Source organism: Drosophila willistoni (assembly GCF_018902025.1).
Source record: "Drosophila willistoni isolate 14030-0811.24 chromosome 2R unlocalized genomic scaffold, UCI_dwil_1.1 Seg167, whole genome shotgun sequence".
Lineage (NCBI taxonomy): Eukaryota > Metazoa > Arthropoda > Insecta > Diptera > Drosophilidae > Drosophila > Drosophila willistoni.
The window spans coordinates 22,217,454-22,359,692 of NW_025814050.1; the positions used below are offsets into that span (position 1 = coordinate 22,217,454).

At 34.2% G+C, this 142,239-nt stretch overlaps 14 protein-coding genes and 15 non-coding genes across 32 annotated transcripts; 18 read left to right on the forward strand and 11 right to left on the reverse strand.

Moving 5' to 3' along the window:
* Positions 1–12,406: 12,406 nt before the first annotated feature.
* LOC111518662 lies at positions 12,407–12,602 on the reverse strand. The gene has a single exon (XR_002724052.1). It is a non-coding gene; the product is annotated as a U2 spliceosomal RNA (small nuclear RNA).
* Positions 12,603–15,339: 2,737 nt separating this feature from the next.
* On the reverse strand, positions 15,340–15,689 carry LOC6642144 (mitotic-spindle organizing protein 1). Its single transcript, XM_002065606.3, has one exon. It carries the CDS (start codon positions 15,660–15,662, stop codon positions 15,402–15,404), a length of 261 nt encoding a protein of 86 aa, XP_002065642.1. The 5' UTR covers positions 15,663–15,689; the 3' UTR covers positions 15,340–15,401.
* Positions 15,690–15,730: 41 nt separating this feature from the next.
* Positions 15,731–15,926, reverse strand: LOC6642158. The gene has a single exon (XR_049741.2). It is a non-coding gene; the product is annotated as a U2 spliceosomal RNA (small nuclear RNA).
* A 351-nt stretch (positions 15,927–16,277) lies between these two features.
* On the forward strand, positions 16,278–16,400 carry LOC6642159. The gene has a single exon (XR_049742.2). It is a non-coding gene; the product is annotated as a U5 spliceosomal RNA (small nuclear RNA).
* A 348-nt stretch (positions 16,401–16,748) lies between these two features.
* On the reverse strand, positions 16,749–17,545 carry LOC111518571. Its single transcript, XM_023175773.2, has 2 exons — positions 17,275–17,545; positions 16,749–17,218 (listed from the first exon to the last, which is right to left on the reverse strand). Exons 1-2 carry the CDS (start codon positions 17,407–17,409, stop codon positions 16,892–16,894), a joined length of 462 nt encoding a protein of 153 aa, XP_023031541.1. The 5' UTR covers positions 17,410–17,545; the 3' UTR covers positions 16,749–16,891.
* A 549-nt stretch (positions 17,546–18,094) lies between these two features.
* LOC6642161 lies at positions 18,095–18,290 on the reverse strand. Its single transcript, XR_049743.2, has one exon. It is a non-coding gene; the product is annotated as a U2 spliceosomal RNA (small nuclear RNA).
* Positions 18,291–18,706: 416 nt separating this feature from the next.
* On the forward strand, positions 18,707–18,829 carry LOC6642162. Its single transcript, XR_049744.2, has one exon. It is a non-coding gene; the product is annotated as a U5 spliceosomal RNA (small nuclear RNA).
* A 3,420-nt stretch (positions 18,830–22,249) lies between these two features.
* Positions 22,250–22,445, forward strand: LOC6642163. The gene has a single exon (XR_049745.2). It is a non-coding gene; the product is annotated as a U2 spliceosomal RNA (small nuclear RNA).
* A 546-nt stretch (positions 22,446–22,991) lies between these two features.
* Positions 22,992–23,791, forward strand: LOC124460231. Its single transcript, XM_047010708.1, has 2 exons — positions 22,992–23,265; positions 23,322–23,791. Exons 1-2 carry the CDS (start codon positions 23,131–23,133, stop codon positions 23,646–23,648), a joined length of 462 nt encoding a protein of 153 aa, XP_046866664.1. The 5' UTR covers positions 22,992–23,130; the 3' UTR covers positions 23,649–23,791.
* Positions 23,792–24,139: 348 nt separating this feature from the next.
* On the reverse strand, positions 24,140–24,262 carry LOC124460347. The gene has a single exon (XR_006954273.1). It is a non-coding gene; the product is annotated as a U5 spliceosomal RNA (small nuclear RNA).
* A 351-nt stretch (positions 24,263–24,613) lies between these two features.
* On the forward strand, positions 24,614–24,809 carry LOC124460348. Its single transcript, XR_006954274.1, has one exon. It is a non-coding gene; the product is annotated as a U2 spliceosomal RNA (small nuclear RNA).
* Positions 24,810–26,107: 1,298 nt separating this feature from the next.
* LOC6642164 (surfeit locus protein 4 homolog) lies at positions 26,108–26,943 on the forward strand. The gene has a single exon (XM_002065608.3). It carries the CDS (start codon positions 26,209–26,211, stop codon positions 26,899–26,901), a length of 693 nt encoding a protein of 230 aa, XP_002065644.1. The 5' UTR covers positions 26,108–26,208; the 3' UTR covers positions 26,902–26,943.
* A 4,099-nt stretch (positions 26,944–31,042) lies between these two features.
* On the reverse strand, positions 31,043–31,611 carry LOC6642165. The gene has a single exon (XM_002065609.4). The coding sequence runs from the start codon at positions 31,509–31,511 to the stop codon at positions 31,131–31,133; it is 381 nt and encodes a 126-aa protein (XP_002065645.1). The 5' UTR covers positions 31,512–31,611; the 3' UTR covers positions 31,043–31,130.
* Positions 31,612–33,144: 1,533 nt separating this feature from the next.
* Positions 33,145–39,019, forward strand: LOC6642166 (long-chain fatty acid transport protein 4). Its single transcript, XM_002065610.4, has 4 exons — positions 33,145–33,398; positions 36,892–37,539; positions 37,608–37,809; positions 37,868–39,019. The coding sequence occupies exons 1-4, from the start codon at positions 33,292–33,294 to the stop codon at positions 38,807–38,809; spliced, it is 1,899 nt and encodes a 632-aa protein (XP_002065646.1). The 5' UTR covers positions 33,145–33,291; the 3' UTR covers positions 38,810–39,019.
* Positions 39,020–40,684: 1,665 nt separating this feature from the next.
* LOC6642167 lies at positions 40,685–43,273 on the forward strand. 2 transcript variants are annotated; one of them, XM_023175625.2, is made up of 4 exons: positions 40,685–41,360; positions 41,436–41,591; positions 41,999–43,004; positions 43,068–43,273. In XM_023175625.2, exons 1-4 carry the CDS (start codon positions 40,849–40,851, stop codon positions 43,173–43,175), a joined length of 1,782 nt encoding a protein of 593 aa, XP_023031393.1. In that variant the 5' UTR covers positions 40,685–40,848; the 3' UTR covers positions 43,176–43,273. The 2 variants fall into 2 exon arrangements, with proteins under 2 accessions (XP_023031393.1, XP_046866415.1); XM_047010459.1 differs by lacking the exon at positions 41,436–41,591.
* LOC6642334 (peptidyl-tRNA hydrolase ICT1, mitochondrial) lies at positions 43,264–44,097 on the reverse strand. The gene is made up of 2 exons (XM_002065612.3): positions 43,917–44,097; positions 43,264–43,847 (listed from the first exon to the last, which is right to left on the reverse strand). The coding sequence occupies exons 1-2, from the start codon at positions 44,067–44,069 to the stop codon at positions 43,398–43,400; spliced, it is 603 nt and encodes a 200-aa protein (XP_002065648.1). The 5' UTR covers positions 44,070–44,097; the 3' UTR covers positions 43,264–43,397.
* A 276-nt stretch (positions 44,098–44,373) lies between these two features.
* LOC6642335 (probable tyrosyl-DNA phosphodiesterase) lies at positions 44,374–46,582 on the forward strand. Of its 2 annotated transcripts, XM_002065613.4 has the most exons (5): positions 44,374–44,532; positions 44,594–45,116; positions 45,188–45,577; positions 45,691–46,288; positions 46,341–46,582. In XM_002065613.4, the coding sequence occupies exons 1-5, from the start codon at positions 44,457–44,459 to the stop codon at positions 46,470–46,472; spliced, it is 1,719 nt and encodes a 572-aa protein (XP_002065649.1). In that variant the 5' UTR covers positions 44,374–44,456; the 3' UTR covers positions 46,473–46,582. The 2 variants fall into 2 exon arrangements, with proteins under 2 accessions (XP_002065649.1, XP_046866416.1); XM_047010460.1 differs by lacking the exon at positions 46,341–46,582 and having other exon boundaries at positions 45,188–45,552; positions 45,691–45,958.
* Positions 46,583–46,924: 342 nt separating this feature from the next.
* Trnag-gcc lies at positions 46,925–46,995 on the forward strand. Its single transcript has one exon. It is a non-coding gene; the product is annotated as a tRNA-Gly (tRNA).
* A 482-nt stretch (positions 46,996–47,477) lies between these two features.
* LOC6642337 (abhydrolase domain-containing protein 2) lies at positions 47,478–54,961 on the forward strand. The gene is made up of 5 exons (XM_002065614.4): positions 47,478–47,952; positions 51,999–52,168; positions 52,229–52,583; positions 52,641–52,990; positions 54,364–54,961. The coding sequence occupies exons 1-5, from the start codon at positions 47,798–47,800 to the stop codon at positions 54,531–54,533; spliced, it is 1,200 nt and encodes a 399-aa protein (XP_002065650.1). The 5' UTR covers positions 47,478–47,797; the 3' UTR covers positions 54,534–54,961.
* Trnag-gcc lies at positions 51,825–51,895 on the reverse strand. Its single transcript has one exon. It is a non-coding gene; the product is annotated as a tRNA-Gly (tRNA).
* Trnas-aga lies at positions 53,087–53,168 on the forward strand. Its single transcript has one exon. It is a non-coding gene; the product is annotated as a tRNA-Ser (tRNA).
* Trnas-aga lies at positions 53,284–53,365 on the forward strand. The gene has a single exon. It is a non-coding gene; the product is annotated as a tRNA-Ser (tRNA).
* Positions 53,820–53,901, forward strand: Trnas-aga. The gene has a single exon. It is a non-coding gene; the product is annotated as a tRNA-Ser (tRNA).
* Trnas-cga lies at positions 54,200–54,281 on the forward strand. Its single transcript has one exon. It is a non-coding gene; the product is annotated as a tRNA-Ser (tRNA).
* Positions 54,962–56,508: 1,547 nt separating the features above from the next.
* LOC6642394 lies at positions 56,509–56,945 on the forward strand. Its single transcript, XM_023175616.2, has 2 exons — positions 56,509–56,758; positions 56,824–56,945. The coding sequence occupies exons 1-2, from the start codon at positions 56,509–56,511 to the stop codon at positions 56,943–56,945; spliced, it is 372 nt and encodes a 123-aa protein (XP_023031384.1).
* Positions 56,946–59,100: 2,155 nt separating this feature from the next.
* Positions 59,101–60,000, forward strand: LOC6642396. The gene is made up of 3 exons (XM_002065618.3): positions 59,101–59,282; positions 59,346–59,590; positions 59,654–60,000. Exons 1-3 carry the CDS (start codon positions 59,213–59,215, stop codon positions 59,780–59,782), a joined length of 444 nt encoding a protein of 147 aa, XP_002065654.1. The 5' UTR covers positions 59,101–59,212; the 3' UTR covers positions 59,783–60,000.
* A 408-nt stretch (positions 60,001–60,408) lies between these two features.
* LOC6642398 (ras-GEF domain-containing family member 1B) lies at positions 60,409–95,750 on the reverse strand. Of its 2 annotated transcripts, none has more exons than XM_023175890.2 (12): positions 95,583–95,750; positions 85,414–86,023; positions 84,447–84,557; positions 84,097–84,210; positions 82,150–82,346; positions 81,920–82,049; positions 81,672–81,824; positions 81,147–81,275; positions 80,499–80,642; positions 74,914–75,572; positions 73,312–73,478; positions 60,409–60,664 (listed from the first exon to the last, which is right to left on the reverse strand). In XM_023175890.2, the coding sequence occupies exons 2-12, from the start codon at positions 85,819–85,821 to the stop codon at positions 60,594–60,596; spliced, it is 2,283 nt and encodes a 760-aa protein (XP_023031658.1). In that variant the 5' UTR covers positions 85,822–86,023; positions 95,583–95,750; the 3' UTR covers positions 60,409–60,593. The 2 variants fall into 2 exon arrangements, with proteins under 2 accessions (XP_023031658.1, XP_023031657.1); XM_023175889.2 differs by having other exon boundaries at positions 60,410–60,664; positions 81,147–81,278; positions 95,583–95,749.
* A 29,906-nt stretch (positions 95,751–125,656) lies between these two features.
* LOC124460282 lies at positions 125,657–126,504 on the reverse strand. Its single transcript, XM_047010817.1, has 2 exons — positions 125,982–126,504; positions 125,657–125,857 (listed from the first exon to the last, which is right to left on the reverse strand). Exons 1-2 carry the CDS (start codon positions 126,336–126,338, stop codon positions 125,816–125,818), a joined length of 399 nt encoding a protein of 132 aa, XP_046866773.1. The 5' UTR covers positions 126,339–126,504; the 3' UTR covers positions 125,657–125,815.
* A 3,900-nt stretch (positions 126,505–130,404) lies between these two features.
* On the forward strand, positions 130,405–130,486 carry Trnas-aga. Its single transcript has one exon. It is a non-coding gene; the product is annotated as a tRNA-Ser (tRNA).
* Positions 130,487–142,239: the final 11,753 nt, after the last annotated feature.

The following is a 142,239-nucleotide window of genomic DNA, read 5'->3' on the forward strand; positions in this document are numbered from 1 at the left end:
TATCAATGCTCCACCTAGAGAGAGAGAGGGGAGAGTAGGTTGGTATTTCTGGTATTTCTACTGTTACTTTGACCTGCATCTGCTCATTAATTTCGGCTAGCCTAGCAAGGGTTAAACATTGTTGCCCTCCAATCTTTTTAGAGAGTTTGTTTCTGTTGTTTGTAATTGGCTTTTTAAATTGATTGCAAAAACTGTTTGTTGGTTCTCAATTGGCTAAAAGTGATCGGGAGGAAAGGGAATATTCAAGTTGAATGTCTGTGGTTTCGTTGGCCCCAAATCAACCCAATACATAGATGACAATTGACCTACAATCCTCACCCACAAATCGAAGCCAAAACACCGAGAAATCGATACAAAGTTCCTAACTCTCTAGCAACATTCAAAATCTGTTGCAAAACACTATCAACATGTTGCTGGGAATGTTTTGTCTCTTTTTCACTTAGGGCAAATGTCCCTCAGATAAAACCGAGCTGTGAAAAAGCTTTTCCAAACAGAGTTTCTCTCTTTTGCCATAAATTTGGTTTCAATTCATCTTTGAGGCCCAACAGCCTCCAGTTACGGTCTGTCATTTGGGGGAGGTCAGCAACAAAAATTCTGAACGAATTCTTATTATTCATGTCAACGATCCAAATGTTTAGATAAGGAGTGGAGTGTCAGCCTTCCAAGGGGTAGGCTATCCATCATGAACTCTTAGTTTCATTTTGAATTTAAATTTATTCGGTTGCCAGCATCATTTCATGGCAATTTCGTTCTCGAAGTTAGAACCATTTTGTTTGCTTTGGCATTCCATTAGACTTTGACGGCAGCAAACAATTTCAAAATTTAAATATCAATTAGATATGTTTATCGAGCAAAGACAGGGACGGATTGTGGCATTGTTCAGCCGAAAACAAATATTTAATATGAATGATGACTTGGCACTCGTTGAACCTCTCTGAATAGATGCAATTGCCTCAAAAAGTATTCTGAACATTGAACTGTATTAGAAAAGAAAAAGACAATTTGATCGCTTCTTAAGGTTGTTCAACCCATTAATAGACATGTTATAGGATTCTAGACAATATTAACTTATTTCTGGATGTACTCCAACCAATGTCCCTATAATTTAAGCATTATGGTATTAGATAAAAGAAGGCATTAGAGTTCCCCTCTAGTAAAATTCAGATTGGGCATACACATCAATCAATGTTCAACATGTTAATACATTGAAATGTTCAATTTCATTTTGATTCATCACCTTTAATTTTTATTTCGAATTCACTTTAATGATGAAAATGTGAAAGAGTTTTCCTTGAGTCTTGGGAAAACTTTTAATTGATTTGTGTGGTTGAAAAAGTTTTTGTCCTCTAAATGTTGTCCTCTCTTAATTGGTTTGTCTATCAAAGCAAGAGAAAAAGAAGCAAAAGCAACGAAAGATAAATCAACAGATAAACAGAATTGTGAATTTGTCTTCCCAATAAAATATTTTCGGCAAACATGTGAAAACCACGAGGAAAACTGCGAAACAAACAAATCCCTGTGGTTCAGGGAAATCCTTGCTGCAAATAGTTAAAAACAAAGAGAATATTTGATTAAAATATTTGGACGAATCATTTGGAAAAATTGTTGCACACATTTTGCATTTTGTTTGCTAAACATTTTTTGCTGGTTGTTTTTCAATTTATTGAGAAACTTTTCATTGAAGGATTTTCCGATATTGCAACTAGTTTGCCTTGCCGTGAGTGAAAGGCAGGAAGAACTTTTGGGCTAACTTTTTAATTGCTTTCTGTTTTTGTTTTTGTTTTTGCGATGATTTAATTCTGTAATTCTATTTAATATTTTTGCTCTTCCCTTTTTGGCTTTACGTCTTCTCTTTGCCACAACTAATAAGCAACTTTTAATTTGATTGTTAAGTAAACTTGACTCACATTCTGGGCCGAGATCAACTTTCACTACTCGAATTTGTTTCGCTTTGGAAAATATTTAAGGAATTTCGCAGCAACAACAAAAGGATTCTCAAAGTGTTTTTTCATTCATATAACGAGTTTATAACCAAAGACAAAAAGTGTAGATTATATTTAAAAGAAATTTCACTGAAATATATTTTAAGCGTGGCTCTTGAGATATTTCATCTCTCACTTCAAGATTCTTTCATTTCCTTTGTTCGCTTCTGTGGCCCAAAAAATGGGAAAACAAGAGCCAAAAGGAAAATCTAGAAAAAGTAAGGCGATAAATGAAAACAAAGTCGACAGTAAATTTCCTACAGTAAATTTCCTACTGTTTATTTTGTTTTTTCCTCTTCTCTAAATGCTTTTTCTTCTCTGAAATTTGAGGTCATGTCACAGTTCTTTCAACAGGCAAAGGCTTTGTGGGAAATCCTCGGTAAAAAATGAAAAACAAAGCACTTTTCCTCTTCTTTGTAATGATGAAATGCAAGCAAAGTGAATGAAAACTTTCATTCCGACTAAATGATGCAGGCAGATGGGATCGGTGGCTCCAAATCGTCTATTGTGAGGCTTTTCTTTTCAGGCCACAAATCTTTCTTTGAATGGGTTGAAGAAAAGCGGTTTTCCATTCACATAGACAGGGCTGAGGCTGAGGAACCAAACGTTTGCCTATCAATCCCATGACTTTACATATCGCGTTTTGTTTTTGTCGACTGTCGGGCAGATAGACTTCTATATAAGTGGGTGGATGTGTCCCATTTAAGAGGATCCAGACATTTGGTGACGCGTTGTAATTGCTTTTATATGCTGAGCGCTTGGCTTACCAGGACAAAGGCGGAAAAAACTGCACGGTAATTGTTGTTGTTGTGGAAAAATATTGTGTGGCGGAGGAGAAATGAGGAAACACATGCGTGTTCAGCCACCAAAAAAAACAAAACAACAAAGAGGACCAGCCACAAAAGGGAAGCAAAAAATTTCCGCCAAAGGAAGTCACATACGAGTTCAGGGGTGGACTTAGTTACGCCGGGAGCGTCTTTCAATGATTCCTTCTAAATCTGCTTCACCCAACTCCTGAAGAAATCTAAAAGGTGCTGTGTTATATCCAATTCCTAGATATTCCAACTCCTATTCCCATGTTTGGGCCCATTTCACTGTGCTTCCGGTCGTGGAAACACATCTACAGATGAACTCATGAACACACACTCAACACACACGCACACACACTCTCTGCCTTTTTCTCAAAAGGAAAAAAAAGTTGAATTAAATTATAAGGCTGCGGCAAAATAAATTTGAAAGAATAAAAATTTAAATAATGCGCCAAGCATTTGCCATAAACCGCAACTGTATGAGTGTGTGTATGTGTATGAGTGTATGTGTGTGTATTTCAAATTTGATGCTCAGTTGTTGCTTTTCCTCGCATTCACCAAAAAATTGTTGCCATTTACACGATACTTGAACGAAATGGGAAGTCCTCGTCCTGCCCTCTCTTCCTCCGCCACTTCTCCGCTCCATGTGGCATTTACCTCTGTAAATAATTTCTTCTATTCAACTTGAATTGAAATCCAGATAGAACCGAGAATGTTAAATGTGACTCTCTTTCTCTATCTATCTTTCTCTGGCGGAAAACTTTACTCATCAGTCCGTGTAATTTCGCGGTGCAAGTTTCAAATTTGTCTGCGGTTTGTGCCTCTTGAATTATGTCCCAGAACCCAGTACCCAGTACCCTGTTCCGAGTTCGGCTCTCCCAGCCGTTATCTATGTAAGGACGATGCCTTAGATGTAACTAAGGAAGTGCCGTTGGCCAAAAGTTAAAACGTTGACAATCTGGTCAGGTAATAGCAGCGACAGTCAAGAGAGAGTGAGTGCGGAGAGGGGAGTGGATTGTGGGTGGAGGGTGGCGGCCCGCCCCTTAATCACTGTCTGGCTGCTTTTGCATCACAAATTAGTTTTTATTAAGCTAAAGTGCTTCCAGTTTCAGTTTCGTGTAGTTCGGATGAAAGTTTTCAAATTGACTTGAGTGGATGTTGTAGGCTTCATTCTCGTTTTTGTTTTTTCGACTTTTCTCTTGTTTTTGGGTTGACTAGGATAATGACCAAGGGTCAGGTGTAGTCCGGACATTGTAGTTTTATGCATACTTAAGTTAAATGAATTGAGCGAGACTTAAAATTTCCACTTTGCTTGGTTTGAATAACTAATAAGGTTTAATATTTGAATAAAAACTTTTGTAAAGAACATGGAAGAGAGAAAAATAAAAATAAATTAGTATAAATCTATTCATTAAAACTGCATTCTTTGATCTGATATCCTTCACTTCTTTATGTATCTGTATGATAAAGAAACACCAATTCTATAACTAATTTGTATGAGTCAATGTGCCTTCAATTTCACATGGATATCATCTCCTTTTTTGCTATTCACATCTTTAGTTAGAAGACTAATATTTTACCCCCGTCTGCGTCTCTCATCTAATCCCTTTCTCCACATCTTTTGGCAAAATTTCATATACTTTGCTTTCTGTTTTGCTGCTTGTTTCCTATAATCATATAAATTGTGTTGGCCCAAAGCCAACAAACTGAATTCGGAATTCGAAAACGAATTAAATTGGCAAAGCTCTTTGCTTATGTCCTACTTTTAGCCCATTTGAAGGACATTTTCTTAGCATTTTTCGTATATTTTAATTTGGTTGAAATGTCGCGAGCAGCTCAATTCAAGTGAAATCTGGCACAAAGGGAAAAAATTGCCAATGATAAAGTCGCCAAAAGGCCTCTGTGTGTGTGTTTGTGTGTGCTAGGGCGGTGGTGGCTCAGAGGCGTGGCGCCTTTTATGCAAAATTTGTAGTTTTAGCTTGTCGTTCGTTTCGTTGGGCACAAAAATGTTTTACGACTACGTGAGCAACGACCAGGGATAACAGGAGCAAGCAGCAAGGATGCTCGAATTTCACGTATGTGTGTATGTTTGTTTGTGTGTGTGTGTGTGTGTGTGTCTGGCAACGGATGAGCATATTGACAGTGGGATTGGGAAATACGCATCCGAAATACAAAGCGAAAGCAGATATTCACTTGGCCAATTGACTAGAGACCAAAAAGTTCATGGTTCCCCTTAGTTTCTGTCTCTCTCTCACTCGCTTTCCTTCTCTGTCTCCGCTTCATTTGTTGACATTTTGCCTTTTGTTTTTAGGGAACAGGGCGTGGCATTGGGTCACGTACGACCTCATTGATGATAAAGTCGTCATTGGAATTTCAAAAGAAACTTCTTCACTTTAAAGGAAATTTCATTTCTTATTAATGCTTGAAATATTTTTGGTATTTCTCTTTCTCCTTATTCATTTCCCAGCATTGTGGATTTACCCATGCAAATGTGTCAATGCTGAGGAAAATCAGCGATTCTCTTTGATGACAGATAGCATCCATGTGAAAATTATAGAGGAAAACCAGCAACTAGCTAATTCACTTTTGCATTATGTAGAAGAAAATAAACATCCTAGACCTTAATGAGAATGAAAACTCTGTCGTTGTTTTCCATTGTCGGTGGAAAAATCAATAATCCTGAGTGAACGCATCGAGAGACAAACAAGCATCCTTCAGGCTGAATCGCGAATAGTCGGGAATTCATTTCGAATATTTGCCAAAAAATGTCAAAATGAAATTGGAGAAGCGACAACTAAAATGCGAAAATTAAACCGCTTCAAGCTAGACACACTTGGAAAATCTCAAATCGAAAAGGAGTGCAACGAGGGGGAACATGTTGCACGATATTTAAATGGTTTGGCCAACAAATAAAATAACTTTTAAACAACATTGCCATTGAGACAGAATGTCATCAACCATTATCCTTCAATTAATGGGAAGTCTCCTCATTGAAATACGTCCTTTTGCAGGGCCAGTCTATTTCCCCTTCGGCTAGTGGCCTCTAAATTATTTACCAAAGCCCACAAATGAATTGTGCATTAGCCATGCCCCTTTCGAACACTTTCCGCCCACTTAATTTGTGTTTATTTGCTGTTTGGCAATGTAAATTTAATTTAAAAATTATATTCCTATTCGCTACTGTTTGTGTTTTCGCTTTTGTTTATTGCTGTTGCTAATTAGAAACTAATCGGATTCGGTTGTTGCGAAATTATTCCATTCTAGTTATCGAACTATTTATTAGCACAAATAATAACTAAAATATAGTTGAATACTTCCCAAAATGGGAATTACAAAGATAGCATTCCTCTTGAAATAAACCATAAACGAGAAGAGGAAAATAATCCCTATGTAGTGAAAGGATTCAAAAAATAGTTTCGATCTTCTTTCATAGTTTAGGCGAATTGAGGGAAACTTTCCAAGTTTCCACATGAAAAATTTGCAAAATCTTCGCCAAGAACCTTTTTACCGGGTAAACAAAATGTCCCCTTGGCAATTACAAATTCATAGACAGCAAATTTGATTGTCCTGCAAAAGGTGGTCTCCCATTATGATTACCTTGTCTGGGTTTTTGGCTTATTGTCCTCCAATTTTCCCCACCTGTTCTGTTCACCTGTTTGCCATGAATAATTTCGAGTGTTGCGCCCATTGACAAATTGTGCGGCTCGTTAAATGTTTGCCACAAAACTTACAGAGCATTATGCAAATTTAATGTGAGGTAGCTGGTACATCCTTTCAAAGTCCTGCACCCATAACTCTTGGCAATTGCTTAATTTTGCTGAATTTGTCAGACAGACAGACATTAATTTCTATTTCATTTAAATTGTATCCCTGCTAACAGAACTCGCCTCAAGATCCATAAATAATTTTTAATGATGTGAAAATGTTTTTCCTTTGCCGCCTCATCCTTAATTAATGGAGGCTCTCACCTCAGTCTCACCACAATAGGACAAAACCGCAGGCAAAACCGTAAAACAGATGAGGCAAGACGAGTAGAAACTAGTGAGCACTTTAAGTTCACTCAACTAGGCAAAACACAATACACAGCTCTTGATTGCATGACGCCAATTCAATCAGACAACTCCATGTAGATTTTCCTGTCATCTCCCACTGTGACTTTTATAATAGTCCTTTGACATTCCACATTTCACAGCGTGCCTTTTTGCAAATTTTTGTAAATAATGTCCGCTGCATTTGAATTGTTCGCAACACCGCAAGAACAAATTCTTTAAATGGCATTTAAGCTGAAAGTTGGTATTGAATTGAAGCATTCGATTTCTCTGGGACCTTGAACTCTCTCCCTGATGGTTGATCCACTGATGGAAGTTCCATTAACCACACTTTGCACACTTAGTGGAGCTATGATAATTCTGTGACCGCAACCCAAAAGTGCAAAAGTAAAGTGCCAACAGTTGGAATCACTCGAAATCCACATCCCCAAAGAACAAAACACCGCAATGCAGTTCGTGTCCAAGTTCTGTTTTATGGCAACTGTCCGACGAGGTGTGGCAGGGAAAAAAGCAGCTCCACATAGGTAAATTTGTCCAGCAGTGAACTAAATTTCAAACGGAAGTGACACTCTAATTGAGAGCAACGAGCCAACTGGGAGATACCACGTTTGGACCGCCAACCATCAGGAGAGGGGATGGAGATGGAAGGTGGTGGATGGTGGAGCATGTCCACTTCATGCGGGCACTGGGACAGACACTAAAAAAGTAAACTCGTTAATTGCTAAGTGCAAAACCATAAAACGGATGTGAAGGAAGACAAATAACAGAGACTAAGGTGATTGTGGGGAGAAGGAAATATTATGAGGGCGAAGGGAGAGCATACCTTTTAATGTGGGTTGTATATTTATTTCCCTTTTTTTGGCAGCTTGAATAAAGTTTTCCAGGCTTTAAGCAGCAACTCCGAAAATGAAACGATTGAAAGGATTTTTAACTCAACCAAAGTGAATTATTAGAACAAATCCCATCAATATAGTATAAAATATGTCAACCCATTTCTTCCATTGATTTGCATAAACCAAATTCAGGTAGACTGTGGCGAGGCAGGAGATGTCCCACATACAAAAATTTCTTTGCATTTCACGTCGCTTGTCAATGGCTGGGACATTTCTGTATGAAAAACATGGAAATGCGTTGCATATTTATGAATAATTCAGCAAGGGAAAGAGACAGACTCAGAACTTGCTCCGTTTCTCCCCATTTGTTTTGCACAAATTGTCAAAATGTTGCCAGGACAATGTCGACATCAACATTGGTAACACGTGTAAGCCACATCCTGACACACGAAAAACTTTTCCGAAATTGGTCATTGGAATTTATTCATGTGGATTTCAGGTGCAAAAGGAGCAACAGCAGCATGCAAATCAAACTACTCGCATTTGTCTTCGTCTCCAGGAATACCCTAAGCTGGCTTCCAACTGGGCAGCTTCTGCCCAAGGACGACAAGTAGAGTGAAATTACTTCAATTTCATAATTATCGTGAGAGGCTGCCGAGGTCCTTGCCACCCGCTCAGCTGTGACATTTTTATTAAATTTTCTCCTGCCCCCACTCTGCTCTCAGCTGGCATAACAATTTATGTTCTATGTGGACTTGCCTCAGATTTTAATTAAAGAAAGAAATATGGCAAAAAATACTTCACATAATTTCTTTGACCAAATAACTGAAGGCGTGGCTAATCTGCTGGGAAAAGTAGGTAAAAAGATTTGATTAATGAATGAAAAAGCGAAAGTTTACCAAACATCTTCTCCTGGTAATTTTATGAATTAAATTTCATACTGTACCTATTCACGATATTCGTCTTTAAATTATTTCCAGCCTCTTTTTACTTTTGTGACATATTCAATGCTAACTTTTTGACATTAAATTTATGTTTTCACTTTTACGGTTTGTCATTCGAAAGGTTTATGACTCATCTTCAAGTCAAACAACACCTCGGGCTGGCGTCTTATTTAAAATTTATGACAAATCGTGAAAGGATGGTCCACCGCACCGACTTTTATCTACCCTTAACTGTAATGAAACCTGCGAAATGTTTGCGATGCGATGCTTAAGACCAAGATTATTCCAATAATTTGATGTACCTACATTTTAACCTTCTTCTATCTAACAGAAAACATATACCTATGGATAAATAAAATGCTTACTTTTTAATGTATTAAAAGAACTATATTGTAGGTAATTGTTTAATTTACTTTAGTAGTGCATACAAGAAAACAAAGAACAAATTTGAAACTGCAATATGTTAAAAATAATGAACAAATACAGTATAAAGTGTACACTTTAAGCTTAAAAAAGCAATTTTAGTTTTTAAAAAATTCAGTGTTATCGCTAAATTTTGGATTTTGATATAAAATATTTCATAAATGCCAAGAGATATGTTTGAAACCGAAGCACATAGTTCTTGACTATCGATTATCTGTCTAGTGTCCCTTGTTACTTTAAATGAAGTAAGTTGTACGTACGGACAGATAGACATTGCTAGATCGACTCGGCTGTTGATGCTGAGACCAAGAATATATATTTTTTTGGCGACTTTAATTCACGTGTCATACATGTCACCCTATGCACACTGTGCACAGTTTATATTTTTTAACAATTTGCAAAGTATTGGATGAATGCTATATCGAACTTGACTTATTTTCATATGACATATTGAATTTATTTGTTTAAATATAAAAATAGATTTTATTCACAAAGAACAAACTGTATTCCAAACTTTCATTAGGAAATTGGTCCAAAATTTGAAAACCATTTTTTGATTTCCCAAAGCAAACAAAACCAGAAAATCGAAAAGGCCAGAAACCAAGCAGACGAATTTGATAAATTAAGTCAAATTTAATGAACAATCCTGTCTATAAAAGTGCAATAAAAGAAAATGCATAAAAACTGAAAGATTTCTCTTGGTCTAACAATAAGAGAAAAAAGGACGTGTCAGTGTAACTACGAACATGAGTAGCAATAAAACGAATTCACTTTATTGGCAACAAAAGCAAAAGAAAATTTTCTTTTTAATTTATGTGTACATAAAAAAAAACGGTTGAAGGTCAGTCAGTTAGCCATTTCAGATTGATGGGGTGGAGTGTTTTTCCTTGGGATGCTGTTAATACCAGACTGAACCTAACCAAGGCTATTATTAATGCAATTACTGAAATTTAATTAACCTTGCTAACATAATAGAAAAAGAGCAAGCAAAAGAAAAGCACGACAAGAGGCAAAGAGGACAACTCCGAAGCATGTTTCTGACGTTGATGTCTTTGTGCTCGGCTTTTCTGTGGTTCTCATTGTATTTAAGATGTCTGAGCAAAGATTTATGCAAATTGTTAAAATTCAAAAAATGTTAAATGATTTTAATAAATAATAAGAAAAACTTCACTTAATAAGTGAGCAATTGTCTTGGCCCTTTTAAAAACGAATTAATAACTTTTGCTACTACTGTCCTTGATTTGTATAGTAAAAGACATAGTATTAACAATTTTTATAAGTTTCTACAAATTGTTACCAATTATTGTTGTCAGGAAACAGTTTATAGATTGAAACGTATGTATATTGTTCACTTCAATCTCCAAACACACAACTGTAAAACATTAGAAATCCAATTTAAATGCATAACCAGGGAATGCCACAATTTTGTGTAGTTGACTGGTTGTCAAGCATAATTTTGAAGCCAACCTTCTAATGATGGTTGCCAATTTGGTCGTAGCTACACAACTCTGTTCAAATATAATCAGACTGGTGTCCCCTTCACTTCAGTTGTCCTGCATTCTCTAGAGCCCAGTTGTATCCTACGTTAATTCCCCTGTCGTGTTTTGCAAACACTTTAAATATGCGAGAGTTGATTTCCCACATATTGCTTCACTCCAGTCTGCTCCTTTGCATTTACATGCATCTGCAACTTTGCACATAAGGTTGGCAGGCAAATTAATGGTCAGGCTGAGTTCAGTCAGGGATTTAGTATCCAATATTCCAACATTCATAATGGAACTTGCACCAGCCAATCCAATGAGTTTACATCTCCGCCTACACTGAGAGAAACTATTGATTTAAGCAGTAAAAAGAGTCTATAAATTAGTAAGAAATGAGTAAAAAACAAACGAATTTAATATATGATAATAATGATATGAGAGTAATTAGAATTCTTCCACCGTTTTCCCAAAAATTTAGTTTATCCATATAAAATTCAAGATTATTATTAATTTTTGATACATTTTCAGTTTCAAAGTAATCAGTATTAAATATTTATGAAATGAAGACTATAAATTTTTTTTACGATTTCTTTTTAGAGTTGATATAGATTGTTCCCAGTGTATTAATATATAACGCATTCAACTGTATAACAGAGAAATGGTGAAATAAGTGAGGTAATTTCATTAAACATGCAGTCTACCATCATTATTAACTTTACATGTTCGATAATAATTTGCACCAGAGGCTTTAATTCTCCCGGTTGACCTGGCCACAGGTAATTATGGGTAAAGTGCAAAAAGGTGAAGTGTGTATAACCTGAGAGTAATCCACATTAAAAGCATTCAAAAGAATATGTCGAGATTATCAGAATTTAACAACTATCCAAAACCAAAAGAGCTTGTCGACTTCACTAGTTACATTTGCTTTAAAATGAAAATAAAAACAAACTTTCAAACATTTTTTATGCATAAACAGGTCAAGTGAAATGTATGGCCATACAATTATACCCCAATTTGAACACACAGAGAAAACTTTATTAAGTTAAAGAAAAAGTGAAAAGGATGACGGGATTTCCGACAGCTAGAGATATTCCAAAGAAAAAGAAAACTATGATATATACATAGGTAGTTCAAAATAATTACGGACTAGATTAAAATGCTGCTTGGGTGGCAGTAAAATGACCGTTTAACCTTCTTTTTTTATATACTAAAAATAAAATTTAGTATTAATGAAACCGACAGCACAAATTTAGAAAAGTAGACACTGTTTGAGAAAATCGAGAAATCATTGAAAAGCAATGCAGTAGTTTAATGTTCAATATTAATTATTTTCATAATATAAAAAACAAAAAAAAACAGAAAGCAAACTGAAGGCTAAAAACTAAATTCCATTCATAATGAATGAAAAACAAAGCTGGACCACAAATAGTTCAAACAGAAACACTCCGCCACATAACACTACATTAGAAGTGACAGCGAGTCTTAGTTCAGCTAATAGTGGAGATCATAGCAATGGCGAATCCATCTCTGGCATATCACCCACATGCGCTGAGACAAGACATCTTCAACGCCATTTCGTAAATGAGTTACGAGCAAGTGAAGGGACATCTAGTTCTGGAACGTCTGTTAGAAATGGCGCTCCAAGTATAAACGAAACAATGATGCGTGAAAATGAAGCTCGTTTGGAAGAGAAAGCATTTAATAAATTTCTGAATACGAGATAGAAGGAGATGTTCTACCAGAAACAAACTCCACCTTTCAAAGTATTTTAGTCAATAGATAATCGTAGAAGTTCTGGACACAACAGTGACTGAAAATTAAAGCTCATTTAGACCTACATTTAGACCTGAGTTTCTTACTTGTTTCGTTTTATTGAAATTAATTAATAAAGTGGGCCGAAATCCCGGAGGTACTGCAAAACCGGGCCAACCCGCGACAAAGGTGGAGCAAGCCCCTAGCACTTCGTCTGATTCCAAAAATCAGTTTAACATTTGTTGTTCTCCAATGGAGAAACTATCAGATGTTAAGCTGATAAGAACAGATACTACACTTTGATCTTAGCCATAAGGCCGAGAAGCGATAACTGGACTAAGTAAATGTAGTGCTTTCTAATTTATAATTTTTTACCCCTAATAATTCACAACTAGTTAAAGCACAATCTACATGGAGAGGATATTTTGTGGAAAGTCACTCTGGCTTCTCTTCAGTCTCTCTACTCTCTACTCTCTACTCCAGAGGTAGGCGCCCATAGCCCGTGCGGGCACTTTTGCTCGGCAATTGCTCGTGTGTGCATGCCGATGTGAGCACGAAGTACAAGTTGAGAGCGTAAAAAAACAGCTAGTGTCGCACAGACTTTTGACGAAAGCAGTACTATGTCGCTTTGTTACGCAGCTACACGCAGAAAAATTAATGCTTCTTTTTCTTACATGGCAACTTTAAAAATCTTTTGTCCCTATAGGGTAAAAAGTATATTATAATATAAGCGAACATGCATAATAATATACATGTAAATGTAAGATATACATGTATGCACATATGTATATGTATAGTATGAAAAATATATATAATAGCCGATACAAAATATGCATTCATTTTTATGACATTTAGGTAAAACGTAAATTTTCGACAATGAAATTAATTAAAGATTCAATTCGAAATAGTCTTACTGATAGCCATTTAGCGTATAAAAAGTTATCCAAACAATATAGAAGTAAAGGAAATAGTTGAGTTTCTGAACAACAATTAGGTCGGAATTATTCTTTTTCACTTGCAGTTTAATTTTTTATTCGTTTTTTCACCTACGATTCGCGCAGTGTAAAGCAGCTTACGCACACAAGCAAGCGCACGCATACATTGACAGTTTGAGCTGGCTCTCTTTGTGCCTACCCCTGCTCTACTCTCTACTCTCTCTCTAATGAGTCTAAATCAGAGGTAGGCGCCCATAGCCCGTGCGGGCACTTTTGCTCGGCAATTGCTCGTGTGGCCGTCTGTGTGCATGCCGATGTGAGCACGAAGTACAAGTTGAGTGCATAAAAAAACAGCTAGTGTCGCACAGACTTTTGACGAAAGCAGTACTATGTCGCTTTGTTACGCAGCTACACGCAGAAAAATTAATGCTTCACTTTCTTACATGGCAACAACAAAAATATTTTGCCATTATTTATATTTTGTCCCAATAGGGTAAAAAGTATATTACAATATAAGCGAATCCACATTTTCGACAATGAAATTAATTAAAGATTCAATTCGAAATAGTCTTACTGATAGCTATTTAGAAGATCTCCTTCGTATAAAAAGTTATCCAAACAATATAGAAGTAAAGGAAATAGTTGAGTTTCTGAACAACAATTAGGTCGGAATTATTATTTTTCACTTGCAGTTTAATTTTTTTATTCGTTTCTTCACATACGATTCGCGCAGTGTAAAGCAGCTTACGTACACAAGCAAGCACACGCATACATTGACAGTTTGAGCTGGCTCTCTTTGTGCCTACCCCTGGTCTAAATGGAATTTTTCATAGTGCCTGGCGAAAGTCGGGCCAATAATTAATAAATTTATAAAGGAAAAAAACAGTTCAACTTTCCTAAGGTTTATTAATAATTGCACTATTGTTGTTACTCCAATATAAAGACCCGCCAACTCGACTCCACAACGCCACTTAAAACTCAGCAGAATCCTCTCCAGATACCAATCGTAGCAGCATCGACTGGCATTGGCCACAAAACTGGTTATAATACAAAATCTTGCTAATCCCGACAAAAAGTATTTCAATACACGATGAAATTGATGATAAAAGATAACGGGATCCATTTTAGATTAGTTTTGCCAATTCCGATGAAATATCAATTTAGTAAAAACAAGAAGACCAAAATTCAACTAAATTTTTCGTTCAAACTGATTTCATTACTTATCTGACATGTCTAGCTAAAACTTCCAGCCTACTTGTTTTCTTTTTTTAGGAAATCGAAAATCGAAATTTTTTTACTGTCAAATGACGTCGCAAATGGCAACTCTATTTGGTTTTACATAATTTAAAATAAACCAGAGGGCCGGGGCTAACTTCGACCGCGTCAAAGTTTGTATACCCTTGCAACATTTTTGGTAACTCTTTCCTTAGCTATAGCCATCAAAGTGGAAAAACGTTTAAGCTAAAAAGGCTAATGTTTCCGAAAGAACGGCCTACAATCTTAGCATAGGAAATAACGAAGATATTCATCAAAGTCACTGTTTTCCAACGATCGTTCCTATGGGAGCTATATGATATAACTACCCGATCCTTATCAAATTTGGCACAGTCATTAAAAGATTAATTAAACTAACAAATGTTTAATTTGAAAGCAATCGCGGCAAAAGTAACGAAGTTATTGACAAAAGTCACTGTTTTCGAAATATCGTTCCTATGGGAGCTATATGATATAGTCACCCGATCTTGATCAAATTTGGCATAGTCGTTTATATGTGTAATTAACTTACCAATATTAAATTTCACGACAATAGCTCAAAATTACGAAGTTATTAAGAAAAGTCACTGTTCGTGACTTTGCCATTTGTATGGGAGCTATATGATGTAGTGATCCGATCCGGCTAAATCCGAGATATACAACGCCTGCAGTATATACAAGCCTACATACAAAATCTCAGCTCTGTAGCTTTAACGGTCTAGGAGGAGTTTGCGTTGATCCAGACGGACGGACGGACGGACGGACGGACATGGCTATTTGAACTCGTCTCGTCGTGCTGATCAAGAATATATGCGTTGCGCACTTTTGACCAAAATTAATATACCCTTTTTGCAAGGGTATAATAAAAGACTATGAATTTGCGCTTTCCTAAAATATATTCTTTAAAGTAAACATTGTAAGGGTAACACTCTTTATTTTTTATTCCATTTTAGGGTTCTCTTCGCGCCTCTTTTTCATCTCCAATATTTTCAGTACTACTTGGGCCAAGACTTTGGCATTGACACCCACTTCCAGCAATTCAATACACAATATGAGAGCCTCCTTGGATAAACGTGTATTGATAAGGGTAGACATGCCGTATAAAATTTCCATGAGCAATGGATCACTACGCCAACGCGAAAGTGCCCGAACGCCCTTTTCCTTCTGCTCCGTTGTTTTTGACTGTTGTTTCTCCGACATTTAGAATAATGACACTAAACGCAAGGAGTTATATTTAGAATTATGTACTTTGATAATGACATTTATTAATTATGTGGGCCGAAGTCCCGGCGGTACTGCAATACCGGGCCAACCCGCGACAAAGGTGGAGCAAGCCCCTAGCACTTCGTCTGATTCCAAAAATCAGTTTAACATTTGTTGTTCTCCAATGGAGAAACTATCAGATGTTAAGCTGATAAGAACAGATACTACACTTTGATCTTAGCCATAAGGCCGAGAAGCGATAACTGGACCAAGCAAAAGTAATGTTACTCCTTAAGATAATGCTTGAACAATTTGGGAATTGTAATGCATATTTCCACAAGAAGTGAATCTTTTTGTAGCCTTTGACCTAAGAATAAGGATGAATCTGGCATTGCATCTCAGGTAGCAAAACATTCCCCTAAATTTGTAGTTTAAAGTTTATAACAGCTCAGCCCTCATTCAGAACTACCTCGTGATGAAGCGAAATGGTTGAACTCCCGTTTTATATGCATTTGTGTGCATAGCTCAGTTTTTCAAATGTCCTTCCCTTCATAATTCACAACTAGTTCAAGCAGAATCTACATAGAGAGGGCATTTTGTGGTGATGGAAAATCACTCTGGCTTCTCTTCAGTTGTCGAATAAATCTTTCGCCTTTTACTAAAGATTTCCGTGGAGAGGGGCACTCTAATGAGTCTAAATTGAATTTTTCATAGTGCCTGGCGAAAGTCGGGCCAATAATTAATAAATTTATTAAGGAAACAAAGTTCATATTAAACCTTAGGAAAGTTGAACTTTTGTAATAGTCCTAAAAGTGCTATTGCGCATTGGCTAAGTTCATTGCCGCCCATCTTAGCAAGTGGAAAGATTGCAGAATTGGCGCAACCCACCGACAAATGGTTGACAAAACGCTCATAAGAAAGGGTTCATTAAGTTATACTTCTTTCCATAAGTCGCAATCGGGAAAAAGCCAATCCAATAAGACTTAAATATGTATTTGTAAAGAGAGCCGAATATAATAACAAGAACTGAGGAACAATAAAATTAGTTAGCTGATTTGATTTTGAATATATCAAACAAAGTAGTCAGATTTGTTAGTTTTTATTAATATCAATTGTTACTGTTAAATGGCATAGCAAATATTAAACGCGATTGATTCCCCAGATACATCCAGCTCTTTTCGTTTGATCCTTAAGTTATTTTCTGAAAAGCGGGTGACCCAGCGTCATCAGCAATCTTGGTCTGAAAAGTCAGGATTGATTCCCGAGTCATCAAATTGCAATGGCAAGTTTAGACCACCAGAATTCATTTGAAAACCCTCTAGGAATAGGGCAGTTAGCTGATCATGGTTTTCCTTTTGCTCGCTGCGCCAACGCTTTAGTAAGCGTTGCTCATAGGCATTTTGATATTCTAATAGTTTCTTCATGTTCTTAGACGCAATGTGAAGTTGTGCCTTCTGAGAAACATTTGGAAATGTATCGCTTAGATTGGGGTAACCTTCGTCAAAGTCCATTTCTGCTGAGTTCGCGGTATTAGAATCTGATGACCCTGAAAGCTGTGAGAGTACGTTGATAGACTTGAAAGGACAAATTTATCTGGGGTCATACTAACCGTATTGTTCTCCTGAATTTCTTGCTCACTCCTCTTTAAACTTATAGCCAGACGTCGAGACTTCACTTGAAGATAATTTTCATCTTCGGCTGTAAAACTATTATTGGTGAACTTGATTTTAATATATTGGCTCATTTTGCTTGCTTATTTTCTTTTCAAGTTTTTCAGAAGTAATGTTTTAGTTTATTTCTTCGTATTTGACAGCTAACTTCAAGGGCTACACAAAACTGCTGTCAACTAGTTTAGGAAAAAGTTGGAGATTTTTTACCCAACCCTAGATAGACGATAATTTCTTTGATAAAGTGATTACTACTTTGATTCGTGCCCCAAATAACAAACAAAGGGGAAATATAGTTCTTAAAATAGTCTTCATCGCCTTGAGCACCTTAATGTTATTAGTTATTTGCGCAATTTATCAGATAAATTATAGCTGTTTATCGACGAAATATCGATGTATATCTAAATTTATAGCCATAGCTTGATTGTCTCTAATCGGATTTTCCATGTTACTTTGTGTGCTGAGTGTGGGTAGTTTTTTTACCTTAGAGATGGATAAACTTCAATTGTGAATTTGAAACAGACCGATTGAAAAACAGAAGAAAAAATAATTTGTGCAGTATAAAAATCACTTAAATAATGCTATTTAGGCATATAAATAATACTAATTGAGATCTTAGTTGATGGTATAAAGCACACTTTGCTTTATGCACTCCGATGTCTTTCGCGATTTTAGATCAAAAAAATGGTGAAATATTTGAGCTTGGGGACATGTAAAATTTTAAATGCTGCTTTCTCGCTTGAGTTTAATTGAAATTTATTAATAAAGTGGGCCGAAATCCCGGCGGTACTGCAATACCAGGCCAACCCGCGACAAAGGTGGAGCAAGCCCCTAGCACTTCGTCTGATTCCAAAAATCAGTTTAACATTTGTTGTTCTCCAATGGAGAAACTATCAGATGTTAAGCTGATAAGAACAGATACTACACTTTGATCTTAGCCATAAGGCCGAGAAGCGATAACTAGACCAAGAAAATGTAATGCTATTCCTTTAAGATATTGCTAAAACTGGTTACGAATTGTAATGTAGAGCGACAAAATATGTTTTGAATTTTTTCTGCATACTTTCCGGGAGCCAACGGAATTTCACATAATTACAAAAAGTGAAAAAATCCTTAAGCGTTTACCTGAAAATGAGGATGAGACTGACATTGTATCTCAGGTAGGAAAATAATCCCTTAAATCTTCGAAGAGTTGAACCGTCTATAATTACTCGGCGCTCAGGCAGAGCTACCTGGTGGTTGTAAGAAATCGTTGAGATCCCGTTTTAAATGCATGTACATAGTTTTCTTTCTAATTTATTATTTTGGCCCTTATACTTCACAACTAGTTCAAGCAGAATCTACATAGAGAATGCATTTTGTGGTGATGGAAAGTCACTCTGGCTTCTCTTCAGTTGTCGAATAAATCTTTCGCCTTTTACTAAAGATTTCCGTGGAGAGGGGCACTCTAATGAGTCTAAATGGAATTTTTCATAGTGCCTGGCGAAAGTCGGGCCAATAATTAATACATTTTTAACATTTATTGTTTGGTTTAATTCACAAGGCCACATAATTGCATATTTGAATTTGTGTAAAAAGAATGAAGTTTGGGATTCCATCTTAATCTATCGAATGTTTTAATCAGATTCATGCTTGTTGAATGAATATGTACATAAACATGATTGATGAAAGGTTCTGCTTTCTTTTACATCCGTGTCAGATCCTTCCCCATCATTCCTCTTGATCCTTGAAAATACCTTATGTTGGCCATCAATCACAAATTCTGGGAAATCCTTGTTGTTATCAAGTCCTGAATGCCAGGATTTGTTTCCAAGTCATCAAATTGTCATGACATGAAATAGGAGCCACTTATCCAGGCTTCGGTTATACTCAGACCAGACTTTGTGTGAAACAAATTAGATATTTAATTGCCATCTTCAGGCGATATTTGGTTATATTGCAGCTAAAAGCTTTTTGTTCAAAAGCTAACAATCCGCTCCGAGCCCAACTGGATTATTTATGTACTGCATGCAGATAAAGTCACATTTTTAAGGCTTCGCCTTTTGGCAATCCTGATCTCTCAATGCACTTTACCAACTGGGCCAAAAATAAAATTTATTTAGAGGTTACAAACAAACAAAAAAAACACCAGCAAAAAAAAACAAACTAGAGAAGAAACTCAGTCACGTTTGTGCAGAATGGAAATGGACTGAAATTTACGGCAAAATAAAAAAAGGGCAAATTGCCAGTGGGAAGCATTTTGGAGCAGTAGAGCCTGAATTTTTAGGCGAAAGTCCTGTTGGAAATTTTCAGGAGGCTTAATGAAATTTCCGTTAACCGAACTAAATTGCTGGTAAAAGCTTTCCAAAGGTGTGAGGGTGGTTCAGATGGGTAGAAATGGTTTGCTCTTTTTTTTTTTCTGCTGTAGCTCTTTTAATTTGAGTGCCTAAATGGAAAGGCATCGGACTCTATAAATAAACAAAACGTTGTAAAACATCGAGCAAAATGGAGAGTTTACTTCTTCAAATTGTGTCGATTTTTATTGTGGCTCCTGACGACTGGTCGAATAGAGTGTGTTGCGCCTGGCAAGGTTCTTGTGGCTCTTGAGGTCATTTGTGTCAGCTTAGCTTGTTGTCCTTGTCTCTGTTGCCCACCTTTACCAACCAGAAAGGCCCAAGCATCCGTAGAGAAAAATATTACAATGGGCAGTGCACAAGAATCTTTGGCATTCACTTGAAAACGATTGTATGTTATGTAACTTTAGTCGGTAAAGAAAACTTCAACTGTTTTTAAACTATACTTTTAATAAAGGTCTATCTACCTTTCATTCCATTGGTAAAACAACCATGAGATCAATGGAAAAAGGATACATTCTTTGTTATTTTCCATTAATAAATAATAAAAGATGCAACATCTTTCAATATGTTTCGTATTTTAAAATAAAAAGTCATAAAAGTTTGAAGCAAATTACATATTTTAGTTCTCTAAAATTTAAAATGGTATCATAGATTAAAAGACTCTAATTCGATTATTCGAGTATTTTCTTATACTAAACTCTTTCTAACCCATAGTACTAACAAGGTCCTTTTAGCTAAGAAAAACAAAGTGCAGCAAAGCCATAACTTAATGCTAGAAAATGTTTCGGACATGTTGTGCAAATTAAGTTGCAACTTGCAACACACAACATAAAAACCCAGGCAGGTGTGAGTTAAGCCACTATCCTCCCTCACCATATGCTATAGGTTTTTTACTGCACCTTCGCCTGAACATAAATGACACACACCTTGCACACGGGAAGTTACTTTACTCTGGCGACCAACAAGTCAACTTTTTGTGATCTGCACGAGAAAGAAAAAGCGACGCATCTCAACTTTTGCTGTCATTTTTGGCTAGCTTTTTAATTTCATATTTTATGCAGAAGGCGAAATTTGGCCTCAGGGTTGGAATGGGCAAAATGGGTGCATAAGCTATAGTAAAATGAAACAAGGTTTCATGTAGTTGCGGCTAAGCAGCAAAATATGACAAAATGTTGAGCTAACGGCGCATATTTAAGCCTTCCCGCTAGCGCTCTCCCCCTCACTGAAGGGGGATAGGACTTAACTACTTCCCATTTCCCCCGTCGACAACGAAAAACGTCACAAAAATGTTTGGCTGCGTTGACTTTTCGCCGCTTTTTGCATGAGTCTGCTGTTTATACCCTGTTTATCCATGTGTAAGAGGGGAATATACCGACAAAGGGAACTATGCAAATCTCTTAAGTGTTTGGAATCGGCAAAGGTAAACTAGAAAATACTTTATACCATACTCCACCGATAACAGTGAACCGCAAATGAAAATTTGGATTATAATTATTTTAAAAATATTTATAATACGTCGTTATTAAGTATGAAACGATTGCCAAAATGTAAACATCAAAATACAATTAAGTTAACATTTTTTTTTCTTTATTTTTTGGTTTTTGGAATACTTCATTTCTAGTGGACACAGGGTATCATTCTAGCAAAACCGAGACTTAAAGCACATTCTGTCTGTTTTTTTTTTTTCCGTTGGGCTGAGACTATCTCATTCATATTTTGCCTTTTACGAGTTTTTATAATCTTTATGGAGCTCAGCGTTTTTACAGCTCAAGGAGTTACGACGCTTAAAAGTGCAATTTAAATTCAAAAGCCGCTTAAAATATTTTAACTGAACTCACTTAAGTCAATTTTTGTTAAATTTTACATTTATGGCAAGCAATTTAACTTTTGCCTAATTGCGCGACTGGCAAAATTGGTAGCTAACAAGTTCGTTCTCTTGTTCCTCCCCCCTTTGTCCCTGTGTCTCTGGGTGTCTCTCGCTCGATTTCTCTAGTTGTGCATATCTCTGCAGGATGCTCAAGTTGTGTTCCAACGCTTCATTAAATGCAACTTTTGCCTCCTCGAGAGGCGGCGGAGCAAAAAGTTTTGTGTATGAGCAACAGGATAAAGGGGAGATGCACCATCTCGGTGAACGAGAGGGGGGCAAGCAGCAAATAAAATGGCTCATTAGGATGTGCAAGTGGAAGTTATTGGATTAGTTTCCATGATGCTCCAGGCAGCAAAAAAATCACACAAAAAAGAAAATACAACGAGAAAAAAATGGAAGAGGAAATGGGAAAAGCTGCGCAACGATGTGCAACGATATGATGTTCCTTTTCCTTTTGGAAACTTGGCTTAAGCAAAACAGATTGGAGCTCATGCCAATTTTGCCCGTTGGCCTGAATCGAATCATATTCATGCGAAAATCAAAATTATACGAATTTATTGTAAGAACATGGAAAAACAAACATGAAATTATTAAAGAAAAAAAGCGCCAAAAAGTATGCAATGATAGCAACTTAAATTTTTATATTTCATTGTAATTCCCAAATTGTTTTAGCATTACCTTAAAGGAATAGCATTACATTTTCTTGGTCTAGTTATCGCTTCTCGGCCTTATGGCTAAGATCAAAGTGTAGTATCTGTTCTTATCAGCTTAACATCTGATAGTTTCTCCATTGGAGAACAACAAATGTTAAACTGATTTTTGGAATCAGACGAAGTGCTAGGGGCTTGCTCCACCTTTGTCGCGGGTTGGCCCGGTATTGCAGTACCGCCGGGATTTCGGCCCACTTTATTAATAAATTTCAATTAAACTCAAGCGAGAAAGCAGCATTTAAAATTTTACATGTCCCCAAGCTCAAATATTTCTCCATATTTTTGATCTAAAATCGCGAAAGACATCGGAGTGCATAAAGCAAAGTGTGCTTTATACCATCAACTAAGATCTCAATTAGTATTATTTATATGCCTAAATAGCATTATTTAAGTGATTTTTATACTGCACAAATTATTTTTTCTTCTGTTTTTCAATCGGTCTGTTTCAAATTCACAATTGAAGTTTATCCATCTCTAAGGTAAAAAAACTACCCACACTCAGCACACAAAGTAACATGGAAAATCCGATTAGAGACAATCAAGCTATGGCTATAAATTTAGATATACATCGATATTTCGTCGATAAACAGCTATAATTTATCTGATAAATTGCGCAAATAACTAATAACATTAAGGTGCTCAAGGCGATGAAGACTATTTTAAGAACTATATTTCCCCTTTGTTTGTTATTTGGGGCACGAATCAAAGTAGTAATCACTTTATCAAAGAAATTATCGTCTATCTAGGGTTGGGTAAAAAATCTCCAACTTTTTCCTAAACTAGTTGACAGCAGTTTTGTGTAGCCCTTGAAGTTAGCTGTCAAATACGAAGAAATAAACTAAAACATTACTTCTGAAAAACTTGAAAAGAAAATAAGCAAGCAAAATGAGCCAATATATTAAAATCAAGTTCACCAATAATAGTTTTACAGCCGAAGATGAAAATTATCTTCAAGTGAAGTCTCGACGTCTGGCTATAAGTTTAAAGAGGAGTGAGCAAGAAATTCAGGAGAACAATACGGTTAGTATGACCCCAGATAAATTTGTCCTTTCAAGTCTATCAACGTACTCTCACAGCTTTCAGGGTCATCAGATTCTAATACCGCGAACTCAGCAGAAATGGACTTTGACGAAGGTTACCCCAATCTAAGCGATACATTTCCAAATGTTTCTCAGAAGGCACAACTTCACATTGCGTCTAAGAACATGAAGAAACTATTAGAATATCAAAATGCCTATGAGCAACGCTTACTAAAGCGTTGGCGCAGCGAGCAAAAGGAAAACCATGATCAGCTAACTGCCCTATTCCTAGAGGGTTTTCAAATGAATTCTGGTGGTCTAAACTTGCCATTGCAATTTGATGACTCGGGAATCAATCCTGACTTTTCAGACCAAGATTGCTGATGACGCTGGGTCACCCGCTTTTCAGAAAATAACTTAAGGATCAAACGAAAAGAGCTGGATGTATCTGGGGAATCAATCGCGTTTAATATTTGCTATGCCATTTAACAGTAACAATTGATATTAATAAAAACTAACAAATCTGACTACTTTGTTTGATATATTCAAAATCAAATCAGCTAACTAATTTTATTGTTCCTCAGTTCTTGTTATTATATTCGGCTCTCTTTACAAATACATATTTAAGTCTTATTGGATTGGCTTTTTCCCGATTGCGACTTATGGAAAGAAGTATAACTTAATGAACCCTTTCTTATGAGCGTTTTGTCAACCATTTGTCGGTGGGTTGCGCCAATTCTGCAATCTTTCCACTTGCTAAGATGGGCGGCAATGAACTTAGCCAATGCGCAATAGCACTTTTAGGACTATTACAAAAGTTCAACTTTCCTAAGGTTTAATATGAACTTTGTTTCCTTAATAAATTTATTAATTATTGGCCCGACTTTCGCCAGGCACTATGAAAAATTCAATTTAGACTCATTAGAGTGCCCCTCTCCACGGAAATCTTTAGTAAAAGGCGAAAGATTTATTCGACAACTGAAGAGAAGCCAGAGTGATTTTCCATCACCACAAAATGCCCTCTCTATGTAGATTCTGCTTGAACTAGTTGTGAATTATGAAGGGAAGGACATTTGAAAAACTGAGCTATGCACACAAATGCATATAAAACGGGAGTTCAACCATTTCGCTTCATCACGAGGTAGTTCTGAATGAGGGCTGAGCTGTTATAAACTTTAAACTACAAATTTAGGGGAATGTTTTGCTACCTGAGATGCAATGCCAGATTCATCCTTATTCTTAGGTCAAAGGCTACAAAAAGATTCACTTCTTGTGGAAATATGCATTACAATTCCCAAATTGTTCAAGCATTATCTTAAGGAGTAACATTACTTTTGCTTGGTCCAGTTATCGCTTCTCGGCCTTATGGCTAAGATCAAAGTGTAGTATCTGTTCTTATCAGCTTAACATCTGATAGTTTCTCCATTGGAGAACAACAAATGTTAAACTGATTTTTGGAATCAGACGAAGTGCTAGGGGCTTGCTCCACCTTTGTCGCGGGTTGGCCCGGTATTGCAGTACCGCCGGGACTTCGGCCCACATAATTAATAAATGTCATTATCAAAGTACATAATTCTAAATATAACTCCTTGCGTTTAGTGTCATTATTCTAAATGTCGGAGAAACAACAGTCAAAAACAACGGAGCAGAAGGAAAAGGGCGTTCGGGCACTTTCGCGTTGGCGTAGTGATCCATTGCTCATGGAAATTTTATACGGCATGTCTACCCTTATCAATACACGTTTATCCAAGGAGGCTCTCATATTGTGTATTGAATTGCTGGAAGTGGGTGTCAATGCCAAAGTCTTGGCCCAAGTAGTACTGAAAATATTGGAGATGAAAAAGAGGCGCGAAGAGAACCCTAAAATGGAATAAAAAATAAAGAGTGTTACCCTTACAATGTTTACTTTAAAGAATATATTTTAGGAAAGCGCAAATTCATAGTCTTTTATTATACCCTTGCAAAAAGGGTATATTAATTTTGGTCAAAAGTGCGCAACGCATATATTCTTGATCAGCACGACGAGACGAGTTCAAATAGCCATGTCCGTCCGTCCGTCCGTCCGTCCGTCTGGATCAACGCAAACTCCTCCTAGACCGTTAAAGCTACAGAGCTGAGATTTTGTATGTAGGCTTGTATATACTGCAGGCGTTGTATATCTCGGATTTAGCCGGATCGGATCACTACATCATATAGCTCCCATACAAATGGCAAAGTCACGAACAGTGACTTTTCTTAATAACTTCGTAATTTTGAGCTATTGTCGTGAAATTTAATATTGGTAAGTTAATTACACATATAAACGACTATGCCAAATTTGATCAAGATCGGGTGACTATATCATATAGCTCCCATAGGAACGATATTTCGAAAACAGTGACTTTTGTCAATAACTTCGTTACTTTTGCCGCGATTGCTTTCAAATTAAACATTTGTTAGTTTAATTAATCTTTTAATGACTGTGCCAAATTTGATAAGGATCGGGTAGTTATATCATATAGCTCCCATAGGAACGATCGTTGGAAAACAGTGACTTTGATGAATATCTTCGTTATTTCCTATGCTAAGATTGTAGGCCGTTCTTTCGGAAACATTAGCCTTTTTAGCTTAAACGTTTTTCCACTTTGATGGCTATAGCTAAGGAAAGAGTTACCAAAAATGTTGCAAGGGTATACAAACTTTGACGCGGTCGAAGTTAGCCCCGGCCCTCTGGTTTATTTTAAATTATGTAAAACCAAATAGAGTTGCCATTTGCGACGTCATTTGACAGTAAAAAAATTTCGATTTTCGATTTCCTAAAAAAAGAGAACAAGTAGGCTGGAAGTTTTAGCTAGACATGTCAGATAAGTAATGAAATCAGTTTGAACGAAAAGTTTAGTTGAATTTTGTTATTCTTGTTTTTACTAAATTGATATTTCATCGGAATTGGCAAAACTAATCTAAAATGGATCCCGTTATCTTTTATCATCAATTTCATCGTGTATTGAAATACTTTTTGTCGGGATTAGCAAGATTTTGTATTATAACCAGTTTTGTGGCCAATGCCAGTCGATGCTGCTACGATTGGTATCTGGAGAGGATTCTGCTGAGTTTTAAGTGGCGTTGTGGAGTCCAGTTGGCGGGTCTTTATATTGGAGTAACAACAATAGTGCAATTCGCAGCTGCCTTCATGTTGCTGGCGAGAAAGAAGAGACGCCTTGCCGCTGCGATGATATCGGCGGTGCTCCATGTACGATTGCTGACGGATCCGATGTTCTGGGATTTGCATATTTATATGGACATATGTACGTTGATCAGTGTCGTTCTGTTGAATATGTTTAAGCTGTGTCGCCATAGCTTTATGGCCTTCCTCTTCCTGACCCACTTGACTTGGAGTCCAAGTAACATGCTGTGGACCTTGCTCAAGTATACAACAAAACTACTCATAGTCCTTATAATAATTGGACGTTGTCGGAAACTTGCCAATGTTTTGTTATTGATGTCTATAGCCCTGCAAAGCTGGTGTCTGTATGCTTGGTGGACTGTACCCTATGGCCTTCAAACCATACACGATAGACAGATGCAGCACTTTTTCTTTTGGAATAGAATTTCAATGATTGGTGGCCTAATAATGTCCATTGCCCATCATCGTCTGTAAAATGCATTTCTAAATAAATATAAGCATTTTAAATAAATTAAATTTATCATGTGCAGTTATTATGAATCAGTATGTCTCCTTAAATTTAAAATAAATACTATATAAATGCTATTTATTTTAAATTCTAGCCATTGAAACTTAATTAAAATAATAAAACTTCTTAATGGGTTTATATATACACGTAACATGAAATACCCATGCACTGGCAATGGAGCACTTTATATGCAAAATGTACTACAAAATGTTTGCGCCTACCGAAATTGCCGTTGACTCTGCATTTTACGAGCATGGCAAATAACCAGAGAGATGGAAACGGAGAGAAGTATTCCCATTTATATGAGTTTACTATGCTAGTACACAGAATACCCAGCTGTTTCATCTGCAATGTCAACTTGGGCCAGGATGCATTGATTTATGCTCAGGATTCGTTCTGGTCTGAGTTAAGCTGCAATGCAAGAGCCCCAGCTCTCTACCAGACCATCTGAGACATGAATCTTCATTTGTAAATTACATTTTATATGGGTGTCGGACATACATACGGTCGGACATATGTTTCAATTAGTGCACAAATGAAGGGTCACAGGATATGCATATGATTGTTAACATTTACAAACGGATTTCAGTTTGCAGCTCACACACACTATGAAGAGTTTGAGATATCAAGCTTAATTAAGGCAAAAGTGAACCCACCCCAGGATTCAAACAAACACTTACACGTCTGTGGATATTTTGTTTGCCATACTGAAAGGATATTTACTGCAAGAGCTCTCTCCTAATCGAATTTACAAAGACAATGCCAAAGCCTTTCATGATGAATTTTGAACTCTGTTTGTATTCATTTGCAAATGCATCTTCAATTTCATAAAGCAATTGCAAATGCAGAAACACATTGCCATTTGCAGCATTTCAAATATCCATTCAGGATTGACTCCATTACAGAAGGAATGTAAATCCATTTTGCATTTAAACTTTTAAGCTTCGAAAACATGGCATGAAAAATGAAGTTTAAAGCACATAATCATGCAATGGAATTGGAATGGTTTTAAGCTTGTTTAGATTAGTACACATTGCTGATTAGTACATGAATCCTTTTACTTTGGTACGACTATAAAATGTTACATTTTTAAATACTTGGGACTTGGAATGAATGAATACATATCTCTTACAAATTAGGACATTCTTTCATTCAAATTCAATTCGATTTAAATTCAAGTCGATTGTCCAACTCCCTCTGTAGTTTCTTGGACGACAGCCTTTCATGGCTTCCTTCCGGAGACACTTTTAAAGCAAACATTTATGTTTTAAGTACATTGTATTTGTTTATTGTTTGGTCGACCAAAGCAGCTTTACTGACGCCTCCTCGTCCCAGGAGCCTTTGGCTTTTCCATCTCGATATCCATACTGTTTGCTAATAACTTGTTGCGCTCAGCCACAAATCCCTGGCGTCTGCCATAAAAGCACTTAATCAAGTTAATAAAAATTTATGGCCTCCACGAGCAATTTGCCATACTAACAAGAATAAAAAGAAACTTATTTATATAAATATATATGAATATATGGAAAAAGTGGAACATGAAAGCGGTAACTTATACTAAGTCATTTTTAAATCTTTCTTTATAGATACAAAGATTTGATAATTTTAAATTTATATGCTAATTTAGACTATTAAACTTTTAAAAACGAAGGCTTCCTTTGCAAGCAGTTCGAACTTTTCTATTTGAAACAGAGATATCTAGTCTACTTTAACCATAGTAATAATTTTGTCGATATACTTAAATTAATCAGGGATTTCGCCAATAAGTGTAAATGAGATGGAGTTCCCTTGTTTTCCTAGTTATGAACACTCATTTTCCAGAGTAAAGTACTTTATACGAGACAATATTTTCCAGATTATTCATATGTATGTCGTGAATTAGATTGTAGTTAATGCATGTTGGAAAATATTATAGGAATCCTTATACTAGACTTGATTGATTTGTCTTTGTAAAATAATTAAATTTGCACAAAAATTCAAGTTAAATGAATATGTAGAGAATTTCATGAAAGGCAAAATGAAATGAAAGCATTTTCCCAACTGTCATTGAAATGTCAACATAAATCTAGTGACAGCCAGTGCTGGATGGTTCTTCTTTGGAGGTTTGGATGGCTCGCTGGCTCTCGAGTCTCAGCATGTCCTCCAACCAGTGTCGTGCCGAGGCTGCTCCTTTTCCCATACTACTATGCGACTTTTGTGCGCTGCGTGACGTAAATGCTGATGAATATTTCTCATCTGTTGTTTGTGGTTGGGTTGTGCTCTCCGGCGGTTTGCCTTGCAGTTTTGTTATATCGTGGATTTCAGAGTTGAGCTGCCTGGATGGTTGACTCCTGCCTCCTGTCTCCTGGCTCCTTCAGCCAAATGGGCTTGTCAGTTTTGATGAACTATCTTTGGTGTTGCACCCCACCCCCGGCCCCGCCCTCCTTTTGGCAAACGTTCGCAACCGGGTTCGTTGTCCATCGCTAATGCTAATGCCTCTGACAGAGATCTATGTGCGGTCTGATTCATTTGAGTCGCAAGTCTCAGTCTCAGGTCGTTCTCATGGTTGGAGAATAGCTTCAAGATGAGGTCACGTACAAGTCGCTTCGACATTGGCTGTCTTGTTTTGGCTTATTAAATGTTAGTTGGTTGTATTTTGCAATTCCAGACATTGGTTTCAATGGTATGTATTTAGTATTAATCTAGCTTAACTGTGACTAATGTTTGTCAGAAGGTTTTCTCCTAATGCCAAGGAACAAACAACCAACTCAAGAGACACAATGCAAACAATTAGACGGTGGACGTTCTATGGCAAAAGGGATATAGTTAGAAAAAGTATAGAAAACCATAAACAGAAAAAATTAATAAATTCCTCCAAAGAAACATAAGATTTAGAGCCCAATTTTCTTAAAGTTGATTTAAAGGTTGAAATTTGAAAAAAATTATTAGAAAAAATTAAGAGAATCGTAATGGTTAACGCTCAAGAACGAAAAAATAAGTCAGTTATCTTCAAAGTCAAGATCAAGAAAATGTCTTAATTTATTCCAAATCATAATTTGTACATTGTTCTGAAATCCCTCTGGAAATAGTTTTGCTGGCAGCATTGTTCGGTTTTCCAAGCAAGACATTGTTTCTTCTATACTTCCATTGATATCAAAAAGGTTTTGAATTTTGTGCCAATTGAACTTTAAAATGTTGTTAAGAATACATACTATTTTTGGTAATTGGATTATATCAAATGACTGAGACGATTTGAGACGATTTCTGCGAAGATTATTGTGAAACAATATGAAAAGTAGGCAATATTTAAGAAAATAGTAAAATAATGGCTCATCTACTCGAAATAAACATTTGTTCGATCCACTCATTATATGAAAGCTCTCGATTTATATCCTTTAGATTACTTTGAAACATAAATAATTATGAATATGGAGGTTGGTGAATCTGCCACCTCGTTAATGAAGTTAATTTATTACTTAATCACTATGCGTAATACAATATTAAATGAAAAATATGTACATATTTATTTCTCTAGAGATATATGGAAATCAAATCAATTATCGTCTAATATTCGTAGTCGAGTGCCTAGGGGGATATTTTGCCTTTAAAGTATATTGTTTGTCACTCATTTGTGCACTTTGTGCGGTGTAATTAAAGCATCAGAGAAAGTGAGTGAGTGGGTGAGAGAAAGGGAGACGGATTTAGGCGGCAGCTGGCTTAAACCAAATTACACTAATTGGGTTACCATATGACAAGGCAATGGAAATGCGACGAGTGTGACATTTGTTTGCCATCGCTTGTGTGTTATCCTGTGACCCACGAGTCGGCCCATTGTTCGTCGAGGCGTGGTTTGGCATAAGCCAGTACTTGATGTTGTTGCCGTCAACCAGTCAGTCAGTAAGCCAGTGGGTTCTCCAGTTGGCGTGCTGTTTGTAATAAGCTGAAAATGATTTTCCGCATGCCAGTTGCTTTGACAGCTGAAATAACACACGCACAAACACATGAGTCGGAAGGAGCATTCGGGGCTCATATGCACATACATAAGTCAAGGCTATTTGGGGGATTAATAGAGTGCGTCAAGTGTCAGGTGAAATGAAGAGTCTCTTATGCAAATGAATGGCCCTTTGGTGCTGCTTCTCACGTGTTTTTCAATTTAATGCATATACAAAGTGATTTCAGATAACATTTGTAGCCAAACTAGAAAGCGTTTTTGTGTTTATACTCTTATGACGGGTTCTATAAAACTGTTTTCACTAGCCAATGGCGATGTAATATCTTCTAGCATACGATTTAATGACTCGGAACCCAAAACACAATCGTTCATGGTATTATTATTTCTGGCTTCAATATACACAGGGCAACGATCCAGTTCACTCTCCTTGCTGCTCAGGATATACTGCAAGGCTGCACTGATTTTCTCCGAGCCCATATTAGCCGGTGGTTCCAGTTGGCTGCTAATTATTGCTGACTCTATACCCACAGGGGCCATGTGTTTTGCGGCTTCCATCTCGTTCACCGTCTTGAGGAGTCCAAATGTTTGGGCAGTCACCACAATGCTACCGGACAACGTAGCCACCCAACGTATGAAGGTATTCATCGAGATTTTCGAGGTTTTTGTTTGTAAAACTAATATTTTTAGTAAAGTCGGTTATTGCTATGGTTAAAATAAATATATCAAGTGACAGTCATATAAAGACTACTAAGTATACGAAATAAATTCTTTCAAGAAATTATATACCAAAGGTTGCTATATACTTAATATTTAGAACCCCAATATACACATGTGTAATATCTTTCATCTCAAGCATTTCCTTGAACAATTGAAATTAATTGAAAGTCTTAAAAAGCTAAAAAAGTATCTTTAGCATTAGTAGGATTTTGTGATTTCTTTTAATAATAGTCAAGTCTTCAGTATTTCAGTATTATGAACGGATTCCAATAATAATTCTCATACAATAAAAAAAAATGAATTTTAGTCAATATTGTCCTTACAATAAAGTAAACTGCGGCAAATATGTGTGAGGATGTTAAAGCATTCATCAAAACATCTAGAAAAATAATATTTTATTAAATCGTTAAAATTATATAATTCAAATCTTCATATCAACAAAAACTTCTCTTTTATTTAATTCAGCAAAACCTGTAAGGGAATTACAAATTTAATTTTTAGCGGTATTGTTTTGTAAATAAAACGTCAACAATAATAATGATGCCAGAATGTATGGGAATCAGCTGTGAGCTGCTAGAGTTGCCAGACTTAGCCTATTCGATAGTTTAAATAGAATGCCGATAGTTGTTTAAATATAAAAAAAAACCAACATATTTGCAATTTATTCTCCAATTTTAAACTTAAGTATTATAAATGAAAAAGTTAAAATATTAAATGTAGGTATATCTTAGCTCACTTCTTGTTAGAACTAGTTCCTCCCTTGAAAAAAGCTTTGCCAATCCACCCCCAATGAAAGCTTTTGCAGCAAAACAAAATAACTAACAACAAACGCTTCCATCTGACATAAAAAAGAAAGAAACTCAGCATATTTCGCCAAAAACGATTAAAAAAGAAAATGCTTTTTCGCAAAGTTGGACGATTTCGTCGACAATTTTTACCCTTTTATATGTTTAATGGATTTTTGTGACACGAATATCGCTATCAACGCTTGCGTTATAACAATCAAAATAATAGCCATCAAAGGCCTGAACTTACAGTAAGTAGAAAAACATTTGTTGTAAAGCTTTCATTTATTAATTTTTCCTTTTTAGAACAACAGCCTGCTGGACAACAACAATGTAAACAGCAACGTAATAATCAACATAGAAAATTGTGCACTTTATAGCAGCATTGTAAGAATCGTGGATCATTTTCAAATTCCTAGTTTAAAAAAATTTATTTGTTTAAGACATTTAAATTCTCTTTTGCAAATGAAGATTCAAAAACGTGTGTCCTTTTAAAGCCAAAAAGTCTAATGCAGCCATCATTTAACAAATTTATGTATCTTTTTTGTAATTTCCATATATTATTGTTTAAAAAAATAACATTACAAAATTATAAAACATTCTAAGAATTTTCTGTATACAGTTTTCATAATTTTTTATAATTTGCGGAGAATTTCGTTTCGTGGTCTAGAAAATTTACTTTTAAATTGATCATTTTAACCCATCACCAAGTCTTCAACAATCTGGCAACATTCTCTCTGACTGTTTTCTTGCTCTCTCACTCTCTTTTTCAGCCCAGCACAGCTGATCGTTCAACGATAAGCTATCGACAACACCAAATTCAACACAAACGACATCAACGTTTTTTAGTTATATTTCGTTATTTTTGCGCGACGGTTACATTCGGTTTGGCTCTGACCTTTGCCATATTGATATACAAAACAATGGGATGGTTCATAGCGGTATTCATAGCTCTCATTGCTGCGCTATTGACTCGGCCAGGCTGGCGTTGGTTTTACATAGCGGGAGCAACAGTCAACCGAGACTTAACGTGAGTCGAACACCCTATCCCTAGCCCCAAACCCCCGCAACTTAGTGTGTGTGTGTGTACATATGTGATGTGTGTATGATAAGTTTACAATAAACCAACAAAATGGTGTGAGATTTCCATATACAACAGAGATACGAGTAAAATTATTTCTTTTGTCATTCCATCAGAGGCTTAAAACCACAGAGACCTCAAGCTCGAGATACAGACTTTGCTCTATGTACCCCATCATCAGCGTCATCATCATCATCATGATCATTGTATAGAGGAGAAAAACTAGTTTCAGCTTTTTTTTTAGGTCGCCAAAGAGAAAACTTGTTGGAAAAACATCTTTTCCCCCTTAAAAGACTTTGCTTTTTGGTAAATGTAAACAAAATGAAATGAAAAATATTTTATTTATAGTTTCCAGCGCCGTCCATTGACTTCACCAGGTTCAAGGTCTCTTTTTTTTTTTTATATCGAAAATTCACTTTTGTTTAAAACGAAAAAAAACTAACCATTGAATGACAACGCACACAAACGTAGACCCAGACCCTGCCGCTGCGCATACTAATCAGGCGGAAGACTTTTGGTAGGTAGCTTACTGGCACAGTTACCCCCATTCGATTCGATTCGATTCGTTCGAATCGCGAAGTTCTTGAAAACGTACGCCAAAAGCTAGTTTTTCTCGTTCGCTTTACTCATCTGTGTCTCTTCTATTTGTGTAGTCAATTAAAACTGCGGAAGTAGCTTAAATTATTATAGATAGACACCTAAGCCAAACTCATCGGATGTATCCATTTTGTAAAGATATTTAACCTTATAGAGCGACCCTTTGCTATAATTTATACACGACTTAGTACTCTCTCTATCTCTCGCTCTCTCACACACACTTTTCCTTTCATTAAAAATTCAATGGATTCAATTAAAACTGTCTATGTGCAATGATTGGACTCTCTGTTCAAACTATTAAACACAAAAAGTTTCTCAAAAATTCAACCCAATTACGATTACGAATACAACAAAAACTAAAACAAATATATAAAATTCATCAAGTTGATCTTTGGCTAGTTTAGATCACAGCACAAAAACAAAAATAATTCCAAACGAGAACAAGGTTTTTTTTAAATTTGGAGTTTCTTTTAACATTGTTCACTTTTTCATTGCGATTGGATGTACCTTTTGCCATATAAACCACTTATTTTTTAATTCCATCTGTAAGATACTTAAAAATTGAAAAATAACGTAGGGTTAACGTTTTGTTGGCTGACAATAGGAGAATTATTTGTTAATAAAAAGTTACTTTGTGTGGTCTTTTTTATTACATTTGTACTTTTTATTAATAGAGAGGTTCAGAAAGATATATACAGATTTTTATTCCATCGGCAGTCATAACAAAACCAAAAGTTCGGTTATATTTAAAAATTTTAATTTTTCTTCCGTTGAATTTCAATGATTTCCCTAAATATTTTACTTTATTAACCTAGTCAATAGTCAAATCCATTCCAAAAATGTGTTGCCAATTTGCCTCATATAATTTTAGAAATTAAATTTTGAAATATTTATGGTTATAAAATTTCAGTTTTCCCACAAAAAGTACATAAAAGATTTAGATTCACATATGTATGTAATTAAAATTTGTTGGTTTATTGTTTGTTTCATTGGACAATTTGCCATTGAAATATTCAATTTACTCAGCATAAATTTTTAGCACTATAATGACGCATTCGTGTTGACCAATTTTGCTCGAACAACACGTTAATACGAGTTGGGCACATATCACCTGAGAGAGTGAGGAGTGAGATCAAGTTGCTTGGCTACAAGGTCACAGCGGAATAAGTCAAATTAACAATATTCTTAAGACTTCATTTTGAGTTGTTTTGCTAGTGCAACGTTTTGCTTTTTATTTTTGTATTCTGTCGACTGGTCAACCTTGTGCACATGGCTTTTAATTTGCCAAAAATCAACTCATTTATACCTATTAAGTGTATTACCAGAGAAATATCTCGATTGGCATCGTCTACACAACAAACCACTTGACTGTACAAGTTATTCGGTCATAATTAAAAGACCCACTAAATACATGCATAATGAGATTTAGCTTTCTGCTGCCATGGGAAATAATCCTAAATTGCCTAAGCTCCACACTTAGCCCCCATATATAGAAATAATCTTATCAATATGCAGCACCCCGCCGAGTCCGATTAGTGCAAAGTACACATTGTTCTCATGCTAAATCGATTTCTCAAGTGTTTGCAAGTGTTTGAAGAAATAATAATAATAATATATACAACCTCCTACTCATGATAACTGATTAGTGGAGGCTTAGTTCTATATATACCTATACATATGTATTCATAATCATTTTATGATATGCTCTACATATGCTTAAGCGGAGAAATTTGATATTTGTGTGTATGAAGCCTAAGTTAAGCTTTGCTAAGCCAAGCGAAACACTTTAGTTAATTGACCAGCAAAATCTTAATTTAGTAATATGATAGGCATTCAATTTTAATGAGGAAATGTCATGTCGTATTGATTTTTAATTTGATTTCAATTCAATAGATTTCCTATAGATATTCTAACGTCCGCTTAGTAAAATTATCAGTTATATGTTATAATTTTTATAAACAAAAATGACGTTTATTTGTTTACGAGGAAGCATTTTACAACTTAATAATAAAAAAAACTTTTTTCCATTTTTAGTTAAAGTTCGTTCAACCTAAAACCATTCATTTAATTGTAATAACATTGTCTAAAATAATTACGATCTCAAATTGTGTGTGTCATAAATTATTTGAACTCTTGTCGAGTTAGGGAAAGACTCACATTCATCTCAATAGATCATCTTTGATAAGTTCTAAATAAGGTTTTAAAATGTACAGAAGTAGAGACAAAGCCAAGAGCCCTGTAAGGCTTAGATATACCGATATACTTTTGGAGATATTAGGTCTGAAATGATCTTTATTATACTCCTAGTCTAGTCATTAAACTCTAGTGTTTATAGCTTTGTTCCAACCATTTACTGTTTCCGAAAGTAGTCTTTGTTTCGTGAGACCCTTTTCTTGACAAAGACCCGCTTTCCCCTCCCAGCCCTTACTTCCCCTGCCCTTACTGTATTCATCTCTTGATGCAAAGCTGGAAATAAACACTCCTGATAGCTACTGTACAGTGGTATTTCCTTTTGCTGATAAACTAAACGATAACGATATTAATAACTTTGCCTAGACATTACGTAAATAACAGGTTACTACCTACTTGGCCAAGAGTTAAAATAAGGAAATCTTTGAATCATAATCTTTGGCCTGAATAAATGTTTAAATATATGTAGTCTTTTGCGAGTCATTGCTCGCTGTTGGTTATCACGTCGAATTGCAACCACAATTGCGATAATCGCCGTGTATATTTGGTCATATCTCGAGGTGTGGGGTTATTTTTACAATCGTACATGAGATTGAATCGATCGATAATGCTTATCACTAATCCCACTCGGTTTTCTCTCCTCCCATTGTTATAGAGCTCTCTGGGCATACATCAAGCTGTTGCGTTATACCAAACGTCACGAGCGTCTTAATTACACAGTTGCCGATGTTTTTGAACGCAATGTTCGAGCCCATCCCGATAAAGTGGCCATCGTGAGTGAGACACAAAAATGGACATTCCGTCAGGTGAACGAGCATTCCAATAAAATTGCCAATGTCTTGCAAGCCCAAGGCTATCAGAAAGGAGATGTTGTCGGTTTACTACTCGAGAATCGTGCTGAATATGTTGCCACTTGGTTGGGTCTATCGAAAATTGGTGTCATCACACCATTAATCAATACAAATCTACGTGGTCCTTCCCTGCTGCACAGCATCACGGTGGCCCATTGTACGGCTTTGATTTATGGAGAAGATTTCATTGAAGCCATTGGAGATATAACCAAAGATTTGCCCACTAATATAACCCTCTATCAATTCAACAACGAGAACAACAACAGTGAGGTAAAGCCATCCACGGGTGAAGGAGATGCCAAGAAGCAAGTAAAGAATTTGAATGAACTTTTGGTCGCCGCCAGTACAGAGAAACCAAATAAGTCGAATGTTAATCATCATGATAAATTGGTTTATATCTATACATCGGGCACAACGGGTTTACCCAAAGCTGCTGTTATCTCTCATTCACGGTAAGTGGACGAAAATTGATTTTGTCATTGTAATTTCAGAAATTGATGTCCTTTCTTTCTTGCTGCAGTTATCTCTTCATAGCCGCTGGCATTCATTATACCATGGGATTCCAAGATGATGATATTTTCTATACACCTTTGCCTCTCTACCATACAGCTGGTGGTATTATGTGCATGGGTCAATCTATACTCTTTGGTTCCACCGTCTCCATACGCAAGAAGTTCTCGGCTTCCAATTATTTCGCTGATTGTAATAAGTATAATGCCACGGTAAGTCCCTGTTCTGTTTTATTTATATTCCCTGATTGATTATTTGTTTTCTTTTCAGATTGGTCAATATATTGGTGAAATGGCTCGCTATATTCTGGCTACCAAACCCTCGGAATATGATCAAAAGCATCGTGTCCGCTTGGTCTTTGGCAATGGTTTGCGCCCTCAGATTTGGCCACAGTTTGTGGAGCGTTTCAATATTGCTAAAGTGGGTGAATTCTATGGTGCCACCGAGGGAAATGCCAACATTATGAATCATGACAACACGGTGGGAGCTATTGGTTTCGTATCGCGCATATTGCCTCAGATCTATCCCATATCGATAATACGCGCTGATCCCGACACCGGTGAACCAATCCGAAACGCCAATGGTCTATGTCAATTGTGTAAACCAAATGAACCTGGTGTGTTTATTGGTAAAATCGTGAAAGGCAATCCATCACGTGAATTTCTGGGCTATGTCGATGAGAAGGCCTCAGCGAAAAAGGTGGTCAAAGATGTTTTCAAACACGGCGATATGGCTTTCCTATCGGGTGATCTTCTGGTAGCCGATGAGAAGGGTTATTTGTATTTCAAGGATCGTACCGGTGACACTTTCCGTTGGAAGGGAGAGAACGTCTCTACCAGTGAAGTGGAGGCTCAAGTAAGCAACGTGGCCGGCTACAAGGATACAGTCGTCTATGGCGTCAATATACCACATACCGAAGGACGTGCTGGCATGGCTGCCATCTATGATCCACAGCGAGAAATCGATCTGAATGAATTTGCTATAAAACTATCAAAAGTTTTGCCCGCATATGCGAAACCGCAATTCATTCGATTGCTTACCAAAGTTGATTTAACCGGCACCTTCAAGTTACGCAAAGTTGATCTGCAAAAGGAGGGCTATGATCCAAATGCGATTAAGGATTCATTGTACTATCAAACGTCGAAGGGACGTTATGAATTGCTTACACCAGAAGCCTATGATCAAATTCAACGCAATGAATTGCGCTTCTAAATGAAAACGAAGAGACCGACCGAGAGAAAAAGTAAATGTTTTCTTTTTGCCCCCATAATATGCTGTTAATTAATTTTTAAGGTCTGAGATTGTGAGATGAGTTAGTTATTTAGAGACACTAGACACACATCCGTAGGCTAGTGATCACCCAAGCACTTTATTTTTACATGACAACAACAAAAAAAAAAAACAAAACTTTTAGTTGGTAATAGATTTTTTTAAAACATATTTTTCACTGTCAATAAAATACATTTTTCAAAAAATTTTCTATATTTTTATTTCAACTATTGAACTTTGTCATTTCAATCGCTAAAATATTCAGCCCTTTTAATAATAATAAGTGATATCTATATACTATGATTCATTTCATCTGTTTTACGCATTTTAAAGGTGTGATTTGATTTGATTTGCTTTTTGTTGTATTTAATAACCTTGTTAAATGCAATTCTGTTTAGATATTTACATCTACACATACACTAGAAGTGTGTGTGTGTATAGCAAATAAATAAAACTGACTCTTTGTCAATAATTCTAGTATTTTATTTAACATTTGCCGGCGGAATGCCAAAAGCCCTCTTGCATACAAATTACCCCACTCAGCTGCCATTAGTTGATAAATACACGGGCGAAAAAGCGCGTTGGGAAGTACATATGTACAATGCATTAAGGCAATCAATTTGTGTTGTCTTTGTTATGCCTTTATGTAAGGGTATATTAACTATGTAAAGCCATTTGGATTAATGTAAAGTTAGGTGTTAAAACATCTTATTCTAAAACACTTGCCTAGAGATCTCCTATTGCAACTCTCTAATATTTACTAGGGTATAGAAAATTCGATATTATAATGTGGCAGATCATTTTTGTGTATTTGTTTATCGATCTATGTCAGTATGCAAATGTTAATGATGACTGACAATGAACTTGAACTTGAAAGGGCTCAATTTGCATCAATAAAATGAATCTACGTGCAACCAAAGGCGATCTGCATTGCATATAATAAATGTGTCACAGGAATATTGCGATATAATTTCAATTTTTCATTACCATCTGAGTCCAATATTTGTAAACATTATTGGAAATGTGATTACTTAATAGTTTGACTAGGTTAGGGATTAACAATATGCAAAATAGTAGTTTAAGGTCTAGTTTTGAATTCATTTTAAGTTTATTTTAACTTTATCATCTTTATCGTTTTGCATTTTTGATAATTGAATTAATTTCTTCTAATTTAATTTTTAAAATTACATATAGTTTGCTTTTTTTATAATTTTAACACAATTTTTCTACAAGTGGCTCTTTACAATTTCTTCTAAATTATTACATCAAATTACTTCATATTTTTTGCATCTTTTGGTTTTTTTACAGAGTGAATTTTATCATTATATGCTTTTGGTTTAGTTTTTATGCAAAAAATTCATATTTTCTAACCCAAAACTTAAACAATTTTCGAAATGTTTCCACTTACACCTTTAATTTAATTAATTTAATCAACAGAATCTAAAAATTTTATGATTTTATGTATTCGATGTATTCTTTTGTATTTATTAATGGTACAAAATTTAAGAATTTGAAAGAAATAAACAAAGGGTTTTCAAATTTATATAATTTTGTACAAGATTTTGGGTAACTTTAGAAGAGTTTAAATAGTATTAACAACTAATTCAATTTTATTTCCCATTCAATTTGGTTCGAAAGACAGTTAATTTTTACTGTTTGTTTTTCTAAGATTTCCCAATATTTTTTCCAAATTTTCAAACAGTTTTTCAAAGAGTTGCCGCAGTTTGGAAATACTTTTTTACTTCTGTGTGAATAGCAAAAACAGAAAGAAAACATTCACATTCATATAAGATCCGTTATCAGTAGACGACTAGGGAGAAAAACGCATTCCAGTATAAAGAAGATCATTGCGGATGCAATACCTTCTGCGTCAATTCACTGTATATACGTGTGTGTGTGTGTAAATGTGTGGGTGTTTGAGTCAGTGTGTGCTATTGATTGATTACTTTGTATGAGCAATTTTTAACTAAAAGTTACCAACGATGTCCAAAGACGAGGCAGTGCTCTTTACCATAGTAATACCCACAATTGTGGAGGAAGATCGCCTGAAAAATCATGGGATTCAACAGAGTTCTGAAAGTGGTGGAGCATCTGCAGTTCAACTGAGTGATAAAGTGGAGAATAAATCAAATGAGGTGCCTAGAATACAATTCACAGCCTCATCGAGTGATCTCTTGGAAGACTTACCGCTGGAGACACCCCAAGAGTTGGTTGTACGACAGATTCTAAGTAAATTCCATATAGAGAATGTCATGTGGTCTTTGAATGTGGAGGGCAATCAATATCATGTACAATTCTCCATGGATTACGATGAGACCTACGAACTTCTCTATGAAACATTACAAGATTGGGGAATAGGTGATCGTGAGGGTTCTTCGATTTCAGTAATCAGCTGTTTGGTCCACAAATCCTCCCAAGGGTCGAGGAAGGAAACAATTTCAGCGGAACAAGAGAACTATCAGCAGGAATCAGAAGAGCCCCGCACACATAGTAAGTAAGTTTTTTATTCAAATTATTGAAAATTGTCGAAAGTATAATTGAAAATTGCATCGTTATGTGTTTTTCCTAGTTATTCCCGCATGCCCAATGCCCAACAGAAACACAGTGCTTGGACTCGTTTCATGAATTCGGTTCGTTCACGCCTGAATGTGGCCCAAATTGTACGGAATGTACGGCAGGATGCAACCATTACTTTTGATTTTTGTATACTTCTCATATCAGCAGCGTAAGAAAATCCTAGAAGTAAAACTTTGGAACATCCGGTTTTCAACTCAAAATCTTAACTCAAGCACAGTTGTATCATCGACATCTAAATCTTTTCAATTCGATGGAACTAAAAGCTCTTTGAGCTCTTTGAAACCTTTTTGAATGATCTATTCCCATAGATCTATAATTGTTTATGGAATATTTGGAATGAATTTTTCGTTTATGGAATTGTTATATATTCCATAAAAATTTAAAAGGCAGTTCGCTAAATATTTTCAGTAACTAAATTTTAAAAGGGACTTCGATTCAGAAATTGTTTTCATAAATACATTTCAAAAGTTACTTTTTTTGAGTTAGACCTTAATGATCTTTTCAGTTTTAAGATCTTTTCATTTTTAAACCACTTCTTTCTTTGTTCATTTGCAGTATTTTGGCTTCGTTTGGTCTGGTGGAGAATAGCACCATATTCCTGGCATCCAGCATGTTAATTTCACCTCTGATGGGTCCCATAATAGCTGCAATTTTCGGAACAGTCATAGAGGATCGTTCATTGCGTCGACTGGGAATGATCAATGAATTGATTGGCATCTTAATGGCCACTTTGGTGGGATTTATATTCGGTTTGATTGTCTGTACGACAGACAAACGATATGGCATTGGCGAAGGTCTAACCGAGGAGATGCTGTCACGTTGTGATCTCCATTCACTAATTGTGGGCATATTCACGGCGATACCGAGTGGGGCAGCTGCAGCTATTGGCATATTGGGCGGTAATATTGGTTCATTGGTGGGCGTGGCAATATCAGCATCTTTACTCCCGCCGGCTGTTAATTCGGGTTTGCTTTGGGCTGTGGCCTGTATATATAAATATTTCGAAAACGATGATAATCTTTATCGGGACGTAATTAAGTCGAGAACATATTCGGATAACCAAGCTAAGGAATTGGCCATATTGGGTTCGATTAGCATGTGCTTGACATTGTCCAATGTTTTGTGTGTCTATGTCATGGGAATTTTAGTGCTTAAGGTTAAGGAAATTGCTCCAGTGATTGGTCGAAAGAATAGTCAATTTTGGAAACATGATATTAAGTTTGCCCGCCATGGTCAGGGTAAGGATTTGACAACCGAGGTGGATATCATTGACGAAATGTTGGCCAATTTGCCCCAGGAGGATCAGCAGGCATTGGGATTAAAGTCAGAAGATTTTCGTCGTCATTTAAGTGTAAATGATCATCATCATCAGCTCACTTGGTCACCTTTGAGTGATCGTCACAGTTTTACTACTCAACCGGGAACCTTCTCCACTATACATCGTCTGGAGGAATTATACACAAAGAGGATTAACACAACAGAGGACTATCCACGTCAAGGACCAAGTCTTAGTCGTCGCTCGACCCAAAGGGGAAATGAATTAACTGTCCCAATGCTACCGGTAAGCCCAAATGAATTCTATACCCTCTTTTTCTGTTATTCTAAGGTAAATTATTTTTTACAGAGACCACGATTTGCCACAATGCCATCGGCTACTTCATTAATACCAAAAGATTTTATCCTTGAAGTGCCTAGCAAACGATTTACTGTGACACCAGCTTTTGAGAATTAGCTACAATTACTTATTAATTATTTAGTTCCTTTACAATTTGTCATTTTGTGCCTTGAGCTAGTAAAAAAAATTTAAAGTCTATATCGACTAAAATTTTATATACCCAATTCCGGGGCCGGATCTCTATTTTCAATTTAACAAATTTCTGAGAAATATTTAAAAATAGTTTCCTCATTTAATATTTAACAAAGTTCTTATGTAATAATTAAATACAAGAAATATCTATAACTCAACTCCAGATGGCCCCTGACGATCAGCCTTGACCTGGGCTCGACTGCGTTTCAGTTGCAAGCGCTCACGTACTGCCTTTTCCTGGCGTCGCCGTAGTTTCTCTAGTGTCTCCTCGCTGGGTCCTGCCGCGGCTTCCACCTCTTGGGCTCGTATTAGAGTGCGCAACTTTTCCAAAGCATCGGCCAGATTCATTTGCTGGGAGCGAGTTAGATCGCTCTTAATGAAATAGTAACCATCTTTAGTTATCTTATTGTGTAGGGCTTTGAGTAGCTTGTCCCGTGTCTCCTGAGACAGCCAATCCGCTTCGGCCACCTTGAAGCGGAGGTCGACTTTGGTATTGACAGTATTCACATGCTGGCCACCGGGACCAGAGCTACGACTATAGGTGATCTCTAATTTGTTTATTGGTATAAAACCATTAAATTTTTTACTACCGCTGGGCTGTTTGTTGGAGAAGGGGACAGATGGTGATTACTATTAGGCAACGGCAAATGAATAGAATTCTCTTACCGGTGGCGGGGGAGGCGTGTAGAGTTGGAGTCGGGCATTTGGATAGATTTTATCCAAGGATATATCACTCTTATATGACAATTGACGACCCAGCAAAGTGGGACTATTGTTTTGTCTCAAAACTTTAATAAATTCTCGTGTTATTTTATTCATTTTGGTTACAAAAAAAAACCAGACAGCTGACAAACTAAATTGTAAAGGTGTGGCAGCCCCGTTTGAAAGTTATCGATAAATTACCTTGTTGCCAGTTTTAAACATTGGCGCCAATTTATGTTTTTCATAATAAATTATTCATTAAGTACTAATTTCTTATTAAACTCTTGCAAGAACTGGCAAAAACTAAAAAAATGTTTAAAACTTACGAATTAAATACATAATCTTATTTCGTGTAGATAAATTTGTTATTGTCATTTAGTGTGACCTCACCATGTAGATAATGAATCAACAAGCGATTGTTTTTTTGCTTGTTTTGTTTTGCGGTTTTTTGTTTGTTGTTGTTTAATTTATATCTACGAAATTATTTTCGAGGCGTTTAACAAAATGAAGGAATGTCCATATGGCGAAAAATGTTACAGGAAAAATCCAATACACTTTGGGGAGTTCAGTCACAAGCATTGTGAGTTTTTACCATCTTCTAGAATACTTTTTGTAATTTCTAAAATTTAATATTTGTTTAGTGGATGAAATCTATGGAAAGGCTAACGCAAATGCTAGCTATGACATACCAGGGAAATACTCCAGTGAACTAATTAATACGCAGCTTAAACTTCTGGAAAAATTATTTCCCAAAAGCCAAGCCAAAGTGGATGCAGTGCCACCGGCTCAGCCAGAGTCCTCTAAACCAAAGCCCAAAATCGAAGAGAATGCTCCAACACCGAGTACAAGTCGCGGTGGCTCTTCACAGGTCCAGGATACCTCCAATCTGGCCAAGAAACAAAAGCTAGCCGATCGAAATATACGCGACTATATACCAGTTGTGGTTGAACGTGGCCTCATGGCCAGGAAACTGGAAAAGGCTGCTCCCTATAATATGTTTTTGACGGCCATAACCGATTCGAAGCCAACACATAGCGAACCTCTAAGTGTTACTTTGCAAGAGATATTGGACGAAAGTCTGGGCGAGATTGAGAGCACTGTGCAAATCAATTTTATGGTGGACATTGGCTGGCTACTAGGACACTATTACTTTGCAGGCATACTGTATGGATTGATTGATTGATCGTTGGAAATCAATAACATATTTTAGCTATCCTTTATATCTTTTTCAACAGGGCTAAACCTCTGATAGTGCTTTATGGCGATGAATCGCCTGAATTGCTTAATATTAGCAAACTGAAGCCTCAGGTTACAGCGATCAAGGTACAAATGCCTACACCATTTGCCACATCGCATACCAAAATGATGCTACTCGCGTATACAGATGGCTCCATGCGTGTGGTGATATCCACAGCGAATCTTTACGAGGACGATTGGCATAATCGTACCCAGGGTGTTTGGATTAGTCCACGACTACCAGCATTGAGTGAGGAGGCGGACACAGCGGCTGGCGAATCTAAAACCGGATTCAAGCAGGATCTCATGCTCTATTTGGTGGAGTACAAACTGACCCAGTTGCAGCCTTGGATAGCTCGTATACGTAAGAGTGACTTCAGTGCCATCAAGTGAGGGAATTAGTTGAGAGAATTTTGTATATTTCTTTTCTATATTTCTTCTATCTCTTATTTTACTATCTATTCTCTTTACTCCCACTCTAATATGGTCAATTTTGTTTTAGTGTCTTTCTCATTGCATCTGTGCCTGGTGGACATCGTGAAGGTTCTGTTCGTGGTCATCCTTGGGGGCATGCTCGTCTGGGCTCTTTGTTGGCCAAGCATGCTGCACCCATTGAGGATCGGATACCAGTTGTGTGCCAAAGTTCCAGCATTGGCAGCCTGGGACCAAATGTTCAGGCCTGGATTCAACAGGATTTCGTAAACAGTTTGCGCAAGGATTCATCCACCGTGGGACGATTGCGTCAATTGCCGCCATTCAAGATGATCTATCCTAGTTTCGGAAATGTCTCGCGCAGTCATGATGGTATGCTAGGAGGAGGTTGTCTCCCCTATGGCAAGAATACCAATGATAAGCAACCCTGGCTCAAGGAGCATTTGCAGCAATGGAAATCTGGTGATCGCTATCGCAACCAGGCCATGCCACATATTAAATGCTATACACGCTACAATCTAGAGAATCAGTCGGTCTATTGGTTTGTCCTCACCTCAGCAAACCTCTCAAAAGCAGCTTGGGGTTCGTTCAATAAGAATTCGAATATCCAACCATGTCTACGCATTGCCAACTATGAGGCAGGTGTCCTATTCCTACCAAGATTTGTGGTATGTAAAACATCCACAACAAAAAACAAAGTTTCTCATATATTTATTTTAGACTGGTGAGGAGACTTTTCCATTGGGCAATCGTCGTAATGATGTGCCCGCCTTTCCAATGCCGTATGATGTTCCATTGACACCCTATGGACCAGATGATACTCCTTTCCTAATGGACTATCTACAAGGATGAGCATCTGCTGTGATCAATGAACAAACGTGAAAAAGTTGCTTAAATAACTCAGTTATGGTTAAAATAAAAGTAATAATAAACGATATGGAAAGTATTTTGTATGTAATGAACTACTCTTCGTTTATTTTTTTTGGTTGGATATGGCTAGATGATTGAGGTTATTTTAGGTTGTTTTAAAACTATTTGCTTATAGACACAATCGTTCATTAATTCCATAGACTTTTTGTTTGTTCTTTTTCTAATTGAGCCGCAAAAGAAACAGTAGGTTATAAGTACTTTTGGCAGAAAGTAAACTATTTTAGCAATTGGTGAAAGAAAACTTAAAATTTTGATTCCACATAAAAACTAAATGGAATTTTTCGACATTTAAGCAAATACGAGTTTATTGTTGAAACTTTGATATGTATTTGCTTAAAAGCTTATATAGTGCTGGAGTCTTGATTCCAGCACAAGCATCGGTGGTTCAGTGGTAGAATGCTCGCCTGCCACGCGGGCGGCCCGGGTTCGATTCCCGGCCGATGCAACTTACTTTTTTTATTAGTTCATTATTAATTCATTTTTTTTCATTTCAATTTGGTGAGACAATTGCCAAAAAATAATTTCGTACCCATATTTGTATTTTGTTTCTTATTCAAATCTTATTATGAAGTTTACTTTTTTCGGAAATTTAATAATTTCTGCGACTTTTAATGTAAGTTTTTACTCATTTTCGTTTTCTCTCTTAGCCTCAAGTCGTAACACAAAATTAAATTTTATTGATTTCAATAACACAATCAATTTATGGTAAATTCAATAACAATTTTAATTAATTATGGTAAAAGTACATTTTTTTAAATGTGCCCGCCTAGCCAAACTGACTCAGACCCTCAGGATTTTTTACTCAGGCCTTAGCACTTCGACAGTTCGAAGGTTCCAAATATGTTAGTTATCGCGGGGGAGGTTTGTTTTAAAAAAATATCGAAAATACGGTAAAAATGCAGAGCTGGTAACACTGGACATTTGTTTTTGTTTTTTCCCATGGTAAATAGCACGCATCCGCACAAAACAAAGCAAGCGAGTATTAAATTTAAATCCGGCTTCTGCGTAAAGTAACGTGAAATAACTTTTTGAATTGTGCTGATAAAATCTTAGACACAATAAACATATACACCTTAACACACACTCACACACACACACACACCCACACAAACAACACACCCACATTTTGGGTTGTCTAAGGAGGAGAAGGAGGCAGAGGAGCAGGAGCAGAGGCCTCAAAGAGGAGGGAGAAGAAACACTAGGAGGAAAAACGCTTGAGAAAGAAAACACCGAAAACTGATGCAAAAATGTCACCCGCTTTCCTCACACTTTTCGCCGTCTTTATATGCATTTTATTTCGCGTATTAAATGTCCATTCGCAGCCCTTGAAACCAAGCGTTTGGTGTTTAGATTCACAATTTTTGGATTGCCTATATAAAATTGCTCCAGTGTTGAGAGAACCGTAAGTACATGCAAATCTCTTACATATGTATATGTATATACAACATAACTGGATACATGCTTTATATGTATCTATGTGTGGGAGTAGGCGTGTCAGCTGTTTACAGCCAAGGAGAAAACATTAGATAACATTTTTATGTTATTATCTTTTTTGTGCATGTCGATAACAATAGTTGTTGATTTTCCTTTGGTTTATTACTTTTAAACACATCAATTAAGTAATTTCGCAGGTAAATGAATGAATCATTAGACCGTTTGTCAATTATTTGAAATTTGTTAACTGTTGATATTTGTTTTATTTTTTTTTCTGCCGGTTATTTAATTATTATCAACAAGTCGGCGTGTGTATTGTTTAAACAAAGTATAATTCCATTGATTAGTAAGCCATTGCTATCTGTCTAAACATATCGCTTAGACCCTGACATTGCTTGATTTGATGCCATATTGGGGAAGAAGAGAGTATTCCCTTTTGTTTTCAACTTGACCATTTCATCCATCTGAACCTCAAATTGATCCTGATCATTTTCTTTAGCTCAAGCTTTGCCATTTGTTCAGTTTCCCTCGTAGCAATTAGTCAAAGGATAATTATAGGGTATTTAAATGCCAACACAAACGTAATTTGATTCTTCCATTGCTATCAATTTTCTGCCGGCTGAAACCACAACAACTGGTATAAGGCAAGAGGAGGGAGGGGGAACACCCAATAAGTAACAATAATAATAAAAAAAATGCTTTTAAATTCTTGAAATATTATTCCCGTAAATCAAACTTTTCACTAATTAAAAGTAAAATAAATATTTTTAAGTACTCACACATGTTTATATTTATTAAATACTCTAGTAAACGTTTATAAATACATAAATATATTCTTTATAGTTCATTATGAGAACAAAGAAAAGGTTTTTGCAGGTGATTCACATGAATTAATAGTCTTAAAGTCACATTAAAACAATATTCTTTGTGTTTTGTCCTTTATCATCTCAAAGTTAAGGTTTTGTCTAAAAAATATTTCTTTGAACCCTTAATTTTCAGTCATGCACTCAAAATATGATTTTTGATTGTTTTTAGGGCCACTGATAAGAGAACTTAGTTCATGAAGAGTGATTAAAAATATACGCAGAATGTTTTTTTGACAATTCATGTCATCTAGGGTGACTAAAAATATGATATTTGCTAAGTTATACTGCTAAAAGGTCTGTGTGTACATACTTAACTTTGGGCAGATTATTCTATTTAGAGAACTTGAGGGTATTGTTCAGTGTAGATGTAATCAAATTAATTCATACTCAGTTTGATTTAAACCCGATGTCAGCTTTATGAATTTAACAAAAAAGGTTACACAAATTTGTGTTTTCTGTCTTTAAATAAACATCCAAGTTTGTTTTTTGTTAAGCTCATTTTATGTAATGACACATATTGACAAGATAAGATTTGCTTAGACGGGTCGATTTTTAGCCCATAAAAAAGCTTTTATGACATCACTTGACTATCGCCTAACTATTGCTCAGAGATTATACAACACTCTGTAAAACAATAGTCTAAAAATAAATTTTAAAAAAAATTCCAAAAAATCGTATAAGTTTTCAAATTATTATTGATTGAAAGACCTTGAGCACTTTGTAAATTTATGCGTATTTCTCTCGCATCGTTTCCTTTTTAGAAGTCATATTTGAAGTTAAGAACATTTGACTAATAGTTTGCGTTAAGAATTTATGCATAGTTCATAGAAACAAGCCTAGCCCAATTCAAAATTTATTTAACTTTCATAGGCGTTTCAATTGTTTAAAAAATCTTTGCAAGCTTTTTAAATATTCGTGAGATAGAGAAAAAGCGAGAGAGTTCTACAAACATTTTTCGTTGGCTGTCGCAAAAATTAGCGCACAGCTGGAATATTTTTTTAACCGCATATACAGAAAGTTTTAGCAGCCCCTTACATTCATATGAATATGTGCTTTTATATCAGAATATAAACATACATACATCTATATACATATTTACCCATATGTATATACATTCTTCTATACCATTTCTATATTTGTAATCTCTTTTAAAAAAAAGGAAAGAAAAAATATTGGTATATTTGCCATTTGTCTGGGGATTTTGGTTTGGTTCGTTGGTTAGCTCTGCGATAAGAACAAATTCGCTCTCTCCTATAGACTACGAAGGAAAATGGGGCAAAGTACAAAATTAAGAGTCATAATTACGCAGTAAACGAAATGATTGGCACGCCTAGCAACCGACCAACCCACCGTCCGACCAAGTGACTAGGAGATATATCATAAAAATGTATATATATATATTGATAAACAACAAAAAATACCGGCAAAAGTGACCAGATGCCGGGTGAAATGAAATAAACTACCTGTTTGGCCATTTGTTGGCTCTCTGCCCGCGACGCCTTTTCTTTTGTTTGACAACAAAGCTGACGTAATCCCCAGACACGATATTCTCAGCATTATAAATCTTTTGGCTTTCTTTGCAAAAGCAAAAAAAACTAATAAAAAAAAAGCGATATCAACTTAAATTCTGTAAATTGAGCTGGTTGTGTGTGAGTCATGGAAATTTAAGCAGCTGTTTTCCCCACTGATAGTTCTGTTTTGTTTCATTGTTTTGGAGCTTTTGAAATTGTTTTGTTACCCTACACTTTAATGATTCGTATTCCTAACCCTACCCATACCTTCAATTTAACCCTACACCCACATACATGTGTATGTACCTCGTGTGTGGTTGTTTATAAATAATCAATATGAAAATTCATGCTTTGACAGTGATAAAAAATTTATGATTTTTGCCATTTGTGCAAGTTCTCAATGCCGCCTATACCAAAAGGCAAATATGTATATACATGTATGTATAGGTATTTTTGATTGGAACTAATTGAAATGAACACGAATCATAGAATTGTGTGGCACGTTTTTTTGCACGACCCACTGACTGACACAATGGCTCTCAGATTTTTTCGGTGTTTTTTCTCTTTTACTTTTTTTATTTTTGTTATTTTTCACCTAATTGAATTCAATTGATTCTAATGCTGCACGTTTTTATATATTTTCTGCTTCCATTTTAACATAATCTGTCCACAAATCGAAATAAAGTATAAGGTAAATCAGACGAATATTGAAAATATGGAAGGAACAATGAAATTCTTGTTCTTTTTTTAGAATTCGTATACAGATTTAATTATAATGTAATTTTGTATCTTTTGCTTTATATATTTAGAAGTTAAAAAACTCATTACGCAATTACAAAATCCAATTCGTAAAGATACCTATATGTTTTAAATGGTAGTAAAACTTGTAAGGATAACTTTTGTTAAGATCAACTAAAGAATAAGTACATCAAAAAAGTGAAAACTTTTATATTACAAACTATCGGTTCGATGGTTTAATTGTGTTAAGTAATTATAAGGATGCGTAATGATAGATATCAATTGATCTTGACTCGAAAATCTTTCTAAACATCGACCTTCCGGAAATGTGTCTATGTTTCCATTTAAGAAGATCGTTTCATAGGCATCCCCTTTTTACTTTACTGTACTGAGTATTGCTTAACGTCTTTTTTGCATTTGTTGACTTAGTTAATTAAAAGATTTCTAGCATTTCCATTTTCCATAGTTTTGGCATACATACTGAATATAAAACACGCGCCATTTGTTTTAATTATAGAAATAAATTTTACTAAACTAGAAAAATATGAAATAACTTGTAGCTGCGATGTGATAGATGTGGCATGCGTTTTTGGCAAAAAGCCTGCTGGAATTATGAGTATTTGGCAACTAACAGTAATTTGTACATGGTCAAGGTCGGGCAATAAATTATTGCAATAATTTATTGCCCATAAAAATAAAAGTTTTGGCAGACAAAAAAATTAAGTTGCATCGGCCGGGAATCGAACCCGGGCCGCCCGCGTGGCAGGCGAGCATTCTACCACTGAACCACCGATGCTTGTGTCGAAATTAAGACTCCAGCTCCATAAGGGCACACAACTAGTGAAAACGATTTGTTTATAATGCTGAATTTAATCAATTTACTGTTAATTGTTTTGCAGTTATATACCGCCACGTTTGTGGGGCTTCAGTGGACATGTGCAGACTGTATTGCACAGCATTGTGGGACGAGTGCGCTGTCCTTGGCCTTTGGGGGAGAGGGTTTATCTCTCCCTGCAGGATGGTTCCACATTAACCTATGATCTCTATCAGCCACTAACAGAACAAGAGGGTAAGTACGAGTGCATTGTATTAAATCCGATTTATACTATTCGATTTCAATAATTTCCAGACGACATCACCGTGGCAATTTGTCCGGGAATCGCAAACAGCTCGGAATCGGTGTACATACGCACATTTGTTCATTTAGCTCAATGCAACGGCTATCGCTGTGCTGTATTAAATCACATTGGGGCGTTGCGTAGTGTTCAAGTGACATCAACACGCATTTTCACCTATGGCCATACAGAAGATTTTGCCTCCATGGTTGAGCATTTGCATCAGAAGTATAGCCATAGTCGCATCGTGGCTGTGGGCTTTAGTTTGGGTGGCAATCTGGTAACAAAGTACATGGGTGAGCTGCAAAAGACAAAGCCTTTGAGTGTCATTGGCGGTATATCCATATGCCAGGGTTACAACGCCGTCGAGTAAGTCGACCATTATTTACCAATCAAACGAAGACTAACTCGTTGTTTTATCTTTAGGGGAACCAAGTGGCTTCTAAATTGGCAAAATTTCCGACGTTTCTATCTCTACATCATGACTGAAAATGTGAAATCTATTATTCTACGTCATCGTCATGTTCTCCTTTCGGATGAGGTCAAGGCACGCCACAATCTGAACGAACGTGAAATAATTGCTGCTGCCACATTGCCGGAATTGGATGAGGCCTACACGAGAAGAGTCTATAATTTCCCATCCACACAGGAGCTGTATAAATGGAGTTCCTCGCTTTTCTATTTCGATACAATTGAGAAGCCAATGATATTTATTAATGCCAAGGATGATCCTCTGGTGCCAGAGGACTTGTTGCATCCCATCAAAGAGTATGCGAGTGAGTATAAGAATAATGTGTTTTGTATAAGTAGTTTGAGTGGCTAAAACTTGTAGCCAAGCATATCTATGGTATTTGAAACAGTCGTTCCAACAAGCAGTCGTGGCCGAGCGGTTAAGGCGTCTGACTAGAAATCAGATTCCCTCTGGGAGCGTAGGTTCGAATCCTACCGACTGCGAAGAGGGATTTAATTTTTTATTTTTAAAAATAATTATTTATTTATTTTTTGTTTTTATAAAAGAAATTAATTTTAGTATTTAAATCACTGATACTAATTAGTCACGGGTCAAGGAGCAGTCGTGGCCGAGCGGTTAAGGCGTCTGACTAGAAATCAGATTCCCTCTGGGAGCGTAGGTTCGAATCCTACCGACTGCGATGTCAAAGTATTCCTTTTTTTATTTATCAGAAACCTTTGAAATAATTCAAATTAATATAAATGATGTCTGAACAATCCGGAAACCAACAATCGTTAGTAGTATATCTGGCTATTTCACGCAATTGTCTGTACAAATTTAAGATTGGCCCGTTGACTATAAATAATGCTACTGATTTTAAAATTAGATGGTCCTATCTTCAACCAGCCATACATGCATAGGCAGGCATAGGTATATATTTTGTTGTAGTTTTCTTCTCCACTTAATTTTGAATTTAATTAATCTCGATTAGATTTAGAGATTTGCGCACGTCTGGCCTTCTTGATTAATAATTTCTTTGTTTGTTTGATTTTTTTTTTTTTTTTTTTGCTGTTTTTGGTTTTAATTTTTTACCTATTATTTTTTTATAGTCTTGGAACTTAATAAAACGTTTTTTTTTCGTATGAACACATCAAGCAGTCGTGGCCGAGCGGTTAAGGCGTCTGACTAGAAATCAGATTCCCTCTGGGAGCGTAGGTTCGAATCCTACCGACTGCGAATGAGGATGATTTTTTTGTTTTTCTCCTATTCGCTTTTAGTCAGGATGTTTTTTTTTTTTTGACTGGCTTTATGAATGTTGAAATCGATAAAAAGCTTTGAATAAATAAATAAGGAATGCAGCCAGTTGAAGTTTTTAAACTGCCAATTTTTAGACAATCGTATTTTAGTTAAAAGGACATTTTATTATTTGAGTGTACCCTTCTAAGGGGATGATTGTCCTCGCAAAAGATTCTAGCAAATGAAATTTGTTCTCTTGTTATACGTTTATGATATTTTGTTCGTGTGTTGCCATACAGCAGTTGTGGCCGAGTGGTTAAGGCGTCTGACTCGAAATCAGATTCCCTCTGGGAGCGTAGGTTCGAATCCTACCAGCTGCGAAAGCTAGTAAATTTTTTTACAAAATCTTATTTAATTGTTTTAAATATTTATTAACATACATTTTATTTTTTTTTCTTACAGCAACGCGACAAAATGCAGCCTACATTGAGGTAGCACATGGTGGTCATTTAGGCTTTTATGAAGGCGGATTTTTGTATCCCAATCCTGTCACCTGGCTGGATCGCACCTTAGTGGCCATGGTTGGATCATTGGCGTTAATGCATGCAGATGTTAAGAAGTCATCGACATAAAGATCACAGATGTTGTTATTTTACCAACACTCAAATGATAAAAACAAACAAAAAACGTTAACAAAATTTAACAAGAAAACGAAAGAATATTGCTTGTGTGTCAAAATTGTATGTAGCTGTCCAAATTGAATTCAAAATCTAAATTGGAAATTTGAAAAACAAAAGAAAAAATAATTAGAAAACACGAAACTAAATTGTTTGATGTAAAGAAAATGGAAAACGAAACTATTCCTAAAATGGCTGCATAAATTAATGTAAACTTTATGGCAAAGTGCATTTAAAACAGAGCATAATTATCTCTATCATTGCGTTTTCTATCATTTAAAAAATTATTGTTTGCCAATTGAAATTGTATAATTTATTAACTTATGTATAGTTTTAGTTATAGTCACTGGTAATTAAAATCACCACGTTAAGCTAAATTTTAATTGATTAGTCGTTCACCATCTATTTGATTTTTAAAAGCTTTATATTATATATATTTAACATACACAAAAGATGAATACAAACAGAAAATAAAATAATAAAATCCACACTCTGCTAATGAGAAGAACAAAAATACAACACTAAAAACCAAACAAATTGCCTTATTGTAGATATTTTGATAATTATATGATTTAGAACTCCCAATTTTTATATTTTAAGATATACATTTGTACAACGGTATACTACTATATGCATGCATGCATTTATATATGTATGTATTACATGTATATATAATGCATTTCATGAGTAATATCAAAACATAAATTTATTGGCCCCATATGGTATGGCTATGATGTTTTTGTACGTATATATTTACGTATTATATATATTATTTTTCCGACTTTACAAGTTTTGTATACAGAATTTTAGTCTATTAACGTAAAAAACTTATATATGCGTGTTTATATGTGTACAAATAATAAAAATAAGCCATAAAAATGTTTCAATAAACAGTGTTTAATTGTAAAAGCTACTAAAAATTTAAGATACATTTCTGTATCCGCTATATATCAGTTAATATATTTATATATAGTTAAGGGGTTATTATAAAAATTAGTTTGAGAATATAAGCCAGAGAACCATTTTATACCAACATGGGAAAGTTTTTCAACCCAGAAAGAGACATGACTCTATTAGGTTAGCCTCCAATTTTACTCATAAATAGATAAGGCACCCTATAGAGTCGATCTTGACTGATTTAGGAATGAGAAAGAAAACAAAACAATATTTTATTTCAGACCAAATCGATTATTTTTCATTTATTATTTTCTTCCAACGGAACAGAATAGTTGGGGGCAAGTTTCTCGGCAACAACAGTTTAAGCCACATTTTTTGTTCATTGAGTCACATACTGCTTTATTATAATCAAATGATAACAATGCTGAAAAAGAGAATTTTATTTGTTTATAGTACTTGTTTTTGGTTAGTTATTTCATTTGTTTAATTACTTACGTGGATATTTTCTTGCCAATCTGCATTTATTTGCCTCTTGAAGGTCATATGAACTGATTACTACGTATTGGAATGGCGGGCCATTAGAACAAGTCGTATCCAGCAGGCACATCCCGCCCGCAGTACAATTCAATTTTGAGGGGATGGCAAGCGGTGCTGTGTACACGCACTTGGGTCCACAGCAAGTGTTGGCCAATGTTGGCATAGCAGGTTCACATGAATCTACGAATCTGCATTGGTTCCAACCTACAAAGTCCTGGCAAGTCAGTGGGTTGGCACAGGAACACGATGAAGTGGCTGATGTCGAGGGCACTGCCAAAGCAGTTATAAAAAGTACGAAAAGTTGACAATTCATTTTGACTGACTGCAGTTGAGGGCATGGAAGCTGCTTTTATAGGTCCCCGACACACTTTGTTTACTCTGGACTAAAAATATCTACGGACTTTCTTTGCACAATTGTTTTGTTCGATCGTATTACGGTTGGCTATAAAAGGCCAGGCTACGGATCTTTTGATACAAGTATCACGAGTCGACAAGCATGTGTGCCAAGACTGTCTTTTTGAGTTTTCTCCTACTCAGCATATCGTTTCAGATCCAATTGGCGGCTTCATCGTTCGGATGCAATCAACCAGTTAGCAGTTCTGACAAATGCGATGCATCTTCGATACGCTTTCAATGCGTTTGCGACTTTACCTGTTCGGCTTGGGATAAGCCCTGCAATTGGTGTTACACCTGCCCCGCTGAATTGGGCTATATTAATCAGATTCGGGCAAAAACCAATAAGCTGCGTAAGTCATAAAAAAAATTATTAGTTTTCATATACATATTGACTTTATTTCCCTTTGATTTTTAGCCATCTTCGGTCTTCCATATCGCAACCACACCGAGTGCCTGAACATCAATATTCTAACACATAACAACAAAAATTGCTGCAATTACTTTTGTGAAGCTAATATTAAAGATGTTTGCTTTTAATAAATGAATATAAAAAAAGAAAATCAACAGAACGAAACAAGGATTAGGTCTGATTCCTTTAGTCTTATAGTTAAGATGCAGTTCAATCTTGGTCGAACGATTTTTGGTAAACTAAACTTTTTTTCACATTATAAATGTGGAATAAATTCCAAGCTAGGGTGAGAAATAAGTAAATAATAATAATAATAAATAGCTAGTCTCGTTTTAGTTTTCAAACAATTTGAACCTTAAAGCGCTTTTTAATTGTCTTAGCCCTTAGGAGCGTATTCTAATTTAAATCATTTAAATGCAAAGTTAAAGAATTGTCCATTATCGAAAATTTAAATTGGTTCGATTTAATCTCAACGCAATTTCGGAGGAAATCAATTTTAAGGAACTTTATTTCCAAATTAATTTATTTTTCGAGCTTAGCCATCAGATCTTATTGTTAGATTACAAAAACAAAGCTATTTAGACTAAAATACTAGTACATACAACCGATAGGAAACCCATATATACAAAGTTTCTTTTGGTAAGCCTTGAGAAATCTGCCTATAAAAATATTGTTTTCTATATTTCACCTCAAAAGTATTCGCATACAAAAACTAAAGGCTTTCATCATCATTATTCTTAAGTCAATTCTCTCAAAAGTTGTCAAGTCATGTCTCAGGACAAGGCCACTCAAATGGTACCCATGGCTGTGGTGCAACCACGCCTAAAGCAACCACTTCCCCAGGAGTTTGGCTGGGGCTCAGTTCTGCGTCTGAAGCACAACGACTTTAAATTGAAATTTCTACAGAATATGGATGTCCTGATCATATCGTCAGGTGGCATTGTCACCTTGGGTCTTTTACGTGGCACTTATCATTTGCAGACCTTACTTCATAGTTATTTCATTGATTTCGATGAGGAGACCACGCCCATTAGTTGCATTGTCCAGGACACGGCATTCGTCCAGGTGATCATAGCCGTTGACTATGTTGCCATAGGTGTATGACATACCCCCATATAGCGAAAAGAAAGACGCGGGTCAATTCATATCATATGGTCACCCGAAGTTACCTCACCTCTGTATTATTATTGTTAAAACAAATAAATTTTGTTTTAGTGTTTCAAAAAGCTGATCAAATTTTTGCAATTCGAATCAATGGAAACAGAAATACATCTGTTTTAGTATTGGTTCTAGATAAATATATAGGTAATTGTAATGAGAAAGTTTATTCTAAAAATATATAAAGAGACCTTTATATGGGCTTACTCATTGCAATTTAAATATTTATTATTTGGAGTGTTTTGGTTTAGCAATTTCGAGTATGTTGTTTTTTTCCATATTTTGGAAATTTCCATAGCATACGTATTAGTTTTCTGCCCTGAACACAATGGGCTTGGAAATTCTTAAATTGATGGAAAGATTCTTGGAAAAGAACTCCTGGACTCCTCTGATCAATCTACAATCGTCTTTTCCTTTAACATAACGACTACACAGGACTGTCAATATTTAAAAGCACGAATAAGAACATGGTTAGCAAATTATTATATTCTTTTTCTAAAGTTGAAGTCCAACTCAGATTGAGCAGAGTTCCGAAGTCTACGACAATTTATCAATTTTTTCGAAGTTTCATTCCGATCCAAGTACAATAAGTTCTTTGAACGCACTGTTCAAACTTTCCTATCCTGTTGCTATGCAGATTTTAGTGGTGTAAGACTATCGATAGTAATCGATCACAGGTTTTTAGCGGGTTTCTAGATTCTCCAATCTTAAAATGGGAAGTCAGATTTTCTCATAAAGGATCTAACAATAAGTGTTGTTCTTTCTTTTTAAATACTTTTTGTTTACTATGACGTTTAATGTAAACAATGTTTTTTTCATTCTGACAGAAAGGATAAATCAAGTTTGATAATTGGAATAGAAATGAATACACGACCACAAAATTTGGATTGACCCCTAACTAGTTTAAACAGACTTTGTTAGAGAAAGGGTTCTACAATCAATTTTAAAACAAAGCGTTTTTTAAATTAACGTAGCATCATCGAAAAGTTTTTGAGAAAACTATAGACTAACTAATGAGAAATTCTTCATTAGTATTTTCAATTCGGTTTATCGACTAAAAATTTCATTATTCTTTTCAGACTAAGAAGGCTTTTGTTTTTCGATTTTCCATTGTCAAAAACAAGCTCTTGACTGTTGAACAAATAATTTCATTGTAGATTCTCACTCTCAACAGAACAAACAAAAAAAATAATTTAATACAATATTCGGAAATCAGTTCGAAAGATATATTATTAAAATGGCTACAAAACCAACAACATCCTTGTTGCCTTATGTGATTGATTTGTTGAGTCGCAAGAAAAGTCTTTGTACGGGACATTGCTGGATCAATTTTAGTTGCAAGTATTTTAATATTCTCTATTGCCTTCCAGGTACCAATGTAAATTCGTTATGCGATGAAATCAAAGATGCTGTAATACAAGATCATATCCGAAACTTTGATTCACTGAAAGATGCCGTTGAATTCGCCATCGGTGTAGGCATGGAGTTGGGCATTTTGGCCAAATCCAAAGGAGGATATAGATTGCCATTTACATTCAATACAATGGGATCTAAACCAATGGTGGATCGCATTACTGCAGCTCAAGGTCGTGCTGCCATTAGACGCAGGATGCCAGTAAGATCAACTTGTATTAATTAAAGTTCCCGCTTCTGACCTCTCTCTTACTTTTGAATTCAGGCTAAAAACAAATTGAATTTGGGAAAGACCGTAAAAAAAGTACAAGTCAAACGTCCAAAACTGGCTGTAGGTCGTGCTCGCCGTAATCGTCCTGTAAAGCGTACACCTACCACTGCCGCTAAGAAATAAGATCCTTAATCTCATATCTAAGTTTAATAATGTTTAGAAAATTGATTACCATATCCAAATTATTACAATGAATAAGAAAAGGAATCAAGTACTGGGCCAAGCAGTTTATAGACTTGATTTTCCTTACAAAATTGTCATACTGTCATAATATTGTATTTTAAAATACAACTTGTAATGTTTTAAATTTGAACATTAATAACTCTTTGGACGCAAACATATGTATGCATATTTTTTATTTGTTAGTGTGAAATTTCAGTTTAAAAGCCTTTAGTTAGGAGAGTCAAGTCCTTTATTAGGGAAAGCTAAAGACAAACGTTATTCAATATTTTTAGTTTGTTAAAAGAAACAAAAATCTGTAATGAGATTTCAAAGAAAATTGCAAATCAAAATATTCACTTGTTATATAAGACAATTTCCTCTACTATAAAGTCAGATCTGAAATTGTTAGGAAATAAAATTGTAAAATACAAATGCTTTGAAAGTTTTTAAATATTCTTTCAATGTATCCCAAAAATTTATTGGTATTTATTCGTTTTTGTTTAGCTACAAATAATATTGTATATATGTATGTAGTAATTATATATGATATCTTGTATTTATACAATCCTTTGGAGTTTCGTCTCTTACTAAATTATATTATGTATTTGTTTTCATTGTTAGCTACTTATCTGACTAAGTTAATTGAGTGCTAAATTATAACTAATACATATATATACACACATACAAACTCTATACTAACATTAAATGCCATTATATGTATATTAGTTATTTACTTTTATGATAATCTTAATACCTATCCACTTAGTTAGTATTAGTTTAAATCATACATTAGCTTTTCAGCATTGTTAGGTTCTTCGCAGTCAAATGAAGCCATCATTAGTTCTGCAATAAAAGAAAAATAATAGTACAATGTTTTAGTAAAACTTCATTCAATGTTAATCATTGTTAGAAAAACTAAAGGAAATTAGTATAACAACTAGATTCAAGGTTTGTTTATTATTTTGGTGTTGTTGACGAAAATCTGGAGAAAAAAAAAACAAAAAAACTGTCATTTAAGTTGTTTGTCCACTTGATTGAAAAGGACACTCAAGCGTAGACACACACACACACACACATGGCCTCCAATGGAAATAGTCCAACAAAATTTCAGTCATGCGTGACGCAAAATATTTGACATTTGCTTTAGTGTGGGAATTTTTTTCATTCCTATTTCTATGGCTCACTCTATTGGTCTTCTGGTAGGTCCGGCACGTGTTTGATGTTATTCAATATTTCTTAAGAGCCTTTGTAGAGATTCGCTTATATTTAGATATTCCCATCACCCCCTCCAACCCCCATAATAGACCACTCCCACAAGAAACAAAAAAAGGCTTCAATTATTCTTTCGTTTGGTGTAAACAAAAACTTTGAATACACTTAAAATTGATGATCTGGCAAAGTAGCGCATTTAAATTTTATATTCCCAAATTTGGTAAAGAATTTTATGTCTCCATACCCTGGAAGCCAATTTGCTAACCAAAGTATAATAAGAGCAATAAGGACAAGCTAATCGAGGTCTCAATTGGACTCTAAATTATAGGTCATAATACATATGTCAGTTTATTATAATTTTGTAGGAAATAATTAACCGATTTGTAAATCTATCTATGCTTATTTCCTTATGTATCTAAAGTAACCAAAAAGTATCCACAATTTATAAGAAATTACTTCTGAAAAATGAGCTGAAATGCGGGGTATCTCAAAGTCGTTTCATTGCCTATTTGTATCGAATGATTTTGCTTGCTAGGAAGTTCAATTAGCATTTTAATTTATGCAGTTTATTTTAGTAATTTCATTTGCATATTTACTTTAAGAAATGGCCTCAGACACAAGACGATTTACTTAAAATTCATTTAACGATTCGAAGAAATTTAATTCTGATTGACCTAAAACTTACCAAGACTAAGTATAAACAAAATCTGATTGATTTAATACTTTAATCAGTAAGTTTAAGAGATTTATGGATTTATATATGTACTTATAGATTTTTATTATTGAAGTTTTCCAGTTGATTTAGTAATCGAGTGTCCTTTTTTTTGGCCGAATGATTACTTGGCCATCATGTTCTTTTGGCTTATAAATTATGACTCAAACTCATTTGGCCATCAAGTTGCGGTCAAACGAAATAAAAAAAAAGTTTAGAGCATGACCAAAAACACATTTCATTCATACTTGAGTTGACAGAGGACTCTACGAATAGGCCGTTAACCGCTCGTTAGACACTAGAGACAGAGTCTTCATGCATTCATCATGTTCGCAGGCCGTAAAAACAAGTTCCAACTCGGCAGTAACAGAGGCCAAAAAAAAAAAAAAAGAAAAAACCTCACAAAAATCTTTATGGCAAAGGGGAAAATATTTACACACACGACTCCATTAAAACTAAACAAGAAAAAACCAAATGGATCCCTATGCCATAGGTATACCCTATATCAGACAAAAGGAAGGGATGTCTTTTGCCATAGACAGGATTAGATAGTAAACACTTAATGCTAAGTACGAACTATATTAGTTAGCACCATTCTTTATACACTTAAAAATTAACAGTTTTTCAATAAGGATATAACTTATAATTATAACCGATCATTCTATATATGTACATATATTATAAAAGCCTTTACTATAAGGCGTATTAACTAAAACTAGGTTGATCGTATTTGTGGACTTTCAAGAGGTTAAGCAGGTTAAATTCACAAATTTCAAGCAGAACTCTATAGTTTTACCAACTACAATCAATTCGAAATACTTTTGGGAATATTTTTTCTTAAGATACAGAAATTAAGTGACTCTAAAATTATACACAAAGGTCAACTAAGCTGTATATTTATTCATTTTCATCTGATTAGTTTTCGATGAAATCTGATTATAACAGATATCGAACAATACGAGCTGATGAGTGTCTCTTTTTTATCTTTTACCTGGTATAGAGTAGAACAAAGTCAACGTTGAAACATTCTCAATTTTTGGTTTTTTTTTTAGGGCTATCTCACTTGCTGACGTTTTTTGCTGGACCATATCCAAAGCCAACACAATTCTTTTGGAGTGGGTTTTAACTTTGTTCAGACCATGTGCTGAGTATGGAGGATACAAATCCTATAAACATACAAGGACCCTCCCACAGTCCGCTTGCACACACACCCATACACACAATGGCTAACTGTGGGAGTAAGATATGCTGGCTGGCGACCGTGCCACATTCTGTGGCAAGTCAGGCGCACATCTGTTGACCAAAGCTGACCAAAGAGCTCGTCGTAACATTGTAAAATTTTAATGGGCTCATGGTGTGAATTGGGCATGGTCGGCACATAGCTTTTTCTTCTTGCCACTTTTTCCTCTTTTTTTTTTTTCTTTAGCTTTTGTTGATTTAACACGCACACAACCACACCCACAAGCCCACGCACACAAGACACACACACTAACACACTCACCTTTTTTTTTTTTTGGCCAGACGCCAGTTTGTTACAAACTTTATTAAATTCTTTGTGTTCTATTTTCTTTTTTTTTCGACCGCTTTGTTGTTCTTTATTAAAATGTAACAAGCTACCACTTCACAACGCAGAACACTTGACTGTCTTGTCAGCACTTGACCGCAAGTCAACCCATTCACAAGGAGCCACGTATCAAGTTGCGTTCATATTAACCATTTGCCCCCTCCTCATATCGTTGTTCATAAATTGTGTAGTCGAAGAGTTCAGAATTTGGGTAGTTCACTTGTTCAGAATTTATTAACTTCATAAGTTTTTCTCTTCTTTATCATAGTTTTTTAAAGGTTTCTTAATGAAAATTTTCATAATTTGTATTAAATGTGAAAAGGTAGAACCCTATGATCACTTATCACTGCAGGGTGAAATAGTTATCCTTTTGAGAAACACTATTCAATTGTACTATTTCGATAGGACATTTCTCCATTTGATACAGATCTTTTTTTAATCAATGAACTAATCAACTAATTTATATAGTTTCAAAGCAAGTGCTATTTTTTCTGCTGTTAAAAATTTAGACTTTTTCTCGTTAAATCTTCAATATGGGCTGTCAGAATGGTCGAATTCAAGTTTAAAAAAGGACACGCAGTAACATCAAGTCAAATATTTACTAGAACTTTACTTTTTGATCTTATTTTGAGTGGGTTCTACCATTTCAATACAACACACAATGAACCCTTCATTGAAATATTTAGTTTCTCCCGTTCCATTGACTACTTATGAAATGCTCAATGATTAAAAAACATTCCCACATCTATCAAATTATTGAGGCAAAAGAAAGGGGCATATAAATTTGCAAAGCCAAAGGGAATGCAATTAGGGACATCTGTGATTTCCATGACAAATTCTTGTAATGAAATTCTTTCACTTGTATAATTTCGAAATTTCTTACATATTTAGCTCAAGCCAACATTATTTTAAATTTGACCTATTGACAATTTTGGTAATGTGGGTTTTTGCTTCTGTTTCGTATAATGGGAATTAATCAATGGTCTTGCATATGGCCTTGTTCAAAGATTTTCAAATGATTATGCTACCATCCCCGAGGCCAGTTGCTGCAGCAGCTTCTCCTTCTGTTTCTCCATTCATTCAGACAAAGTCCCGCAACTAATGAATATGCTGCAAATGTTTGCATGGCTTCCTGTTAGCCATTGAGTTGAACCTCAGTGACCAAGAGGCCAAGATGAATGTGTGCACAATGTGCATACATAGAAATGTATGTTTGTATATACCTACGTCTAATGAGCACAATTGAAATAACACATTTAGCTTCTATATACATTTATATGTATATACAAATTAGTTAAATTTGAAATCCCAAGAACATTTCGGCTTGGTTTGTGGCTTCTGTTGTTGACCCAACCAACTTATGCAATTGCATTTGATTTTGACTTTTGACATTTGAGAATTTAATATTAAATTATTATTTTATACATTTTCTTAGAAAAGTGTGTCCAAAAGCATGAATAAATGTTTGCCAAAGTGAAATTCTGTTAGCACATATTCCAAATACTTTACCAAACTTCACTCACAGAAAGAGGCCCAAGGAGGGGCCAAAGGCTCGTCTAGGCTGACACTTCAGTAGAGATTGTGTGTGCGGCCAGGCCTTACCTCAACCTATTCATGCTATCGCATTCGAGTGGCAACTGAGAGTTCGGTGCATCGTTTTGGCCTTTTTTCTTCTCTTTTACCCATCCTTTTAAACCTGGCAGTCGGTTACGTATCAGTACCTAGCCAGGAGTAGCAGTGGTTGGTTATAGGAGAATAACAATGCTCTCATGTCGGTTAGAAGAGTTCTCAGAGGTCTGTGTATAGTGCCGGGTTTCTCTGTTTCCCTATGTGTGTGTCTGTGTGTGTTTGTGTGTGTGGATATATGGAATGAAATGAAAGTATAAGAAGAAAATACAAACAAAATAAAAGAAAAAAAGAAATCCTCAGAAAGGAAAAACAATTAAATGCTTTTGTGGTCTCTATGGTGGGGATTTTTTTGAAAAGCATTTTCTTTCAGGTAGAGAAAGCCTCTGTTTGTTGACATAACCGACTCGTATTGTTAGGGGCGGTAGGGAAAACGAATTTTCTTTAATTTTAAAAAACGAAAACAAGATTTTCCTTTCATTTGTTCTTTAGTATCGTTTTAGCTACGCATTCATTTATGGGTTGTTGTTTATTTAATTCTTAAGTCTTCTTTTGAGGAGACTCACTCTCTTTGCGTTGACCAACACTGAAGAAAAATGTTATCAGAAATCCTTTTTATTATTAGAAAATTTTAATGTTATTTCTTGTCTAGATCAAAAGAAGGTGAGTGTTATATGAGTAACTACTTTTTTTTTAGAATTTTATTATGAATTATGTTATATATAATATAATCTGTCATGGATATTGGAAACTTTTATATCTAATTCTAATATCTAAGATTAATCAATGTTAAATAACGAATCCTTAGCGTCAGATTTGGGGTATGGAAAGTGAATAGGGATTCCGGGAGGAGGAAAATAACCCAATCTTCATTCGTTGAATTCAAAATATGAACTGATTTTATTTACTAAAGTACGGAGTTTATATAGGAAATCTTAGGCTCTAGTAGGTAACAATTGTTCTTAAGGAGATCTTATTCTAGTACGACTCACACCCACGCATTCGGGGGTTGAAAAATTATTATTATTTTGGGCACGGCGTCGGCCACTTGACATCCTGCCGTCGTGATCGTTTGGGTTAGTTTACAATTACAAGTGTTTTTCCCACAACGCGTGTGGCTGATAGTAATTCTAGTCATATGCTAGGTTAGTTGTTTTGTGACAAAGTACAGTTGTATTATATTTTCTTTACTGCATCTGATTTGGTGAAGCCGCTTCAGATGAACACGATGTTTATTCTTAAACAGAAAGTATTGTGGACTAAAGCTAATAGTACTTAACTCACTCAACTAACATACTAGAAGCTAAAAAAAAAAACTTAATTTTTGGTTATTTAACTTTTGAAAAAAATAACATGACATCTAGTTTAAATGAGTTGTTTTAATCTGATTACTTTGTCAAGAAAATCAGTTGATAATCACGACTGGATAAGCTTAAAAGAAAAGCATACTTACAACTCAAAAACTCACTATATTGTTGGCATATAGTGATTTCTTAAACTGTTTAAAATTGACAAGCCATAATCATTTTACTAATGTAAAGCTCTTTTTTTAATTTTATTGGTTGAAAATTGTATCAAAGCACAAACTATAAAACTCTAGTTAATTTTTCAATGTTAACATTTTTTTTGTCAGATTTTATTTTGCCATTTTAAGAAGATGCTCACAGTGTGGCATGCAGCATCAATTACTCGTCCTCGACTGAGACTGAGGCAGTCAACCGGAGCTATGGCAACAGAACAATGGCCGACAGCGGTAACTACTGTAAAATTGTTTTGATGCCATTGTGGAAACAATATCAAAAGGAGATTTGGCACGACGAGGCGGGGCGGAGGTGGAATGACTTAAACATGAGAGTGACAGGTCAGACAGACAGACAGGTGATAGATAACAAGGACAGTCTATGCCATTTTTCTACATCAAAATACGAACACAAAAAAAAAAAGAAATAGCCCAGAAGGAGGCAAAAAATAACAAAACGAATCTGCCCACAAACTGAATACCAATAATGTGTTGCTGTCAGTTGGCTTAGTGTGTGTGGAGACAGGAAGAGTCGAGCAGGACATTCACTAACTGCAGTTTGGCTTATCTATTTATCTCGGCTGTCTATCAAGTTTGTGCTGCTGCTGCTGTCAGTGGGTAAAACAATATAAATATGTATCTTATCAACTTTCAATGCATTTTTTAAATAACAATTTCATTTGGCTTATGCATTTTGAAACAGATTTTAATTATCTCAAACTTTAAAGTAACTTTATTAACTTGCTGTGGCTTTAATCGTCTCCTAGTCTCCTAGTCTAACCTGCTTTCAATTTTCTTCGTTGACTAAGCCACTTCAAACTCGACATTGTTATCTCTTCATTAAGCAATGTTATTAAAAATAGTTAGCATGGCAAACAAAATTCACAAGCTTGTAGAAAAAAAGAAAGGAAAACGCTATAAAAGTATTAAACTATGTATAATTTTCTGCTCAACAACCTGGGCGGATAGTTTTGCCAACACACATACATACATATATTTTTCCCCCTTTTTATCTATTTTTTTATTATTCCCTTTTTTCCGTTTTTTGTTGTGTTGGCGGTAGGGAAACTTAAGGGATTGTGCAGGATGAGGTAGAAAGATTAAGTGAATGAAATCCTCTTATAACAATAAGTAAACTATAAAAAACAGATACACTTCTGCTGTCTGGGTCTACATGAAGGGCTTAAAGCAACTAAAACAAGTCTCAGGGATTAGGGAATACCCAACATAACAAACGTTTACAAATCCAGGATAACCCATCTTAAGTTCTATGAACTGTAGTTTAAAGTCAATCAGAGAGTTATTATGAAAATAGACAATATACCAAGTTAATTTACCTAGCAATGACCCTAAAATGGCTCTAAAATCTGTGTTTAGGGTTGAAAGACAAAAAAGTGAGGCAAACAAATGACCCTTAAAAAATATTATTTGAAGGCTTAAAAAGGGTTTGAAGTTAAGTTTATTTATTTATTGGACATAAACTAATTTCTTTAATCCATCAAGCTTAAAATATGTACACATATGAAAGCGTAATAAAGACAAACTACTAATAGCTATTTTAATAGCATGAGATGAAGTGCTATAGCTGTTATTTAAGGCTTTTATCTACATTTTATTTTTCCCTCTTATGGTTTGCTTATCACCTTTAGTTTTCTGACTGCTTTTTATTATTGGCTCAGAGTTATTCAAATAATTTACACACCTCAAAAAATTGAGAACTAGTTTGCATCGAAAAAGACATTGGGCTAAATTGTTATATCTTTTGCTAAGGAATTAAGAGTAAACACGAGTAATAAATAGTAGCATGATTTTTAATTTGTTGGGTAGATAATCGACAAGAAGTATCGTACTATAACTATACTTTTCACTCCCAAAGTACATTATTTTCATTGGTTTTTGGTTAAACTAAAAAATGTACTATTGGGACTCCAATTTGAATCCATTTTAGAGATGGGGCTAAGCCTAGTAGAAACATTTTTGAACTGCTTTAAGCAACAAAACAATAATATTATGACATTAGTGAGTTTCAAAAGCTACCTAAAGTGCAAAACTATTATTTTATACCATAAAATTTATAGTATTGTTGTAAGGCTTTGCTAAAATCACAAAACTAAATAAAACCTTTTATCTCTACGCTTTGGCAACTAATATTTTTGTTCATGGCCAAAGCAATTGCTTGTTTGCTTTATTGAAAGGATTTCTACTTAATCCTTTAGTTAAGTATTAAAAAGTACTTGAAAAACCAATTTCTGCTTCTCAATATGTTGACGGAAAAGTTCTATAAACAAGCACGTATGTACATGTAAATGATAGAAGAAAAAAAAATAGATAAAATTTATTTATCCAAATGCAAAAATGTGCAAACTTTTTGGGCGACTACTTCGTTTGCATTTTAGTTACGTTTTCTTTTGCTGACAACTTTTCCCCAGCTAAAACTTTGACTTAGTGGACAGTTTGGGTTTTCTTTGGGTTTTTTTTTTTTATTTTGTCCTCTTGTGGTAGATGGCAAAAAGGAAACTGATTTAGATGAAAGAAAGCTAAACAAGAGAAAGAAATGTAAAACGCATTTTCGGTTTCTTTTCTGTTGTTGAAAAAGACAGCCAGAAAACAAGTTTGACATCGATGTAAAGTCTCTCGCTTCAGCATTCTCTGTGGATGAGCAAAAACAGTACAAAAAAAGGCAAACCACAATAACAGAAAAGTTAAAATCGTAAACAAGTGGGAATAAGTGGAAAGCCAAAGAAGATTCAAATGGATTTCAAATGCATTCACTTATATTTTAGTTAAACTTTTCATATTCTTCCATCGAAACCAAAAAGTAGGCTATGAATATAATGTGGATTAGAAAGGGATCCCTTTCACACACACACATGCCTGGCATAGGTGTAAAAATATAACTTAAATCTGTAACTAAATGCTAAGCTTTCAAATAATAAGTTGCAACTTTCGAGGAACCTGAAGCGATTATGTAAGTGCTTATATGGCAAGTCAAATCAACTGGCCGATTTTGTATATAATTCATGGTTGATTAACATTCAGTGAAGATTTTTAGTTTCTTTTTGTACACTTTGATTATGTTGGCTAGAACCAAACTTCTTTTCGAAACGCAATAAAATATAATGTTTGCAAATGAAATTAAAATATTAAAATTAGTTAAATTAGTCATTAAAATTCTCAATTCTCAATTCGAAAATGTAGCTAACTTAAGACTAAAGACTAACTCCGCTTGACAAAATTATTTGGCCTCATGGAAAAATTTTAAGGGACATTTTGTGCTATTGGAAACTGCAGATTTTTAATGATCCAGCTGAGATATAATGTTGTCTACAATAGTTTTTTTATATTTTATTTCATTAAAAAGCTTTATGTTATTAATCATTTTAAGGAAAGAATGTTTTTTGTTTAACTCGAGTGCACCACTTCAGTATAAATTCGCCTATCTTATCTTAACTTATTGTATCTGTCCTTAATTATTTTCTACATATATTTCTTGGGAAAGTTGTTTAATTAGGTGATAGTTAGTGTTATTTTGCTTAATTCCATAACTTTCATCTCATATATCTTTGTATAGCCATGCTGAAAACGTTGCAAATGTAATCTTAAAAACTCAATTCTGCCCTCAAGAAAGTACAAGGTGCATCACGTGTTGTTGTATTTCTTTTTGTCAAAGAACAAGATAGGAAAAGTTCTTAAATCCTTCTTGGAGCTGTCAGCCAAGTTGATATATTTTTTCACGGTTTGTGCACAACACACAAACTCACACACACACACACACACACATACAAAGAAGGCGAAAAAAACGCAATATACGTGAAAAACGAAATATCACAGAAAACACAAAAACTGCAAGAAGAGAAAAGCAGCATGTTGCGATGAAAGCAACCAGCAAAGACATCAAAAATGAAATAAAATGAAGGAAAGAAAACCAGAAACTGCACGAGAACCCGCCCACAAAACTCATTATAAACCAAGGCGGCGTGTCGTAGGCAACTTTTGAAGGCTTTTGCCACCGGCAAAAGAAACAAAAACAACAAAACAAGAACTTAAAAGAAAAAGGAAAATTCAAAATAAAAAAAAGTTGTCTTCGGTGTTACGGCAAAACGAATGCACATCGTGACAGAGATTAAAAGAAATAATGAAAATTTATGGAAAGATTTTATATGCATGAAGGAAAGATGGATGGAAAAGCATACGTAAAATGCTGTAATTCATTTGCTTTGAAATTTCAATTGTGGCATCAAGTTGCATAAACATTAATCTAAACTAAGCTGAAATTATTAATTGTTCAATGTCTAAGCGATGTAATCAAAATTAAGATTAAAAAAGGATGTGGTATTTAAAAATTCAGTTTGAAAATGTAGGAGGGAGTGCCGGGTTATGGGTAGTTTTGTTATGACCCTATAAAAGATGTATTACCCTCAGGTATATTCTTGGAAAGAAAAGATAAAAATTATAGTATAATTGGCTTTCAGAGACTTACAATAACAATGAAATAAAGCTGTTGTTTGTTTTTCCTGATTTATATGGATTTTTATGCGATTTTTTAAAGTTGACTTTTCATTTAAATTTTCAGAGGCCCTTCTCGGCATTTTGTTGTCAATTTGTCGGTCTGCAGTTTGCAATAAACGAATAAAGAAACATAATTTTGACCCAAAAAAGCGGCTCAAAAGTGGAATCCACATTGTGAAGTTGTTCAAAACTTAAATCCAACAAAAGTAAGCTTTACAAACTTTAACAAATTCCCAAAAATATTGTAATATGCAAGAAATCATGCAAAATTTAAAATGCATAAACTTTCTATAAACAAATATTTATTTAGAATAAATTTTAAATGAAATGAAATCAACTTTGAGATAGACAGTGAAAACTAGAAAAATGTTATATTTATTTTTGATGGCTATGCAATTTATAGAGATGTGTGGATGCATATGTATACATATTTTAAAAATATATTTTAAACCAATCTTTTTGTTTTCATTTACTCCATTCTGTTTTTTTTTCAGTTGTATTTTAATTGCCGTTCTCTGCGTACAATTACGCTCAACGGCTGCAGCAGGCCGGCAATGCATTTAAAATTTTCCCACAGGCATTTAAACAATTTAAACTAGCATACAGACTTTCGCACACATTTGAACCTCCAGCACACATACACATACATATACATATAGGGGAAGAAAGGGCAAGTTTCCTTTCTTTTATTTTTCTCGTTTTTTTTCCTTTTTTTTGTTGCCACCACAGTTGAAGTTGCAGCCAGTTGGCCATCTATAACCATGGGTACACTTAAAGTTTCTACGAAAAGCAAACAAAACACTAGGAAGCCGACGAGTGGCCGTTGAGAAATGTGCAAAAATGCGATAAAATACGTGAGGAGTTGCAGAAAGGCGCAAGGAAAAGTTGGAAAAACCAAAAAAAAAAAAAAATTATAGAGAAAGGAAAACTGCAAAAAGAAAACAGAAACGGAAATTTTTTTCACAAATTAACTCAGAAACCGACTTAGAATATACCCTGCAGTACCTAGAGTGGCGAAATATTCGAGATGAGATGCACAATGCATTCAAGCCCAAAGTTTCTTGTAAAACAGACTAGTCAATAGAAAAGAAAAGACACTGAAACCACAGTGAACATTTGGCCCCTTTTGAATCTGTTATACCATTGCCACAATTGACAAAAAAAGTTTGTGGTTTCAGCATGTATCTGATGGATAACATACTAGCTGCAGGGAATTTTCTTTTGTAACTGACGTTTTGAGAGAGGTTTGAAAACCAAACCGAAAAGTCCACTGACTGCTGGAATGCCAAAAAAAGTCAACATATTCATAACCCTTTGGATATTGCAAAATATTTGCAAACCAAATTTAAAAAATAAAATACTTGTATTGAATTTCAATCAAAGAATCAATAAATTCATAAAAAACCATGAACATATTTGGTATTTACCTTCTCAATAATATTTTAAACCAATACAAAATGAACCAAATGTTTGTTTGTTCCCCACAATATTTCATTGTTAGCTTTACCGTTATGTAAATCATTGCGAAATATTTAATATTTAATTTTAATAAAAGTATTGGCGTTTACAAATTGTAAAGTCGACATTTTGTTAACTAAACAAAATATTAACATTTAATGTTTCAGTATTAAAAAAATTAAGAAAAAATAATTTTTAGCTACAAAATTCAAAAAGATTCTTCTATTTCGCCTATGCTCAAAATACATGAGGCTTACGAAAATATTAAGGATAATATTGAATATTCTGACAATACATACTTATAAACATTCGAGAGCCAGTTTTTCAATATTTTGGAAATATATTGACCATTTGTTAAATATTATGAAAATAAAAATTAATTATTAACAATAGGTTTATAATTTTTTCATATCCTTCACAGTTTTGAATAATAAATAATCAATATTTTTACATATTATTGTAAACTGACGATGAATCTAACAATAAGATTATCTATAAAAAGGGAAATAGTTAATAGTTTTGCCTATTTATAATTTCAGGAATAAATAATAAATAAATATTTAATTATAATTGATATTAAAATCTCTTGATTTTGAACTCTTGAAAATAAATACTGAGATACTGCTTTAGTTGATCTATTTGCGACATTTGGTTTTTTGTAAACAAACTTAAATTAAAATTCGCTTTTGATATTAAGATTTGATAAAGATTTTTAAAGCTTAACTAAAGATAATTTCTTTCTTACTGCCTTCATAAAATTTCAAGTCTAAGTTCAGAAGAACTTTTTTATGGCTAATTGATAACGTTCTAGATATACATAAATATACCCATTGACTTTGGTATCTGTTTATTCAAGGGTATTAAAAGAGAATGGAAAATAAATTTCTTACCCGTTTCAGCAAGTTTCGTCGTTTGTTGCATATGCCAACAAAATTGCTCATATTCCCCGCTAGTTGGCGCCTGGCTGCCCTTCGTTGCCTGCATATGCTTGGTAAATGCTCCAACTATGGCCGCCATGCGATCAAAGGCATTTATATTGATGTGGCCATTTGGTAATCTGTAGATAGAGAGGAGAATATAAAAAATGGGAAAAAAAAATATTTTTCCATCGTGTTCAATTAGAAATTCAGTGCACAACACACTCACACACACAAACGCGTCTCATTTGATATCACAATCCCCAAGCGCGACATTGAAAAGTGTTGAATGAATGATTTTTACCCTGATTAGTGTATCTAATGTCAGAAAATAAATTGGCCCCTCAATCTCTAATGAGGTCAATTGTGACCACAGAGGGGCCACATGGATGGGATTGCACGAGGTTTATGTGTGTGTGTGTGTACTGTTATCGCAACTGAGTGTTGCATCATTCATATCACGATTTGGTGTGAGTGAAACTTTTGAAATGGCTTTCCATGTGATTGATCTGATTGTGGATTAAATGTTCCTTTCAATAGTTTTCAACTCTAAGCTTCATGGGTGCATTAAAGTGGCTTAGGCAGACATTTGACATATATTTCCTTTACTTTGCTTTAAGTTCAATTTCAATTCCATTTACGCATTAATATGAACAGGATTTACAGTCCCCATAATTCAATTTTTTATTATTATTATGCATTAACATATGGATTTCATCTTTAATTTTCAATGCATCAGTTAAAAGTTATTTTTATTTCATTTTAATATACACATTTTTTGGTCTGTATATGGCATAGCATTTGGCACATAATCATTTATTTTGCCACTGTGTGGTTAATTAAATTAAAAGTCATAAATATAAAACAATACCAAATGACCAGAGTAACGATGCCAAATTTAAGCCATTCACATGAAAGTCGCTAATGTAACATGAATCAAATTAATTGCATTGCAGGATAATATATTGTATAATTCTTTTTATTTTTGCACATTTCAGATGCCATGTGATTGTGATGATGGTGAAAATAAGTATAATATTAAAGAAGAGCATCTAATTGCTTTTCAGCGAATAAACTTTAAGAGTAGGCCAAAGTTGGTTAACCTTTTCAATCGTATTCCTTTCCATTTCACCATCTAGTCCCAAATGAATCCAAACTGTTTTTTAAAAATATTTAAAAGTCTAAAATTATTTGTAATTAGGAACAGCTTTATCGATCTAGTGAGTCTAATACTACATTCTTTTACATTTAAGGTTTAATATTCATCCTTGTTCTCTTAACTCTTTGGCAAAAATCACATAATATTTGCTGCTTCAAATGGTGGCTAAAGTAATGAACCTATCACAAATAGTGTAACAGATTGTTCAGATTTGCTATTTACGAATCAAACTGCTTAAATTCTCGAAAATTTCATAATAGACTACACACCGAAACGAAATTACCTTAAATATTTAGTCAATGGCAATCAAATTATAGTTTTGCATAATGGTTGAAAATGAACTGAATTGCTTTTAGTTGCAATTGTTGGTGTAAAAACATTAATCAACATTTTTGGGAGTAGTAGAACAAACTTACCGCTGCAAACAGTTCTCACGTTCAGCCAATGCCAATTTAACAATATCCGCAAACACTGGAATAACAACCCAATCATTGGGTTTGCCAGATGATGATGTTGTGGGTGTGGATATTGTAGTTGATGTTGTTGCTGTTGTTATTGTTGTTGTTGCTGGTAGTGTTTCCGTATTGATGTTGCCAGCAGCCGTAGGGGCCAAAGCTGATTCCATTGTGGAGGAGGACAACGATGCTGAGATTGGGATTGCATTCATACCGGAAGTGCCTGTTATGCCGCTCGTTGAAGGTTTCTCGTCCATGTTAGTTGCCGTTGCCGTTGCTGTTCCTGATGCTGCTGCTGCTACTGCTGTTCCTGGTGCTGAAGTGGACAATGCCAATGCCATGAGTCCTGCTGCTGCTGCTGATGACGACGACGATGACAATAAGGATGATGATGATGTTGATGGCTTTTCCGTCATCGATAATAATGCCTTAGTCTGCTTATCAGTCTTGTGACTTTCCTGTTGCTGTTCGGCTTGTTGGCTCTGTTCTTGCTGCTGTTGCTGTTGCTGATGAAGTTGCTCATTTAGGACAATTGCCTGTTTCTGCCATAAATGCCCATGTCCTTCGGCATGTCGTTGCATACAATCCAATTGTTGACACGTTACTTGCAATTTACTCCACTGTAATCAAATGAATATACATAAATGAACATCACATCACAAGATATGAGAAAGAGGCAGAGGAGAGGAGAGGATGGAGTGGTAGTAATCTTTATTTCGTCTCTCATTTTATTTGGTGTCATTTCCTTCTTGAGTATTTTTTTTTTTCGTTTTTGCTTCTTTTGTTTTTCCCTCACTGGATGAGTTGTAAAAGTTTATGGTTTTGTTTTGTCTGTTTCTGTTTGTGTGAGTTTTATGGTTGTAATTTACGCCAAGAACAAAGCTTTAGATCGAATTTTATGGCTGACATTTGGGTTATTTGATAAGATATTAATTAAGATTTTGTAAAATACAAAAGGATATCACCATCCATTAAAAGGAATTTAGATTTTTTAAGACTTGCGAGTGATTCTAATTGAAATTGTGTGGAATTTAAAAATGTCCAAGCAAGAAGCTTGATTTAAAGCTTTAGTTTAAATTGAGAGTATAAGAAAAGTTAGTGCTAAATCTACATTTTCACTAGGACTCTACTTGAATGCGTAGCATTTAAAGCTTTTCATGTTGGGGAAAATGGCCAAAAGCCATTGATTAATCTTTGACCAGAAATTGTAAACAAATAACAGCATTTCAAATGCTGCAATTTTTGGCTGATGACTTTTCCAAGCCTTTTGTTTTTTTTCCCTTTGTTGCATTGCCAGCGGTAGCCGCCAGTCACATTTATTGCCAGTCATAAACATTTCACCAGCAAACTATAGAAAATATGCAGATGAATGGAAAAAGTGCAACACAATTGCATAGACCACACAGAAAAAAAAAAAAACCGAATGGAATAAAAAATGTAAAGAAAAAAAATCTTCCATAGTTGTGTAAATTTATGCAATTCCGTTTCCATTTTCCATTTTCCATTTTTCCCACCATTCGCCATTGTCCAATTCTACAATTTACGATGCCTGCTGTTAGTGGGAGGAACCTAAAATACGTTCCATAATGAATAAAATATAAGCCAAAGGCATTTAAACTTGCCAAAGTAGCATTAAGTAACTTTGACAAAAAGTAGAGAAGAGCAACAAAAAAAATTTAATAAACACAATTTTTTGTCTAACGAATGTCCAAGTGTTAAATTATGAAAAAGAAAAAAGAAACCAAACAACCCAAAAAATAAAAATTGCGAAAAGAGAAAATGAAAATAGGAATCCATTAACTAATTAAAAAGTTTTTTAATGAAAACTAGCTTCATTTACTCCTGAATGCAGCGGCAACACGCTGTGGTCTATTGACGGACTGAGTAAATATATACAGTATACATACATATATACTACCTAGGTAAACTATATATATTTGGCGAAATTGGGCCAAATGCTAGCCACCAGTAAGGAGGCGAAATATGTGGTTACTTAGGCGTGGTCGCTCGTATTTTTTGTGGCTCTGCATTTTAGTATTATTTTTTAATGTTACCTATCGTAAAAAAGGGTTTAGTTGTGTATGTGTGTGTGTACCTATCGCTATATATATATTCTTGTTCAGCATTAACAACCGCAACTGAGCTATTTAAAGTAATTCTAGTATCATAAAAATTGGCTAGTCTAGCATATTCGTTGACCAACTTTTAAATCACATCTATATTTAATTAAAATTGCATGAAAAATTGAACTTAATAGCTTGTACTCTCGATGGATTCATGTGGCAATAAAATGTGGAATATAAAAGTTATTTTAGTATAAAAATTTAAAAAAAAGTTCATGTACTCTAGAAATTTACTTAAATTCTTAAGTATTTAATACCAAGTGTCCTTCCAGGGCTTAAAGCTGATTCGTATAGATGACGAGGCTACATCGACTTGGCTTCTTATGCTGATCATATATGTATACTTTGTGGACTCAGAAATATCTCATGCTCTGTGGTACAAATATCTGACTAATTTCCTATAGTCTCCTGAAAGAATTGTAAACCTAAAATAGTGGACATTTACCACATGCTAAAATTATTTCACAATTTACTGTTTGATTCTATTTTTTTGGCTTTTCAATATTGGCGATTACTTTTCCTTTTTGTTTTTTTCTATTTATGAAACTAACAACTAACTTGTCTAGTTGCTTATTTTTAAAGTAGCTGGCTTTAAATTTTGTTCTATATTTTCTTGAAAATAAATTTTCTAGTTGACTGTAATGAAAGTGAGTCAACGAAACTTGGTCCCTGTTCAACTTTCAATCCCATAGTCTTTTGTCTACGCCACAGCCGCCTCCTTCATTTCGTTGTCGTCGTCCTCGTCGTTGTCTTTTGTCCCTTAGAAAAACTTACAACAAAATGTGAGAACACAGACATAGAACGTGCGGCAACATAAATATGTAAAATTAAATGCTTGGAAATTAAATTGACTGAAATTTTATAGGCAAACTACGTGCAAGGCAACGAAATGGCCTTCATAATTTTCGCGAGCAAATTACGGAAAATGCGCCGTATACGGAATTGTTAAGTTTAATTTCAAAGTTCTGTGGCAGCATTTAAATTGGAGAATAGTCAAATCAAATTGTTTCACACACACAGCACACACACACATGTCTAAACCTAACACTCACATGAATGACTTTTGAATGACATAGAGAACTTCGCTGGAGTTGAGCTAACAGAAAATGATCGTAAATGAATTTTGTTATCTACACAGAACATGAAATTTTGGGAAATTTTGAAATACACTAAGAAAAAAACTATGTTAAGTTTTAAAAACCAATAGACCAATGGTTTTAATAAAGGTAAAGGAGTTTAATGCGAAGGTCACGCCCCTCAACTCAGGACGAGGTGAAATACTAAGCTCCTCATTAGAAAGAAGCCTCAACTGACCTCTTTTTTGTGGTTTTTAATGCATTCATTGAGGTCTTTATTTGTATAAATATTTCTTTAAAGGAAATTTGTTAAACAGAACGAAAATCCACTTTAGCTATCTACATCTGTGTCTCATTCCCTTATTCAAATTGAAGATCCTTAGATTAAGCTCTAATCCAATCGAATCCAATACGAATTCTGTCAGTTTTTTCAGTGTATAACTATATAGAGAGCGTTATATGTGTGTGTGTGTATAATTGCATACAGTAAAAAGTTAGAAAGCAACGCCTTAGAGCAATTTCAATGCACAAAAGATTCCTTCTGAGCAAAAGGCAGACAAGATAGCGAACAGAAGAAGAATAAGAAGTTGAGAAATACTCGGAGTCTATATATACATACATATGTGTGTATGCAAGTGTTTTTGTGTTTGTGTGTGTGTGTCTGTGTTCAACATCTTTTTGGGTTAGTTCCTTTAACTGAATGCCTTGAATTATGTACGTGTCAGCAGATATTTATGCAGTCTAATGCATTTGGCGTAAGGAGCTTAAAAGATTTAGTGCCCATGTTTTCGGCATGGGGAATAAATATTGAAAGATGTAATGGAGATTTCTCACTAAATGGCATTAGTTCGCATTACGCAAATACTCACAGCATAATATTTTGATTAAAATGTAAGCAAAACCCGAATGAAATGCTGGAAACCCTCTACTGAATAGAAAACAAGTGGGAAATGATTTGTTTCAACAGGAATTTTTGTCTATAGGGAGGGGTTAACATTTTCATTTCGTTTACTGTCACACTAAGCGTATACTTGATGACTGATAAATTGGTTTTAAATATTGAAACTCATAATTTTCGCAAACTGAATGAAACAATTCAGGAATATTTCCAAAATTTAGATTAAATTGAGGACGCCTCATTTAATATTTATCTGATATTTTTGCAAGGGATTTCATTATGATAATCCAAGAAAATAGTTAACCATTATGAATTAATTTCTTAAGACGGTCGTATTTTTCATTCATTCTGATTGAGCGGTATTCTATATTTTTTAAATAGACTTCTTGTCTTGTAGATCAAACACTACTCCTAACAAGATATTAGGATAATTTGAAAAGATCGTGTCTTTCGTTTTGTTTGGCTCACTATTCATTCTATTGAATAAAAAAGTTCGAAAACTATTTGAGTACTTCTCTTTAACTTTGTTTATGAGACTGATTTCATACTTTAACCAGAGGGCCGGGGCTAACTTCGACCGCGTCAAAGTTTGTATACCCTTGCAACATTTTTGGTAACTCTTTCCTTACCTATAGCCATCAAAAGTGGAAAAACGTTTAAGCTAAAAAGGCTAATGTTTGCGAAAGAACGGCCTACATAGGAAATAACGGAGTTATTGATCAAAGTCACTGTTTTCGAAAGATCGTTCCTATGGGAGCTATATGATATAGTCACCCGATCTTGATCAAATTTGGCCGTTTGGTCGTTTATATGTGTAATTAACTCACCAATATTAAAATTCACGACAATAGCTCAGAAAATAACGAAGTTATTAAGAAAAGTCACTGTCACTTTGCCATTTGTATGGGAGCTATATGATATAGAGATCCGATCCGGCTGAATCCGAGATATACAACGCCTGCAGTATATACAAGCCTACATGCAAAATTTCAGCTCTGTAGCTCTTACGGTCTAGGAGGAGTTTGCGTTGATCCAGACGGACGGACATGGCTATTTGAACTCGTCTCGTCGTGCTGATCAAGAAAATATATACTTTATATGGTCGGAGATGCTTCCTTCTATGCGTTGCACACTTTTGACCAAAATTAATATACCCTTTTTGCATGGGTATGACCCTAAAGTTTAGTTAATAATACAAATAACATTATTTTTTCTAAAATGTTACTCAAATTTTATAATTTTTTGTAATGGTTGATATTATTAACTATTCTTCTTGATTTTAATCTAAATTGCACGTTTAAATAAAAAGATACAAAACGATTTACTTTTAAATATTCAAGAATGAGTGATAATCAAACCATCAAAAATGTTAAAGAGCCTAAAAATTTTGTCTACTAGGAAAGAATCTTAAGCCCATTCCCATTCAAAGAAAATCAAATGTGAACTTACTGTTATTTTAAGTCTCGCTATGGCAGGTGATTCCAGTGACTCCAAAATGGCTGTGGCACTATTGTAGTTGCCCACAAGTAGACAATATTGAGCCACACCACTCCACAATTCCACAGTTCGACTGCGTTCTTCAATGCCAGCGCACTGTGAAAAGGGTAAAAGATTTATTTGATTACGGAAGTTAGTTAGACATTGGCAATGACAATCACGTGACTTGGCTGAGAAGAGGATTCTTTCTCGTTGCCCTCTCCCTGTCTGTCTCTTTTATATATTGTATACTGTAACGAGTCGCTTACACGGCCAACTGGCAACCTGTCAATGAGGCTGTTACGAGTGGCATAAATTATAAGTCATGTGGCCCGGAGGCCCAGCAGGTTTCAACTTCATTTCCATCTTCATCTTCATCGGCTACTCTGTTGGCCATCTCTCCATCTCCATCAGTGGACACGTAGTAGGTAGGACCTTTTGCATATTTAACATGCATGGAAATTTTAATTCAATCCACAGGGGTCTAAGGATACTTGCTACGCTACGTTTAACTTGTGCCTTACACATGACTGACCTCCCCCCAGCCCCACCAAAAAAAGACGAGTGAAATGGGCCGACGGTCGGTGTAAGTTTGTTTCGCAAACCTGGTTATAAACTCACCTGCAGTATTTCGTTGCACACAAACAGACGTAAACGTGCTGACCAGTCCAGGTAGGTTTCCAAATTGCAGGTCTTCTTTGGATCCTGTGCACCTGGCGGTCCACCCGATGTGCTAGGTTGGTCCCATTTCTTCTGCACAAAATTAAGGAGGAGAAATGAAATGTTGAAATGAGTGCCAACAGCCTCGACTGAGAAGGAGCATTGTTAATGAAGCTGCTTGTCGTCATTTTTAATTGCATGTCCTGTGTGGACGTCTTTTGTGTGTCCGTATGTTATGTAATTTATGTAAAAGCATTGCTTGGTTTTTTTTGCAATCTTTTTTGTTTTTTTCGAAGTGTAACCTCCAATTACACAATACGAAATCGGGTCTAATGACTCCCTTTCTTTCACCAACTTCAAACTCATTTAAATTGTCAAAAAAAAGCGACTCAAATTAAGACTTGACTTTATCTATTATCGATTCATCTGTACATATCTATCTATATCTACAACAAAGAAGAATTTCTGTTGTTAATATCAGTGTACCTGTTTATCCAATAGAATCATACTGCTGCACTGCAAAAACTCTTCGGCTCCAATGTGCTTGGCCAGTTTCTTCTCCAGTCGACAAACGATTTGTGCGTATTGTGTGGCCGTTGGGCTGTTGAGTGGAGTTACAGGAGCAGCGGCAGTGGCAACCTAATCCAAAAATGACCAAACAGGATGTTTGGTTAAGCCGATTGTCCCTGACAGACGACAATGGAATGCCAGTATGGGGCCCTGGGCCCACTTACCTTGTTGTTTTCGCTATTGGTCTGTTGGCAGGCACGCAAGTCTGCCTCATGTCTCTCTAAATCAGTCAAACGTTTTAGTAAGGCACTCAGTATTTGTGAGACAACGGCTTCTAAATGCGATTGGGAACATCTACGAAATGTTAATGAAGCGAGACAAGTTTGTGAACAATCAGCAAATTGCCGGTTTTATATCATATGAGGGTAGTCCAGCCCACTCTATACACACTTACCGGGCAACGATATGTTTTACATGATTCATCATGCGCTCATCCCGATAATCGTAGGGAAATTTCTGTGTCCATTCGGCCAACAGGGCAACTAATGATTCTAAACATTCGCTATCAGGTACCGAGTCCAGCAGTTTGCCAAGCAACTCATGGGGACGCAGAAATAAACGTGATGATAATAAAAATGAGAATATAAATTCCTGTCCAGTTAAACGAAATGAAATACGAAATCACCGATTAGTGATGGGGCAAATGTGAAAAGAAATCTTAACGATATTATTAAGACTTAAATAGTATTTAGTTTTAATTATTTAATGGTTTATATCCAAGATGGGGAAATGTATTCAAATGTTCTACGATTTGTTGCAATTAAGGTTAAGTTTTGTGTGGCCTACTTTTTTGGGCAAGTATCTTTTTACTGAAATTAAACAAATATTTAGGTCTTTCTTTGGAAAATCTGCTTAAGAGAGCTATCATGAGCTATGTTTCAGTGTTATAAAGTATAGGACTTAATTGTTGCATATACAACCATGTTCTTAAGCAAAATATGCAAACTGAAAATGTTTCAAGAAGTCTCAATTCCATTGATGAACTTTTGATATCAGAAATTTAAAAACAAACGCAACTTTTGAGCAGTTCCTAGTTTATTTCTTTATCGATCATTAATTGAATTGTGGAATTTACATGACATTCTTCAATTATTTTCTGAGCACCCTTTTGATAAACCCTACATATGTAAGTAGGTTTATATCATCTCTAACGTTTCACATTAAAAATATGTACTTTCCTTTGGCCACACAGCATATGTACATTTTATACATATAGATATCACCAATTAGCTTTATTCGCTTTTGGCATTCGTAGTCGTTCGTTTGGTTGCCCTTCGTTTTCCCCTTTTGCTGGTATCCAAGACACATTTTGCCATGGGCACATAGCCCATTCAAGCTCTATCAAATTAGCGCTAATCTCGGGATTTGTTTGCAACGAATTAATTATTTTTGCACTTGCTCCTTGCGGTCCTTTTGGCTATCCACAAGATTGTCCCTGCTTTCCCCCAGTCTTACTCTCCTAGTACTGCTAGCCCCTCATATCCCTGCCCCCAGGTCTTCTTGTAGGACTCTGACCATAATGTTTGCTGTCTAGTTGTTATACATTTGTTTTGTTTGTTTATTCGCCGTTGGGTCTGGTGTGCCTCGACCTCGACTCTTGGTGGATGCTTTTTTGGTTTCTGTGGTTTTTTGTCCAGTTCGTGCCAAAAAATTTAACAAAAGGTCCTGTGGTCTGCTTTGGCATTGGTTCAACAACTTTAAGTGTTTTGTGTAACTAAAAAGTAAGAAATTATTCGAAATTTGTTGCTCAACCACATATGTGAGTAAAAAATTGGTGGGCGGAATACTTTCAAATTGAAACGTTTTTGGAGTTGGAATATTATTTATTAGTTTTTGACTAAAAACAAATCCTACTAGAATATTTTCCTCCTTTTTATGATATATAACGATACGATATCAGCTTTAAGCAGATTTCTTTGTCCCTTTTGCATTATAAAAGATTTATTTAAAATTTATAGTTTTTAAACAAAATTTAAACAACTAAAGAAAATGCAATACAAAATGAGATATTGCCTTTATGTTATTCCATTATTTTCACCGCATTTAAAATAAAATGTTTCTCCATTTATTTCCATAGAAAGTCAATTTGATGTCATTTTATTTGATATTCATTGGAATAGTTTTAGTTTTTCAATATTCATATTGCAATTAAATTGAAATTCATTTTCATTGCATTTGCATTGTGAGAGCTTCGTTTTGTTTTTTGGCCAGTTGTTGATTTTTGATTTTTATTTGTATTTTATTGGTAAATGCAGTCACATGGATTTTCATTTATGGCACACAAATATGTAAATTGGTAAATTTTCATGTAATTTTGGTTTTTTTTTTTGTTTTCATTTACCTTATCTAAGTCAATGACATTTTTGGGTATGAGCACCTCGACGAGTGAGTCCAATGGGCCAGAAACTATTCTACCATTTATATACATAATGCCACCGGAACCCAACACAGAGCTCTGTAAATAACAAAATTACCGAAAATGTTGTGTTATATTATAATTAAAAGTCGAACATCAAAAGGTAAATACACAGAAACACCCTCACAAAAGTATATACAAATTTATGCAAAAATCAACTAAAAATCAAAGCAATTACAGTACTAATTAAATGCAACAGCCTACACACATAAAATCAAATATTATTAAAATGCAATTGGCAAAACATTTTGTTTAATTGCCACACGAACACGAACCTCAAAATTTATATCACATTGGCTGCGTTTATGCGGGTTTTTGGGGACATCATACTGAACAACATCATCCCGATTGTTGGCCATGCCCAATGGATTTGCCAAGGTGGCAAGCTGTGTATTTAAATTAAAACTTTCAATTAAAATTAAAATTTTTCGCTTCATTCAACTATGTATAAAAAATATATTTGCTTTACTCGTTAGCTAAATCTAATTTTCTTAAATTTTGTTTATTAGTTTATCTATTAGCATTCATTTATGTCTGCATAAATTGTTTTAAATCTATTTTACTTTAAGTCAAGTTATTAAGTTATTAAAATTTGACTATATTTTTGTAGAGAAGTTTGTAGTGATCTCTTGGGCAAAAAACTGGCTTACTTCTTAATAAGTGAACACATTTCCTTACTGACTTTCTCATTTGTTAACTCATTAACTAACTCAGTTCTAATACTCTTTGAAATAGGTAGTCAAAACTTTACAAAGATTAAATCCTATTCGACTAGTAATATCCATCCGTATAATCAATTCGATTATTATAAAATATGAAAATCATTTAACTAAAATTCATTCATAACCATTTCAAAAGTATTTTGTTAATTTTACCAAGGATTTTTTAAAAATCCTTTTGCCTAACTTGGAGATTCCGCTTTTTCACATATCTAGCTATGGGTTTTCCTTATTTAGTCTTGAAAAAAACTTAGTTTACTAATTGAGAGACTTCCCTAAATGAAAAAGTTTAAAAAAAAGTTAAACTTTAGCCTCTTCAGTTCTATAATTTAAAATTAACGACTTTTAGAAATACTAAAAACTATGCACTAAGTTTATTTACATCAACCATTAAAAATACTTCTTATGTTATTCCTCACACTACTCTGATGTAGTAATTGTAATTTAATTACATTTTTTGTTTTTATTCTCAGTCATTCCCGCTGTGGTGGGTCTAATTGAAATTTGTAATTTGTGATTTTACCTCGATTTTCTGAAACCCCATTTCCAAATCATATGCACTCAATTGTTCTGCACTATGACGACGACGAAAACGTATGCCAGCTCCAACTAGTCCTTCTATGCCGTCACGACCACCCATTGGGATACCCAAACCGAGTGTCGTTTCCGCTGTCAAATTGCTGCTGGCATCCAGAGAGAATATGCCCGCGTCCGCTGGTTCGTTCTCCAAACAGCAGCCATCGTCGGCGCTTTCGCTGTCAGAGCTGGAGCATTGCTGATGATGATGACGATGCCGTCGATGATGATGACGCTGACGATGGCGGCATTTGTCGCGATCTCGTTGACCGCGAGATTTTTGCAATACCGTTTGCTTGCAACGCGTGCCGCAGGCGATGGCTGATATCTTACTGGCATAAAAGTACATCGCCATGGGTCACGTTCTGTGGGCCGGTCGCCTGGACGCGGTCATGTGTGAGTGAGTGAGAGGTGGGTGGTGGTAATAGGAGTCCGGATAACTATAGGTGCAAGGTGTTAAGAAGCTGGTTTAATGCCCGAGCACGAGCCAAACTGCTGTTGAGATGCGCCTATTGCCTATCATCACGATGCTCTCTCTCCATTCGCTTACATTTATTCTGAAAGATATCGAAAGAGAAATTTGTAAGTGGTCAGTTTCAGTTGTATTGCTCATACGGACAGAGTGTAAATCTTACACACACACACGCACAACATGCATACGGTTGTGGGTAGTATTCGGTTTTAGATTATTATCCCTTTGGGGCCACTTGCGACTCATCAGTCTATAGAGATGTAAGCGTGTCTCTCATCAATAAGGGCGTAACCAAAAAAACAGCAGAAAAAAAGAAAGCCCTCTAACCAAAACCAAAACAGAAAAAAAAAACGGGAAAAGGGTCATCAACATGGGTCGATAGCAATCATTAAATCTCGGCAGATGTGTTCAAATACGTTTCAAGGATGGTGCAAGGATTCTGTGTCTGTGCTTGTATTTATTTATGAAATACTGAGGTTAAAGTTAGGTTCATGAACTCGAAGTATAAATTGTAGATAGTAGAAATGAAGCTGAGAATTCAATCGTTAGATAAACTCATTACTGATTTTATGTGAAATCAATCGGTGGACATTATCATTCACCTTTTGCTTCTTAGCCTGATGAAAATTGCCAAACTATCAAAGTTTTAACGCTTTATGCTTTAATATAAAGACTTTGTTTTTTGTTTTTTTTGGAAATTTCCAATTTTTCAGAGTGTGAATAACGATGAAGAAAATATCTGACAAAAATGGAAACATCAGCAAGGAAAAAAAAAGAAATATCAACAGGCTTGAAATATTTTTGCCATAAAGGAAAGAACTTTGCCTGCAGCAGTTGGCTTTAATGGAGATTACCCACGCACAAATGCAAAAAAAAAAAAAAAAAAAACAAGCAGAGAGGAGAAGATGATTCTCTACGGTTATTTTCCATATAAAATATCCATTAAATATTAAATATGCATACACATGAATCTTACGCACGTGTGTGAGATGATGATATATATATAAAAAATATAGAAGAGGGCTGATTTGGGAGTTCCGTAAAACTCAAATAGGTGACTTTTGTGCTCTCTTTGTTCCGAAGAACATTTAGAACAAGATTAAAAACTATTTAAACCTGTCAGAAATGTTTGTCTTTTATGGCAAAAGTCAGCAATCACAAGTTGGTAAATTTACTTCACTTTGATAGGCGGATAAGATCTTTTATCTATTAAGGTAAATGACAAATATAAAATATCAATATTAAAACAGTTCAAAGTGAGTGAAGCGCTCTTGATCAATTCTCACAGTTTACATTAAGTTTTCATAATAATTTCTTACTGGAGATCCTTTGACCAGCCCTCGTGTCGTATACGTACTTTTCGCATAGAAATTTTCACCCCAAGTTGCTCTTTTTTTTTTTTTGTACCTGTCCAGCTACTTATGCAAATAAGTTAGAATGTCGGTGGGAATGAGAGATATTGAAGAGGTGGAGGGGGGTGGGGCAATGGGTAAATCCAATTTCTATTAGACGCCCTACTCTATGCATGCGGTTTGCTTTTGTCAGCTCTGACTGCCAAAACTCAACAGTTCCAGTTGCTTTCTTGCTTGCTTGCCAATTCACTTCAAGTTTTCCAATCAACGCCTCGAATAATGGGATGAAGGTGACAGAGGAGGGGAGAGGTGACGAGGTAAGTCCCCCTTCTGGTTGTCGCTGATGCTTTAACCATACTGCTCTTTTGATCTGCTTAACATTCATTTAATTTGACAGGTTTGGGCTCCGACCAATGCCAATGGATAAAATGTTACGTCACTTGCAAATTGGCTCATGTTGTGTCTGTCTCAACATGTGTTGAGGGTATGTATGTGTGTGTGTGTGGATGCCACTGTGTGTGTGTGCACTTGTACTGATGTTTCTTTGGAATTGTATTTTGTGTGTGATTTTCCTCATTACATCAGGCATGCATAATAAATTCTTTGCGCTGCCTTTTCCTGTATGACAATCATAACATAATACTTAGGAGGACATAATAACCGATCTTAGATATTGAAATATGTGTTAATATATAAATGCATAAGATATTAGTCCTAGACTTGTTTAATTTGTTTGATTATTTATTTTCTCGTTTAAGTCAAATGTCAATTTGCTAAAATTTAAGGTCATAAGAAATTATGCTCTGCTAAATACATCGTAATCTTTTCTCTAAGCATCCAAAAAAAAAACTATTTTATTATTTTCTAAAATTACATATAAAGGCATTCATGTAATTTACTTACTCATAAAAATTTAAATGAGTTATCTTGTAAATATGCATTATAGTTTGGGACAGTTGCATAAAATTTTCATGAGTTAAAATTCTTTAAAATGAAGAGTAAAAAAAAAAGTTCGCCTTTTTTATTGCGAGGTATATAATTAATTTATAATTTACACGAGCTAATAAAAAACTTTCATCATTTTTAATGCTACTGCTTGACAATGCTTAAATGTTTATTTTTAATAAATTCTCAACATAATAAAGTTTTTTTTGGGGAAATTTAAGCTGTATCCTCTTAAAATTTATTAATAAACAACATCAGAAGAATGACAGATAAAAACCTGCAATTATTTCATTAAATTATTTTACATTTTTGAATTGCTATTTATAATTAAATGTTTATTGTAGTTTCGACAGAAATAAAAATTTAAATTTATGCAAAATAATTTTTTTTTTGTAAACTGCTTTGATAGAAATAAATAAATAAATATAAATGTCCATTTGAAAATAATGGATACACATTGGGAGGTATTAAAATAATAAAAAATGCATTTAATTTGAATTTAATGTCGAAAAATATGTTAGTATGAGTAGGGAAATTAATCCTTTCATATCCTTGCTAAATTTGTTATTCATTGTCAAAGGTGTTTGTCAAAAATGTATTGAGATAAAAATAGGAACAGCCAAAAGAAATATTGGCATATTTGTTTCCCTTTTTTTGTATTATTCATTGTTACACTGACATTTGATTGTGGTTAAGCATGAAAATGGAGAATGAGAAAACTGCGCAACAGAAATCCATTTTGCTATTCGTTCTATTTTTGATTGATTCGACAACATCTGTAAAAAGGCGTTTAAAAAGATGAAGCCAACAAAAGGATGAATACCAAAAATAGTATATCCCAAAATATAGTCCCCTGCTGCTGCAAATATTTAAATGTACATGTTCATATATATATATGTACATATATATATTGTAGGGATACATTTTTTCATACACTTGTGTATATATTTACATTTTTGTGTTGCCTTCATTACCCAGCGTCAAGTGAGCATAACAAAAGAGCGGAATGCACAGGACAGGGAAAGCAACACAACAAAAACTTGTGATATACGAGTAAAGGAGAGAAGTATACATATATATCCTTATGTACTCCTTTTTGGGCATCACTTGGTTAAAAGTTTAAGTATAACTGACCACGCCCCCTCCTTTCACCGAATAGACAAAGGAAAGTAAAATAAATCTCAACTTTTTTTTTTATGAGTGACTGGGGCTAAGCCAGCTTATTATGATTCCAATCATGTCGACAAGTCAATAAATATTTGTATACCCTGTATTCATTGAAAGTTAAAGGTTATATTGAACACATATCTGAATACATATAAAAGTTTGACATACAAAATTAGATTATAGGACAATGCACATATACTTTATACATTTTAGGTACACAGTATCGGTAAGTCGGCTTACAGACCCAAAAAAAAACAACGATTTGTGTTTTTTCCCATCTTTTGTTGTACAGCATGAAATATTTTCAATTTTAATATTGTCCTAGTAACCAAGTTATGGTACTCTCAGAAACGAAATTCATTTCAATATGCACCGAAAAGAAAGAGAATATATATATTTATAAGTATATATGTATGTATAAAAAATGGTTGACACATTTTATTTCATTTCGATGCTATTACCAACGCTCAAGAGAAAAAAAAAAACAACAGAACACAGAAGAAAAAAAGTAGAAGAAAAAATCAATCAATTATATGGCAAGCGGAAAAGTTGTATTAGACGAATTGTGGGCGTGGCCACTCATATTGATTTCGAGTGCCAGTTGAAGCATATTTGTTGCAAATTACTTTTGTCCATTGGTCTACATGAATATTAAATGAAGTGAATTCCATTCAGTATCCTTGGGTTAAAAATAAAATGGAAATTGAATTGGTAAAGTGAATGGAAATTGTGTTTAGGCCACAAATGCTTTTTACGAATTTGATGAGATTCTATTATATTCTATTCGATTCTATTTTTGAACAGTATTATTATTTTTATTCTTTTAATATATATTTCGGCATAGATTCAATAAGCTATGGCAAAGTGCCTTAAAATGTTAAAAGTTTCAGTAGGTTATGTTTTTGGAAGTATTTTCTTAAAAATGTTATAGACAATTTTTTTTGAATGGTCTAAAGCTTAAATAAGTTGACCCACATGATAAATAAGTTTATTTAACCAATAGAGTTGACTAAGATCTTTAGACATTAAATCAAAAGAGAATCAGAATGCATTTTATATTGGACAAAATGGATTCTCCTCGTAGAAATCAAAAATTACATTTAAGGCAATCAACATAATTTTAGCAGTCTTGGATTATGAAAAACCTAAAAGATACAGAGAAGTCAAAACATATCCATTAAATTAAGCTTAATGGACAATACAAAATTAACTTTCTAAAACATTTTCAAGTTCAATTCTTACTATTAATCTTATTCAAGTTCAATTAATCTTATTCTTTTGAGGTAACCTCAGATTACTTTTCTCATGAGTAAAGTGAACAATGAGTAAACTGAAATATTTTATCGGCTTAAATTCGGAGACTATTTTAGCCATTACTATAATTTACATTATATTATCAAAGTCAGAGTATGAGCAACTTTGCAGATGTTCTAATCGAAAAGGAAGAAATAGACCTTAAAAATTAACAACAAATTCAATGAGTGACTATTTGAGAATCAAGCACGTTAAGTTTCAAGATGAAACTTTCCTTTGGAAGTTTCCCAAAAGATCAAAAAATTCCACAAATTTACATGTTAAATAAAATTAAACTTTTTGGCAAATTTACATGTAAAACATATGTTAAATTAAACATTTAAATTTGTACCAATTTACAGAAGCTAAAACAAAAAAAAAAAAAACAGAAAAATAAATAAGACCCGACAGAATGGAAAATTTCCATAGAATATCTGGAAAAAACCACCAATGTCAACTTTGGCCTAACTTCAAGAAGTAGATGCTGTCTCTTCTGGCCTTGGTGCCCCCCCAATCGTCGCTTGCCAAACAACAAGCATCTGTTGCAAAGTGTCCTCAAATCTATTAGCATAAAACTGATAAAAATAAACTGATGTTGACGCTGTTTTGTGTTGTGTTGTCAACAAGAAGCAGAAGCAGCAGCAGCAACAACAATCAGTAAGAGCAACAACAATCAGCAAACAAATGGCAAACAATGACAACAACAATTTGCGCTGATTTCGCTAGGCAGGCAGGAGAAGGAACCGCAGAATAGACATAGATAGAATTCATGGAAACCAAAATAAAAAAGAAAGAGCAAAAATGATGCAAAGACCAAAACTGAAACCAAATTTTTAGAGCTTCATTTGCACTAAGTAAAAAATGTGCAAATTTTTTGCAAATACAATGTACATACTCATATACATATTTCAATAAATTCAAAAGGTTGTCTGCAATGCCGATTTCACTCAATTTTAAGGGTTTCTCATTTTAAATTTTGCAAAATTTACAAAAATCTCACGGGCACTAAAGTGTCTCCCATGGAAAAGGCAAAGAAAAGGACTCGGTTTCGCTTTCTATTAAAAATTTTATTTTCAAACTTTTAAGTTTTTAAGCTGTGAAATTTTCTTTTATGCGATTTCTGTTTTGATTAATATCTTTATATCCATTCAAAAATTCACATATTTCTTACATGGATGTAGCAATGATTTCCATGAAATAAATGTGATAAAAATAGATGAGTAAATGTTGGCAAGTTTTGAACTGTAAGTTTCATGTACTCAATTACGAAGGCAATGGAGTAAAATTTTAAAATTATCGAGAAGACACAAAAAAATGCAAAAACTGATAAAAACTAATGAAAGGAAAGGCATATGTCTATACTCGAAACCAGAACCTTTGGCAAACATTTGTTGCTTTGACTTGATTTTCCAAGTAAAATTCAAGTAACTTTTTTAAATCAAGATTCTACTGGCAATTTAATGCTGGTACTTAAGTAATGCCAACAAATAACACTCTTGCTTGGGATATCAAGTCTTAAGTCTATGAATGGTCCAACCAAATCCAAATGGAAATCGTATCGGAAATGAACAACAACCGCAATAGATTGATTAGTTGTTATTTTATTCAATGCTCTATTTTTCCATCTTTACTTTCTTGCAATGGAATTTTTGTTTGCTTTCGCTTATTTATTTTTGCAATTTTTTCCATTAGCCATTGATTCTATCAGCTTGCATTTTCATTCTCTTGTTTGTTTACATTCACTTTACCCATTTTTTATGGTTCAGTTTTTCCTTTTTTTTCTTTCTGTATCTGATGATGCCGGATTTAAAATCAATTATGTTTGCTTACACTTTTTCACTGATGCAGTTTGCTAGTGTAAAGCCATTGATGTTTTTTTTTTCTTTTTCATATTTATCACTTCATATTGCATTTTGCCACAGGGAATTTTATATTAAATGCCATAGAGCCAATTTTTAAAAATATAAACAGAAAAAAACGGGGAAAACAACTGAATTCGGGCTTGTTGATTTTGAATTACTTTCACGTTTTTCTTATCAATCGTTTTCGATTTGATTGTTTGTTACAAAAAATACTTTTTTATATAGTGTTTTAATAATACAAATGTATTTTTAAATTTTACAAACAATATTTATGTAAGAACATCATAACAGGCGGTTAGGTTCAAAGTTTGAATATAGTATCAGAAAATATTGATTTAAAAAAATCCATTTATGAAAGTAAATGGGTAAAAAGGGTAAATACAAGTCCATACTTTAAATGAAAAAAGTTTTGTTAAAAATGAAACTAAACTCTTTTTCCTTGTTCAATTTGTATGTATGCTCTTTGATGAAAAATGTTTGGAAAAACAAACTTTAATTGTTATGCGTTTGATTATGAATTGATTATAAAAACAATGGGTCAATAATACCAAATGGATTTGAAGAAAACAGTTTTGACTGAACCCTTAAATAAGTTCATGCCTTTATAAAGCCATTAAAATAGATTTGTATGTTTCATTTGCAATAATGAATTTTCCATTTTCTTCCCTTTTTATCAGCTCATTCCATGTAGGTATAATGTTAACAACATTTAATTTCTTAAATTTTATTTTGTATGTGTTTTTCGTTTAATTAAATTTTTTTAAGAGTTTTGTGCCACGAGCGTAAAGAAAATTACATTGACATTCCTTTGTCTTTGCCTTGTTAGCTAATTTAAGGGTTTTTTTTTTTATAACTTTTCTTTTTCGCTTTCCCTTTTGTTAATTCTCTTCTCTTGTTCTCTCTATCTCTTTTTAACTGAGTTGCTTAAATAAAGGCAAAATTAAAATGCACTTTTAACTTGATTTTTTCACACAGAAACCCGTCTATGACACATTTTAGCTGTAGCCTGTCGAGTTAACAACAAAAAAAAAGAAAAACTGTGGAAAGGAAACTGTCAACGCCATGAAGATGATGACGATGGGGGATGATGATGCAAAAGGGAAGCCAAAAATTAAATTACTTTGACTTTCAATGCTCGTCCATAAAAAATATCACAAAAACACGTAAGAAGGAGGAGGAGCAACAGGAAAAAAAAATGATTAAAAGAGCATTTAGGTCAGAGTGCTTCTTCTTTTTTTTTTCGACTCCGCCTCCTAAGTGTCATTAAAGTCAAGCTCAAAAAATAAATACAACAAAATGTATTTAATGGCTTTTAAATTGTTTTTATCAGATAATTTATTACAACAAAAACAACCGCAACCGCAATAAAGCTTAGGCCATGGAAATTGTTTGGCTCGCTTTTTTTTACAATTTTACAGCCGCCATAAAAAGTCTAAAAGTCTCAAAGTCTCACAAGTGTTTTGCATTGTCATCAATCCTTATCACAAAATGTGGACTATGGCAAAAACAATTGACAAATTGATGCGCTCGTTTTTGGTTTGCCTCCGATATGCAAATGCATTTGCATTAAAGATTTATAAAGATTTATTTCAAATATTGAATTCATTTTGATTTGAATTGATGTTCAACGTAATTTGCAAGTATTTTTACCATGATTTTTTTTGGGGATGTTCTATGTACCATAGTACATAACAATTTTTTTGTTACCTAATCTAATTTTATGTACTTTACTAGTTTCAGAAAAACCTTAAATCCTTTTGCTTTTGGAGATTTTTTGGGCTTCTAATAAAAAAGTTTGCCTTTGAGTTGGTATTCCTAATCGAAGATAAATTTTAATTATAGTCTAAAAAAGTAAAATTGTAAAATGAACCGATTTTAACTTTATGTAATTAAAAATGTGATGGTTTAAAAGATTAGTTCAAATCATCCACTGCTAGAAATTAACGTACATATTCCATCTAAAAATATCTTTAGCAGCTTCTTTTTTTATAGTTAAATTTTATAATCGCAAATTTACAGGTAAACCAAGTCAGAAGTCCAACAACTGTAATAACTTTTTCCTTATGCTAACAGCATCTGCAGGTTTTGCTATTCTATGCATTTCGGAGTGGATAAATTTAAATCCAAATGAATATATTAGGCAAATCTTGTCTAGGTCGTGTTGTTTGTTTCTGTTATTTGTGCTTTCTCTCTCGCTCTCTCTGACTGGAACAGGAAATGCACATTTTTGCATAGCACTAACTTACATATGTCATGGGAAAATATTTCTAATCTGATATAAGCAAATTTCTTTATGGTTTTTATATAAATCGAATATATTATTGTTAGATCATTTAATGTATAGCCGATAATCTGGCAGACATATCCAGGAAAAAGTCAGACACCATTAAATAAGGATGTGTAAGATTGTTAATCTCCATTGGATCTTAGTCTTGGTCTTTAAGAGATTTGAAAAAATTGTGAATAATTAACGATTGTCTGTTAATATTTAATTTTGCAGACTTGGCTTAAATGTTACATCAGAAAAGACTCAACATTCTGCCATGTGAAAATGCAAAAAAGAATATCAATATCGTTGCTTCAGCTGGCTTCTCCATTAATTTACACAGTCATTGGAAAGGCATTATTGTTTAACATTCACAAGTAAATTGGATTTTCCTTCTTGCCTTGCAGAAAGTCAAAAGAAATTCAACCAATATTGCGCATAATGAATCGTTTAAGCCCGAAAAACATGGCAAACGACTGAATTCTGCCGCATGCCATTTCAATTGTTCACATGCAATTGCAGTTAACGTTTGCATTGAGTACACATTGATTGTATGTATATATGGTTTGTAGTATTGGTAAGAGGTACCGTAAACAATATCGGTTAACAAGACGTCAGCCATTAACATTATCAACAGGGAATGAACATTTTCGCAATGCATAAATTATGCATTCTGTTCTTCTTGTTCTCTTGCCTTTCCCTCCCGCCTATCGAATGGGCTACCGAAAATTACAAGTTAATCGAACGTTGCATACTTACTGGCGCAGTCGACCGGAAACATGTGCGATATTGCTTTATTATTTATTCACAAAATGTTGTTTTTTTTTTCTCCTTTCACAGGCGGCGGCTTTGGCTTTGCCTTATTTCGTTTCGTTTTCTTTGGGTTAAGTAATTTAAATTCATATTTATCGTCTGGCGTTGACAGCTGTTTATGATTTTTCAATAAATAATCTCTTAAATGGGCTTTAGGGTGTGGCAAATACTTGTATTGCGTATATATATATATGGTATATTTCTATATATTTTAATTTACATTCACATTTTCAAGGAACACATTTAATACTGTTATTATTTCTTTTGCTACATTTTACATTTTTCACACTTAAATATTCAAATTTCTTTATGAATTCATTTCATTATTTGTATAATTTTTTTTAGGTTTTTTCTTAATTTTCTTTTAAAGAGATTCTTTTAATATTTTAGATTTCAAAACTTTTGGTTTAAATTCTTGAAACTTTCTTTTAAATAAATTATTTTTTCTAACTTAAAAACTCTTTATTTTTTATTGTGATGGCAACAATATGCACAATATTCCGCTGGTTGAACCATCCACTTACAGAATCCGCGCTTAACTGAACCGTTGCTGGACCACAGTCAATCTGAAAAGTTGTTGATGGCCTTTTCGTGCAGAAATAACGGGATATTCTTGGCAGTTGGCTTGCAACATGTTGGCACCACATCAGGCCAAAGTGTTGCCTCTACCATGTGGAACTTGTTTTAGTTCCACATGTTGGACAAGAAGCGAAGCCAAGTCAAGCTTAGGATAAGCCAAGTGGCAAACGCTAAAACAAATTGTTGGCCAAGTTAGCAGCATCAACGAACTCTGCTTTAATTACCATAATATGACACCTAGCAAAAAAAAAATGTATATGAAAAAAATGTTTGCTTGAATTCTTGTAAATGACCCGCAGTTTATCTGCCTTTCTGTCGTCTGGCTTAACTGATATCTTTGTTTAGTCAGCTGCTGCTTCTGGCGGTGTGTTAAATGTCTGGCTCTTGACTTTTTACTTGATACTCTCGTCGTTCGAAAACCATATTGGCTTTCATTAAAGAGACGCACTTTCTTTGGTCACAGTTTGCTTTTTGTTTAACTCTCCAAGTTCGATGTGTACATTTTCAATGCTAATCTTGATGGAGCTAAAACTAAAATCAGATAGAAGACGAAATGCAAATACTATTGATACTAAATCTCCTTTTATATACATTCTCTTAGATTATAAGATAAGTCTAATGATTTATCATAGACATATGATATCATATTCTATTAAATTGGAAAACTTGAAAAGTCACAAAAGTATCTACAGTTTTAAAAATGATGTTTTTTTTTGAAATATTAGAATTTTTCTAAATAATTTTCGACAACCAGTTTAATTTTCTTGAGCCGTCTTTTATTTATAATAGTAATTATTTTATTTTTTTAGATTTCAGTGCAAAAAAGATATTATTTCAAAAATAAAAAAATAGTCATGAAAATTTAAACTTTTTCAAGATTTTATTTCTTCTTTTAGAGTAGTAAAGTTTTCAGCTAAATAACTTTTTAATTGAAATACGGCATAGACAAACAAGCGCAATATTGTTTTCGATTCAGACAAATCTTCAATAATTTTTTAATCAACATTTTTTGTCGTATTTCAAATTAGGGAAATAAAATGTTAGATATTTTTCTTTTTCATTTTAGTTTTGGCAAACGGCTTTTTGAGGTCACTGGTTGGAGGAAAACTTTGCCAGGTCAAAGTTTTAAGTGCTTGCCTCAAATTTAATGCTTGCACAATGAACTTACATATATTTATATGTCTGTATGTATGTATGTATGTATGTATGTGTGTTTAAATAAATATACACGCACACATACTCATTCATACGTATAAATAAATGTTTGTTTGACTGCTGGTTTTAATGCTTGAACTGGCTTTTAATTCAATTTTGAAGTATGTTTTCAAACTCTCTGCGGCCTTTGCAATGCCTGTCTGAATTTTCAATTAATCACATTTTGTGTGTACGTGAGTATTAAGAAAACAATTGGCAGCTAATTGCAAGTCTTTGGTTCGTGTGAATCTCTACAAGAAATATTCAGCAATGCAAAAACATTTGACTTGATTTGAATAAGGAATTCTGTAAGCTTGATAGCTAAATTACAGTTTGCTTTATTCCAACCGCAATTCATTAATTGATTATAGATTTTTATTAGCTTATCAATCTATCATAAGCTGATTAGAACAAACAGACTCTATGTTAAAACGGGTCGAATCTAAGACTACAAACCTTTATGCCTTAATATGCGCATTTAAGCCTTTTGCTATGAAGAGGGCTTTTGTTTAGTCATCTTCCAAATGTTATTATGACTATTATGCAAATATCTAAGAGTAAGTTGATTGTGCGTTTTAGTATACAAATAAAGGCATAAAGTTCTGACATCTAGCCGTGTAAAATCTATTACACTAATTAGACTTGAACCTTAAAACAATTTCATTGCCAGATATACAGACTTATGTGTATCTACGCTGGCCAGGTAATATCTTTTTGCTCTGTTTCTTGCCTCTTCACTCTGGCTTGCATCTCATGTTTGCTGATTTTAATCTAAAGTGCGAACTCATTTTCTCTATTTTACACTTCAGTGCTGTAAGCACATGCAGTAATGTATTACACACTACTAGTACTACAACAACAGCAACAACAACTAACTACAACAACAACTTAGCTTGACTTGTAAATGCAATGACAACATTAAAAGTACAGCAACAACAACAACAACACCTTCTCTTCCATGTCAACAGCTTCAAGGGGTGGAAGAAAGGTTAGTAAATGGGTTGAAGTTGCAATGCGTGACATTAACTTGCTTTTAAATGTTGTCTAGACCCAAATGGAGGTTGCATTTTCTCTCTCTCTCGCACTCCTATCTTGTGGCTTTTTCTCCCGCTACCCATTCTTGACATTTGCAATTTGCATAAAAGGGCAGAGCAGAATCAGGCCAGAAGGCAACTTCAGAATCAGAACACAGAAATGAAATTTTTATACGCATTTTATCAGTCAAGTCAGCCAGCAAGTCAACCAGACGGACAGTTTTATGGCCAACTTGCCTTTGCTTCTCCAATCAATTAAAAATTAATTACGTTGATGTAGACCATAAAATGGGTAAAGCACTGTTTCTCATTTCCTGCAAAAGAACGCCGAAGAGAAGAAGAGGGGAAAAAATGTTCAATTAAAAAATGGGAATTACTAGTAAAAGGATTGAAATTATGGTAAAACGAATGAATCCAGAAAAGTGTACATAAATACGGTATAAGGTAGGTAAGCCAGCCATCTAAGTGAAGTAAATGGGTTGAACAATTAACATTTTGATGGCAGGAAATCGAATGTCGATTACCATTTTAATTAAAATAGAAAACTAATTACCCTATCTCTATTGTCCTAGTGTAATGAAAATTGTTTGGTGTATAATGGGCTTAAAAATTAATAGTATAATATCCAAAATAAACAATAATACCACAAATAATTTGATTTGGTTCTTCAGCTTTCATTGTGGTATATTTGCACAATCGATTATAATCGTTAAGTTGGAATGAAGTACTCCCTTCCCAATTTTATACAGGGTATCAAGAGCTTAAAAAGAAGCCAAAAAAAGAGAAGAGAACAAGTTTAAAAACGACAAACAGAATGCATACCCTCTCAACTGACATACAAACAGATAATTAAAAGTTGGCATAAAAACTGCATAGAGGAAGAAATACAAATTAACGTATGCAACTGCCAGGGAAAGGCAAGAAAAAAAGAAATGTGATAAAAAAAGAGAAGGAGAAATGTAATTTACCACAGGCACACGGAAGGACTTTTCGTACTTGGTTGGGCGACGGCGGCGCCTCAATATAAAATTCTCTCACAATGTTGCGCAAATAATAATTTGCATGTTAAGCTTTAGCCAGGAGAAAGAAATAAAAAAAACCCTGAATGAAAATAAAAAAATAAAACCGAATGCAAAAAAATACGAAAATAAAGTGCAAAAGAATTTTTGCAGTCTACATAAAATAGTCATAAACGGAATGAAACTTGCCTCCGGCAATGGCTTCCACTTTACAAAGTAGCAGCATCGGTAATTTAATTTTCTATTTACTCACACTACCACAGAGACACAAACACAGGCTTACACTCATTCATGCGCATATTAAATATGCATTAAAGACAAACTGCATATGTATTATTCGAATGCAAGTGCGATGTCATTAAAGAAGATGAACTAAAAAAAGGGGTAAATTAAAAAAGTTTAAGCATCTACAAGAGCAAAAAGTAGGGTGATTTGAATTTTCAAACTGTTACAAGTGTATTCTCCTTAGCAGAGAGACTTAGTAACTCAAATGTGTTAGGTATGGAGAGGAATAGAGATTGTATTTAACAGAGACGAGTATTCTCCTTGAAGGTCAGAAAACTTCGTGGTGTTTGCACACATTATGAAATATCAGATTTTCAAATAATTATTTTCATTTTTGGATTTACTCCAAATAATACTGACTAAATGCCTCCAGTGAAAATTACTACATAACAGGTCCAGTTAACTAAATTTTTAGTCCGATCACGTTTAAAAATATTATCTAAATCCGTCCTGTTGAAAAATATATGGGTATATCGGCGAGTTGAGGATTTCAGAGATTCCTGAATCGTTGTTTCCATTATTGGCTTCAATTTTTGTCTCAAGGTTTGTGCAGCGAGTCTCGACGTGCGTTCAGGTTGAATTCCAGAAGGAAAAGAGACTTCTGAGAGACTGAGTTCTCTCAACCGCACACTGAGCCACACTCGATGACAGCCTATACTGACATCGCACATATCTAGTGTTAAACAGTTCTACATCAGTCATGTTATTCATTACTCAACACTGATCAATTCGCATTAAAAGTAGGCACACAATTCAAATTATTAGAAATGCCTAATTCAATCTCCGACAGGTATAACTAATGTTTTAATATTGATTACTTAATAAATGTGATCTTACTTTTCTCAGACCTTTGTAGATTGAAACTATATTACATTTTTTTATTACCAAGAATATTTTTCATTATTATATTCAAACATTCCCGACCAATTTTATAATTAAATATAATAATTTTACGAGCCTTAAACATATTTAATAGTGAAAGTGAAAGGGAGAATCCACCAAGAATTTGTTGAACAACACTGCGTATACGTAATGCGTTTAAGTTTAATTTAGTAAGAAGAGACGAATTTGGTTTTCTTACAAATTTAGATATAAACTTTAATTTATAATAGATGTGAATAGCATGCAACTATCTGCATCTATATTTATGATAGATATAGAGGTATATACGCCTTTAGCAAATTAATTTCAACTGTCATCGTGCTAGACAAAATATCTTCAGTGTGTGTGTGGGTGTAGGTATTGTGTTATGCTTTTGCCATGAATTGTTGTCCTTGAAAATGACAGCGCCAAAATTATCAGCTCATTTGTCAGCTGGTTTGCCCTGAAAGAGGTGGGAAAATAAATTACGCGACACTTTAGCCAGGGCCATGCCAAGTTGACAATTCTGTTTGAGTTTGACTGTCTCTGTGTCTGTCTATGCGGTGGGAAAGACAATTGCCTACACTCAGGACAAAGTCACGCACATAAACGCAGACGTGTTTGTTTATTTGTTTGTTTATGTATTTGGTCCTTGTTTGGTTTCGTTTTGCCAAGCTATTTGTCAACTCATTATATTAGCTTCATCTTGTCAGGCAACCAAGTAGACATCTGGTCGGCATATTGCTAATTGAAAACGTGTTTTAAATCTTATCCTGTCTCGCTTACCAGCCACTTTTTAAGTACACAAAGAGTGGGCGTGGCAGTGCCTTTTACTGTCAACTACACTAATTAAACCGCATTGCGCTTCTGACAAGCGGATATTACGGAATTTACTTGATTGCTCAAATTGTACAAAAAACCAAAAGGAAAAAAATAAATTGAAATAAATCGGACGGATTACATGAGACTGTGAGCTACTAAATACACTATATCATAATGAAAAAAAAGCATATAGTACAATAAAACTGATAGAAATAGAATTGATTGAAACTAAACGAAAATATTGATGATAATGAATTTTAAAGATTATTGATTTGAGAGTAAGGACAAATTCCACGCCATAGTTCAAAGGCACATTTGTTAGGGTATGAAAAACAATTAACAATTAAATGTCTTTTAATGATTTTTTATTTTCTGACAGCGCTTTTTCATATATGTACACATGCATACATACACACACACACATAAAACATACCTTATATACATATGTATATGTATGAATAAATGTTCAAATATACGAATGTCCTGAATGACCTGAGTACAATGTATGGCTCTTTATTGTATTTGTGTGACGACTGGTGGAAGAAGTAACCCGCCCAAGTCACGTTACGTGCATTTACAGTCATAAAATCTGGGCATACAATAAAACTTAAGCAAACACAGCTTGAGCTTCAGCTTCGTTGGTTATAAAATTTCCAGTCGAAATAAAAGGGTCAACATTGTGATTTTATGTAACGTTCCCACTCGTGTTTGGTTCATTTTCTTCTTCTTTTTGTTTGGCCCATTTGAAGAAGAACAAGAACACCAACTACAGCATACATACATACATCTCTAGTACATACATCAACATCTTACTTATCGCACACAAAGTGAAGTGTAACACGATATGTTGACATAAGACCATGTGTGTGTGTGTGTGTGTGTGTGTGTGTGCGTAATTCAATAGCGAAGCTCGAGCATTTGAAGTGCTCTGGTGCGTAAAGCATTCTATTGAGGCGGGGTCAAAGTCAACTCCATCGTTACTTCCGTCCCCTTTGCTTCATCATCGTCATCATCATCATCAGCAGCAGCATTCTGCCTTCCACCATCTTTCAACTTCGCTCTTAGTGTCAGTCATGGTGGATTAAGCAATTGAAATTGGATAAGAGGAACAGAAACTTCCATTCCCTCCCGTTCCCACTCTTCTCACACTAGTTTTTGCTCAAGTCTCAAATCATCATTTGCATACGTGTTGGTGTAATCCCGATATCGGAACCAACCAAAGTGACATGCAATTTTAAAGGATCTTAAGATTTTTCCCTTTTATTTTCTCTCTTTTTTTTTTTGCACCCTTTTTGTGTTGCCAAATAAATTAATATGGCCCCCAAAGTTAAATGCATTTGCTCAACAAGAAAATCAATAAATTTTCAGCAAGTGTAAATGGCAAACCTTGTAAAAGGTAACTGAAAATTTCTTTGAAATTTTGCGTAAATATTCTCAAAGCTTAACTAGCATGATGCCAAGAAGCTTTAGACGAGAAAATCAAAATGTCTAATATTTTCTTTTCCAAAGCGTTTTACCTGCTACTAAATTACACACTGTTCTAAACTAGACTCTGGCATTTCACACTTATCAAGTAAATAACAACTTGTTTAATAATTTTGAAATAAATTGGCACTTTCTTTTTATGAAGAATGCATTTGCTTAGTTAAAAGTTAATACTGTTATTGATTTTAGTTATAATATCTCACAATATGATAATTCAATAAAAATAATTAAATCATTAGTAGTCTGAAACTGCACCCTTACTAAATTTTAAACATTTCCAAGTAACTAACTAAGATCAAGAAGCAACTGGGAAAGATTTTGCGTAAAATCAACCAACTTTTACATAAATTGTAAGCAGAACTAAAAAAAAAGAGGTGATTTTTTGTGTTATCTTAGCTTGAATTGTTGAAAAATATAGCTAACTTGAAAAAATGTCCAATTAGTAATATTGCTGTCATGGCAATTCTTCTTTTTAGTCACTAACTAACGAATGTTATCCATTACATCTCAATTCGTATGGCTGCTACCTTAAGTTTTTTTTTTGGTTTTTCATTTCTCTCACCATCTTGAGTTGCATAAGAAATGTGTATGGCAAGGCAAAAGTTTTGCCCAGGCACAGCTTGAGTATTGTCGATTTTTGCATTTTTCATTAATTTATTGGGAAAGCAGCCTCGTCATACAATCAGGCGAACGCCTAACACCAGCAGCAGCAGCAGCAAAGGCAATACAAGTTAAGGCTAAAGCAAAAAAGTGATTCCCTTTTAGCCATTAGCATTAATATTTCAAAACCTTGAAGGCTCGCCTAGCCTTGGCTGGTATTGAGAATGCTCCTATGGTAGCAAAAGCAGATTTTTGCAAAAATTTTTGAGCTACAAGCTAAATTTCTGTACTTGTCAGCTGCTGCCAGATTTACGTGTTGTTATTGTCGCAGCAAGTCTCTTTCCCTCCCCCCCCCACTGGATGCTGCAGAATGTACAACACGGGGGTGAGGTGCGAGGCAATAGAGCAACTTCTCGCCTCTGTTTGTTTCATAAACAAGGTTTTTCTCTGGTGTTTCTTTCTTTTCGGTTTTTTTTTTTTTGTTGTTTTGTTTTTTTGGGTGCTGGTGTGGGAGTACAATATAGTTGGAATGAGGGTTATAAATTTACATGCATAGTTATAGTTTGCCTCTCGTTTTCTCTTCTTCTTTTCTGTTTTTCTATTTCTGGACCCCCTCAAGGCGAATGGCAAGTGGCACAGCTGATGAGAATTGCAACATATTGTTGTTGTTGCTTTTGTTGGCTGTGTGTGTGTGTGTGTGTGTGTGCTGTGTAGTTGTAGTTGTTGAGTATGTACAAAGTTTTTGTTGAATTTATTATGAGTTGGCTGTAGTAGTTGCTGTTGCTGCATAAATTATTGTTATTAATTTATAAAACTGTTGCCAGTCCTAGATGAACAATTGAAATATGCTTTCCAACCGACCTGACTTGGTGCCCCCTCTCCGACATTGTATGTATATGTATATAAAGTATGCACTCGCTGCTGTTGGCGGCTTTCAACATTATAAATTGCCAGCTCTTGTTGCCATTTGCCTTCATTTGGTTACACAGTCATTTATGATTGATATAGTTACTGAATAAATTTAACAACCATATGGAAAGGATGACGTTTTAGCTAAAAACTAGCCACAGAACGCAAAGTAAAGCTGTATAAAACGATACATGTTTGCCCTTTCACATAATTAGAGGCAAAAAATCGATTTGACTTTTGTTATTTGCACAATTTTTCGGGTCGCTCGTAAAAGAGATAAGTTTTCCCCTTGTGAGTATAGTGTTGGTGACAGAGGGAGAGAGATGGAGGCAGAGGGTAAACTGACAGCTTAAAACTTTATTTTGCCTTAAGTTATGTGCTTGTTGTTGTTGTGTTGCACTCAAGTCGGACGAGTCTGACCACTGTCACGTCTTAGGGACACGTTCAGTGTCTTTTACGCTAAAAGCCGAAACATTGTAAAGTTCTTTTGGTCACTTAAGTAGTCAAAAAAGAAATGAAAGAAGCAATGGCAAAGAAACAAACCCAAAAAATATAGTGTTAACTTCGAAGCAGCTTAAAGGTCAATCGACCTAAGGACGAACTCTTAAATCGTAAAACCAAAAAAAAAAAAAAAAACTCAAATTATATGGTTCATTCCCTCGACACCTGCTCAACCAAAATAATGTAGCATACTTTTATGGGCTGGTCGTATCAAGTAATTGAATCTTTATTATTTAAAACCCAACTGCTACTGCTGCTGCCGTTGTTAAAATTTGCATAATTTTACAACTGCCTTGCGAATTTGTCATCAAAGAAGGAGAAAAATTACACAAAAACTACCACACACACACAAATGTCAACAGCTGTGGCCTGATAAAAGACATCAAACTGCTCTCTAAAAAAAACTTTTGAATTTTGCTTTTAAAAAAAGTTGTCGCATCTTTGTATGGCTTGTATAGTCATGTGAAAATTTTTCGCATCTTTTGCTTCTTTTTCTCCCTTAGCTGACAGGGAATCTTTCTCTTCCAGAAAATGCACCACGTCAGAAGGTGTAAAAGTTTTCGATAAAACTTTGCTGCAACCAAGAAAAACGATGAGAAAGAGCAAAGAAGTAAAAGAATCTTAATGCAGGTTCGCTTAGTGCAAGTCTGGGCTTATTTTAATGAGCTTTTCGTCGACTATTTGAAAATTGCAATTCAAAATGGCAGCTAAAAAGTTTCGGTCCTTTAGGTTTTTTTTTTTAACTATTGCTTCTACTTATAATTAGCTGCAAACCAAAGAAGAAAAAAAAGATATAAACTCTCACAGACTATTATTTGGCATGGAGAAAATTAAATTATTTTTGCAAGTCTTTCATTAACATCATTTAGATAATCTCTTTCTAATAAACAGACACGAAAACTTTCGGCTACAAGTTGGCTAACAAAATTTTAACAAGTGCTAAAAAATAATTATGAACCCCGTTTCTGTTGTAAAGGGGCCAAAACCTTTTCATGGACAAGTTTTGTTTCGTTTTGTTTGACTGAAAAAAAGGGCAAAAACTTTATTCCAGGACAAAAATCTTTTCGCAAAACTTTTACATTTTCTGCTAATTAGCAGCATTTAACTTAACTTTCAACTGCATTTATATTTCAAGCTGACATTTCAAAGCAAGTGGCAAGCATTTCTCTATAAACAAATACGGAACATTTTTATTGAAAGATTAGTTTGTTAGAGATAAAAGTGTACTAAATATTAATGCTTATTTTCTCTATTATATGTGGCCATTTAAAATTAAAATTCAACTTGTTTTTGCATTGTTTTATTACTTCTTAGCCATGCTCTGCAATTGAGATTTTTAAAAACCTTATTTGAAGCTTTAGTTTTGAATTTTCTCACTGGTTTTATAGTCACTAATTGCCATTGGATAAACTTTTTGTTTATTTTGCATTGAACTCTTTAGCTACTTTGCATCTGGTCTTTAGTCTGCAATTAAACTGAAAGTCTTTTTTTTTTTGTTCCTTATTTTGCCGCCTTTATTGTTATTCAATTTGTGTGCTACGAACAGAAAACCAATAAATTTGCATGGTAGAGACAAGGAAAAGTGCAAAAAGGGGCATTTAAAAATTAATTAATTCAATTGCAACGCCACACTGAAATGTGAGAGAAATGGCCACTGGCCACACATACATATTTAACCGGAGGACATGCAGGACCCACGCACATCACAGGGTGGCATGTAATTTGGTGCTGGCACCTTGCATTTTTTATTCAACTCATTCATTGTCTCTTCCATAAAATTCCCTTCACACTTTAAATAGGCAAACGTTAATTTGTATAAATTATTGATACGAATATTTAATTGGTTACTTTATGAGAAAGAAGGTCAGCTATCAGTTTCACTCAAGAGACCTAAGTGAACTTTTAGGTTAATTATGCATTATAGTCTGATATGTAAGTTTTAAATTATATGGTAACAATAGTGAATACCTTATTAGTTCTAACCATGGGTTCATCGATCCTTTGCGAATCCTAAATATATCCTCAAGTTCTTAAGAAACTGTTTAAAAGTTGACTATCATTTTGCTTATCAGTAGTTGAGTAGCTCCAAATTATATTCGAAAGAGGTTTTTAGTTTGTTGACAAATTTTAGTCAATTACATGAAATTTACAGGCAACTGAAATATGCATTAACATAACTGAAAAAACTCTGGATAAACTTTATCTAGAGTGCAAATTCGCCATGCACATTTTTAACGTTAGCTAAAATATGCAAAAGTCATTTACAAGCCAATTTTGTGTCAACGGTAAAAAGTAAGAAAAACTTTTCTTTCAAGTTTTGTATTTTTATTTTCTTTCGTGTTTTGCGGTTAGGCAAAACTCTGATGTGGCTAACCAAAACTATTCCAAGGAATTGTTGAATATAAGAGAATGAAATGGCACACAAAAAATTTGTAAAATTTACATTTGCTAAAAACATTTGTTTTTACTTGGCTATACGTCTTAAAATAAATGTTTATATACAATTTTCATTAAGTTGAAATTATTGTCTTAAGCCACAAAATTAAATAGCAAAAATGGAGCAATTTAATTTAAAATATCTTGATGAGATTCATGTTAGTTATAGTTGACAATAATTCGCGAGAGAACTTTAATTAAAAGTGAACAAACTGGTTGGTAGACACCCAAGAAACGAGCAGAGTATTATTGTCTATGGAACAGACATATGTTTTCTATCCTTTCGACTCATTTCGTTCCCCTGTCTAATTCACTCTCTCTCTATATGGCACGTTGGTCGCGTAAATTTTCGACCCAAACGCAAACGCAAATGCAATTTTGTGGCTGACATGACTGTATCTCAATGTGTCGCTTCACTCTTGATGTTTGTTTATGGGGAACGCCTTTTATTAGTGGCCAACTTGATGGTTGACTGGCAGGAAATGCTGTCAGTATTATGTCATTTGTGTAGCCACATCATGACAGAGCCAAACGTAATTCAATGATACCGGAACCAAAAATCCACAGCAGGCAAGAAACTGGCTAAATGTATCTCCCGTTATGACTATCAATTTGTGTTTTTTCATACTATTGAATAACAAAAACGGCAAAAAAAAAACAAGTAAAAATAAAAGCGTAAAACAATCTCATAACTGTCATCGTATTGTTTGAAATACTTTGGCTCAAATGAGGCGTAGGCTGACTGATTCTGATTTCGACCAGATGAACCGCATTCACAAATATCCTGAATGTTGATTTCAAAAAGCAAAAAAAAAAAATATGGGAAAACACTGTGATAAACTGGTCATTCCCCTAGCAACCAGTTTGCTAGTGTCATTCATCTGGCCATATCGGTTTGTTGTTTATGCGAATGCATTTTAGCGTGAAATAATTGTTTTTCTCTCACTTCCATCCATGGTAACTTTTCTTCCTTTTCCCCTCCTTGACTGAGGTAAAACTTTAGCCATAAAATACTTAATTTAACCAACAATGAAACGAAGAATTTCCAATGTGAATGCGAATTAATCAAGGTAAAAGTTGGAATTTTCTGTATAAAAAAAGTTTTCATTTAATGATGAGCTGATGAAAACTTACATAAAAGAGAGGAATATTTTTTTTTAACCATTATGAGTAAGTATTTTTGATCTTTAAATCTTTGCAAAGTAATCGCTTAAGGATTTTATTTATAGTGTATAATAACTTCGAAGCAAGTGGAAAATTTCAATCTTTTCTTTTTGTTTTTCCAACCTCCAGTTAAATTGATTTCGATTGTCCTCTCTGACTTATAGACTGACTCGCCAAACTCGTTCTCATTCAAATTTATATCTATGTACATACATATATAGTGAAGGGTATTAAGGGTATATTAGCTAGTACAATTTTAACAATTCTCCTAGCATTAAATTTACATTACTGAAATTAAAGGCCCAAAATCTTAACTTTAAGTTTAGAAGGTAAGTTTAGAGCTTTTATGAATTTTATCCTGTTTTTGGTAAAATGAATTGAAAAGGATATACGAAATTCGTTAAAATTATGAATTTGAAGTAAGTTTCCGGTTTTTGTTTTCTGTTTCCTGCATCGGTCATTCAGTTGGTATTTGGCAAGAAGTGCAAAAACGAGAAGGAAAACCTCATAACTGTCAATTGTTATTGCACTTTCGACGTGTTCGTATTGTTTCAATACTTTGGCTTAAATGAGCCGTAGGCTTTTCTGTTCATGCCTGATGGACACTCACAAACACATAAGCACCCCAGCACACCCACAAACAGACATACCCAAACACAGACAGAGTGACATACAAACATCCTGGTTAAAAACTCCTGCCTCCGTTGGCAAAACCATTTATCAGTCTGTGTGAAGTTTGTTGAATGGCAACATTTTTTTCATCTTCTTTTCCCTCATTCACGTTTTTTTTTGTTCCCCCTACTGAAAGGCAATTTAGCGTGAAATAATAGTTTTTCTCTCACTTTTTCTATGGCGGTTGATGCCCATGGGCTAACTTTTATGAATCCAAAGTCTTTGTAGATGACTTTTTATTTGAAACACAACGAAAACGAAACGTTTAATTGTAGTGAGAACAAACGATAGAGAGAGCAAAGTTAGTAGTTATTTAAACAGAACATTTGTCTATATAATATTTTCGATAATCGGATGAAATTATGCTATTTTAATACATTTTCGTTCATTTACAGATTACCTATGAATTAATATAAAATTAAATATTATTATTAGTAATGCAAAATTCACTCCTTCTCCCACAAAACCACGTAAGCAAACTTAATTGACTTCGTAAGCCTCCAAAAGAAGTTAAACTTGACCTATGAAACACATAGAGTTACCCTTTTTGGAATAATTATAATAAAAGTAGATACTAAAATGTTTTAAAGTATGTGATAAACTTTTAATGTCAATGCTGAACTATATACGAAGTAGAGCCAATCGATTTCTTGTAAACTTTTCGCAATTTACATATTTTAAATATATATTCTTTTCACATTAACACAAGTTAATTAACAAATTTCCCCATTTACTGTACAAATATTGATTTAAAGTGCAACCGACATGACATCGGCTGCATCAACAGCAGCAGCAATAAGATTTATTTTATTTCACTATATTTTTCCGTTCTTTTTTTTATTGGTCCTTTTTTTTTTTGGCTTAACATTTAAGTTTGCCTCTTTGAAATTAAACTTTAAACTCTGTTGAACTGATAAAAAAAAAAGAAGGAATTAAGTAAAAACAAAGGCGTTGCATAAAAGTGCATAAAATAGCACTTTATATGCAATGTTTTCTTTTGCGTAAATATATGAAATATATATACATATAATAAACAATATATGCAATTGGTTCGACATGGCTGACATTCATAAACCGCACATGTTGCAGGGTCCTGGCAATGAAATTGCATTGCTGGCCATTTGGATATGGTTAAAAAAAAAGCCAGGATTAAAAAAGATACAAAATATTAAATTACATGTGTTTGCTGTCGCTGTTTGATATTCACAGCAATTTATTTTAATATTTCTCGAGTTTTCTCATTTAGTTGTTGTTGTTGTTGTTGTTGGTGTCTCCTTTAATAAACGTTATAATAATTAAAACTCCTTATCATTGGCCATGACAGGTCATGACTCTGTATATATATACGTAGATATGTTTATTTAATATTTTTCCTTTATTCATTATTTATCGAAAGGGCAGCTATAGGCAACCGTTACGCCGGAGTTTTTGGAGTAAACGAAGCCAAGCGTTAAAAGTGCTTCCAATTAAATTTTTTTGATTTTGTTCAGCAATCAAAGCGAATGGAAAAGTTTGAATTCGTATACCCTGTACCTTCAGATTGGCCTATGGGGTGTATAAATCCTAGCAAATTTTAGCTCCTTTTATACTCGATCTGGATCAACGAGAGTCTCTTATAACATCATCGTGAGATACATTTTTCAATTTCCCTTTTTCTTTTGTTGAAGAAAGGTATGTTTTCATTCTTATTATAATAAACTCTAAATAAACTACAATAAACTTTAAATACCTCTCAAATTTCTCTGGTTTATCTTTTCAATAAAGTTTTAGTTTTTGTAATTAAAAGAAAAAGAAGAAATTGTACCGTGAAACCGACCGTTTCTCCCAAAAGTCAGTCAGACTAATGGCTTTTCCTTTTCTTTTTCTCTACAAATTGCTTAGCAATTTCTTTCTCCATTCTGATTGATATAGTTAATCACTTTCTCTATTTGTAACTGTCTTTTTCATATTTATATTAAAGTTAATATTTCTCGCTACTGGATAAGCTAAAGTCGTTGCGTCAACAATATTTTTCTTTCCGTTTTGCTCATTTCTAATTAAAATCATATTAAAGAAATAAAACGGTTGCTAAGCCTCAAAGTTTTGCTTGAATGGTCAATGGATTCTTTCTCTCTACTTTTTTTTCTCGATATGGTACAATTGATTCGTACTTTTTTTCTGTATTCTTCCTGTTTTGTTTGTGTTTTATATATTTGGTTTTTTTTTTTTTTGGTTTCTTGTTTTGTTTTGCGGTTCTTTGCTAGGCACACAAGAAAATTGGTTTCTAATGCTTGGAGGCATGTGAGGATGTGTCGGCCTCAATTCAATAATGTTATTAGCCAGGGCCAATTTCAGTGAGTGTTTTTGTGTTGGGGCTTCTTTTGTGCTGCTGTACATAGAACCATTTTTGGGAGGGGGAAAACACTTTCTTCCTTATTTGGGCTTAGATTTTGAGTACTTTTCACTGATTTTATTGTGATGGATTTAATTTTTTCTTTTTACCCCAAATTGCACTTAGTCAGCTGTAAAGCAAAGCTTTTCGGGCTTATATGGATGGCTTTCAACTAAACCCAATCGATAGCAAATTGATAACTACCACAAACAATGCACACAAAGCAAGACATGCGGACAGATAAATTTGTATGTTGAGAACCATCAATTAAGAGAGGGTGTCGCTATTTAGACCACTAATTAGCGCTTTTGACTTGAACTTTGAGTAGCGGCATCAGTTTCCCTATATGTATCTGCGAAATCTGCGGCTGTCAATTCAAATGCAGTGCCATAACAACGCATTAACTGCTCAATTTCACTGCTCGAACGCACCATAAAAAAGGAAATCAGTATCTGTCTTTCTTCCTTCATGTATAGACAAGTACATAAAGCCCTTCATAATGCGCTGTCATTTTATGATTGATGTGAGAAGAAATTCATTCCTTATTGGTTCTCTTTTTTTGTTGGTGCCATCGTGATTGGGAAATTATTTACAGTTGGCTGGTTTGTCCTTTTTGGCATCACCTCTGCTTTTGTTGATATTGAACTTTGTACTTTATTGAAAGTATTTCATCATTTTTTTCTGCTTGGTGTGATAATTAACTTTTATTGCCAATGATTGTACGACCTGGCACTCAATTATCGAATTGAATTTATTCCGTTAATAGCCGTAATAAATTTCATATCATTCCTGTTAAACTCATTTTATTGAAAGTGTCAGTTCAAACAAAAAAAAAAGGAAGCCTTTTATAATTACAAACAGTTTTTTCACACTTTTAAGAATTCGATTTCATGACTGAAACAAAAAATGCTACAATAGGGAAAACGTATTCCACAGTAACTTCAAAATTATTTTTTTAAGTTTTCTTAAAAGTCTAATCCCATAATTTCTTCAATAAGCTAAAACTTCTGAAGAATCGAAGGTTTTTTGCTGATTTATGTTTGACAGGCAACATCAATTATTTTGGAGTTTCTAAGTTATAGAAACACAAAATATATCAATATTAAAAATTAGTTTGACCAAGCACAAATACTTTCTAGATAATAAATGAATAAGAAGGCGTCTAATGAAAAAAGTATTCAACGATCAAATAGATCATTTTAATATTTAAAAAACCATAATTCTAAAAAACTAACCAGTTTTTAAGTAAAATTGTATAAAAATGATTTTTAAAGATTTTTTTTTTTGTATTCTATTTGTTGTTATTTCTTTAAAGCTTTTAAGTTCTTAGGTTTTTAACCTATTTACCCACTTATGTACATATAAATCTTTACAAAAATTAAAGTAAAAATCAAAATATTGAATTTAAGGATAGTTGAATCACTTTAAAGAATAAATATTCAAAATTTCTTTTTAATGATCCACAGTGCATCACATAATCAAATGAGCTTCCGAGTAATTAAAATGCAGCAACTGGATTGTCATTTTTTTTTAAATATTTAAATGTTTTTTCCTCACAAAGTTTGTGCAACAAACAGAATTAAGTATTAAATTTCCATAGTGTAGATATTTATAAAATTATTTTTAATATGTATGCATCGTATGTCACATACTCATCACGTTTTGAGGTACTTGCAAGTTGAAAACATGAGATGCATAATTAAACAATTAAATGCAATTATCAGTTTGATTCTCACTCACAAATACTCATTTTGCAAATGTTTGGCTATCTATGAAAATCGTAAAACAATGAAATTTGAAATAACACAAAAGTCAAGAGAGATAAAACAGTATCCAAATTGTATTTGCCTATGGGTAAATGTTTGCCTAACAAGCCTCTTTAAATAATTACACAATTGGCACAAAATCTCAATTGCCATATGTAAACACAGAGACTAGTTACATTGGTCGTGCCATATGAAATGTTAATTATCTAAATTGTGGTCAGGAAGGCTTAGATTCACATAATCAAGTGGTGTAGAATGGATAATATGGTTCATTTAGATTGTAGAGTACTTACAATTAGTTATCGTTTAATTTGCAGTAATATTGAAAAATTTAACCCAACATGTATCTATAGATTTTAAACGATTAAACTAAATGATCAGCATAAAGATTGAAATGGATGAGTAATGGTTAAGCTTAAACCAAAGAAGCGCCCCGAACCAACATGTTTTGAAATTCTACTTTAATTGGATTTCTATTTTTGAAACCTACAAAAAATATATTTAGGTTAGTTAAACTTAAAACACGTCTTGATTAGGTTATCGTAAACAATTTCACGTATCTATTTAAATATAAAAACTGACAAGTTTAAGCTACGTAAACAACAAAAAAGTGTAAAAAGGCAGCCTCTCTAGCAGTCACATCAAACTATGAAATTGCGTGTTTTACCCATACACATTTGGGTACATTTGAATATGTTGTAATTTTTATTATATTCATAGCAATTTTTATATGACAAAAGGAAATCTAGCAAATTAAATATATGATTGTGTCTTCTGCATAATAAACAAGCTACAAGTTCTGCTCTTAGTACAAATATGTATTTTATATACTCGCAAATACATACATATACATATACAGACAGATACAAAATCATGGCAACCATTTTTTTATTTGCTGTGTGTGTGTGTGTGTATGTGAATGCAACATGACGGAAACAAGCAAAGAGTTTCAATATGCGTAGCTGCCATAATAGCTTCTGTAATTTCCGTGACTTGTTAACTCAACGAAGACAATGTAACTTAAACTACATGTCAAATATGCATTTGCATATGTATGCATACACACACACACACTCTCACATGCATACAAACATACATTGACATGAATTCGTATGTGAATATACATAGATATACTTTAATACCATACATAGACAAAAGCCATTTGGCACAGTTCTACAGCTATAGAAAACGGAAACGGAAGCTAACAAGTGCAAAAAGAAGAAGATACACAAAAAGTAATCTATCTGCTTGCTAGCCAGATTGATTGTTCATATATTTTTTTGGGAATTTCTTAAAAGGCACAATGCAAAATGAACGTTAACAAAAGTTCCGAATTAAAGACGGAATGTGGGGATACTTTATACCATGCACACAGTTGGTTCAATGGTATGTGAAAATTCAAAATTGCTGTGTAAGAGTAAGAAGCTTATGAAAATATAAGTTAGAGACAAATCTGTTCGATATATGTATATGGCCGAACACTTTTAAGACGGCTTAGAGTAATATGGTTTCAACTATTGTTTGACTTAGACAGAATGGATAGCACTATAGCTAATTGCTGTCCTGTCATTATCTATAATGGGCTGATACACAACTCTGTTGGGATGCAAAGGAATGCCCTAAGCCTTTCAGTGTGCGAAAACCATTTCTATTAGGATTATTCTGCGGTAATGCTTTCATTAGAATCTCAGTTGATATAATAATGGCAGAAGGGCAAATTGCTGGTCATTGAATTGGCTTTATGTGTGTGTGTGTGTGGGTGTGTGCATGTATGAGTAGGAGTGAATGGGTCCTCATTCGATGACTAAGAAAATTTTCTTAAAGTTTTGAACAAAATTTTTGCTCGAGTCACAACTGTGACATTGTTAGACATTAATGACAAAATGCCAAAATGACAAAGTTGAGTTGAATGAAAATCCCTGTAAATGTGCTTAACTTGCACTTTTTAGCGACAACAAAAATGTCAAAAAGGTTTCGTGTGACATCCAGCCATCGAGTTGCAAAAGTTTTACATTTATATCAAGGGTTCAATATCACTCAGATTTGTTGGCATTGATTAAATTAAAAAGGGTTAGCCCCTAACTATTTGTAACTTAGAGTGTAAGAAAACACTTGACAGCTGTCGAATGAGTTACAAACTTTTACTCTGCCACAAGGTAATCAATTTGTCATAAAATGTTGAAAGAAAGCAAAAGGAAAAAAAAAACAACACACGAAGAAAGTTTAAGACTTTAGACTTTTGTTGCTGGCATACGCAAATCACAAGTCTGGGCACGTCTCTTGGACCAAACTAAGCCAAAAGTTGATTCCAATGGTCTCGAATGGATCTCCATCTACTCTATGTAGTAGGTATATGGGATGGTATATAAAAATAAAATTGAATTTTTATTTATTTGGGTCGATGTCGATGGTCGACTTTGGTCGTTTCGGTCAAGGTAAGAACATGGCACACCTAAGCGCTTATAAAATATTTAGTGACAAAGCACAGGGCCAACAAATATATAAAACTTGGCCATAGGGGCCATAGGATCTGGACCAACACAAAACAAACAGCACCCAACATCGACAACAACAACGACAACAACACCGAACGAGTATGTCAACACAATCAGCATAATAACTGAGCCCGAGGTTCCGGCTTTCCGGTTAGGGAATGGCTGGAATTAGGGGTCGTGCCGCAAAGCTGCAATAAAAGTGGATTAAATGTAAACATGTGTGAGATTGTTTGTGTGCCCCCTCCCAACCCCTCCGCACCCATCATTTGGCCCGTTTTCCTCATTGCTCCAGGAATTGATCCCCAAGTTGGCCCAAAAAGTCAATGCCTAATGACTTTGGTCACATGCCGTATTAGGCAGGACAAATGACAGTTGTCAAGTTCAAGTAAAATTCTGTTTTTTTTTTTTTATTTGGGTTATGCTTGAAGTAGGGACACACAGCTCAAATGACACCCTCAAAAATGTTTTGCCATTGTGTTGCCAGCAAATTAAATGGACTTAAAATAAATTATTTAAACTTAATTTTCAGGCCGTAAGTAAAGAATTTGGTTTTTAGCATTGAATGACGAAGGCCAGATTAGAGAGTTCAATTTAAGGGTCATGGCATATAAATTTGAATGGTATGCAGAATTTAAATTAAATTTCGTATAGTCAGAGATTTGTCTTGTGTATTTTAATTTAAGCTTTTAATTCTTTCATATGGGAAATGCTAAATGTATAAAAAAGGAAAGAAGCAAAGGGAACATTAGGAAGAGAAAGTCAAATGTTAAAAATATTTTAAGCTGGAAAAGCTAAACTTAAACTTCTTTAACTCGTTTGCTCTCTAATTTTTTGAGATATTAATGGGCATATTAATTAGATTAAGACTAGATTAATAAACAACTATTCAATGTCTAATCGTATCGATAGTGTATAACAAAATCGGGTTTGTTTGGCCGACCTTATTTTAACACCTTTCGCACTATTTCCAAAGCTTATTTGAATAATTTATTTCATATTTGCCAAAAACAGTTGACTCCAGCTTAATCCAAAGTATTTGCACAATCAATAGTCATTTATTTATTAGCAATCATTTAACGTTCACCTTTAATTCTACCCACACACTTATGCACACTCTCTTGTTATTTCTCTGATTAGTTTTCCTGATTCTATATCCTGATTATTATAATACGTCGACCCTTGAGCATTTGCCTTAATTTAATTAACACTCCTTTTGTTACCAGGCCCCACAATCAAAAAAAAAAAAAGAGCAGAAAGAAAGGCGCACAAAAGCCACGTCAAAAGCAAAGTAGAGGGAAAAATACTTTTGTCGAGCAGCTGGCGCAAAGAGTGGAAAAGAACTGAGACTGACTAAGTGAGAGGGGAAGAGGAAGGAAGACGGAAAGGCATAGGGAGGAACGACGCAGACAGAGGCAATCCAAGTCGAGACAATAAAACGCTTTTTTATGGTTGTTTTAAATGCTTCGCCTCAAAAGACATTAAAAACTCTTCAAGTTTGGCCAAAAAAAAAAACAAAGTTTCGCCATTTTCGTTCTTTTGATTGTTGTTCGAGCTCCGAGTCGCCTGTTTGTCCCAATGAACTCCTTACTGGGATTATATAAATTATGATAATTATGCAATTTTTCGCCTTGATATAATCTGCAGAGTGCACAGAATGAACTTGTTTTGAAAATACAAATTCTGCGGCATACTTCAAGGCGTTAAACCATTGAAATTCAATTATTCACTCAACTGAGCTGATGATGAGTTGCCAATGGCATGAATATTTGTTTTAGTTTGTTGTGTATTGAATTTAAATTAAAATAATTTATTTCGTGTTAAATTCTGCTAAAACAAGCCGCAAAACATATGTTATTATGAAACATTTGATTATGAATTATGGGAAATAAATGCATTTAGTTAGCATTTTGCGGCATTCACGAATATGTCACAGTTTACCAACTAAATTCACACACAATTCATTTAGAATCTAATTTATTATGCAATAACATAATCGATTTTTGGTTAAATAAATATTAGACCGCAAAAACTTTAGTTAATCCCAACATTTGAACTTTAATATTTTATAGCTTACCAAAAACAAACACATTCCCAAGAGCAGAAAACCAAAGCATATAACAATTTTTTCGTTAACAAATAGTTGAAAAACTGGAGACAACAAAAAAAGGAATCCCAATGGTGATATAACCAGAAACAGGGCAATTGCTTTTCCCTACATATTCGTTAGTTGGTTTTGTTGATTGTTCATTTCTTTGCCACACCCAGTGCAAATGGACTGGGAAACTAAAGGAAATAAATTCAAATTAATTGTATTAAAAATTAAAATTGCATCAAGTAAAAATTGTAAATTAATAGTCATATAAATTGCATTTTTTGATTTGATTCATTTTATTTGGTTTGATTTATACATTAGTTTATTTACATTTAAACAATTTGTGGTCTATGAATTTTCAATATACTCTTTCGGAGAGAAACATTAGATTAACTTTTACAAGACGTTTGCAGAGACAGTAACAAATATAGTCAAATAATAATTTAGTTATAGCTATAACTAATGATTATCTAATATATTTATTTGTATTCAAGGATTTAAAGTAGGAAGATATCCAGGAAATCTATAAGGAATATATTTTTAAGGAATTTATATTCATTCTCATGCAAAAACTTTGTAAAAATTGATTTAAAAGTGATTTAGTTTAGCTGATTTAAAAGCTTAAGTCTTAAACTTAGCATATATTCAAGAAAGGACACAATTTTATCACAATTATTTGTAAATTTTCTATCTAAATTTGTAAGGGCAACTAAACTTCATTACAACCAAGGCTTAGTGTAATTTAGTTTATTTTTTTACAATATTTAGTGCAAATAAAATTATGGTTATTAATTAACTGATATTGAAAACTCCCCTTGGATATCTTTTTAATGGTTTCTATTGATTTATAACGCACCAGCTAACAATTTATCACTAAACCAATAAAAAAAAACACAAAAAATTATTCCATTTACTAATTGCAACTTTTAATTAAATATCGACCTTCAATGCATTCCAAATTCTTGGAATGGGCGCAGCAAAAGCAGCAAGGACAACATTGAGAAAAGCGTCGGGCACCGCCCAGAAATTTTTGTGTTGTTGTGAAGGGCCTTTTTTTTTTGTGTGGGTGTGTGTGTGTGTATTTTGTTGGTAAAAACCGCATTGAATTTTTGGCAAAAGCAGACAACACACAAAATGCAATGGCCGGATGAGTATGGTATAGATGGGTTTGAGGTTCTCTTCCGGTTCAACTCTGGTCGAGCAAGTAAACAAACGTTTCCGCTTTTGAAAAATTGCTTTCATTTTTTCGTTGCTGTTTTTGACCCAGTGGAAGTCAGAGACATCAGGAAAAACTCTTCCATGTCCGTGTTGTAGATGCCGTGACCGTGACTGTTGTTTTTGTTATTGCGCCTGATATTGTTGTTGTTGTAGTTACACCCACATTGCTATGGTTTAAGATAACCAAAACTGCTAACCATACCCAGCCATTTGGCTGAACTATAAATAATAGTTACACATTTCATTTTAGACCAAATAGAGAGTGAGAGGGCAGATGAGAGAGTAAGTTGAATTTAGTACAAATTTTAGAAAACTTTTTCCCAAACATCTGTGTTTGGGTTTTAAAGGGAATAACATATTTTGAATTAACGATTTATTGACTAGCCTCAAAATCACGTTTTCTTATCTGCAATCAACTATCATTCGTTAAGATTTATGAGTGAAGTTACCTCAAATAACATTCAATTCAAGTACCACAAAATCGTTTTTAATCAAATAATAATTATTTTTGTTACAACATACTTATTTTATTTATATTTAGCAATAACTAATTTAGATCCTTTGATGCATTTGCAATATATTTGTATGAACTAGATCAATATTGATTTTTATTTACCCATTTTACTTATTTGCTTACTCATTGCCATAATTTGGCAGACATTCGAACGACATTTGCAGTTTAATGAGCTCTTTGCAAACGGAAAATAAATAACCAATGAAGTAAGTAAGTCGTCTCGCCGACTTGGGTATACCATACACCAGGTGAAACAAATATTTCATATTTCGAAAACCAAATATATGTCTATTAAATTGTTTAAACATGCCTCATAACATATGCTATCTCGCTCACTCTACAAACACACGAGCACTCTAGCGCCGCCACTAGCCAACGACCAATTCTGCCCTTATGGATCGCGTAGCAAAATACGTTCATACGTATATTTTGTATGTTTCTTGCCCGATTTCAATAAAATTTGGTAGTTTGGTAGAAATAGATAAGATTAATTAGTCTGCCGAATTTCATCGCGATGGCCCAAAAATTGCAGGAGCCAATCGGTTTTTTCTAAATTATGGAGGCGGAAGTGGGCGTGGCAACATATTAAAATATATATATTCTGCGCGCATACTAAGCCAGTATACATACTAAATTTGGTGACTTTAGCTTTGTTAGTTTTCAAGAAAATCAGTTTTGTTTAATTTGTGGGGGCGGAAATGGGCGTGGCAAAATTATTAAATAGTCAATGTCTGCGCGTCTGTTAGGCTAGCTTACACACCAAATTTAACGTCGGTAGCTTACATAGTTTTTAAGAAAATCTGTTTTTTGTAAATTTCGGGGGCGGAAGGGGGCGTGGCAAAAAGATGGAACAATTATTTTCTGCGCGCTAACTAAACAAGTATATAACCCAAATTTGATGTCTCTATCTGCCATACTTTTTAAGAAAAACAGTTTTATGTAAATTCCGGGGGCGGAAGGGGGCGTGGAAATAAACTCGATAAGCGTACATACTACACGAGACTGCATACCAAATTTGGTGGCTCTAGCTCTTATAGTCTCCGAGATCTAGGTGTTCATACGGACGGACGGACGGACGGACGGACGGACGGACGGACAGACGGACATGGCTAGATCGACTCGGTTGTTGATCCTGATCAAGAATATATATACTTTGTGGGGTCGGAGATGCTTCCTTCTGCCTGTTACATACATTTTGGCGACTTTAATATACCATTTCACCCTATGGGTGTATGGTATAAAAAGGTGTCAACAAAGTGTCGAGAAAATTACCTTGGCAACATTGAGATTCTCATATATTTTATGCTACAAGAAACAATTTATGCTGACACATATATAGATATACATATTTTCATAGATATCCTGATGAGGAAGTGGGTTGACAGACAAACGTAATAAATAGACCAAATACAAAAAGAGGACCAAACATATAGCAACTTATTTGATATTTGTGAAAACGTGAGCAACAACATAGACAAATAAGCTGAAGTTTCCAACTTCATTGTACCAAACAACCAACAAACACCAATTTATATATACTTTTACACCCTCACCCATACACATACACCCAATACACATTCATACAGCTAGATTCATAGGTATGCTCATTCTCACAGTCCAATGAATTCACATTTGCCCATATCGATTTCATTTGTTTTTGTTTGTATTTTGCGAGTGGGAAGTCGGCGAGTAGTAAAAAGGACAAGAGAGGAAGAGAGAAAGAGTCGGGAGGAGCATGCACGTTGTCTGACAATGCGAACAATTCACACGCTCGATTAACATTCAAGAATAACACAACATAATTGGAGCATGGCGCAAAAACTTGAAAAAAGCTGAATAAAACGGCACAAAAAGCAAACCAAATAGGAAAAGAGGCCAAAGACCCAGACTAACTACGATTGCAATATAATTGTATATACCCTTGCCATAGAAGAGGTATTATTCCAAAATCAGTCTTAAAGTCAAGTTTGTGTAGTACCTAAATGCCGCTGATTAGAGATGAAGGAGGTTAATAGTAATTTATTATCACTTTCCTTAATAATTATGCAAAACTCGGAATGAGCACAGTTATATATAGTTTTCAGTATAATACTAATAACCCTTTTCAAAGCTTTATACAAATAAAGCCCAAATGTCTTGATCTTCGATAAAACAAGTCTTGATCTCATATTCTCGTAGCATTCTCAAAAAGATTTATTGTCTTTATTCACAACTGAGACACTTATTTTTCACTCTAAAAGTACCTAATATTTTAATGAACGAATTTTGGTTTCTATTTGGTTATTCTTAAATACTTTCTCGGAAGAGCTACTAACAAGTAAGTGATCAAAATAAAACTTTGCAGTATATCAAGAAGTGCGTCAGATAATTCCCATTAGAATAAAACTGAAAAATAAATGGTTGCGAAACAGACAAAAAAGATTAAAATATTGCTAGAATATAAATAAATAATTGTATATATAAAATTCTAAAAATTATGCATTAAATAGAAGAGAAATTTGGATTTACATAAAATGTCTTTTTTGGATCAAAACAATAATTGTTTTTGCAAGAAATTAAAAGAACATTTAATAGTCTTTTGTTTAAAATCAGTTAAAGTAAGTTTAATATTTTTTTCTCTCTCTCTCTAAGTCTCTCTGTGTCTCTCTCTGTCTCTCTCTCTCCCTCTCTCTTAATTATAACTTCGACTGCTGCGGTATAAAGTTGTGGGTATTTTTTGTTCTATTTAAACTATTGGCACAAAAACAAAATAAATGTTGACTGAAAATGGTAAGATTTCTGGATTTTTGACGAGCAAACAATTATATTTAAGAACATATTGAGGGATTTATTATTTTGTAATAAAATTTATAACAAAATGTTGATTTAAGTGCCATATATTTTCTTGTTTTGCTTTAAAGTTATTTAAGAAGAAGCAGACTGCAAGAATAATTCTACTTCTGCTGCACAATTGTGTATATGTATATTTTGCAATAAAATGTTTCCATATTATTATCCCATTTTGTTACCCATCTTTCTCTCTAGCGAAAACAAAAACTCGTTGAGCTTATATTCATTTATATAGAGTATATCATTTATCACAATATGTCAAGCTGTCACAAAAATGCTTCCCAGCTCTTGAAGTTTATACCCTTTCTCCTCCCATATGTATCCTCTATTCGCAACATGTTGCCATATTGCCATGACGAACGTTAAATAGAAATTTAAAAATTTCCTCTGCGCATAAAATTATGCATTTGGCGAATGCATTTAAAATTCATTGAACCAATCAATTGAAATGGAAAATTAGAGATACAAAATTTCATGCCGAAAATTGTGGCAGCTTTTGTAGAGTGCTCAAAACTCTTCAATAATGGCATAAACCAAATCATGTGAGTGCATGGAAAACCGGAAAAATGCCTAAACGAGTTTATGGCGAAATTTTTATACTCTTCCTGTGAATACCATGCAACTTCAATAAAAGCAAGTTATCCTTTAATTCAATAGAGAAAGACATAAAACATATATATAAAATGTTTCCATTATGGGTATTACCTTTTAAAAAGTTCTCTCTTTTCATTAACTCACGGATTCATAATAGAAAGGGTATTTAAAAGCTATGCATTTCATTTAGATGACAGCAAATTGAGGTAATTGTATGTTAGATATCGTTTTTGATTACAGTAACAGCAACCACAAATTGTTTGCAATTCCATTTAAAGATGACCAGAAAAGTTATTATATATGCAAATAACTTCAACTTAACGACCAAGGCCAAGCTTGATTGTCAGTGGCAAAACAATTAAAATGCAATTATTGAATATTTTCTACCAAAGTGCACTATGAATGAAACATAAACTGTCTTATCTTGAATACTATTTTTATTTTTTTTGTTTTGTTCTTGCAAATATGAAAAATTAATTGAGCCTAAGGCTAAACACCTTTGCAACTTGTGCAAGGATTGTGTGTTTATTGATCAGTAAATTGATTGCTTGAATAGCAATTTCACACACATCAACACAGGAGGACACACATTTCTTAGCATTTGCATCTAAATACATGTGTATTTTGCATTCGAAACACAACCGAGGAGAACAGACTAGAACAAAACAGAAGCCTTGTCAACTGCATTGTTCTGTGTTGGCTCAAAGCAAATATCAGACAGAGAGGCCTGCATAAACAAATGCTTAGCCTGAAGGACTCGTAGAAATAGAACGTATTTATTTATTTCTTTCTCAACTCAACTGGGAAAAACAGCTTTCAAACTTTTGCCCAAAATAAGAAGGAAAACTACAAAAAAAATAAGAAAAAGATTGAGAAATGAAAACCTGCAAATAGAGAGACAGAGAAACTGTTCATTAAAGTGGAATTGAACTTTTGTCGGAAAGTTGCATTCGAATTTCAATTACCTGAAGCCATTTGGGGGCAAGCAGCTGGACGAAGACATGTAACACATTCAACTTGCTACATGTGCATATATGTGTGTGTTTGTGTATTGAATGATGATTTTGTGGCAATTTTTGATGGCATTTTTGTGTGTGGCATCAATAGAAGATATAAAAGTTTCCCTTTAAAACTTAACTGCAGTGGCATCTTAATGACTTTGAAATTGTTACGTTACGTGACCAGGAATCCAGAACTGACTGTAACAGAACAACCACAATGATCTCAATTTATATGACCCTGGTGACCCTGTGTAGTCTGTAGTTAATTCTGATTGCAATTGATTTTCTTTAACTTTCCACAGCAACAGAGAATAGTGGGATGAACCTTTTAGCAGATCCGCTCCAAATGACATGCATTGAGTCTGAAACTTCATTACAGATCCAGAGAGTGTGGTGCGGGTGTGAAACGATTTCCTCATGTGTCAGTGCATGACGCATACGCAACGTGTGACAGTGTCCAGTAAAAACCCATCAAATCATAATTGCAGGTACAGAGAGTGTCCATCAATAGAGATAGAGATAGACAAGCCGAAAGGGAGAGTGTAAGAGGGACCAATCACGATGAAAGCCTCGATTGAGTGACAGACAGTCTTTACACATAAATACATACAGTCCAGACATACATATATGCACTTGGTGTCAAATGGCAGAGGTCGTGATAAGTGCTGTAATAAAATAGACAGTGCCAGACACATAAAAGTCAACAGATCTGCTAAAATCTACACGGTCTCAGACTCTTTGTATTACATAGGCATCTGTCTTTTGATATCTTTTGTTTGTTATAACAAAATTATTGAGTTTTCAACAAATATCATTGTTTATTTTCATCACAGTTCTTATTTGTATTATATTTACTAAGTAAAAAGTGGTCTATAATAGTATGAAATATAATTTTATGAAATATGAATAAAAATGAATGAAGAATAAATAAATTAATAATGCAATAAATATTTTTTTCCCTACGTTTTAATTATAATTATCACTTGAGCTATTTCTTTTATTTTTTTTTTTTCATTTGACATTTATCAGAATTAATTGACATTCGTGTGTTTGCCATTGAATTGATTTTTTCTCAGTTATGGTTATTTTCACTTTTGACCTTTTTTATATTTATTAAATAAGTATTGTTTCGCTTAATGGTTTTTCTGTACAAAATAATTTGTTTTACATTTAATACATTAAAAACCATGCCTTGTGACTTGGATAAAATATATTTTGTAATTATAAACCATTAATATTTCTACAAATTTATACGATTAGGAAAAGAAATATTTCATAACTTTGAAAATATCATAAATTTTAAAATCCTTGACCTTGGTATAAAACTCTTTTAACGAAGTTTAATTAAATTTCGAGACGGTAGCATTACAGTGTTTCGATTTACATGACGATTATACCCAAATTGGATTTACTTCATGTTTAGTATTGAAAATACCGTATGTTTCTGTTTGCAGCCCTGTTTTTTTTGTTACCCCTGGTTATATCGATTGTACTAAGCCCGTAAGTTATTGATATCAGATACCCTGAAGATGTTTGTTTTTCCTTTTCCGCCTTCGAAAGGGTATGGACACTAAATAAAGCAAAACTTTTAATTTAACGCAATCCAATCGATCCTCAACATTTAGGAATCATTTAAATGGACATATAAAACTAACAATTTAATCTTACTGATAATTCTCCTTTACATGATCATCAATTAATTTTGAAACAATTTTTATTAGTACTTTCTATTACTTATTCACACTTCAATTATAAAATACTTTTCGCCCATGGAATTAAACTGAAATAAGATAAAGTTTAAGTTATTAATTTTGATATTAATTATATACATGTACGTAATTAGGTACTTAAGATATATAAGAAGAATATTAAAATTTATTAGATACATCATTAGAGTCACTTACTTGCTCCTGAGGATAATTGGGATAGTCAGCAACACGTAATCTTAAAGGATTTTGAAGAAACGGATTTCTAACATTTTTGAGTATATCCAAGATCTTGTAAATAAGTTCTCTAGTAATTTCTTCGTCACAATAGCTTAAGTCCATAAATTCAAGTTTTGTGCAATTTCTAAATATGTTTAATAGATGACTGGAAACATTTTCAATGTAATAGTCCGATGTTACTATTAATGTTTCCAGATTAGTAAGTTTCGCCAAATACTTAAAGGAATCGTCCTTTAACAGTCCGCACTCTAAAGTGTTTAGGGAATGGATTTGTGATAATAATAATATATCATTCTCATCCAGTAATTCCTCCATTATCACTAAATGTTTAAGAATCGACGGTGTTTTATATGTTAACGCTTGAATGAGTTTTTTGACTGAACCTTCTTTTGGTAGTGTTATATTTAACTCCTCCAACCGATCGAGTCCGGATAGACTTGTATTTTCTTCAATATCAAGAATACAATTCAACGAGTTAAGATGCGACAGTTGCAATATTTTTGTTAAATCATTACAATCTATAATTAAATTTTGTATTGTAAGTTTCTTAATATTTGGAGGGAAGTTAAGTAATTGCAGCCGCTGTATTGGTATATCAAAGTCCTCAATCAATTCAATATGAAGTTCTTTTAGCTCATCGAGTGGAGATAATAAATCTATATTCTCTACGTTTTGCAGTTTAATATGCAATTTTTTTAATAATTTATGCTGTGCCAAAGCAGAGACGTCTTCAACATTCAATGGGGCTCCCAAAATTTGTATGCTTTGAAGGACTGAATTGTCAAAATATCCTGGCACTGTAAAAAGTCTACCATCTTGATGTGATTTGATATAGAGTTCAGTAAGATGCGGCAACCTTGGCAAGCCTTTAGTTGTTTTTACAAATTGGCATACCAATTTATTAAGTGTTTTTATACGGGCAATTTCAGTCAATTCATGATCAGAAATTCCCTCATTTTCAATAGACAAAAACTGCAGAGCCACAGAAGTTTCGGAAGAGAAGTCATGGAAAAGTCCACACAAAGAGTCATCTTGATGTCTGGTAATAGACAGTTTCTGAAGTTTAGGAAGTTTTATCATCATTCCACTTTCTGGTGCATCAAGAAACCCACATTTTAAATTCCTTAACGATTTTATTTTCGAAATTTCCATAAGATCAGAGTTTTTAATGGCAACAGAGGTGCCATCATTAGCATTTCCGTCAACGATAAGTTCTTTTAGATTAGAACATGAGGCCAAATTTCGGAAAAGCCCATTTAAAGAGCCAACTTTATGTTCACCTATTATATGAACAATTTTTAAATTGTCTAAATTTCCTAAGGAAGCATAATTACTGGCATCAAAAACTTCTCCCTTACTCGAAATGTTTTTTAGAATTAATTTCCCTTGACTTTTAAAATGTTTAATTTGTCCAGCATTATTCTCAAGGATTATCGTTCCTTTGGAATTGTTTAGGAAATCAAATATCTGAGTGGGAAATATTTTATCCTCGAATTTGATTTTCTTAAAACATAATTGACTATGGAAAATCTCAAAACATCTTGGATCGGAGAATATGCAGTTAAGCACTTTTAATGTTTCTATTTGACTAATAAGCAGAGTCTCTTTGTAATTGATTGAAATGCTTTCAAACTCTAATTCGATTAGGCTGTGAGTTTTTCTCTTGGAAAGTGTTTCCATCAATGAATAAAACGAACCCAATTCGCACTCTCCAATAACGTAAAGTCTTTCACAGCTTTCTACATTTCCCAAAGGACCGAAATGGGTTGCATCTGTGTTTTCATCATTGGGTAGTTTTATAAAAAGCTCCTTATTGCAACTATCATAAGTAATTGGGTGAATTTTAATACTAGTTTTAGATAATGCTAAAATTTTTAAAATCCACTGAGATATATTTTGAAAATTAAGTTCCGATTTAATTTCCAGATACTCCAGATGATTAAGTTGTTGAAGATATTGTATGCATTCATCACAAGAAAAACTGCATTTTAAATACTTTAAAGACTTCATTTGACCCAGTTCAATAGTCAAAGATAAATCAATCGATGCACCTGATATATCTAGTAAGTTTAAAGTTGCCTTTGAAGCTAGAACTCTGAATAACTTTTTAAATGCGTCCGTCTCTTTGTTTGTCAAGGTGTTTGGTATTTTTAAGATTAGTTTTTCCAATTGTGGTAGTTGTCCTAAAAAATAAATATTTTTTACATCTGCAAGACAGCACTCTACACTTTTAAGAGATTTTATGGTTGAAATTGCTGAAAAATCTCTACTATTTAATGCAATTTCAGGTAAAGATTTCCCTTCCAATCTATTATGCGGATGGCTTGAAAGTTTTAAGTGTTCAAGAGTCTGTGGCAAATTTCTTGAATAAGCCTCGAAGACATTCAGTAGGGACTTAATTTTATAATTTATTCCAGTAATATGCAGACTAAGTATATTGGGCATTTCGGAGAGGACTTCATAATCAGAGGCATTCACATCCATCACAAACGATTCCCATGTCAGTTCCTTGGCAGTTTTATCATAATCAATTTTACCATCTTGAAAATGAATCGATACATAATTCAGTTGTGTTTCCTTCAAAATGATCAATATTTGGACCAACATTTCAGGAACATCATGCTTTGATGTGATTCGCAGCTCGGTTAGTTGTTTCATTTGGGAAAGTTGCCCAAGACATTTTAATTCGGAGAATCCACATTTGAATTCCTCCAGAGAATCTATCCGGATTATTGCCTGGATCTCTTCAGCATTCACTAACGTTTCGTCTAAGTAGAGAAAACGTAGATTCCTCTCAGCTTCCCTTTTAGATAAATTATTGAAAAGATTCGTGAAAGAACCTATTTTATGTGTGCCGCGTATACGAAGATAGTCAAGCTTTGGAAGTTTGCCCAAATTTGCATAGTCGTCAGCATTAATGTCAGAATTCATTTGTAAATCCAATACTTCTAATTTCTGTAAAGTTGTGCCATCTTGTGTAACGGCAGCCAATTTACCAGGTATTTGGTCATTTAATAAAGAAAGTTCCCGTAAATTTGGATTTGCTTTACAAAGCGCGATCAAGTCATCAGTACTGATATTCACATTCAAATAAAGTTCCTTAAGATGGTAAAGTTGAGGTAAACACTTCAAAGTGTAACCTGAAAATATCATACAATTTATTTATTTGTCATCAATTAAGTTAAATTTCATTTCACCTTTTAGATCTATAGATAAATACTCTAAAGATCGTTTATCTTGAAGTGCATTTATTATACAACTTAAATTCCAATCCATCTCATTAAATTTACTCGATCTACATTCGATTATTAGTCGTTTTAAATTTTTATTCATTTTAATATCATTTGTTAATGATTTGCAAAATAAATCTCGTTCTGATTCTGTTGAAATCTGCCAATCCGTAGCACCAAAATCAATAATAAGTTTCGTTTTATTTGTATTATGTTTATCCATTTTAAAAAGTTTTTATGGTTTTTATAATAAAATTAATTGCAATAATATTCAAGTGACACTGCAAATCGATTGAGATCACATCATTTAAATATTAATTAAATTTAGTTTGCTAAAAGTGAAATTTGTTCAAGTTTTTGAAATATTCGATTGTCTCATTTTTATTTGTATTTTCTTTGTTTTTGTATTTCACAATCTGCCACAATGCGTCACCAATGTTTATAACGAGAGCCGACTGAATCTATTAGTCATCATTTTATTTGCACTAGCGCCGCGACACGAAGTTCCACCATATCAATCGAGTGTCGACTGACAACTGAACTTGTAGTAGAAAATAAAATCAACTAACGAGGTGAAAGCTATGTATTATCTTGCATATAATAATAATCACTGCCAATAGCACTTTACAATTATCACAAAAAATGTTTTGATTTAAAAGTTTTAAATTAAAACTTATCAAAAATAATTGATACTGAAAAACGGGTAGGTTGTTTTTGCTAAGAAGTTGGTAACTAATAAAATAACCTACATAATAATATTATATTATACTCATAGAAAGACTTTTTGGTACGTTGCAAAGCTTTAGGACTGAAAATCTGCAGTTAAAATTTATGTTAAAGTAGATTTCTTAAGAATAGATGTTTCGATTAACAATTAAATTATAATAAATTGATCGTTTTAAAAGTGATTAGTGGAAATTTGTGAGCTCGACAGCGTTTTGACTAGCTACCTCTTGGTTAATATAACTTGTAAGAGCACACAAAAACCAAATAAAAAAAAAATTAAAAATATATAAAATTCAAACTCGGCAAGTAATTCAAGTAATTTAATTATTTTTATCAGTTTTTTTCTTTTTATAAAAATAAAAAATATAATTAAAAATTTTCGATGAAATTAAATGTGGGCCACTATTTTTGAGAGAGATCAACAAGCAGTCGTGGCCGAGCGGTTAAGGCGTCTGACTAGAAATCAGATTCCCTCTGGGAGCGTAGGTTCGAATCCTACCGACTGCGATTCATACGATGTTTTTTTTGGAAATGGTTTTTTTTGAAGTCTTTTTCTTTCGGATGAATGTAAAACAATGATATATAGATTTATGTATACCCGCTAATTAAATATCTTTTATCATATTTATATTCAATTTTTTATAACAAATTTTAAATTTTCATGCGTTTTATGCGTTTATACATATACGATTTTGCTGTGACTGCAAATCCACATTTATGAGTATTGGTGAGATTTCTTTGACTTTTCAAGCTTCATTATATCCTCGAAAAAGAACATGAAGAACAAATGTGCTCCTAAAAAGAGAAATGAAAGCAATTTGATTATGCCTTGAAGCAGATTAAAGGAAATTGAAATTTATTTTTTCACCGACAAGGCCGACTAGTCACTAGTATAGAGGTAGAAACTAAGAGAATGTCTACGAAGTGCCTCAAAGCTTTGTTAACAATTAGAAAAAGGCATGGAAATATACTCTCTAACATCATTTGCATGAAAAATGCATCAAAAACTTGGCAGACTTGCTGTAATTAAGGGCAAGGAAATTGAAACTGAAAGGGGAATTTTAAATTTTCGGAACTTTCAACTACTAGAGAGCAATATATCTTCAAAAACCCTTGACCAAACTAAAGCAATTTACTTTTCCTATGGGCTTTAATAAGCAGGGTGCTGCTATTTAGAGAGAAATTGAAATTTTTGTCTGATACAACAGACCCAAATAAGTCTATTGAAAGTAATAAATATCTTATACTGACAAATTGTTTACTCTACAGTATTCGAATTCGTACTATTTCCTTTTTTTCTGAACTTTTTAATTACCGATTCATTGACGATGAATTCCATTTCTATTCTTCCCTCTTTTAAAGACAATTTTTACTTATTTTGAGGACACAAACCTCACTACTACACATATAGGTTTGTGTGTTATTTGTTGCATACTTAATGGGGCATGCACTTTTACTTCACATACAGCTACAAGTGTTCGAGTGAAATACATAAATTATTTCGCATTGTCATAATAATTACAATTATGTACATAAACAAATTCAATTTCACATAATGCTGTAATTTGCTAATAAACAATCAGCATTATTAACACATTAATACGATAAACAAATGCGGCAAAACGAATTTAACTTCACACAGAGACAATGCAAAAATCGATGCCAGACTAAGATAAATATTATGATTGTTTTCGCCTTGCCTCTAGACGCCATTAATAATCTAAGAATATACATACATATATATAAGTAGACATAAATATTGGTTTACAGCTCGCAGCACTTAAGAGCAGAAACAAAAACAACAATAATAAGAATAACAACCAGCCAGACAACAGTCAATTTAATTCGATATATACATACATACTGATATTTATAGGCAAATCCCTAACAAATGCAAATTAAACAAATAAATTTTCGTCCTTTTTAAATTGTAGGTGTAATCATTTCTGTAATAATGCCAAAAATGCCTTGGGCTCTGCGTCAGAGAAAAGAAAAACGAATTTACAAATTGATTACGCTAATTTGTGGTCCCAAACAAACAGGCGAAAGCCCAAAACGAATGAAAGAGACATTTGTAGAATGCAAACAATTTTATTGAAAACAATTTAGGCCTAGAAAATGGGCTCATGAAGGCAAATCGCAAGTAATGACTTGGTGGCTTTTCTATTCTAAATTCAAAGTGAGTTTTGGCTAAGTGATTTGAAATTATGAAAGCAAGGAAAGGAATCTGAAATTACATTTGGTTTTGTTAGACAAAAATTTACATTTGCATAACAGATGCTGAAATCTCAGATGTTGGCATCTAAATATGCCCATTTATGTTCCGAATTCATTCTTTCATTATTAGTATAGGGCAGTTCGTTGGAAACTAACATTATAAACATTAAATAGACGAGAGAATTTTTTACAAAATCGAGAGAATAAACAGTTTTTGTAATACTTACTTTGGTTCTGAGTTGGGATGATAATTTTGTTCTTTGTCGAGAGGCCTTAAAATTATACCTTAAGTCTTCCTGTCTTTTTCCACCTCTGATTTGTCTTGAAACAAACAAACAACTCAATCTGCATCACTGTAAAATTTTCAACATGCCATTCATTTTTGTGTCCAGTCAACTTAGTCCAGCTGAGATAAACTACATATATCCATTTTTCTATATTTTTATTTATATTTTTAGCTTTAATAAATATGTCAATGTGATCAAAAAACCTTCTAAAACAATATCCATATTACAATTTCGAAAACTTTTCAAAACTTTAAGAATATATGTATGTTTGCACACCTTACAAACTTCACTTGAGCCAAAAGTCATTACAGAAGACAAACAAGAGAATAAACGCTCGATGTAACTAAAAACCCAAAAAGTGACCCGGAGACACAAGAGTAGACACTTTAGATACTTCAAGCAGATAACGAAAACGAGACCGAAACCGCCTCAACCCAACCACAATTCATGACAGTTCCCCCTGCACCCCGAAAAAGCATGGCTAGACAAGCAACAAACTGTAGTTGTTGCTCTTAACACCTGATTCAAGGCGGCGACCTGCCACTTACGCATTTAGGGAATGCCAAAAGAGTCAAGGTGTTGGGTACGTCCGGATGGTGGTATCCGTAGAGTAAACATGGCTATCAGTTACAGTTAGAGCACACCCAAGGACATTTGTTATGACCGGAGAATCTGTCTGTCTGTCTGTCTGTCTACACAATGGAATGCCTGTGTGTGAGTGTATGTATGCGTACGGGTGTTTGGGTGTGCGTGTGTATAATTTGTGTACCCACCTTGAAGCGACATCTATGAAACTCTTTGGTGATGCTAGCTAACATTCCTGTTGCTGGGTGGGCTATAATTTTCAGTATGTCATGCGGCATTTCTAATTATGCACAAAAACCCAAGAAGCGTTAATGGGCCACAGCCCCAACACGAACACGTGCTTGGAGTTTTAACCCCATCGAAAACTGGAGGGGTCCAAATTAAACTGGTTACCCCAAAGACGACAAGAAGGGTTCACATTTGGCTTGCATAAAATGCTGAAATTTTTGTTGCCTAACAAGCGTTGGCGTTTTGTATAATTAATATCACAAGACTTTAAGCCCTCAAATCTGAGATAGTAATTTGCCTTTATGCTTACATCAGATTTGTCATTATATTGCATATTATATTATATTTAAGGGTTTTGTTGAAATGAGTTAGATAAAATAAACAAAATTTGTTCTCATTTAATTTTGTTCTATTTTAAAATTTGTTAAATTATTAAAGCGTTTTTTTTTTCATGGCTTGACTTGTTAAGCAGAATATCATTATTTATAAAAATGTTATATTAAATGTTCAACAAAATTAAGTAAATGGCAAAACCACTGACATTGATGTAATTAAAAAACATTTGCGGCCATTAAAATGTCATTTTGCGCATGTGTGTGTGTTTGTGTGCGTGTGTACTTTATAGACATTAAACTCATTATAATTTGATGGTGGACACATAAGTGAATATATCTCAATTTCTCGTTGCACAATGCCTCCGACAACGGGACACATTTCATGTTGTGTTAGGCCTTCAATTTATCTCCACTCCAAGTAACTCTCAGTTGTGATTAACGTTGCTCTTTGCACTGTTGTTCTGTTGTCTGAGGAGCTGAGGGCGAATGGTGGATGCTGGGTTAGGGTATGTGGCTGAGCTATGCGTTAATCAAATGTCAATTACGTTGCGGATTCCCAAAATGGATGGCAGTAACCGCGAAGGACTCGAAGGAAGCACCAATTGTACAATGCTCTCTGTCTCTCCGTCTCTCAGTCTCACTGTCTCTCTTTGTCTCCTCCCATTCACTGCTAAATCTTGACGCTCGTTGGTTTTACGTTTTCAGCGTTTTTTCCCTCTTTTGCACATACATATAGGCAGAGACACACAGACCATCATACAGTGCCAATCATATACACGGACAGGCATGCCTTTACTGCAGTTTTGTTCTTTTCGTTCACTTTGCCTTGCCTTTTATCCTTTATGCAATTTGTCTTTTTTTCCTGTCTCTCGCTTTACTCCGCGTACGACCGTGCTCGGCTTGCAACTTTGAGTGGTTGGCGGTCATGAGATATGCTCTGACTTTAGTACGTTGCCTGCATTTTAAGTTTTGTAGCCCACTTTTGATGGTCTTTAAATTTCCCTTCGCTTCATGCATATTAAACTTGCTCTCATTAATATTGCACATACATTTGAATGTTTGGCGTGCGGCGCTTTTCTCAGACCCCCAAAGGCATTATAAATCTCCAATATTAGCCTCAAAATATTCGGGGAGTAATTATTATTATTATTGAAGGCCTCTGGGGTGCATTTTAGCTAATCTTACCGATACACATTCATCAAAGCAATTATGCTCCTGCTTAGAGAGAGATTACCTAACCGAATCATGGCTCAATGTTTTTATAGATTAAACTTCTGTTTCAGTTTCGGTTTTTTTTGGCTCTCTTTCTCTCTCTACTCAATTTTAACCAAGTCACTCAGTGGCCCTTAGTCATTGTTTATCTTGTAGTTCAGCAGAATTTTTTTCTTCTGTTTGTTCTTTGTCTGCCATAGAAAATAAATCGAAAGCCCAAAAAATTATGTTTCAGCTAGGCCGTCCTTTAAATATCCTTTGAAGAAAGAAGCACAAAAGTGGTTTATTATAATCACTTGAAATCATTCAAAAAACTATGCGAAATGAAGAAGACAATTATTTAAGATCTATTAATAGAGAGAGACTTCTGCCTGACAAGAGTATATTAAATTATTTTTGATGACATTCTTTTCGCCTGAATTAATATACCCTCACTCTCATTCTCTCTATGAAAGGGCATAGAAAAACGAGTAGGTTGCAGAAAAGTAAGAAAAAATATGATTTATTGCCAAGTAAGAAAAATAATGCGATTTATACAAAGGCACGTTCATAATGGCAGCAAATCTATTAAACGGTCTTTAATATATTACAAGATACAAAAAAATAACAAAATAAATATTAGCTTTAAGAACTTTTTCGTATTTTACTTTGTTTTTTTTCCCGTTTTATTTTCTTTAAACAATTTTTAGCAATTAACTGGAGTCAATTTCTTGGGGCAGACTTTAAAATTAACTTTCTTTTCTGCCAATGTAAATATTTTCTTTTAGAAACTTGTTGAATTAAAGCTGCAAAAGAAATTGTTATGTGGCATTAAATTAATTATATTATAAATACATCTAATTTGCAACAATTTGAGAGCGTTAAAATAAGAATAGAATTTGTATTTCTATGATGTTGCTTTTTGTTTTTGTTTGTTTTTTTTTTTTTTTTGCGGCCCCGTCCAATGTAAAGGGGCAAAAGTCATAAAAATGTTTATGTCCTTTTTATGGGCACACAAGCTGTGGAATATCGCACAGTTAAACAATTGTTATAGGGACTGGTCCTGGCTACGGTTTTGTTTCTGCTATTTTATTTGGTGTCCTTTTCTTTTTTTTTTTTGGTCTCCTTTTGTTGGACATTTACTTTTATTGTTGCAAGTAGTTCAAGGTTCAGGCATTTTGATTATGACGTTGGACGCCAGTTGAACGGAGTCTGCCATTGGCAATTGCAGCCAAAGAGATACAGAGAGAACGAAATGCTAAGTGGAACTCGTGTATTTTGAAACTAAAGGATGCACATACACTCACACACACACACTGAGATAAGCGAGAGAAAGAGAGAGAGTGAAAGACAGACAGTAGGACAAAAGGATACAGTTGGTACTTGTGTAGCAGTTCTTGTTATGTTATCTTTTATGCGGAAGTGGCTGGCGCGGAAGTGCCACAAAGTACTTTGCAAGCAAGTTTTGTCGGTGGCAAGTATATATATATATATATATATATACGTAAGTATTAATACTGGCTTCTTATACGCTAGCAGGGCGTAGACAAGCATCTTTTGCAAAGGGGCCAAAAATTTACATGGTTCATCTTGACCCTGGCTCGTTTGCTTCCATCTCCCATCTTCAGTTGGCTTTAGATTCTGAGCTACTGGGGCTTTAAACGTTTTATATACCATAGCCGCCCAAGGGGCCAAGTGTCAGCCAAGTGTACCCGTATTCCAAGTACAGGCCAAAAAATATTTCTTCAAACTTTATCAGCTTGTTATTTCACGAAACACACAACTTCCTCTGACTGCTGACTGCTGAATACTTGGTCGTCAGCTGTCAACATTTCTGTCTCATTCCAACAAATATTTAGTCCTTCATGCCGCATAAACTAAACAAAAGACTTGGCCCAATGTAGCTCCTTGTGCTCTGGTATTAAACTGAAATGCGAGCAAACAAATTGTTTATGTTAAGGAAGTCACGTAAAGTGTCGTGTCCCTATGAGAAACCCACCGGAAAAACAAAAACAACAAAAAGGCTGACAGACGGCCCTTGTCCAGGGTCTCTCAGTTTAATCATCATCATCATCATCGTCATCGTCGTCCTCATCGTCATCATCATGATGATTGTCGCCATGCTTTTGCTTTGCATTTCGGAGATTGTTTTTCTTGTTTATCCCAAAACAGATTCAGTTCGCTTCAATCTTGATTTAAATTCTAAGGCATTGTTAAATTTTCTGATACACGAAAAAAAAACCCTTTTAAGAAATTCATGAGCATTTCAAATTGCGTTCCCGTAATTAAAGTTTCACACAGAATACGCTTAACCACAGAAACCGACACTATTATGACCAATTTTTGGGCAGAGAATGTAGACAAAATCTTCAAGACGGAGAAAGAGAGGGAGAGTGGTTGGAGAGAAAGGGAAAGTCGGTTAGACAGAGTGAAAGTAGAGGGTGGAGAGGGTTGTTTTAGTTATTAATCAAAAGAGAAAAGTAATTTTTCACACTGCTTGGCATTAATTTGATTGGTTTGCCGCAGGCCAATGAACTGTTAAATAAATGAAAAGCCTTAGGCCAACCAAAACTGATGAGAAAATCCAGTAATAAATTTTCATTTTAAATCGTTTTTCACACAATTTGATTGATTTGTGGGAAATGCGAATGCATAAGTTACAATTGGATTTGCCGAGAGCATACTACTAAATAAATTAAGTAAAATAAATATACGATTAGAGAAATAACTCTAAATAAACATGTATTTTTTATTATTTGAAATTTATTATTATTTATATGCTAAATATAAATACATGATATTAAATAACATCAAATGCATTTGGCTAAACTAGAATATTAGTTCTGCTTAAAGTTTCCCCATCAATAGTTTTTATGTAGTTTGGTAAATTTCATATCAGTTTAGTTACCATAGCCGCTCCCCCTTCTGGCGTTATTTCCACTTTATTGCTTTAGTGAAGTGCGAGACAGCAACACAAAACGCCGCAAAAAAAATGATGCAAAACAAAACAGAAAGCAAAATAAAAAGTGCGAGAAAAACGCGTTCAATTCGATTTGAAAAATTCGAATGCCTTTTCCGGGTTGCCTTTTGCCAGGCTCAGCAAAAACCCATCTTGCGCGTTTCGAATGCGTGTGCTTTCATTTGATTTGGTCGACTTTAGTGAGTGTCTGTCCCGCGGCATGTCTGCGGCATCTGCATATTTGCATAGCCAGCGAAAAAGTGGGCAAAAGTGGGCAGGGCATCAGCTGTCATGGCTACCATTTCCGGCAAGCAACAATAGCCAAATGCATTCATAGAATGCCTAGCCACTTGCGGGATGGCAATTTTCAACCAGGAATTTTTTGTTTTTTTTTTGCCTTGGTGGTAAACCAACAAAGCAACAAACATGGACAAACAACTTGTAGCGGCTTCGATGATGAGGTGAGACACGGCAGGTATCGTAACACCTAAGAGTCAGCATTGGCTAATTGTAGCGCAATGTTTATGCACGGCTAAGGATGCCCCAACGCAATTAACAAACCTGTTAACGTTTGTCAACCTTTGACACACACATACACAGAAAGGCAAGCACACGCACACACACACACACACACACTCACACTCAAATGCGGGCACGAACTCTCGAGTCTTGACAAACAAAATGAGAATGAGTAATTGACGTTTTAATAAGTGCCACTTGACAAGCCTGAAGTATCCATACTATAGCGCATAGCCCATCCTCCCCTACCCACCTCCATTCCATATATGAACATACTCCTATCAACCCAGAGCCAGTTACTGCTGAGCGAGAGAGAGAGATCTGGTCATGGAATGAAACTCCCATCTGTATGGATTATGTATTCACATTCACATTCACTCTCTTGCCATTGTCAGCTCGCGGCTCTGGCAAATTAAATTAAGTTGACACACACACACATTGACAAAAAAAAAAATGAAAGAAAACTGAGAGGAAAAATGTATTGTTCAACTGACACATGCGGCGTATGCGTAATTTGAGGATATAAATGTTTACTTTCAACTGACAATGCATGAAGCTCATCTCATCTCATTCATCGTCGTCGCCGTCGCCGTCGTCATCACCATCGTCTTCTACTCAGTTTGATGGGTCGAATGGGAGACCTGTCACAGCATACACAGGTGCCTTTTACTGACTTGAGTGTAAAAAATTCATAGCGCTTAGTGTTGTGACAGCACAAAGTCAACGTTGACTGAACGCAATACTAACTTGGCTGAGTTTTCTAGATAAGAACCCTTAAGACATATATTGAAGCACAATTCAAGAGAAATTTTGCATACAAAATATCTATTTAAAGTCTTAAAAAAAAAAAGAGTATTCTAATCAAACTTTGCGAAAAGCAAACTACTGTTGAAATTGAAAGAATCGTATCTAAATTTAAATTTCAAAAGCCAACGTTATGTGCCAATTTATACCAATCTTTCATCATCTGAAACTGTAAATTTTAAGCACCTTAAAAAGTCTTTAATTTTCAGAAAATTAATTAGTTCTAACGAATTTCAATGCATGTCAATATCATGTCTCGTAAAAGTCTCCACTTTTGTTCTCTGTTGTGTAGCAAATTGACCCAAAAATGTAAAAAAAAAGGAGAAGAGAAAAAAAAAGATTTGGGGTAAATTAAAAAGAATCTCCAGAGAGGAGGAAGTGGAATGGAATGTTAATCAAAGGAAATTAGAACAAGTGAACTTTTCGAGACGAGTGCACTAGATGAGTGCAGAAATTGTTGACAATAAAGTTACAGACAACAACAAACGACACACTAACTTAACCACTAATGAAACCACATAGCACCACAATAGCAACAACAATGATGGCAACAACAAGCAAACTAATTGAGAGCGCGCTTGCCCAAAATACGAATGAGGTCACATGGAAGGGCCAACGCGAAAATGTTGTAAAATTTTGTGGACATTCCTCATACAAGTGAATGTGTGCGTATGTGTATATACAATGTACATACATATATAGGAGATATTGTTGAAATATGTGGGTGGTTGGCAAACCATTTGGTGCTCTTGGCACATTTGTTTTTCCGCGTAAAATCGTTTAGTTTTAATTAAAACTGCAAACTTGCACTATGTCTGTGTGATTTGTGTGGCTCATGTGTGATAAACATTTTGTATTTTACGAAATTTTCACTTAACAGATATAGACAAATAATTATCTAACCATTAGAAGTGTAATTAACTCACTAAAGCTAATAAACTTTGCTTCTATGAATGTTAAACAAAACCATCTTAACCTGATTTGTATGTTACGTATACGACATGTGGAATGTAAAATAATAAGAAAAAACCACAAAAGGTTAACCACCGTCTAAAAAGATAAGTATGTCAAAAACATAGTTAATGTCATTTAATTTAAAAGACAATTTCACCTCAGTTAAAAAGCATAAAAAGTAATACAGATATAGTTTACCACAAATTGGACTTTCTTCAGAATAAAATGCAATAAAACACAATTAATTTTTATTACTAAAAGAAAGGAATTTCACTAGAGATAGCTGAGAATAAATTAAGTGTGTCGTCGTTAGGAATACTTTGCATTAAGTGGGAAAACAATTTATATTTCAATTCAGTGCAACAAGCAAATTGAAGACGAACTCGAGCTCACATAAAGCCCTTATCTGCCTATTCCATCATTGTTCCTTACCTATACATACATATATAAACTTTAATTGTAGTCGAAGTGCTAACAGTTTTTAAAAATCACCGTAAAGAATTATAGAGTTTTGCAGGGTATAACAGAAAAGTAATACAAGCTAAACTCTTTCAACACATTTCATATTCCATTCTTTTGGCACAAAGAATGGTAGGCAAAAATTAATCTGTGAATTCAAACATCTGCATTAATTTGGTCATTACATTTTTCTTGTCTGTTCCATTTCTTTTCTCTTTATTTTTTTTTGGTCGTAACTGCTTGAAGGCCTTCTCTAATTAAATTTCAATGTGAAAAGTATTGTCCCCAATTAGAAATTAGCAGCAGCAGGATGAAAACTTGTTCTATCCTTCTCTGTGCATACATAGTATATCCTTTGGCCTGTTCTACTTTTAGTGGCAAGACAATTTGCATATTTAATTGGTAATCATTTGACTGTCGACGCCCCTTGAGGCCAATTGTAAGACAAAAAAAAAATAATAAAAAAAACCGAAAGTTACGGAAAGAAAATCAAAGAGGGAAATGGGATAAAATTCAACCATTTAGTCGCAGATTGCGCAACAATTCTTACGCCTGATTAGCAGAATATTTAATTTAATCCTTTGTGAAAAGAAAAAAGAGGAAAATGGAAAAGAAAATCGAAAAGCAAACGCAGCAGAACAAAAGAGCTGAGTTTGATTAGCGCATAATCAAATGGCAAACAGACGTCGGTTCCAATGAGGACGACGACGGACAGCATGATGATTCAAATGAAATGATTGATTAATCACATTCAATGTCTGTGATTGAGATATGTTTTAATTGGAAAGCCACTACCAGAGAACAGCACAAAAGATGGCAACGGTTGATGTCATTGTGTGGGAGTGGGTTTCGATCGAATGTCTGCAACGTGATTCAGGTATTTTCTTTTCTTTTTCACTTTGCATTAATATTTTTCCTTTTTTTAAGGAAAATTGATGTGCATAAAGCTTGTATACCTCGTCCAAATTGAGTTTGGAGTTGCAATATTGTAATGAAAGCATAACAAAAACAGAAGGATATATCTGGTAAGAGACTGAGTGTGCAAGAGTGGCAAACGAGCGGGGGTCAAATCTTTTCTGCATAAAAAGTAGTATAAACCAAAGCATCATCAGACAGTGGAGTAGGCAGGGCTATGAAATCCCCTTTGGAATAAAGAGAATTTATTTAATAGTAAAGAGATTGTAAATATTAAAATTTTAAAAAGAGAAAAACGCTTAAAGAACAATCACTAAAGGAAAACAAATAAAGCTCGTTTTGTATTATGCATTTTTTTCAGCCATTTCCTAAAAGAAAGATAGAAAGAAAGCTATCATATGATAATCTGATGTAGACTGAAGATAATATCAAAATAGGTTTATAAAAATAATAGAAGGAAAGTAAAATAAGTTCAAAAATCTATACTATATATAATTTAAAAAAAAAATTAAAAGTTAAGCTGTAAAAAGTGAATGATAAATGTTAATTGCATGGATAAACTAAAAAAAAAATACAAGTATTTTCATAAACATTATTCAAAATAATTAAAAATTAATTAACAATTAATTAACAAAAAAAGGGGAATGCATTTTGATTATTATATACAAAAGGATGCTAAAACAATGTGAATAAAAACCAGAGGGCCGGGGCTAACTTTGACCGCGTCAAAGTTTGTATACCCTTGCAAGTTTTTTGTGCAAAAGGTATAATATTTGCGAAAGAACGGCTTAGGAAATAACGAACATA

Bases quoted from the DNA above. Each gene is read 5' to 3' on its own strand.
- LOC6642144 (XM_002065606.3), bottom strand. From the start codon at position 15,662: ATGTCGGAGAAACAACAGTCAAAAACAACGGAGCAGAAGGAAAAGGGC.
- LOC111518571 (XM_023175773.2), bottom strand. From the start codon at position 17,409: ATGAGCCAATATATTAAAATCAAGTTCACCAATAATAGTTTTACAGCC. The intron at 17,219-17,274 runs GTTAGTATGACC...GTACTCTCACAG, and splicing joins AAATTCAGGAGAACAATACG to CTTTCAGGGTCATCAGATTC.
- LOC124460231 (XM_047010708.1), top strand. From the start codon at position 23,131: ATGAGCCAATATATTAAAATCAAGTTCACCAATAATAGTTTTACAGCC. The intron at 23,266-23,321 runs GTTAGTATGACC...GTACTCTCACAG, and splicing joins AAATTCAGGAGAACAATACG to CTTTCAGGGTCATCAGATTC.
- LOC6642164 (XM_002065608.3), top strand. From the start codon at position 26,209: ATGGATCCCGTTATCTTTTATCATCAATTTCATCGTGTATTGAAATAC.
- LOC6642165 (XM_002065609.4), bottom strand. From the start codon at position 31,511: ATGAATACCTTCATACGTTGGGTGGCTACGTTGTCCGGTAGCATTGTG.
- LOC6642166 (XM_002065610.4), top strand. From the start codon at position 33,292: ATGGGATGGTTCATAGCGGTATTCATAGCTCTCATTGCTGCGCTATTG. The intron at 33,399-36,891 runs GTGAGTCGAACA...CCATTGTTATAG, and splicing joins ACAGTCAACCGAGACTTAAC to AGCTCTCTGGGCATACATCA. The intron at 37,810-37,867 runs GTAAGTCCCTGT...TTTTCTTTTCAG, and splicing joins GTAATAAGTATAATGCCACG to ATTGGTCAATATATTGGTGA.
- LOC6642167 (XM_023175625.2), top strand. From the start codon at position 40,849: ATGTCCAAAGACGAGGCAGTGCTCTTTACCATAGTAATACCCACAATT. The intron at 41,592-41,998 runs GTAAGAAAATCC...GTTCATTTGCAG, and splicing joins ATACTTCTCATATCAGCAGC to TATTTTGGCTTCGTTTGGTC. The intron at 43,005-43,067 runs GTAAGCCCAAAT...TATTTTTTACAG, and splicing joins TAACTGTCCCAATGCTACCG to AGACCACGATTTGCCACAAT.
- LOC6642334 (XM_002065612.3), bottom strand. From the start codon at position 44,069: ATGAATAAAATAACACGAGAATTTATTAAAGTTTTGAGACAAAACAAT. The intron at 43,848-43,916 runs GTAAGAGAATTC...TCCAACAAACAG, and splicing joins ACACGCCTCCCCCGCCACCG to CCCAGCGGTAGTAAAAAATT.
- LOC6642335 (XM_002065613.4), top strand. From the start codon at position 44,457: ATGAAGGAATGTCCATATGGCGAAAAATGTTACAGGAAAAATCCAATA. The intron at 45,578-45,690 runs GTGAGGGAATTA...ATTTTGTTTTAG, and splicing joins AGTGACTTCAGTGCCATCAA to TGTCTTTCTCATTGCATCTG. The intron at 46,289-46,340 runs GTATGTAAAACA...TATTTATTTTAG, and splicing joins TATTCCTACCAAGATTTGTG to ACTGGTGAGGAGACTTTTCC.
- LOC6642337 (XM_002065614.4), top strand. From the start codon at position 47,798: ATGTCACCCGCTTTCCTCACACTTTTCGCCGTCTTTATATGCATTTTA. The intron at 52,169-52,228 runs GTAAGTACGAGT...AATAATTTCCAG, and splicing joins GCCACTAACAGAACAAGAGG to ACGACATCACCGTGGCAATT. The intron at 52,584-52,640 runs GTAAGTCGACCA...TTTTATCTTTAG, and splicing joins CAGGGTTACAACGCCGTCGA to GGGAACCAAGTGGCTTCTAA.
- LOC6642394 (XM_023175616.2), top strand. From the start codon at position 56,509: ATGTGTGCCAAGACTGTCTTTTTGAGTTTTCTCCTACTCAGCATATCG. The intron at 56,759-56,823 runs GTAAGTCATAAA...TTTGATTTTTAG, and splicing joins GGCAAAAACCAATAAGCTGC to CCATCTTCGGTCTTCCATAT.
- LOC6642396 (XM_002065618.3), top strand. From the start codon at position 59,213: ATGGCTACAAAACCAACAACATCCTTGTTGCCTTATGTGATTGATTTG. The intron at 59,283-59,345 runs GTACGGGACATT...ATTGCCTTCCAG, and splicing joins GAGTCGCAAGAAAAGTCTTT to GTACCAATGTAAATTCGTTA. The intron at 59,591-59,653 runs GTAAGATCAACT...TTTTGAATTCAG, and splicing joins CCATTAGACGCAGGATGCCA to GCTAAAAACAAATTGAATTT.
- LOC6642398 (XM_023175889.2), bottom strand. From the start codon at position 85,821: ATGGCGATGTACTTTTATGCCAGTAAGATATCAGCCATCGCCTGCGGC. The intron at 81,825-81,919 runs GTAAGTGGGCCC...TTTTTGGATTAG, and splicing joins CCAATAGCGAAAACAACAAG to GTTGCCACTGCCGCTGCTCC. The intron at 73,479-74,913 runs GTAAGTTTGTTC...CTCTATCTACAG, and splicing joins CGTGAGAACTGTTTGCAGCG to ATTACCAAATGGCCACATCA.
- LOC124460282 (XM_047010817.1), bottom strand. From the start codon at position 126,338: ATGGAGGAATTACTGGATGAGAATGATATATTATTATTATCACAAATC. The intron at 125,858-125,981 runs GTAAGTGACTCT...ATCTTATTTCAG, and splicing joins CCAATTATCCTCAGGAGCAA to TTTAATTCCATGGGCGAAAA.